General features: G+C 43.1%; 3 protein-coding genes across 3 annotated transcripts; 2 read left to right on the top strand and 1 right to left on the bottom strand.

The window, feature by feature from the left end:
* Nucleotides 1-36,735: 36,735 nt before the first annotated feature.
* LOC147884880 (putative 12-oxophytodienoate reductase 11) lies at nt 36,736-41,732 on the top strand. Its single transcript, XM_087397113.1, has 5 exons — nt 36,736-36,918; nt 37,292-37,432; nt 37,598-37,728; nt 40,613-40,792; nt 41,001-41,732. The coding sequence occupies exons 1-5, from the start codon at nt 36,827-36,829 to the stop codon at nt 41,594-41,596; spliced, it is 1,140 nt and encodes a 379-aa protein (XP_087253239.1). The 5' UTR covers nt 36,736-36,826; the 3' UTR covers nt 41,597-41,732.
* Nucleotides 41,733-61,690: 19,958 nt separating this feature from the next.
* ATPQ (ATP synthase D chain) lies at nt 61,691-111,992 on the top strand. The gene is made up of 5 exons (XM_087397526.1): nt 61,691-61,911; nt 95,545-95,626; nt 95,758-95,822; nt 111,135-111,221; nt 111,352-111,992. Exons 1-5 carry the CDS (start codon nt 61,756-61,758, stop codon nt 111,451-111,453), a joined length of 492 nt encoding a protein of 163 aa, XP_087253652.1. The 5' UTR covers nt 61,691-61,755; the 3' UTR covers nt 111,454-111,992.
* LOC147884879 (uncharacterized) lies at nt 96,136-105,826 on the bottom strand. The gene is made up of 2 exons (XM_087397967.1): nt 103,975-105,826; nt 96,136-96,158 (listed from the first exon to the last, which is right to left on the bottom strand). The coding sequence occupies exons 1-2, from the start codon at nt 105,824-105,826 to the stop codon at nt 96,136-96,138; spliced, it is 1,875 nt and encodes a 624-aa protein (XP_087254093.1).
* Nucleotides 111,993-144,179: the final 32,187 nt, after the last annotated feature.

The raw sequence follows: 144,179 nt of genomic DNA, 5'->3' as shown, positions 1-144,179 counted from the left end.
CACTCCAATTTCGCTCACATGCACCCAATGATGTAGCAATAGAGAGCACACGAGTTGCAACATGCTGCAACTCCAATGTCTCTCCATATTCCTTTCACCAAGTAGATGCAATAGTCATCTTAATAGCATTAAGATTCCAAGGATCTCCAAAAGAGCCTTCGCGATTCGTATACCTCACTCGTTGCTGGTAGGTCAGTTTTCCTTGATCTCCCGGAAGTAAGTTTTTACAAACCTCTCAAAAGTTACTTATGACTTCAGGATTCTGTGATTGAGCATGCATTTGATATTGTGGATGTACTGCAAACGCAGCTCCATGCAAAGGGGTGTGCATTTGCTTCCATCTCTTATCGGCCAAATATACCACTTGTTGCTTCTCCCTAGGGGCAAAGCGCACAAATTCTTTAACTTGTCGTATTGCTTCTGACATCTTCCAATACACTTTACCCATAACAAAGGCATCAGCATCAACCATCTCAATACTCTTACAAATGGCTCTACACCTTCTTTTATTCTTTCGACATTTTTTCAGAATAGAGATGATTGTACAAGATGCACACATTTAGAGCCTGGTATTGCGTACTGCGTCTTTTTCTCTAGCCAATTCGCCCATCGTCTATCAGCAACAGTCTCGACTAAAGCTTGACGCACTTCCAACAATCTAGCAAGAACTAGAAAAGAAGTGGCAAATCTAGTTTGACAAAATTGCCTGAGTTGCTTCACAGAGTGCTCTTTGAATAGTGTATGCAAGTATTGATGACTCTTTATAAAACTCATTACAACGTTAGCATCTTGCAGTACTGGTTGCACAAATGGCAATTGTCTAATATCCTTTAACAATAAGTTGAGAGTATGAGCACCACATGGCACCCATGTCAGAGTAGGATACTTTGCCATGACCATCTCACCTGCGGTCTTGTAATTTGATGCATTATCTATTACTAATGCAGTAACATTCTCACTACCACCAACTTTGCGAATTGCTCTTTCGTATATTTTTACAATATATGCCGAAGTTTCTTTTTTTAGAGACGTATCAATACTCTCCAAAAACATAGTTCCCTTGGGAGTAATGCACATTACATTTATCAAGGGTCTGGCCTGCTTGCTAGTCCATCCATCAAATGCAAGAGTGCACCCATATGTAGGAAGCAAGTTCAATATCTTTTTTTTCAAGCAATCCGCCATAGTTTGTTTGACTCTATCAAGATGATCCGTATGCATTTTATTATAATCTGGCAAAATAAATCCTGGTCTAGCACATGATTTTAAGGCATTACGAAACGTGTCATCTCGTGACATTGAATAATGCTTCTGTCAATCTTAAATGCTCTTCATGCACTTGTTGTCGAAGAAATCCATCCTCCATAGAAGATTGTTCTTCCTTTTTTTTCTTTTTTACCTGACATACATTAGTCGCATCAAAACCCACTTGCAACCCGCTTGCTAGCATATCTACATAACCTTCATGTATGGATACACTCCTCGTATTTATTGGTGCTTCTCCTTCAACCGTCTCGTTGTTGGGAATCAAGCTCTCGGTTATTGTTCCTGTTGTGTGAGTAGGTGAATAAGGTGAGTCACACTGACTCAACCATACTTAGTTTTTATCTACTATGTATGGGTGTGACCTTAGTAGTGCTCAATTGTATTGTGTGGGGTGAATATGAGCTGATGGTGGAGAAGACTGTTGCTCTCTCTTGGTTGCTTCCTATATCTATCTTCTTGTTTTTCTTAATACTCATAAACCTCAGTACTCACATCTTGTTGATTTGCACAATTTCTTATTAGGATTGGATTAACCACTTTCTTCACTTTCTCTAAATACGATTTGCATAACGGAAGAACATAAGACGGAGTGCATGTGCAAGCTGCAACGTCACTGCCTATTCCGAGAAAGTGTTGCTTGATGCGAGTAGAACCACATGTGAACTTGTGTCCACAATATTTACACTGCAACAAAGAAACCGAGGCATGTACTTTTCGTATCTCCGTCACGTATGACCAAATCTTGCCGCGCATCATGCTTTTGAAGTTACCAAAAACAAAATGCAAAAAAACTAATTTGAGTATACAATAAAAACATATTGCAATACACATTTTATAAAGAACAACTCATCCTTTGAAAAACACGTTCAAGCATGCAATATATTAATTGTCATTCAATCACGCTCTTTTAAAATAATTCCTATTCTATTGAAAGAATATTAAATATTTATTCAAAAGAAAGTGTAAGAATGAGACAACTCTTCTAATAACTTTTAAAACTTTCAATTCGTACACTTTGAAACTCTTTATATTTACTCACATTCTATTGAAAGAATATTACATAATCATTCAAAGAAGTGTGAGAATACAAACACAAAATAAAATCATATTTCTCACATGAGATCTAGGGAACTCAATGAAAAGATATAATTTCATAGACACGAAAACAAGCCCATTTTTCACAAGAGATCTAAGGAACTCAATTAGGAGATCCTAGAACTCCCATATACAAAAATCCTCACAAGAGATCTAAGGAACTCAACAAAGAGATTCTAGAACTCCCACAAACAAATTTCATAGACACAAAAACAAGTCCATTTACACAAGAGTTCTAAGGAACTCACCAAGGAGATCCTGGAACTCACCAAGGAGATCCTAGAACGCCTATTCACATGAGATCTAAGAAACTCAAAAAGGAGATCTTAGAACTCCTATTCACATGAGATCTAAGAAACTCAACAAGGAGATCTTAGAACTCCCACAAACAAATTTCATAGACTAAAAAACAAGCATATTTCTCACAAGAGATCTAAGGAACTCAACAAGGATATCCTCAAACTCTCACAAATAAATTTATCTCACAAGAGATCTAAGGAACTCAACAAGGAGATCCTAGAACTCCCACAAACAAATTTTAAACACATAAATATCTAAAATATTTTTATCACAAGAGATCGAAGGAACTCAATAAAGAGAACTTGGAACTTCCACAAACAAAAGAACAAAGACCAAAATCGAAATCCTCACAAGAGATCTCAGGAACTCAAAATGAGATCCTAAAGCTCCCTAACAAAAAATCCATCTTATTTCTAGACCTTCTAGATCACTTTCACAACCTTGAGGACCTTTCTTCTTCTTTTCCTTTTTGGATCTCTTACGCTCGGCTGGGGAACCAAGCATGAGATAAGAGACATAGGCAAATAGTGAGGTTATATGCAAAAACATAGGAGTGTATTCGTCCTAATACAAGTTTATTCGTACGAATACCTATTAGTATGAATAAAAGTTATTCGTACGAATATGTGGGGACGACGTGGTGATTTATATAAAAAACGTGACATGTCACCGTTTTTTAAACCGATTTTTTCTTCCATTCGAATCATTCGAGCGATTTTCTCGAATCACGAATTCGAATTTTTCTACTTAGCTTCTGAAGTGTCATCAAGTTCCCATAGCTCATGTGCCCATATTTGGCATGCCATAACTCCGCATTTTGCATGGTAACAGTGGGAATGCTTACTGCAAGTGCAAGATCGGATCTTTTCTCATAAATATCAAGCTAAAAAAGACCCCGATACAAAGTGCTAGACAACATCAAAGCATTATCATTCGCTTTGTCTCAGATTGCACACTTAGGATCATCAACGATAACCGGACATCCTTCTCGATTGAGAGAGGACACTGAAAGTAAATTCTTCTTTATACCAGGCACATAATAAAGAACATCAATATGAAATCTGTGCCATCCATGGAGGTAAGTATAATATCACTGTGACGTAAAGTTGGGGGTAATAAACTTCACGCACCTCTTCACTTCCTGCTGCTTTCGAACTGAGTGATAGAGATATTCATCATTGAAAAAGGGACATTAAAAATAAGCTTTTATACCAAGAGAACACACCATACTATCCTCCGTTATATGAGAATGAAGATGGTAACATCCCAAGTGATGTTGTACCCAAGCATAGAAAGAAGGAAAGGATCAGCGGAGGCCATAATCTCAGCAAGCCCGTCTATGCCAAAGAGAAGAGTGATATGTTGTTGAAAGAAGATCTTGCGGCTCAACATGACATGAACTGATATATATCGAGGAGTTTGAAGGGGCTGATTGGGTCCGATGGGTAGGTTTCAGGGAAACATTGCACCTCCTTCATAGATACCTTTACAATTAGCTCAAAACACTCTAAAATATCATAAGACACAGAGATCCATAACTTTCAGCAGAGACATGATATAAAATATTGAATCACATATTGAGATGCGCCTTGAAATGGGCTTTGCTCTGATATAAGTTTCGTAAGAAACAGGGAAGGGGTCAGAAAGATATGGGCAGTTTACTAGACGGGGGTAAAAACTGTTCCTTCTACTGGTGCCGACTTGGGAGAATACTACCTCCATGCTTAGACTTCATCAACCATCCAAGTCCCATAGAGGTTGCCTAGGAGGGAAGGAAGAGCCCCCTTTGTGGCTTGGGAAACAGATAAACCATGTATGCGCAATGAGCAGCCGAATAGACAATACTTCTGAGCACTTTGGAAGAGAAAGCAATGGAAAAAGGAAAGAGACACTCAAGAGAGAGAACCTGAAGTGACCTTCATTACCAATAGAGTGAGACTCCACTCCAATGCAACTCAAAATACTACAAACACAAGGGAGAAGAAGAGGTTTCATACATACAAGAGGGAGCGGAAGCTCTAAGACTACTCATAGAGAGAGAATAAGCTAGAGAGAGATGGATTCAAGAGTCTACATAAGAGAATATCTACAAGAGGGAGAGAAGGCTCATGAAAGAGGCTTGAGGAGAGTAGAGCTATATCAACATGCGGCCTAATGGTGGAAGAGATGATGAACAAGCGAGAGGAGTGGAATAGATCATTGTAAATACCATGTGTATGAATTATAAATACCTTGGTATGGGGTGAGAGTTATTTGTGTATGGGATATTATGGGGTTTTTAGAAAATAGAAAGAGTGAGTCATATAAAGAGGTGGGCTCATGTCCATGTGTTCCAATAATATAAGAGCAATCACATGCAAGCGTGTGGAAGGCATGTGGAGGAGTGTGGAGTCAAGAGGAATCCTTCTAGAATTCCTATGTGGAATAAGGAGGATGTGGATATATGGAAAAGAGAGGGTCCCTATGGGCTCCATGTGGGGAGACTCTTGACTTTCTCAATATTTTAAGAGTCTTGAGCATCTTTTGATGGGACACATGGCAAGAGTAGCCAAAAAGGACATGGATGGTGACATATGGGCCTATGTGATTGATGGGGAAAGGAATCTACAGGTAGCAATTGTAAATGGGTGAAGGAGGGTGATAAAATGGCATAATCATCTCTTTAATACCCCAATCATTGAGTACTTTTACACTCTTCAGCCAAGGTCTTCCCTATAGCATTGGGTAGGCATGTTGTCCCATAGCAATCACAATGAAAGTAACTGTATAATAGATGCTGCCTATAGAAATGATCATAGCTTGCAACATGCATTTGGGATCAACTGGTCATTGATCCGCTATGCGCACTCAAAAAGGTGATGGCTTGTATGACTTGAACTTGAGTCTTTGTGCAATTTCTTCAGAGATGGTATTCACTCTTGAACCCCCATCCACTATTACACCCGGTATGGTTTGTTTCTTAACCTTAATAGTGAATCGTGGTCATTACTGAAACTTGTTCATTGACTACTGGAGTATCAATCACAAGTATAATAGCTAAGAGTTGCACTTCCTTTGGTTGTTCGGATGACTCCTTGGTCTGCTAAGAAAACAAATCACGATAGTATGGAGCTATTCGCATTAGCTCGACAAATGTCAAATTGAATTGCATATTCTTAAATTTTTCCCATGCTTGGGCTAGCTCTGTGCTAGTTTCCTGTGAAGTGCTTGATTACGCTTATTTGGACTTAGATTTTGAGGATTCCCCTCTCAATATCAAAATATGAGTCTACTCGGGCATTTCTACTATTGGATATTTTCCCTTTTGTTCCATTGCAATTTTAGTTGCCAATTCATTTTAAAGAATCTGTGTCTTTAGTGATTGTCATTGATCCTGTCAACCGAGAATGTTAGCAACATGATCTTGGTTTATCCACCAGGATAGAAAACTATAAAAGTAGCCTCCTAGGGCAAAAATCCATTGCGTTAACAGTTGCAGCCAAACCCTTGCAAAAACTTTTCTTCATTGTGAAAGCCTTCATGATGAAGACATCTCCCTCTTTATCTAGTAATTTCTTAATTAAAAAGATAATTAAAATCCTATTAAATGAATTGCCTATGAAGACAAAGTGTTCTTCATTAATACTTTGAACTTATATTGTTTATGACATTGCTTGATTGTTGCTAGTTTTGCATATAAATTCTTGATAAAAACATGATAGATTGAAAGATACTTGCTCGATTGAAAATTTCTTCTCTTGTTGTTGCACAAACTAAGTATGTTGTTCATAAACTAGATGTGGACTTGAAGAATCAATGATTGAGGTAATCTTGAAAATGTTTGTCTCAATGTTAAATTTTGACCTTGATCAATTTTAAATCTTGATCTTGATCAATTGTAAATCCGACGGTGACTCATGTGTCGTGGGGACCTCTACTCCTTGTGGGAGAAATGCAAGCCCATACATCCAATAGTGCCACGTCAATGGCTTCTGGAGTTGCAACAATGTGATTCCTCAAGAGGGAAGGGAGAGAGAGTGAGAGAGAAAGAAAGGAAGGGATGAGGGAGAGGGAGAGGGAATGCATGGAGAGAGAAGGGGGAAGGGAGTGAGAGGCATTCACAAAGTCAAGAGCATGAGAAACATAGATAACACCACTTGAAAAGAAGGAAGTCTTCTATTCCTCAAACTTGCACATTTACAACTGACGACCAAAAGTCAACTTTCTAGCTTTTATACATTGCACCTTTTGAAGGGAGGGCCAACCCTACTCCTCTTCACCACTATTCCTATTTCTTATGTTACAACCACTTGGCCATGCCAAGGCAAGAATCCATTCCTATTCTATCCTTTCTTTTGCTCTTACTCTTGGGGTGGGGTGTAACATGCCTCTCTTCTTGTAGTTGATCCATCCTTGGATAACAACGTGCAGAGAAGGTCAATGGTGCGCATTGACTAGACGAGGGAGTGGCAGTTGAAAAGCCATTGACGAGATGCAAAAAAAAAGGAATTGGGGCTGCCAAAAGTGTGTCATGCAAGTACGGATGTGGTGCGCATGGAGATTGCGTACTCGGATGTACATGCGAAGGACCTATTTAAAGGTGGGCCTTTTATCCATGTTGAAGATAGTTTCATTGTAGATTTGCAGATTGCATTCTTCAAGCGTGTGATGTTGCTCTGGAACCTCACATAACAAAATGATGAGGCGGTAAAAGTAATGGATTGAAGTGACTATGGTGGAATCGGGAACTTTTGTGAGCCGATCGATGTAGTCTTGCATATGTGTGATAAGGCTGTACGTTGGGGGAAATGTTAAAGTGGGGAAAATTGTAGATGACATTAGAGTCATTCTTCCACATTGCTTGAAAGATAGACCGGTGGGGCACTGGCATATATGTGCGGTGTATACGGTGGGAGCGACAGGCATTACAGTATTGGATCCAAAATTCATTCTTTTTCAAAAATGGTACCCTCGAAGCGAGTTGAATCCCTTCTTCATCATTAGTAGTGGGCACCTGAGAGGGGTTCGCGGCTCCAACGTAGCGACCTTTGTCCTCAGGTTTATGGGTTGCTTCCCATTTATGGTAAGTTCGGCTGATGAAGGTGATAAGTGCATGGACTTTTATTATATCAAACGCCTTAAGGCCATGGCTTTGTAGTTTGCCTTTCCACAAGCTCAGATTAGTTAGGTCCCTGAAGGGTTTGCATTTATGGAGGAAACAATACCATTTGGGATCCGCCACCACTGGTATGTCTTCGAGGTGATCCTCGTCATCATTTGGAAATGATCGAAACTTGTGAAAGGCAGCTACTATGGAAGGTCTTCGAGAGGTACGAATGCAGGTTGTAAGATTTTTCGGACCTACTCCCATGTGAGGTCATTGGGAGGATCGTGTGATAATTCTGTAGATACATCAGCTGACCCTAGGGGTGTGGTAGTGGAGGGGTGGGAAGAAGAGGGTTGTGTGGAGGAAGGCTATGTAGATGGGGTGGATGTGGTTGGGTGAGGAAAATTGAGATACGTGGTAAGGGGGGAAGCAACGGGGCACTTGGGATTAGTTGCTGGAAGGGGAAGGTGTGATGTGTCTGGATGGGCTGTGGAATTAAAGATGGCGATGGCTATATTAGACTCTTCTGATTGGTTAGGGAGCTGGGATAGGCGACATGCTCAGTTTCAAAATGGCTGAAGCCTTCATTGAGCATGCACTACATGGCTTCTAAGACCTTATTATACAGTTGAAGGATTCCGACAGGAGGGTATTGTACCACTCCACACACCAAAGAGATTGGTAGGGTCTATTATGCCTCCTCTCTACCATGTTCGTACATCCACCCAAAGCCTTTAGCCACGGAATGTCGGGAGCATGCCCATCTATGGAGGTCATTAGGCTTAGACAGTTTGAGAATCTCGGAGTTTGTGGGAAAAATTTAGCACTCAAGTATGCATCTATACAAACTACAAAAATTGAGGAGGATGGGGTGATGGGGAAGATGATGGATGTCATGGTCCTCTTGGAATTGAAGGTCACTACTAATAAAGGCCATGGCTAAAATTGGATGTGCATGGATAGAATGGCGACGAATGACATCAAAAATATATGTGGACGGAAGGGGGTTACTGAGATCTAGGTGATATTGGATACAAGAGATTTTGAAAGTGGAAGGTGTCTTCCACTGTGTGGGATTTGAGGGCATGGGTGTTGAGGTCGGATGAGGCTTCTACTACCTATTCATATTCTTCTTCTTGGTTACTATCCATTTTGACCTCTTCGGTAGACTCGGTCCGCGCGAGCTCCAGGTGGTGGTACAATTGTTTGTATTTTTTCAATTGTTGTTGATTGGAGGACTGTAGGGGTTTGTTTTGATGATGCATGGCTTGCTGTGACCTTTCTACCTCCTGTCAGTATTGCTCAAGGGCAAGCTCTGCTTCATCTAGAGGAAGTTGGTATTGGCCTTTGTGATGTTTCCGCCAATAGCTCTTGTTCGAGGGCCTCGTTCCTTTCTTGTAAGGTTGTAGCTAGCTCATGTGATTTGTGTGTTGCTTCCTCCAAGATCTCGACCACTACCAGTAGACTAAGAATGCAGCTCTGGGCTAATTGAAGCTCCTCAATCAGCAGTCTTTGGATCCACTCCTCGTCTTGGGCCCACATTGTTGAGGCTTCTACCTACACTTCTTACCGCCTTTTGTAGATATTGTATGCAATGTTAACCCCATGGACCAGGAAGTCCATCAAGCAGTCTTCCATAAGGTCGACATGCGCAGGTTCCTGCTCCCATAATTGTTTGTACTTTGACTGAGACCCGTAGGCTGGGTTGGCGTAGTGACACAGGGCCTACTACTACTGCTACAATGGTTTGCTTGCCTTTGAGAGACGCAAGGAGGGGGTCTATGTGCCTTGAGAGGTCGGGGATGGGCTGTTGGGATTAATATGTGATCGAAACTTGGGTCATCGCAGTTCAGATCATCATAGGTTTGATTTCCTTGCTTGTGTGCTTATTGGTCCCTTATTGGTCCTGTGATCCTTGGTCATGCTATGGTTGGGGCTTTGAGGCCATAATGGAGGGGTTGGTCAACTCGGGTGCCATAAGAGGCATTGCGAAACCCTACTGCTCTGTGCCCATTATCTTTTGCTACGCTCGTTGTTGTTTGATTTGCTACCAATGTGAGGCTCCTCCTCCTGTCTATGCTCTTTATGCCTCTTCTTGATTCGAAAATGCTTGCGGAGTTGGGGCTGGCAGAATTCCCTGTAAGGTGCGGTGTGCTTCTCCAAAGTGCCTAGTCGGCCAGTGGGTGTCTTCATAACATTCTGAATAATCGACATAAATACCATGGGGTTGTCTATTTTTTGTTGTGGCTTGTGGCACTACACTTCCAAATCTTTGTAGAAGTAGTCTGTCCAGTTTGTTTTAAATTGCAGAAGTTGGACCAAGAGATTGGCCACTACCACGTTGTGGTGATCTAACATTTTGACCTTGGTGATCATGCATAGTACTTGGGTTGGCTTGATATAGGTAGCGTTCTTCATGTTGTCAAATGGGATACCCCCCTTGTGGTGAGACATGCATCATAGTTGACCCACTTGAGTAGCTTTTGCTTCATCTTCTAGTCTTTGACGAAGGGCTCAGAACCTAGGGTGCCAACTCCCTTTAGTAAGAATGCCTATCAAAATCTTGAGTATGAGATGAATTTTACAATATGCCATGAGTAGAAATTAGTCAAATTAGTATGGTTGTGTTCTACACCAAAAGAGCTTCATATATGTCTTTACACCTTGAAATTTACGTAACACATGAAAAAGTCTCATTAATTTGAAAGGAGATGGGTTTTCATATTTTAATTTATTTTTTGTTTTACACCCCCCTCATCCAAAAGACCCCCCGCCCCCCCCCCCCTTGGGCTCACATATTATGAAAAATATGTAGAAATCTTAAAATCTTGCATATTTTTCAAGATATATAACTTATATTTTATGGGAGTGGGGACATGCGATTTTTATATTCTTCCTTTGCATATTTGAAAATTTTAAAGGAAATCCATGCATATTGTATATGGACCGTATCCCCCCATACCGTGGATTTTGGACAAGGGCAGTAGTAACATAATACATATTGAATTGGTGCCCCAAGGCTCGGACATCACCAAAAATATGTAAATGGCCCTCATGGCATTGAGGCTGAGCTAGAAGTGGTGGGTGATCCCTTGTCCATCAGTGAAGGACATGAGCCTTGTGGATGGAGTGTAGTTGTCGATGAACTGGGTCACCAGATTGAGGTACATGTACCAAGGGAGTTTTTGGACCTATGGCATGAGACCAATGGCTTCGAGGAAGGACTGGATTTCAGGGTTGCGGCAAGTTTCATAGCAAGTGTAGGTGTGATAGGAGACGTGGAAGTCCAGGTTGGGCTTATAGCAGAAAGACAAGTGGATAGCCAAGACGTTGAGCACAATGAGCCACTCATGACCAAGGGGGGAAGTGTTGGTTGTGGTGATGGAGTGCTCAGTATAGAGGGGAGAAGAGAAGATGACTTTTCGACGCTTGGTGGGGCAAGATGTGGAAGCTTGACCACTCTCTTTAGGATGGGGTTGACCATGAGTCTCTTCTACCAACTCTTGTTGGATTATGTGACTAAAAAGGGGAAGACAAAGAGGGAGAGTGACGGAGGGAGTAGAAAGGGGAGAGGATGGTTGAGCTACGGCAGTGGATAGAGTGGTAGATGGGATGGACAAGCTAGGAGTGGAGACGTGGGTCTGATGAGGACAAAGGAGTGGTAGATGGTGAAAAGATTGCTTAGAGAGTCATCGAAACTCTCAGAGGATGGACTCATGCAAACGGAAGGAAATTGTGGTGCGAAAAAACAAGCAGGATGGCTGGGGAGGTAAGATTGTTAGCTTGAAATTTCTGAAAAGTTTTTACAAGGGTTCAGCTACAACTGTTAACGCAATGGATTTTTGCCCTAGGAGGCTACTTTAATAGTTTTCTATCTCGACGCACTCTGTGCTAATAACTTGGTGATAGATGCTGCAATGGTGACCCGATAGACATGGAGATAATGACACGGTAGGTTTTTGTGGAGTCATTATGGGGTGCCATATGAGTGTGTTTTTCTGACTTTGATATTTCTTGAAATTTTTTAGGACTAGGTGGGGACCAACAGATTGCTGAGAAGAAGAAGGAGACGAGGGAGATTGTGGTGTAATTGATTGATGGAGTGGTAGGTTCTATTCACCCTAGTGCTTTGTGAGGGGAAGTTGGGGGTCAGGAAAAGAGGGTGATGTCCGATTCACCTAGGGAGTGACTCTTTGGTAGGGGAAGGGAAAAGAGGGTGATGTCCTATTCACCTAGGGAGTGACTCTCTACCAGAGGGAGACTCTTATTTTCACCGACAGGGGGGGAAAGGGCTGTGTATTATTCCATATTGCAAAAGGTAGGAGCTGATTTAAACTTTTGAAGGATTAGCATACCTAGCATTTCTCCAAGCTGCATATTTACTCATGGCACCAGTGCAAAGCGTGGAGATATGCAACCTTGGGGCCTGCATACACGGTGTTGCTAATGTGTCGATATTAATTTGATTCTATCAATCACCTTTTTCAATGGACCGTAGGGCTGGTTGAAGTTCATTATAAACATGAGGAATCCACCAAGCCTCCGTGGTATCCTAGAAAGAGAATCAGTGCCTTGTTCCAATGGCCAGAGTGCATAACCGATGGTAGCTTCTTGTGGGTGTGTGTCCTCTTCAAGAATAGGTTCTTGTGGATGGACCGTGCTCATTGCCGAGGCCAAGATAGAGGTGGAGGCTAGGCTTGGCAAGTGGTACTTTGGAACCTAGCTTCCCTTTTTCAACAGCAGTAGCAGCAGCAGGTTCTTGTGTAATTGTTGTGGCTGCTCGTATAGCTGATTCTTGTAATAGGATCAGGCAAGGATGCAAAGGGGTTTCCTGCAATCGTACCTTGGCTGTATCTTTGCTTGAAGTTCCCGCAGTGGGTTCTTTGTGGTACTAACTCATTTTAGAGAAAGGTTCTTGTGGTACCACCATTCTTGCCATTGGGTGGCCTTGGGGTGGGAGTCCTGGTGGGTATCCCAATGGTGGACAGAAATACACCTATTACCCTCGTAGTAACCTTGGGCTTGGAGCAATTGTTTGGAGATCCATTGAGGTTGATTTTTTTGTTTCCTGTTGTTAGTGGTGTCTCCAAAAGACTAAAAAACACATACACATATCCACTCCTGGCAATGGGAATGCGAGGGGACTTCAATCTGACTAATGCTGGAAAAGAAAGAGACAATACAAAGCATACAAATAGCTGAGACAATCGTTTGTAGAGTAAAAAAATTTCGTATAGTTTGTATTACAATAGATAGCAACAACCACCCCTCATGCAAGAGGTGATGATAAGCTTATAACAACATTCGATGGTATTCCGGATAATAGTTAGAAAATAGACAGTCCTAGAAACAGTGTGGTGGATAAGGCCACTACTACATGCTGTTAGGGATAGCTACTTGCTATTGTAAACCCCCTTACTAGAGGTCTACTAACCCTCCTTAGCTGAGGTCCATGTGGGTGGAGTCATCATCCTCAACACTTGGCACACCCAATGGTAAAACTTTTTTGTAAAAAAAAGTGGAGGACTCGAACCCTTCACTGGAAGTAATCCATCAGCTGAACTCTGATGGTGTGGGTGGAGTTTAGGTCTATTACTGCTCCCTTAGCAACAACTAGGTCTTCCTCATTTGTATCCTCTTTGCTGTACTTGTTCAGTTCTGATTCTTGCTCAAATGCTGTCTATTCTTCTGCAATATCTGCACATCGAGGGCTAAGGCATGGCTCGGGGTTGCTGTGTTTTCTATGTCCTCATATGTGGCATCCATGAATGTGGTGTGCTCTGCATCCAAATCTGTTGATAGGTTCTGCTGGTGTGTTGCAGCCGGCTTCTCAAGCTTTTCTTTCAAATCAAACAATGTTGTGTCATCATGCATGGGAATCTGACTGTGTTTCGCACCCTGTGCTTTAGATCGGAGTGTCTCTAATTCCTTTGCCATGATATTGTATGCATATGTAGCAGATGCAAAGGCATCATAAGGTCTTTGAGCAATTACAAACATGCATCTTTTGAGATTTGACCATAGGTCTTGAGACATCTTTACTAGCTGATTCTTCATATCTGTGATTTCGGAGGAGCTGAGGAAACTCCATCTACCTCTTCTGCCAAGTCTTTGAGGTGTCGTTCAACTCCTTCCAATGCATGGATTCAGTCCTTCAGTATAATATTCTCAATATTTAAGTCTATATGGGCTGCACCCATTCGATCTAGTTTGCAGAAAAAATTCTGCTTTCATTTCCTTTAGCCAATACTGTTGGCAGGCATTAGGAAAGAAGGAAACTCATTTTGGGGCCCTCTAAGAAATTCACTATTTACCTATTTTTGTTGCACTCAAAATATGGGAAATGCCATAAAATACGGATACTTAATGCAAAAATGTCAGTCTAGTACTCAGGTTTCACATTAAATGCATATATAAGATCCTTGATTTTCTATGTAGTAATTGATGATTCTGACATCTCTAGCGCGTCCAAAGCGGGCCAAAACCCCCAAATCGACCCTCGAGACACCGAAAACCGAATCCCCCATTTTGGGCCTTTTTTGAGCCTCCGAGCATCGGTTTTTGGTGTCTCGAGGGTCGATTTGGGGATTTTGGCGCGCTCCGGATGCGCTATCGATGTCAAAATCATAAAATACTGCACAGAAAATCATCTTTTGAAGATCACGTATGTCAAACATAATAAAAGAAAAAGATTTTGAATATGACTTATTTTATATATTTACATGGTTTTGGTTATTTTTCCAACGTTGCGTTGGCTCTCTTATGATTGATCAAGAGCCTATTTTTCTAAACCCTAAAAGGCCCTAAAATGAGCTCCCTTTTTTCCTAATGCATTCCCTTTGTACTCTCACTTGGGCAGTGAGCTTCGAGATTTGCTTGTCTTGCACTTCTCCTTATTGGGCATATTCTTTCTTGATTGTCTCTAGTTCCAACTGAGTGTCGTGGAACTTCTTCTGCATTTTTGATTGCTTAAGCATATACTCATGTCCTGCCTTCTTATCTTCTGTCAACTCCTACACTTGCTTTTGCAGCTGCATCTGTACCTTTCTTTGCTTATAGCAAAATAGTTTTGCAAGACTATGAGGGCATGTTCTGGCTCCATGCCAGAGACTATTCCTGCTGCTGGTGGAGCTGCTAGTCTGCTGGTGGACTGGTCACGTCTTGTGTTGGGGATTGCTGCAAGTCTGTCATTTTGTGGACATGGGAAAAGGCCTCGAATGGGCTTCTGGGAGGCGATGTGAGCAATATACTGGCAATGTTCTCCTTAGGTTTTTTCCTTGTCTTTGTCTTTGGAAGCATGGAATTTTCCCAAGGATTTAATTTAATTTTCTTGATAGATTTAGGCTCTACCAGGCTAGCTAACAGCTCTTCTCCTACTAAGGGTGTATCCCATAGGCGTTCTGCCAAAGATTGACCATACACAGCCATAGTAGCTTCATATTTGGAGTATTGAGCATCTTCCAAAGCTTGAAGCATGTCTTGCTTTGTCTTTTCTTCCTCACACTGGCTGTTTTGCATTTCTTTGGTGCACTCCTCTCGGTACTAAATGATAACCTCCGTGGTCCTCATACCGATTTGGTCGACAAATTCAAATAAGGTAGCAATAAACGGTGCTATCTTGGAATGAGCATTTGAAGTGCTCAGATCCTTTTTGGCTATCTCGCTCATAAGCCATGAGTGGAGCAGATCTGCCCATGATATCTTTGTCCCCTTCTCGGCTGCACTCAGCATCGCATAAGAATCTCTACTCATAGTATGTCTCTTTACTAGCAACTGCATTCTTTCGAGATACCAAACAAGCTACTGGTGCCTTCTCAAATCATGAACATTATTGATGAAAAATAATTATTCTGTGTCTCTAGTGGTCCAAATTCTTTCTACATATCGGAATCGACATCCTTCTTACACACAACCTCCTCTTTGGATGATGGGTAGCTGAAAGACCTGTGCTATAATTTCAGGGGAAACCATGACATTCTCTGCAAGCATACCTCCACTTCTTTGGAAGCTCTTGTATTGTGCCAGTGCATGTGGGGAAGCCTTCCATGACATCCAAGGTAGGATTGCATACTACAATAAACCGATCTGATGTTTGGAGAGATCTAATGATACCTTGAAGTTCGCAAAGCTAGCTATGAGCATCTACTTTTTTAATGGAGGAAGGGGTGGTTCTCCGTTCGATTCAGTCTCCTCAGGGTCCACTATGTGTATAGCCTTTTCCGTGGCCGAGCTTTGGCATGGGCTTTTGCAAGCAGGGGTGAGAGACTTCTTGGGACCCATGGCTGCATTGAGGAGCGTTGTATTGCTTAAGAGCTCAAGGGTTTGGCTTTGGCTATTCTAAGGCATTGAGAAGTGTGAGCCGATGGCTTCTCTTGGTTGCCATATGTAGATTAGACGTTGGGGAATCTTGCGTCGATGTGTCATTGTGATCGACAGTCTGTCAGTTCGGCATGCAAGGAACTGGCAGTGCTTTTTGACGATTGGGAGGGACTAGTGTTGATCTTGTGTTTGGCATTGTGGGTGTTATACTCCATGATGGAGTTTGCTGGGTAGGAATCAGCGAGGACGACTATTGTGGGAGTGAGAGCCTTAACTAAGGGAAAAGGCTTGTCGATAGGAATCGGGTTGATACCTTGTACATCCTTGGGTGGTGCAGTGCGTATGAAGAATCCAGTATGAGTGGCATAGACTGCGTTGGTTTTGGTGGAGAGTCGGGGTGCTGCCAGAGTCTTGTTTGGTCGAAGCTCGGTCGAAATGTCGAATCAGTGGTCGGATCGGATGCACAATCTTTTCTTTTGCCTGAAGTGGATTGGAATCAGACATCTTAGTTGGATCGGAATTGCATTGTGATGTCAGCGCAAATTTGGAAAGACTCGTCAGAGTTGGGTCGGAAGTTGGGTCGGACGGTAGGATTCATGTTGCACGTGTCGGGCAGTCGGTTGTCCACTCGTGCGCGCCCATCGGATTGGAGTCAGAGTCAAACACTATGGTTGGAATCGGATCGTACTCGGAGTTCTCAATCATGGGAGTCATAGTAGTTGGATTGGAGTCGGACCCTTCATGGTCATATTGGTGTCGGATCGCCATTGTGGGTCCAGGATTTCCACTGTGGCCACGTCTGCTAACTCCTGTGCACCTTCACCACTTATGCGATTGGATTTGTATGGTTTAGAGCATACTTAAGTTTTGCTAGAGATGAGACAACTCATTTCTTTTGTGTTTATTGGACTGGCGTCGGACTTCTGTCAGAGTCTGTTGTACACAAATCCTTCAATCTGAGTAGATGAAACATAAATATCATCTTGATTGACGTCAGTAGAGAGCTGCAGAGAGCTTGTATTTATCTTTGCTTGAGTGGGGCCAGGCCCAATATAAGGTTTTAGCCTGAAACCATTAACTGGTATGTCAAATGCATTGCCATGAAGGTTAGCCAATTGGAAGGTGCCTTGATCAAAAGCCTCAAGTACCTTGAATGGGCCATCATATCTCAGTTTAAACTTCCTCGGCATTTTTTCCAACTTTGCGTTGAACATCAACACTAAATCACCCTTCTTGAACAACTTGAATTTATGTTTCTATTAATCCATGCGGCCCTCCTTTTCTGAATAATATTAGCAATATGTGAGCTTGTGAGCCTATTCTCATCCAATTGTAGAAGTTGTTCTAATCTGGCATTGATGGAATCTTCTGGGGATAGTCTATTATCTATTGCCACTCTCAAGCTACCTGCAAGAAATTCCATAGGCACTACACCAATCTGAAAGGTGCTAATCCAATTGCAACCTTGTGTGCTATTTTAAGTACCCATAGCACTGAATCCAAGTGCTGATCCCAATCCTCTGGGTGATCAATTAGTGTTCTTCTATATACTTTTTTCATAAGTTTGTTGGAGCTCTTAGCCTGCACATTGGCTTGTGGTGGGTAATAGGCTGTAGACTTCTTATGCAACATCATGTGCATTTCAGTCATGACTTTTGGAGCTTAGGCGAATAAAATTTTGTGCAGATCTTGGTGAACACCTTTGCAAACCCCAAGTGCCCTCCAAAAATGCCGTCATGAAAGGACTTGATGTAGAGATCTTGTACCGATTTCGAAACATACAGTCTAGGCTGAAAGGGAGGTTTGTGATAATAAACTAGACCATTAAGGATCTTCATGAATAAGGGTGGTTTGTCGAACTGTATTTTTTCTATGATGCAGTTGATTATAATATGTTTGTCATCTAAAGAGGGTAAGGGAGGAGTACTGGTAAGTAAAGGTAGTGGATGATGGGAAGAGGAAGCTACCATTTGAGTTTGAACTAATTGATAATAGATTCTCAACAAGGCATTAGCCAACTGGTTAAACTTCCCAAGTCAGTAAAGATTTTGGACCTTCTATAAATTGAGAAGTTGTAGAGTTTCCTACAAGCTACATATCTTATGTTTATACTTTTTGCATCGGAACTACCGTGCAAAAGCTATTGGCTAGTTTTTGGGATGCCCTGAGGTCACTTACAGCAGAACATGTATTTGTGACAGTGACAGTGTGGCTGTTGTCATTGCAGTTGATATTTTTTGGGCTTGAGTTTGGTACATTGGTGCAGTGTATCCTGGTTGTTCTGTCATCCATTGTGATGGCTTCGACATCAGAGAATGCATTTTTTAACATTCAGAAGTTGGATGGCATAAACTTCTCCTATTGGAAGGTTGCCTATATCGTTCTTCCATTTGTAGCAATCCTTTTTGAAATGGCCTTTCTTCCCACAATAGAAGCATTCCAAATCCTTTTTGGCATGGGATTTTCCTCTAGATTTGCTTCTAGACTTGCTTGTATTTTTGTCGTGGTATTTCCCCCTGGAATATGACCTCCCTCTCACATTGAGAGCACTTGAACTTTTAGTTCTAGCATTGTTCTTTCTATTTACCTCCTCAGTGAGAAGGCTACTCTCAACATCACTACTTGTCAGGCCTCCTGCACGGGCTGAATTGCTTATAGCAATCCTAAAAGTGTCCCAACTTTCAGGAAGGGTGACCAATAAAAACATTCCCTTAACTGAGTCATCAAAGGTAATTTTTTGAGCTGAAAGTTGATTGAAAATTGTGTTAAACTCATTTAAATGACTAGACATTGAAGTCCCTTCTTCCATGCGAAGATCTATAAGTTTCTTCAGCTAATACACTTGACAAGCAGCACTCTGCTTCTCATAAAGATCATGCAACTTTTGTCCACACACCATAGGCACCACCTGCAGTATCTTTCACATTGAAATACACCGATTTTGAAAGTGTGAGCATGATCATGGAGCATGCAAGCTCATCTAATTCTTTTCACTCTTCATCATCTTTCCAATCCTCTGGCTTTATGGCTTTGCGTTTTATAGGCTTTACTTGCTTCTTCTGCACTAGAACAAGGTTGATAGCCAAGGGTTTTAAGCAGGAGAAGGGTATTGACTTTGATGAGATCTTTTCCCCAGTGGTGAAGATGACTACCCTTCATATAGTGCTTGCATTGGTTGCCAGAGAGGACATGGAGCTTGTCCAAATGGATGTAAAAACAGCTTTTCTACATGGAGATCTTTAGCCAGCAGAGGGGTTTTTTGTGCAGGGCAAAGAACGGATGGTATGCAAGCTTCAAAAAAGTCTTTATGGGCTGAAGCAGGCTCCTAGGGAGTGGTACCATAAGTTTGATGCATTTATGCAATCATTGCCTCTACACAAAGAAGGCATCAGATGGCAGCCTTCTTATTTTGATTTTATATGTTGACATGCTTATTGCTGGGAAATCTACTTTAGATGTGGATGCCTTAAAGAAAAGGTTGCATGAGACCTTTGACATGAAGGATTTGGGTGATGTCAGTCACATACTTGGCATGAGGATTGTTTGGGATAGGAATAAGAAACTCCTTTATTTGTCACAGAAAGAGTACATTAGCAAGGTACTTGAGCATTTCAATATGGAGAGGGGGAAGTCCATAAGTACTCTGTTTCCTCCATATGTGAAACTCAACCAAGCGGACAGCCCTAAGTTAGATGAGGAGCGGGCTGAAATGGCAAAGATACCTTATGCATCCACAGTAGGAAGCTTTATGTATGCCATGGTTGCTACATGCCTAGATATTGCTTTTGCAGTGGGAGCTGTTAGTAGGTATATGGCAAATCCTGGCAAGAAGAATTGGGAGGCAGTGAAAGGTATCATGAGATACTTGAATGGTACAAAGAACATGTGCATTTTCTTTGGGATGAAGGATGCATCTGTTGTTGGATATGCAGATGTTGATTTTGCAGGGAATGTAGACACCAGGAGGTCTACTACAGGATTTCAATTTCATGGGTCTCTCGTTTGCAGCCATGTACGGCTTTGTCTACCACTGAGGTAGAGTATGTTGCAGCCACTGAGGGATGCAAGGAAGCTATATGGCTTACTCGTCTAGTGGGAGACTTGAGCATTGCAGGAGAGGTTCTAGTTTTGCACTGTGATAGTCAGAGTGCCATCTAGTTGGCACAGAATCGTGTCTTCCATGCAAAGACAAAGCATATTCATCAGAGAGGTGATTGAGGACAAGTGCATCCAGCTTGTCAAGGTTCACACAGATGAGAACCCTACAGATCTTCTTACAAAGAGTCTTTCCTTAGAGCGGTTTGCACATTGCAAAGTATTGATGGGTGTCGGATGACATTAGGATGCCCATCTTCTCCCTTAAAGGCGCATTGGCCTTTAAGTGGGAGGTTGTTGGGGTAAAGGCCAATGGCCCAGTCTATACCCCTCTGTACCATACATACATAATAAGAGCTTATCTTGATTTGGGTGAGTTATGGTACTACCGAGCTTGCATGCGATTAAGTAGAGTGCGGTTAATTACCAGCCACCACAATGGCCCATGAAGCGCCTTGAAAATTAGAGGTAACATCAAGATTAAATCCAGATGGAATTATGAAAGTCTTAATATTTATACTATTACCTGGATTATAACTAAAACATTGAAACCTTATCCCTTAAAATTAAAGGCAACCTTCAATTCTAGCTGAGATTTTTTAATTTTAAATGAGAATTTTGTATTCTCAATTGCGTTTCGTGAGCATTGATGCCAGGCATGGTGGACTATTTGGACAGGTGGCATGTGATTTATTGGTGGCTGAATTTTGATTAATAAAATGTGGCATGTGTTAGTCATCGGCATGGCAGCTCCTTCATCATTAATTGGACGGCACCACTAAGCTTGCATACGTTTTAATTACCAATCACTGGCATTGTGGCTCCTTCATGATTATCATGGATGGGCTTGTATGCAATTTTCTGTCCCCATTGAGAGGTGATATTTTTTATTATTCTTAGTGCAATTAATTACCAGTCACCACAGGGGCATGTGATTAAATAGCAGCTCATGATTCTATAATTGGACGGGCTTACATGCCAAGCTTGTTTGTGATTACTTTTGGGGCAAAACAAGCAATCTGGTGCACTTAATTACCAATCACATTGCGGTGCTCTCACCTTAATGAGAAGGCCAAGTTTTATTTCTAAATATTAGAAATAATTGAAGCCCAAAATTTTTAAAGACTTCTAATTTTGCATGGCAAAGAAGGCCTCTAAAGGCTACAAAATACAACAATGGCCCGGGCAGCCAGGCATGTGACTAATTAGCGGCTTGGAATTTGATTAATTGAAGATGGCCCATGATTATTTGGATGGCACCATCGGGCTTGCATACATGAAATTAAGCTTTCAGCCATCACCGTTGTGGCTCCAATTTTGAATAATTGGATGTAGCTTATTATTATTTGGACAATTAAGGAGAGTGCCACCATTACTACTTACCATGGCCCCAAACATGGAGAAGTTTATTTGGCTACTTTGCTCATCCCCTCCCCTACTCTACTATTTGGCTACTTTTCTCCACGCTCCCTCCTTCTAGCTCTCAGCTGCTCGTGCGCTCCCTTGTTCATCTGCTCCATTGTTCACCCATCACCCTTATCTCTTTTTTGAGTCTTCATCATCATCACCGTGCCTTCTACCAAATCCAGTTATATCCCCCCTCGTATCAACGTGATCCCCATCTTGTCTGGAACAAACAAAAGACATGCTTCCTTAATGCCAAAATCCGAGTGGGGAAAAATTCAATTTGTGAATGAAACGATACATGAGTGCTCTTTTGTGGCTACTCACCATGATATATGCAGGAAGCCTCCACCTCTCTCTCTCTCTCTCTCTCTCTCTCTCTCTTACAATTTAGTAATGGAAGTGTTGTTAACATGTAATGCTCTCGTTGACAAACCCTTTTGGATGCCTATGAGACTTATTTATTAGTCATTTATTTTCGCGTATCCATGGGTTTAACTTTGTAAGGTTCTAATACCATGTTGGGGAACTAGAAGCCATCACGTGTCCAGGCTACATGCCCATAACAAGTTGCCTAATCGAGGCCTAACCAAGGATTTCATATTCACGTAAACACGTGAATTTTCTTGTGATTACGTGTCGTGATGATGTATTTCATGCATTCATGGTTACAATCACGGCTTTACGCTATAAAGTGGCCTTAATCTAGAAACCGGATACATACCGACGATAACAGTAATACTACCGGTGGTAGTTCTAATAGTACCACCAATAAAATGACACATTATTACCGGTGGTAATTGTGACCATATTGCCCGTACTTTTATTACCACTGGTAGCAGTAGTACAACCGGCGGTATCAATATTTTTACCACCGGTAGTACTACTACTATCGGTGGTTATACTTGAATTATCAGCAGTAGTACTATTGCCCGAAAATATATGCTAACTGCCAGTATCATTGTCCACTAACAGTAGATTGAGAAGAGGTAAAAATCCTCCTTTGTTTTGTTGATGAATTGGACCCCTTTGTCAGACACTATTTCAATAGGAACACCAAATCTAGTGATAATGATGTGATAAAGGAAATGTGCCACAGTCCTAGCCTTGCATGTTTTGAGTGCTACACCTTCAATCCATTTTGTACAATAGTTAGTGGTACCCAAAATATATTGTTTACCTAAAGACTTTGCTAGAGGTTTGATGGGTCCCATTTTTGAGAAGGTCCCAAGGGGATAATTGGTTGATGGGGCATCCTATCATTGTCAAGTGGCTTATCACCTCTCTAACATGGCAAACATGCTTTGGCCCAATTATGAGCATCTTTTAAAACTATAGGCCACCACAAACCAAGTTGTAAAATCTTTTTACCTATAATATCTCTAGAGAAGTTTCCTCCTACTGGTCCTCCATGGCCTTCAGCTAGGACGGCCTTCTGCTCAAATGATCTACATCTTCTGATCACCTGGTCAATTCCTCTTCTATAACAAACACCAGCAATTACTAGGAAAGGCCTTCTCTATAAAACAAGTTTTGTTCTCTGATCCTTAGTTAATGTTTCAGGATCAAACCATCAGTAAGAAAGAACAACATTTTATCATACCTATTTGGTGGTTCTTCAATTCTTACCATAAAAATGCATGCATCAGGAAGTTCATATGGTATACCTGTTGGAGCTTCCCCTGATTGCAACCTACTTAAGTAATGAGCAATGGCATGTTGCTTTCCAGTAATGAGCAATGGCATGTTACTTTCTAGGCCTATGCACAATGCTATAGTCAAAGTTCTGCAACAAGAGCATCCATCTAGCCAATCTTCATGTTAATTGCTGTTTATTCACCAATTAAATGAGAGCTTGATGGTCTACATGAGAAATCACTTTGTACCTCCTGGATGTACTTTTGAAAGGTTGGCGGAGCATTCTTAAGACCAAAGGTCATGACATTAGAAGCAAATACTCCCCACTCAGTGACAAATGCTGTTTTGTCCTTATCTTCAGGTGCCATTCTTATCTGTTTCTAGCCACTGAAACCATCAAGAAAACTATATATTTCATGGCTTGCTACAACATCTAGTAAAGAGTCACAAAATGGTAGAGGGAAAGGGTCATTGCCTTACCATTAAAAGTTGTTGCAAACTGCTCTTTCTTGGTGATGTCTAGAAGTTGTCCGAATCTGCTTGCAGCCCACCTTGTTTCAAATTGGCCAACATGACTGTCTGGATCTTGCCCTTTCTTGCCTGTGATTTTGACCGACTTTACCAAAGGATTATGCATTCTTGGCTGGCGTTGTAGTTGTCTTTGAGCTTGAGCTTCTAATTTCTTTTTTGGTAGTGGAGGCAATGGATTGAAGTCGAGTTTTCTTTGAGTCTGAACAAATAGGCGTACTGTAAAATTTGTTGCAATACTCCTTTTGAGCAATTCTTCAATAGGTGATTGCACCATCAATTTGCTAAGTTCAATTTGAACCTCACTTATTTCTGTGGTATGCACATAATTATCAAAAGAGCTTGTCCACTAAGTGTATAGTCAGGGTCGTTGAAAATGTCATCTTGATCTTCTGTTTGTGTGCATGCTTCCAATTTAGCACAGTTTCTTGTAAAATAGGCGTAGCCAATTCGGCGAGGTGACGTTTTCTCCTTAAATTTATCCGACATGGACCAAGATACTCGCCATGTAAGAAAGGAATGGAGAACTGCGGTCATTGGCTCTACTTTCGGGTTGATGTAGTGAGTGAAGACTTTGACAGCAATGTTGCTTGTCGAACCGTGTATTGTAATTTGCTTGCCAAATAGTTGTTTGCTAGTGGTGTTTGTCGATGAGGGACTTTATCAAGTTGTTGCAAGCTTGTATGGTCGGAATGGAGTCAGAGTACAATCTGCTTCTTGCTGAATGCTCAATCCGAGACACAACTTTGTAGACACCTCACTCATCGTAGTGTGTTCACTTATCCGAAGTGTTGTGGTGTTTATCCAGCTGGTTCTTGTCGCAAGGAAGTCACTTACAGAAGTTGTGAAGGATTTTCGAAAGTGGTCTACCTTCAAGCGATCTCTGAATGATGTCGCTTGCTGAATCGGCTTGTATGCCATCTCGTGCTTTGCTAGAAGTCGTCTTTGTGACAATATGTCGTTGTTGTTTTGATTTTCTTGGGAGTTTTGATTTTCTTGGGATTGTTGCCTCTACTGGTCGATTTGTGTTGTATCGTTGTAGATCATATGGTTTTTTCACTCTTGTGTAAAATTGTTGTGTAGCAGCCAACAACCGGCAGTCAGAGCTCGAACACAGTAGAGGATCGCCAATAGTGTTAGTGGTGTCTCAAAAAGACTAAAAAACACCTACACATATCCACTCCTGACAATGAGAATGCCAGGGTCAGAGTTCAACCTGACTATTGTCGGAAAAGAAAGAGACAATACAAAGAATATAAATAGCTGAGACAATCGTTTGTAGAGTATAAATATTGCGTATAGTTTGTATTATGGCAAATAGCAACAACAATTCCTCATGCAGGAGGTGATGATCAGCTTATAACATCTGATGGTATTTCGACCTCAGTTGGAGAATAGTCAGAAAAAATTCATAGTCCCAGAAATGATGTTGTGGATAAGGCCACTACTACATGCCATTAGGGACAGTTATAATTGTCCCTACAGTTACAAAAGTATCCACTACTTGCTATTACAAAAGTATCCACTACTTGCTATTGCAACCCCCTCTTACTAGAGGTCTACTAACCCTCCTTGGTTGAGGTCCTTGTGGGTGGAGGAGTCATCCTCAACATTGCCCATTGACATGTGTCATGTTGTTCAAGATGTCTTTGGTCTTATAGATGGCAGGAGAGATGGGGTGGGAAGCAAGTGGGGAAGCGAAGCCGCACTTAGGGAGTGATTTATTACGGGGTACCGAGTGTCAACAGGAAGGGCTTCACTTTGGATACAGTGGGATTTTACTTTCTTCGAGGGAAGAACGAGAGGAAGGGCTACCGATGTAGAAGGTATGATCGGGAGTATGGTACTTGCACTAGAAGACACAGATTTGGATTAGCTGTAAAAGTGGATGAGGAAGCCTTGTTTGTTTTCAAGGGGGCAGATGCCTTGTTGGCCAGAAATAGCATGGGGCTGTAATTGCCAGTTGCCACTAGACCTGAGATACCAAAGCAGATTGAGAGAACTAAGATGCGACCCTCATTGGTTAGTGTCGTGCATTCGTGCCAATCAATTTGGCAGTCGACGGCCCAGCACCAAGTTCTGTCGAGAATGACCTGTTCATCCATGACATGTATAGGAATAACATAACATGTACTTGCCACATCATGGTTATTTATTACTCATATGGGTAATTCTACACAACCTATTGCAGGTGAGATCCTTCCATTCACAGTGCATACCATGACAAGCGTGGGCTCCAAGGTTATCGCAATTTTCAAGAGTTGCGTGCACATTTCACAGGATATAAGGTTGTGCTCACTCCAAGGTTGATGAAGGCCTCTGCTAAATAATTTCTCTCCCAGCACAACTGAAAATCTACTTGTACCCTAACAAGGGCAATGGTGAGATCTACCAGGGGGTTTAACTCTTCTACAGACGCCTTACAAATTGTTATTAACTTCGAGTTCTTTGTTGTAGCCTTCCGACCCCTAGCTTTCTCAATTGCTCCTTTTCACGATGGATGGCCTGCATTGTCTAGAGAGTCAGGGGAGCATAATAGCATTTAAGCTTGATGTCATTGATATATCCATCCATCTCAGTACCTTCGAGGGTCGCGATTCTGCATGACCCTTGTGGTGTTATTTACACGACCCATAAGGACCGATTCCTTGATAGTTCAATTTGTGCTTTGTGTTTCTCACATTGGTAGTAGTGCGAGATCATCATCCTTTAGATCTGTGTTTCACTGCAAACCACCTTTTGCGGCGTAATTTTTCAACTTTTATGCTATAGGCTACTCTTAACCTAGTTTCATCCACTTTTCCAGCTCAATCAGCCTTTCAGAAATCACCTCCTTGGACAATCGATCTCTAACCCACAACTCTCAAGCTTGGAACAATAAATTCCATTAGGATGACCACCTCCACCCCGAATTCTAGGTTGAAGGGATTGTAGTTAGTGGCGACCTTATACACCGTTCGATAAGCCCATAGTGCCACAGTAAGCTTATGTTCCTAGTTGTTATGATTGGCCTCAACCGTGCATGTCATCATGTGGCTCAAGATTTTGTTCAAGCTCTCGGCTTGGCCATTTGCTCTAGGGTAATAAGGAGTGGATTTCCTATGAAAGAATAGGAACTCACTCATTAAAATGCAGATTGTATAAATGATAAAATGTATTCCTCGATCGCTTGCTATTTCTAGTGGAATGCCAAAGTGCAATATCACACTCATACAGAAACTTGGCGCTTGTCCGTCTGCCTTCTTGGTGCCCTTGGCCTCCACCCACTTGGTGAAGTAGTCCGTGCCCACCATTCTGTATTAGACCTAAGTCCCTTTAGTTGCCGGACTGATGAGTCCCACGAAATCAATGCCCCAATTCTCAAAGGGCTGATCTGTAAGGACTCTTGTTAAAGGCATATAGTCCTGACTGTGGGGAATGGAAGCCCGTTGGCAAGGGTCACATACAGGGTTTGACAAACTCGACCGCATTGGCAAAGAGGGTTCTTCGCACCATAATTTTGCTTGCAATAGCTTACGGGGTGTAAGTTCCCCAATGAAGTGGCCACTTACAATGCTCGAATGGGCTTCATCCAATACCTCCACAAATTCATCCTCTTAGATGCAGGGGCACATTATCCTTCCTTGCCCATGCGATAGAGCTGGCCGGCTACCAATTGATAAGGAGCCGCATCCTTGATGAGTTTTCTGGCCCGATCCTTATTGAGGATCTTATCCCGAGGAAATCCGTTGGCCACGAAGTGTTCGATCTCCAGTGCCCATTTTGGTACTATATCAATAAGGAATAGTAGGGCATCCGAAAGATCATATTCCACTCTTGTGGTGGCTCTCCATTGGGGATATGGGACAGGTGGTCTGCCATAAAGTGCGTGTTCCCTTCCTCACAATGGACGATGAAATCAAACTGATAAGCATCCACCGTGTGATGCGGCTAGTCATCCATGGTTTATTGACCATGTAAAGGAGTGCCTGGTGATCTACAAAGAAGACAAACTTGTTTGCAAACAAGTAACGTGTGAACTTTTTGACCGCATAAATACCATGGCGAGTCCTTCTCGCTCCATCGTGATATAATTCATTTTGGCCTCATTAAGTTGGTGGCTTGCAAAATATATCGGGTAATCCAAGTTACTTGCCTGGTTGCGCTAATGCGCATCCTATTGCAAATTTCGAAGCATCGATATGGACATGAAATACTAGGTCCCAATTAGGTACTTGCAACATTGTGGTTGAGGCCAGGACAAGCTTGAGGGTTTCGTATAGGAGGAGTGGCATTCTTCCGTCCGGTAGAAGAATAACCAATAGTTTGTACAATGGGCAAACAATCTCGGCATAATTGTATATGAATCTATGATAGTAGCCTGTGTGATGAGTAAACCTTTGTACACTTTTTGCATTGGTGGGTGGGGGTACCTTTAAGATAAGTTTAATTTTATTATAATCTATGGAGATCCCATTCTTGGACACTACATGTCCTCAGATGACCCTGTGTTTAACCCAAAACTAGCACTTCAAAAGATTGAGGGAAATCTGGTAGAGACAACATCTTTTGAACACCAGTCTTAGGTACTTGAGATGGTCATCCCATTTGGGATGAATGCACATCATCTAAGCAAACCTCTAGGAAGTCCCTTAGGTATTCCTTGAATGCCATAATCATAAGCCTTTAGAATGTAACGAGGGTGTTAAAAAGCATCACCTTTGAAGCATAAACCCCCCATGGCAAAAGCAGTTTTGTGCTAGTCCTGCGGTGCAATGGACACTTGGTTATATCCCGAGAACTCGTCTAGCAAGCTATAAGCTTCCTTGCCATGGCGACCCTCTCCAAGAAATGGTCCATAAAGGGCAATGGTGGGTAGTGGTCCATGCAAGTTGTAGCATTCACTTTTTTGAGATCTACACATATCCCTTTTTTACCACTCTTTTTTTAGCACTATAACTATTGGGGACACCCAATCCGTATGCTCAATCTCATATATGAATCGTGTGTCGATCAACTTTTGTATTTCTTCTTGAACCATTGTCGCATACTTTGGATTCATAAGGTAGGGTCTCTGCCGCACCAGCCTTATGTCCTCCATCATGGGGATGGTGTGCTATACAACTTCAAGTGATACACCATTCATGTGGGTATATTTCCAAGTGAAGCAATCTTGGAACTCCTATAAGAGGGTAACTAGAGCTTCCTCTTGCTCAGGGGAGAGGTCATCAGCTATATAGACTGCTGGCTCAGGGTCTCTACCATCTGATGCAAGGTCCACTTCCTTGACCTTAGCCAGACCGTCATACCCTTGATGCTTTCCTTCTTCGGTAGTTCACTTGGCCTGATCAAGGATTATTTGGTGGTCTTGGATTGTATATGCCTTGAAGTGATTGGGGACTTGATGTAGATCAGCCTCCTCTTCCTCCACATCTTCCAAGACCCTTAGTGACAGCTTCTTCTTCATGGAAGGAGTCTTGGGGGTTTTGGCCTTTGCTCGATGGGGGCTCAGCTATATGTAGAAACATTTCCTCTGCTTCTAAGGATCTTAAGGGAGACTTGACTCTATCTAGCCTAGCTCCCTAATTAGTTGAGAACTTGTGGTGTGCAGTGACAAAACCCACATACCTCAACCAATGGAAGTCCGTCTTCACTTTCTGCACCCCCTTCGACCTCTTTTGTGCCCTGGGGATAATAATCATACCTAGGGGGACTATTTTTTCAAGCACCTAGGGATCGTGGGCCCCAATTTTGTGCCTATCGTCTCAGCCGCATCTATTGTAGCAAGGACATGCATCCAATTTTGTGACTGGGGCTCATGCAACGGAGAATACCAATGCTCAGCTCGGTCCGTCCTTCTCGTTACATGCTTGGAATACATTCAGGAAGGCGGCTCTCTTGGTAGTATCCAACTCATCGGCAAATAAGTTACCACAGCTAGGGGATGGTCCTTCCATGTTTGGAGGTCAACCTGGACGATTTGATCATCCTTGCAGAAATAGATCCTATTTGAGGACCAATCATGGACTAGTCTTCCCGCATGCATGAAGGGTCTTCCCAAAATAACATGGTAACCATTTAACTGCCCATGGAAATCCATTACCACGAACCAAACACCATAGGCGAGGTTGAAGGTTTTGATTGTAATGTCCCTAAACATCCCTCCCAGTTGGGCGGTTGCTTCGTTGGCTAATTTGATAACTAGGTTGGTGTTTTCGAGATCGTACCTTCCCCATTTAGCCCATCATTGTTTAGTATGATGTTGATACCAGCTTCTCCATCCAAGATTGCCTTGGCATTCTTGCTTTGGTAGGTAATTGGGAGCACGAAATTGGTGTTGTCACTCTCGAAGTAATGGCCTAGCTTATTAACTAGGATCTTCAGAAGGCCTGGTTCCTTTATGGGGACGTCCAGTACCTAGGTGGCCACCTCTTGGGGTGTGACCATTTGTTCGTTCATCTAGTTGGATAGGTCTCTCTAGAGGACATGATTCCCCTCAATAGAGCTGCTATATGCATTTTCACTCCTGCGAAAATGAAGGCAGCGAGCCCTGCTATATCTCGAGGTTGGGTGATGGGTTCTCAACCTTTTGATTGTAGTTTCTCAAAGCCATAAAAGGATGTAGGGTCTGCTTGCTGCCACCTAGTGTCCTCCTCAAACATCTTGTGCCTTAAGAGCGACTTCCTTGTCGAAGTGCCCTCCGATCCCTCCTCCTCTACCTTCTCTAGTGTAGGGGTGGCCTTAGGGGCCATGCTTGGGTTTGGTGGCTTGGGTGTATGGTATCCCTACCCTTACCGGTCCTAATCCTTTCCTCAAATCTTTCCTGGCATTCACGGACCAACTGCTGTGCCTCTTCAAGGTGTTGCTTGTAGGGTTCGGGTATTCACTGTGCACCATTGATCTTAAGCCTTGTTCTTGTGGCCATCCACCTATTGCATTTTTCTCATTCTCAAGCCAAGGGTCAGTTTGGCCCAACATCGACCAGGTACCTGCAGACAAGGTGGAAATGGAGGCAGTGGCGGTGTCCTCATCTAACCCGTTTTGTCTGATAACCTTATCCGATCCCTTTCCGATCTGGATGGCTCCTGAACAACTCTTTCCCTTAGATTGGGTTGAAGATGCCTTATCTCTCTCGGCCTATTTTTGAAGTTCCTACTCATTGCCCCCGCTTGTGCCCTAGTGATCACATTCAAGGATACCAATGAAACCTAGTCCCTTTCAATGCTCAACAGATTAATACCGGTCTAGGGTCCGAGGTCGCCTTTGGGGCTCGTCTCATTGTCTTAAAGAGGTAATTTATCCCATAGCCTGTGCATAACGGCACGCTTGTGCCAAATGTAGTTGCTGAGGGCAAGAGTTGATTCTCTTTATAGACCTAGACTTTCACGTAGCTCAGAAAGCTTTGAATGACTTGAAATGTAGTCATATTGGACCATTGCTTCATGGAGATAGATGCTAAGTGAATGGACTATCTATTGGCCACTTGGATCATTGTGTCATGTGTTACAAGGGCAAGCTAGTTTGACACCCTAAATTCTGTGTTGCACCCGATTAAATGCATTCATGGAGTATAAAAATTTTCACTTTTTGAATTAAAAAACCCCTTATGTATGTATATTTTCTATAATGCCATAAAAATATCAAACCCCTTCTGTTGATCACACGTGCTATCTTACATATTTCTTAGTGGTCCCCCTAGGTATTGGACCATAGTGTGGGGAGGGATTAGATGACATCATTCATGCACTAAAGAAGGTGATAATTTTATAGTTCTTGCTACATCTGAGGAGAATGAGCAGGATGAACCAAACTTTGTGTTACAATGTATAAACCCAAACATAAGGTGAAAGAAGCATTTTAGATAATTGGGGACCAATCTATGAGAAGTGGGAAGTAGTGATTGGGGCTATTTGGTATGAAAAGTCATCCAAGAAAGGAGAATATTAGATAAGAAGCGACAGAGTTTGTCTACTCTCATCTAGTTAGAGCTATTAAGTTTCAAATGCAAGTTGTGCCTAGAGGAAAAGAAAGGTAAAAGGGTCTCCAAAAAGGATGTAGACATATGAGCACATCATGGGATATCTTGCAAGCATCAAGGACTGAGCTAGCTTTGTCACGGGAAAAGTCATCATAACTTGGTCATTTCAATTTGAAGTAGAAATTGAGCGTTGCATCACTAGCCTCTGTGTCACATCGAATCTAACCTTATTGAAGATGATTTGCACAGTGCCAAGTTTAAGAAACATGAACCTATAGTATTCAATAAATCTCAATAATAACAATTATGGTACATGGAAATATAGAATAGAAGCATCCTTGTTCTTCAACATAAATGGAATATATGTTTATGGCATAGACCAATAGATAATGCACACACTAATCCTACAATTGCATAATCATAACAAGCTTGGGACAAAACTGACAAACTTACATATCACTTAATCAAATCACATGTACAAGGCATAATGATAGGACAAATAAACACAATCAAAACATCAAATGTAGCATAGGACAAGTTTGCAATCCTGTATATCAAAATTCATGTTTGCAAGTTATACTCAATGAACTTGGAGAAGGTTATGACAACCTAGTGCAGAGCATAGCCATTTAAAAGCAAGTACGAACACTAGAAATCCATCAAGAGAGGACAAACAAGTGAGCAAGCCTTTGCACTGTCAAATATACGTAGAGCAAGTGGTAGATCATCATACAAAGATGCACATAGGTGGTGCTCATCATCGTTATCATTAATAATCAAATAATTGATAACACAATAAAAATCAGGGTAATCATCAACATTAACATTCAAGAGGAATTATCAAAATTTGGCAATTCTTTAAACACAAGAAACTTTCAAGGTAGAGAAAAGCTGTCAAGAAATATGACATGTATATAATGCAAATATAGTCACAAATTTGAATATTATGAAAGAGATTGCACAAAGAAACAATGTGATAAAATATGATCAAGTAGTACAAAACAACAATAGGGGATTTGAAAGGAAGAGAATATAATTAAGGACAAAATCAAGGTCATGGTCATTATGCAAATCAAGGAGATAGAACAACAACAAAGCAAATTTTAGAGGAAGAAAAATTATTGTGGAAAAAATCAATCACTGATACTATGCAAATCCATAAAATGATTCCCATGCTCAATACACTTGGGAAAACAAGTATATTTGTAGTTGAAAACATGCAACAATGAAGTACTTCATGTGAATTTAGAAAATCAAGAACCATGGTATATTGAAAATAGCATGTCATCTTAATGACAGATTATAAAGAATTGTTTATAGAAATGAAATTTTTGGAAAGAACAATGTAATCTACACTGCTGATAATAAAACTCTATTCAAGGAAAGGGCAAAATACCCATGGACAGTTATTCAAGCAAGAAAGGAGTGATGATGATGTACCCTATGTTTCAAAGATCATCAAGATTCTCTTATTAGTTGGATAGATGATAGAGATGATTTATGGAGTAATCTTTGATGGAGATGCAATATTAGAGATAATATGTCCCCCCTTCAAAAATATGTCCCCATACTCAACTTTTAGTCAAAATTCAAAATTTAAGCCCCCCTAACAGATCTGCAATAAAAAAATGCATTGTCCCAAACTATCTTGATAATACTTTTAAACACTCTTTAGGGTGAAAAGCTTTGGGTCAGCTTTAAACCAAGAGAACCTCTTTGACCAGATCCAAAATCACACTATAAGAGGAATGGTTTGTGATCTGACAAAGGAAGAAAGGAGAAAGTATGAGCTCTCATGGAACTTATTCTACTCAAAATACTGCCCTCCCGGCGCTTTCCATCTCACCCTTCCCCTCTCTCCCTCTCCGTTGCCTGCCTTCTCTCCCCTCCCTCTTGCCGCCCCCTCTCCCTAGGCCTCTGCCCTCCCCTCCCCTCCCCTCGCCTCCCCATCGCCTCACCCTCCTAGCCCCGCTGCATGCACCTCTGCTACTCGAGCCCTCTTGCTGCCCCCCTTCCCCCTCTCTAGGCCTCCGTCCTCTTGCCCCTCCCCTCCCCTCCCCATTCTGAGCCCTTCCCTCCCCTCCCCCTCTGCCTGCCCCACCCTCCCTCTCCCCTCCCCTCCCAAATTCACCCCCCTCCCTCCTATCTCCCCTCCCCCTCTTGCATAACGTCACTCCCTCCATTATACCTCACCTCCCCCTCTCGCTTGCCTTGCCACCCCCTCCCTCTTACCTTCCTCCTACCCTCACCTCCCCATCCTGCCTCCCATCCCTCCATCCTCCTTAGCTCTCTCCCCATCCCCCTCCTAGCTCCCCCACCCTTCTCCCCTCCCCCTCTCGCCTAGCCTTTCTCTCTTCCCCTCCCTCCCTTTCCCCTCCTCCCTCTTCCTCCACGCTCTCCCTTCTCTCTCTCTCCTTGCACTACATTAGGTCACATCAGCTTATGTTAGGTTGAGTTACGTTAGATTAGATTAGGGTAATCTTATGATGTAGGTAAGGTTGTTTGGTTAGGTTGGTTTGGTAAGGTTAGGTTAAATTATAGGATCTTCGCTAATCAAGTATTATCCTTCATTTATGAAGGACTGTGGTGAAATCCTAAGTCTTGGTCAAATGAAATCATAAGTCTCTTTCAACTGTTGTGGCATTGAGACTGTGGTGAAATCATAAGTCTCTTTTTCAAATAATACACAGGTTAGGGAATTGAGAGGCATACAATGTCTACTTAATTAATGTGAATTGGTATTTTGGCATAACAAAAAAAAAAAATCTTGGCTTTGGTATCGCGGCTCATGGGAGTTTTAAATTGAAAGTTCTAGATTTTACACAAAACTTGAGCCATTTATGTCCCATGGAGAAAAATCCAAAGCATTCCAATTTCTTAAAAAAGGAATAAAAGAAGGTAGATTATTTAGGGGATACTTTAGTACTAATCTGCATGCAATGACAACACAACCCATGCTAATCTCAAAACTATGGCACAAAAGATATGGAAATGTGAACTTCACAATTTTGATATAATTAGAATATGGCAATTGGTATTCCAAGACTCAAATTTCTTGGAAAAGTATGTGAAGCATGTTGCTTTGCCAAACAAGCTAAAGCCGTCTTCGGTAGAAGCACAACTAGAGCAAAAGATGCTCTTGACTTGATACACTCTCATGTATGAGATTATGCATAACTAGAAGCATCAATGGAGCATTGTACTACTAGAGTAGTGGTAGAAGCAGGTGCTCTTGACTTGATACACTCTCATGTATGGTGTTATGCACAGACTAGAAGCATCAATGGAGCATTGTATTACTTGAATTTTATTTATTGATGACCACAATAGATGTCGTTCGGTCACTTTATCATAACAAAAGTAGAAGTCTTTGGCAAATTCATAGAAACGTGCAAAAAATCAAGGTTCATAGATTCGTAGAGGTTAGTATATGTCTACAACATTCATGATTTTTTGCAAAGGTCATGGAATAAGAAGAAAATTCACATGAGTTGACACACAAAGTGCAATTTTGGAATAAGCACTACCAATTACTTGTTTTGAACATGCTATTTACTGGATCAGTTCAAGGTGAGTCACACCTTATGAAGCCGGGTTGCATATATACATGATGGTTATAAGAGGAAACTTGATCTCAAATCACGATAGTGTATTGTGGTTGGAGACGGTGAGCATAGTAAAGCATACAAACTCGTTGATCCAAACAACATGAAAACTATTATCTTAAAATATGTAGTGTTTGATGAAGATTTAGAGTGGAAAATGTCAAACATATAGGAGAGAATCAAATCAACAAGCACAAAATACACATAAACTAATGAGGCTCAACTAACTTGCATAGGTGTAGCTCCACAAGAGGGAAAATAAAAAGTTGAGATGAGCGTGTGTAGCTTCTTTTTTGCACAATGGCATCGATAGTGCCCATGTTGGCCCTTTGCAGACTCATGAGCAGTGGGCTCATGGTGATGATACCTGGCATTGGGGTCTTCAAACTTTTATAGATGAAGAGAATCCCTTTTCTTTTGTGCTTTGAATGTTTGAATTCATTAAAAAGTTTTTGAAGGCATATAAGTTTTTTGTGTTTGGACTATGAGGGAGAGTTTCAAATGACTCCAAAATCTTGAAGGCATAGAAGGTTTAATGTAAAAGGGTGGTTATAGGCCACCCACTTCCCGCCCAAGTGAGAAAAGGTATGCGGATTACACACCAAGCAAATAATGTAACACTAACAAGTCCTTCATTTATAGCAAGCGAGTGAAAAATTGTATGTAGTTTAGGTTGAGAGACTTATTGGATGGTGCAAGTTCAAATCTGTTTGTCAGAGGTTGGTGGGTGGGGGGAGGTGACTGCGACGATGGGCACCCCCCTTTTTGGCATGGGATATCATGCCTTGCCATGTGGAAGACATGTCCCCTTCCCTCATGTGGGCGGGCTCTGATGTGTAAACACCTTAAGGCTGGGTTGACACCACTTGGATGAATGACATGCTACAAGGGTGTCCGACCAAGGTGGAACAAAAGCCATTGGTTAGTGAGTTGGGTGTCGGAAGGGAAGGGTGTGCGGCACACCTTGGCACCGGGCGGGCTTTGAGAGCAATAGACCAGGTTGGTTGGTGTGAACACGACAACCTTGGGAGCTAGTTGGTTTCAGGGAGTGTTTCAAAGGACAACTTTTTGAATAGGCAATGAGTCAGAAAGAATGACGTGGGTGGTGACATCATCAAGAAGGCGTGGATCAGGTGCAATGCATCCGGACATCTATCAAAATGAATGCCGCCTGCCAGCATGGCCGCTACTGTGGTGCCACGTTTGCAGGCGAATCAACGCTCAAGCGAGCTTTTTAGGAGCACGCGGCGCAATGTCATAGTGACACGTGCAGCTGACGCAGACCTGAAAAGGTCAAGCGGCTCCAAAGGGGGAGGAGAGGAGGAGAAGGAGACACGTGGCGAGATTTAGGCCAATCAGAGGGGGCTTGTTAGTTCAACTGGGTTTCTTCTCCCTCTTGTTGAAGCTATATATTTACAATCAGTAGTATGCATTTTCGATATGCTACGATTGTTGTTGCAGCGCCATAGCCATCGCCCTTTAGCTCCACCACTCCGCCTTACCTCTTCCTCCTCCCTCTCACCATTTTCCCAAATGGGCAGCCTTCCCGATCTCCTCCCTAATGCCTCTCCCTCCATCCCCCTCCTCACCCCTCACCAAATGGGTCCATATCAACTCTCTCACAGGTGTGCTTATCTGCCTGGTTACGGTATCTGCTTCTGGGAGTAGGAAAGGGTGGGTGGGGGCGGGGGAGATGTTGGGTACGGGATTCTATTGGGGAGGTAGCGGGCGAGGGGTGTTTGTTGGGTCTCGGGACGTCCTGAAGGAGCGAGCGAGAGAGCGAGAGAGAGATAGAGAGATAGAGAGAGAGAGAGAGAGAGAGAGGGTGGGGAAGGAGTTGGGTATGACTCTGTTGGGGAGGTAAATGCAGCAGTCAGAAGGGGAGGGGCAGGGAGAGAGGGAGCGAGAGAGCGAGAGAGCGAAGGGAGAAACAGAAATTGCTGTTCCAACCCCGTATCTATTTCGGACTTTTCTGATCACCCTCTTATGTTGTCTCAGAGTTGTGCTCGCTCCCCTCACCAGATGCCGATCCTACAACTACGTGCCTCAGCCTCATGCAATCCTTTATTACTCACAACGCACGTCCCCCGGTGGTCTTCTCGTTGCAGAAGCAACTGCCGTTTCTGATACGGCTCAAGGGTGAAAGCCTTCACTTAGCACTGCTCTTCTCTTTGCTCTTATTCGGAAAATTGAGCGGCTTTTGCGACGACTTTTTGGGGGCCCATTCAGTGGCATCAACGGCGATTGGCGACTTCATTCTCTTTTGTAACGCCGTTCTGGTTCTTTCTGTCCCATCTTGAACAGGTATCCGCACGCACCAGGAGTTTGGACGCAAGAACATGTAGAAGCATGGAAACCGATTGTGCAGGCAGTTCACGATAAAGGCGGCATTTTCTTTCTTCAAATTTGGCACGTCGGCCGAGTCTCCAATACAGGTAATATTGCTTTTCCCAGTAACAGTCGGGCACTCTGATGACATTAAATCCTGTGCAGGCATGCTCTTTTCTTAAATTCCTTTTGTACCATAGTCGCTGGAATATGTTTCTACCAAGGCACCTCACAGCCAAATGGATGTTTTGACACCAAGTTGCCAATTGATTTTCTGGGCAAGTAGCTTTTCTTCCTTCTCAGCTGTGAAGAACCAAATGAAAATTTCAGTTCCCATGTTGCAAAATTGACATTCTGCGTCAGCAAATGCATGTCTTGAACCTGGACAGCCACGCAACATGTCCTTGAAATGCGATTCCTCCCACTTTTAAACTGATGCCTGCAGGCCTTTATGATCTAGCTTAGAGTTTCACACCTTTCCAACTCCTACCCTTTCTTCTGCCTTTCGCAAAGGACATGTATATGTCTTTATTTGCCAATACACGTGATTCCCTATTAATTTCTATTGCAAAAAGCCAACCTTAGCCAACCTTTATACAGGACAATGATTCGTGCTTGTCCATTGGGTGCCCTGGCTACAAAAGAACTATGCTGGAATCCTTGGAGTTGTCGAATGAACATACCCTTGGTATCTTGGTCAGTTTTGGTGTCATCATGATAACCTGAAGGTCCTTTCTCATTATATGCAAATAAATTCTACTCTGAAGAATCTTCCTGATGACCATGACAAGGGTCTTTATGTACATCGATGACTGTGAACCTGTATATCTCAAATATCTATCGTGGCTCATGAAATCAGCTTCATCCCTGCACTTCCTATAGCTTTTCTTAAATCTAGCCTTGGGGAGTTGTTTCCATAGAACAACACAGAAACTTAGTCTGGCTATCCGTGTTCATGCAAGAATGCGGAAATCTTCGTTTGGCTCAACTGACTCCTCATGCTCGATGATCCACTCACTCCTGCTGAGCATGGCCTTGTCCACTGGATCCTCAGCACTACTTTCTGCTGAGATTAAACCACAGTGAAAACCTAGGCTACTGGTCTTCTGTCTTGGGGTTACTGCTTCTGAAAAACTCCCTACCTGGTATGTGGACAATTTTTCCTGAATTTTTCTATTTTTAATATCTTCATCCTGCACTCTCTATAGCTTCTCTGAAATCAAGACTTGGGGAGCTTTTTCCATAGAACAGCACATATACTTTACGTCTGGCTGTCTGTGTTTCTCCTCAAATCTTCTTCCTGCACTTTCTATAGCTTGTCTAAAAACAAGCCTTGGGGAGTTGTTTCCATAGAGCAGCACAGAAACTTTTAAGTCTGGCTGTCCGTGTCCATGCAAAGATCTTGAAATCTTCATTTGGGTCAACTGACTCCTCGGGCTCGATGATCCACACCCATTCCTGCTGAGGTTGGCCTTGGATCCTCATCACTACCTTCTGCTAAGATTGAACCACACGGAAAACCTAGGCTACTGGTCTCCTGTCTTGGGGTGGCTGCTTCTGAAAAACTCCCTACCTGGTGTGTGGACAAATTTTCATAATTTTTCTATTTTTAATATCTTCATCCTGTTTGTTCTGTTGTGAACCATTGAGTTTGTTGCTGACTTTGTTCTTTTGGGAGAGTAGTTAGAGCCTTTTTGCCCAGGTTCTGAAGACAAGGTATTTAGACTTTTACACTTAGTGTAGACTTTGGGCATAAGCTCAAAGGTTCGTGTTGACACAAAGGTGAGTTCCAGACCATGCACACACCACAAATTTTCACATGGAAATCCGCATGAACTTTTTAAGTTCATATCCTACTTGTAGCTGACATCAAACAGTTGGCATATGTCACTTTGTCCCAAAACGATGTTAAAGGTTTCATCCTTGAGCTATCTTTTATATCCTTGCCGATCTGGTCCCATTGGAAGCAACTTGCTCAGTAAAAGCAGTCACATGCTGCTTGTGCTAATTATGCCACTAGTAATGGCCTTACCCTTCAGGTGAATGGTATCAATAGGGAACTTACCATCATATTATCGAAACATATTATTGAAAGGTAGCTTTTTCTTGATAAGTTGGACGGGTTACTGGGACACTGTGGATCAGTGTGAACATGATGTCCCTATCTGCTGTCTCCTTTGTTTTACAAGCTACCTCATTCCATTGTCCTTTTCCTTCACAGGCCAATTCTGTCGAGTCAATCCATTCTTCCTTTGCTTCACAGGCCAACTTGTCCACAGAGGTCCGTTTTTCTGTTCTGATACACTGCATTTGTTGTGTGGCTCCTCCCTTGCTTGGTAAGGTTGTTGCATTTCTGCACTGGCCAACCTATCCTGTGCATCTCTTTTTTTAATGGTCAACTTGTACATTCCTCGCATGGCAACTTGCAATATGTATAGGCTCTTCTGCGTCAGATGTAAAGTCATTTTTTGACTTATCTTTGGCCAGCTTTCCCTCAACGCTGGCGGGGAGGCTCTCTTGGCCTCTTCAAACGTCTAAAAGGCTTCTTTACCAGGCCAAAATCAAAGTCAAGCAAAGTATTAAAATAATATATCTTTTGCTCATGATTCCATTTTGAATCCATCTGAAGAAGAAGCGCTTCAAGCTGCGGCGTGCAAACAAAAGGCTTGCGATCATTTAACACAAATTATGCCTTTAATTGATATCCCTCTAAGTGACAATGCCCATTGATGCCTGAATATTATTCATAGATGATTTAGTTTTGGTCGCTTTGGGGAAACCCCCTCGGTTCTGTTTATTGTCATTTTTTGCAGACTCTTCAAGTTATTTTAAAATTTCCCTAATTTGGTGGATTCCATTGTTAATGCTGAATTGTTATTCCTATAATTTACAGATTTGTCTGTTACGCTTCAAAATGGGATTTCATAGCGAGAAATAAATTTATAGAGCATGCGCGCCATCTGAAAAAGTATTTGTGCTGTGTTGTTTCAGCTTACCAACCTAATGGACAAGCCCCGATATCTTCCACTAGCAAGAAGCTATCTGGGAAGTTGATAATGCCATCTGGCAAAGAGTTCGGTGAATATTCCGAACCACGCCCTCTCACAACCGAAGAGATTCCACAAATAGTCGACGATTTTAGGAAGGCTGCCAGGAATGCAATTGAATCAGGTAAGTGATGCCTCATTTGCAATCTATACACCCACTGCATGTACAACGACTCACTTAATAATTGCTGACTTGCTAAGTTTCCTTACAGAAATCGTTCTAACGCGAATACACAATTCGCCTACCTGTCTCCAGGCTTCGTAGATCTTATTTAGTGGTGTCATTGTCCGGCAAAATTACTAAAATTTTGTATCTCTGATGATAATCACAGGTTTTGACGGTGTAGAGATTCATGGTGCCCACGGGTACTTGCTCGACCAATTTTTGAAAGACGGCGTCAATGATCGCACTGACGAGTATGGTGGGTCTTTAGAGAAGAGGTGCAGATTTCCACTGGAAGTAGTCAAAGCTGTTGCAGATGAAATCGGACCTGAGAGGGTTGGCATTCGGCTCTCCCCGTTCACAGATTACGCTGAAGCGTACGACTCGAATCCAGGAGCACTGGGAGTATACATGGCAGAGGAATTGAGCAAATTCAACATACTGTACGCCCACTATGTTGAGCCAAGGATGCGGAATCCTCCAATACCTGAGAATGATGACAGTCTTGTGCCAATCAGAAAGGCGTTTAAGGGGACTTTCATAGCTGCTGGTGGGTTTAACCGTGAGGATGGAAATGCTGCCATTGAATCAGAGAAAGCCGATTTGGTGGCTTACGGTCGCTGGTTCTTATCAAATCCTGATTTGCCCAGAAGATTTGCAATAAACGCCCCTCTAAACCCATACAATCGAGACACCTTCTACACTCAAGACCCCGTTGTGGGTTATACAGATTACCCCTTTCTCGAAGAACCGCACCATCCTTGAACGATTTATATCAGCCTCAAAGTTGTCATCCATGTCTGCAAGCACCCTCCGAATAGTCTTCATTCTTTGGATACATGTATATCCACATAGTATATATATCCACATAGTGTTTTCATTGGATTTTCTAAACTAAACATGGAAGTTTTTACTCTCTTGGATAGGAGTCCTTACATGGATGTTGAACCTATGAATTGCAAGTAATGCATTTGTCAAGTTTTTTCTTTGAAACCTTTTCTATGAACCTATAAAATGAATATGACCTGCACAAAGTAATAGCTATGCTAGTGGGATGATAAGACTTAGTAGAAACCTATTCTTGAATTCAAGCAAAAATAAAATGAACTTAAACTTCTTGCTCTGTCTCAAGGTTACATGATAGAGCATGCTAAATATAGCACAAACAAGTACCAATAAAAAAGACAAACTTCTCAATGTTATGGACTTTCAACAAGCATTACAATGACGCGCATCGTAGTGATATATCGCTCATCACACCCTATTTGACTATCCTTAGTCAAGTGATGATTATAATATCAATCTCAATTTCAATCCTCATCACAAGCTTCTAGCTCATTGTTCGCCATGATGATGTAGCAACTTGTCTCTAGTACTCCCTCAAAGGTACTCTCAAGAACCCAACTAAACTAAGGAAACACAAATATAGTATAAATCCTTACAAAGCATTCACCTTGGTTACCCGATCTCGACTCCAGGTCATACCTAGCTAAGGGTAAAACTGAATGAAGAGAATGGCAACATTGCCTTATGACTTAGTGAAAATAACATGCAATCATAAATCCAATAATGTGTCCACATTGAAGTTAGAAACTTTTTATAACGTCAATCTAGTGTGGAGATTTGGAATTCATAATTCCACTAATGGCTCACTTTTCTCTAGTCCTTCCTTTTTGCTTTGACACCTTTAGTATGGGGCTTCAACATTGTCCCCAATTGTTGTTGTAATAATCTTCCCTCAAAGATACTCTCAAGAACCCAACTAAACTAAGGAAACACAAGCATAGTATAAATCCTTACAAAGCATTCACCTTGGTTACCCAATCTCGGCTCCAGGTCATACCAAGCTAAGGGGTAAAATTGAATGAAGAGAATGGTAACATTGCCTTATAACTTAGTGAAAATAACATCCAATCATAGATCCAATAATGTGTCCACATTGAAGTTAGAAACTTTTTATAACGTCAATCTAGTGTGCAGATTTGGAATTCATAATTCCACCAATGGCTGACTTTTCTCTAGTCCTTGCTTTTTGCTTTGACACCTTTAGTATGGGGCTTCAACATTGTCCCAATTGTTGTTGTAGTTGTCTTCTCATGGGCTTAATCTCCCTTAGTTGGGTAAAAAGATGCTTTAGGTATTTTCGTTCCACCTTGGGATAGGTGGTTCGTTATAGTTGTTTAGTAAATCACACATCAACGTGGCCTCGACCTTCGAGAATCAATACATTTTATAGTAGTTGTCTTTAGCCAACTTACAACACATTATCCACTCCTTTTTTGGTTTTTTTCATCGCCATATTTGGAATGATCTCTAAGAGAGTGGTTTAGTGATGGATAGTTATCTCTATGATCTTAGAAAGCCTTTGCCTGTGGAGTTTGATGGGCATGCGTTAGGAGTGCAGTCTTCCAATCCAAGTTGAAGTGGTGTGGTCCAAGTGCACAAATGAAGCCTCCAAAATCTTTGAGAGCATTCGTGAACGAAGACATGAATTACAAGTTGTAGTGGAGAAGTCTTGGGGGAGCAACGACGATGACTACAACATTAACATCAAAGGTTGTTCCAACCCAACCAACTGTAAGTACCACCCACCAAACGCAAGGGACAAAAGTAGAACATTATTCCCATCTCATGGATCAAGTCAACGTAGCAACAAGTTAAATGAAATTCTGATGGAGCAGTAGTGCATCTCGTAATTATGAGCATAAGAGGCCACTTAAGTGATTCATCTAACCTGAGTGGCCTCTTATGCTTTACTCTCTTTGACCTTCCATTGAGACTTTTTGGCTTCCAAGGATGATCTGTTACACTTTACCAAGCATGGTCTCTTGTGCTTTAACACCTTTGACCTTCCATTGAGCCCTTTTGGATTCCAAGGCTACACATGTCACTTCAATCCCTTTGCTTCTTATAGGTCAAGTTCCATTATGCTAGGGGGATGGAAGTACTCATGGATGTGCACAATTTCATAGATGGCTTGTTGAAAGATTTAGAAGTATGTGTCACTATATTGTTTGAGGTCTCATGTAATAAACTTGCTGATGTCGATCCGAGGTCTTCTAGAAGTTGCGATTACAATTGCCGTACTTCCTCCCATCTTGCCCCTTCATTAGCACTGGGTTTTCTTTTCCATTCCTTGCAAGCTCCATCCCACCATCTTTTGTCATTGGCCCATCTAGCACAAGCATTCCCCGGTAGGATCGCCAAAAATGCCAGCTACAAAAAGTGCCTACTAAAATATAAACTTATTCCACTTGGACATGAATTCAATTTGTCTATGATCTAGGATTTGTGAAGGCAATGTGCCTATTTCTAGATGGCCTAATGGAAGCATTCACTCATTGAGAGATGGACATGTCATACTTACAACCCAATCATGCAACTTGCTTGTTCAGTAAGTGAGGTAGATTGATGGATGAATGTGAACTAGAATGCAATTGCATAATGCGTCAGGTTCCTAAAGGTGCAAAAAAGTTTGAGAAATGGTTTCCACTTCATTTCTACACAAGGCAATACAAACAATACAATTGTAAAGCTTCACTTCTATGCAAGGCCCAACATTGTTTAACTCTATACACCCATTCTTTTCTTAGACTCATTGTCTACATAAGCCATTTTATACTAACTACAAAGCCTATGCCTCAACAATTCAAGTCAATGCCACCCAAACCTTTTGGTAAACAACTAACACGACCATCTACAATCATAATGGCAACCACCAAGGAAAACAACCCCTCATCTATGACTAAATCTTCTGAATATTCTCTTCGAGATGCTTGACATTTACTCCACATCAACTGGTATCTCTCTTTTAATGTCACTCAATCACCACTAGGAGATGCTCTCAAGGCTTGAACCTGACTTCCTACCAAAAATGGTCGTACGATTTCTTCATGGTGTCTTCCATTTGATGCACCACCTTTTTCCTAGCATGGCCTTCATTACAAGTTTCTCAAAATGATTTGTTCTTTAGCTAATGCTCACTATACCCTTCATTTACTTCATTTTTAGATCCCTTTGGTTTGAATTTTCAACACAAAGTGTCCCATCTTAGTGTCTTTGGTCTTCATGTCCAACAAGGCATACTTTGAAGGGGTTGTTGCTGTTGATAATTAGGAACCAAATTTGAGGGAAGATAATGTTGGACTAGAGCCAAATCCTCAAAGAGAAGTGGCAGGGCTTCAAAAACTTGACATTGAAGACTAGGTGGAGAAAGAGGGTAGGGGGTAGATAAAGGATATTGACACTTGGCATGAACTGGTTTGAGGACCTTGAAAGTTCCATCTCTGAGTTCTTGGATCTTAACATGTAGATTCTTTAGGCAAATGAAAATAGACCATATATCCCTCTGAAAAGGTGACAAGATACCTAAGCTTATGTGCTTGGTGTTTGTACTTTGTATGAGTTTGTTGCAAATTATGACACCCAAATTTAAAATAGACCAGATCTCCCTCTCTTAAGGTTATAAGATGCCTAAGCTTATGTGCTTGGTGTTTGTACTTTGTACGAGTTTGTCCCAAAGTATTATGCACAAGTTGATGGAGGACTTGGAGATCCTTGGAAAGAACATTTGCTTTGGTAATTATTGGCTACATTGGAATAAGAGGCTTTAAATTTAGGAGCTTGCAAAGCCAATTCCATAAATAAAGCTAGCTAGAAACATGGTTGATTTGAAAGGGACTTTTATTAGTGGAAGAATGAGGGATCTATTATAGGCATGCTACATCTACATAAGACAGATATCCCAAGTCTTGAGGTTGACAATAAAACCCCTAGATTAGAGAATAAACTATGGGATGATCAAGCTAATCCCAAAAGGTGGGCCTAAGATGGATCTAAAGAACTGGCGCCCCCTTGCAATGTTAAAAACTAGCTACAAAATTTTTGCAAAGGCACTAGCACCAAGACTCAGAGACAAGATGCAGAACTAGATTAGGGAAGAACAAAAGGGTTTCATTAAAGGCAGGAACATCTTAGAGGAAACAAGAAATCTTTAAAGAAGGGAATCGCTTCCACCAACGACCTTACCACCGAGGACCCAATGGAAGCCATGGCCTTAAGGGTGAAGGACGAAATGATACAAGCCATAGAGCCCACACTGTATGGCAAACCATACGATCACAATGAGTGCCCAATCCTGAGGAATAGACTCAACCCACTAGAAGTGGCCCAACCCCCAAGGTTACGGTGTGCCATTTGCAATGTTGCAGGCCACGATGTAAATACCTAATTCTACAATATGAGGGTTGCACAACCCCGACCCCAATAGTACCAGCAAGCGCCAATCCCAATATATAGACAGCCAACACTAGCACCCAGTGCACAAGTACAATGGCTCAATCCGATCCCTGTGAGGACACAAGTGCCTCAACATATTGAGAAATCCCAATTCTCCACAGTATCCTCAAGCCCCCAATATTGCTCCAGTAGTTCTAATGCAAATAATATATTTTAATCTTGCATTTTTTTTTTTGGAAATTGTTTAAATTTGTATTTAAAACATGTATTTCAAATCTATCAAGCTATATTTAAACCAAAGAATTGGTCCTTGATTCAATACATGTGGAAGAGGTGGAAGTAGGATTGCAATTGTCCATCCACATCAATGGCAAGCTTAAAAAGCATGTATGCCCAAAATCAATTGCAAGGTGGGCATTAGGGGAGAATTGGGGTCTCAAAAGGGCCTCATAAGGAATGGATAAAGTTAACTGCATGTGAACCACTATGGTAACCCATGGGTTAAGCCTCCACTTAGCATTTACTCAATTGAATGGGTATATTTATTTGGAAATTGATCAACCTTGGCCTTTGGATGGAGATGGATGGTGGATGGATCAAAGGACTAGGATGCCTTTGGTGGGCTCCAAGTGGTGAGATATGACAAGGGGAGGGAAAGGTTTGACTTTGTGGAGGCCTAATTAAAGAGGGAGAAGGTGCCTTCTACATCCAATATCAATGGCTAAGATTGAGGCGCTTGTTTGGAGGGCTAGGATGAAGGTGCATTTTGGATGGTGGACATCTAGATCCAAGATCAAGGGCCCAGATTGAAGTGCCTATTTGGATGGCTCGGATTGAAGCTCCATTTTCTCTCACCTCCTCCCTTGGATCCAGCCTCAATCTATCGCCTAGATTGAAGTGTCTTTTGCACTCATCCCCTCCCTTGGATCCACCCCTTGATCTATGGCCCAGATTGAAGTGCATTTTCCTCTCATCCCCCCTCCCTTAAATCCACCCGTTAATCTATGGCTGAGACTGAAGCACATTTTTGTCTCATCCCCTCCCTTGAATCTACCCCTTAATCTAATGGCTACGAGTGCTCTACCATAAATTTGAATGTGACCCTTGGATTGGAGATCAGGTCAATGGCTAGGAGTGAGGACCATGGTTCTAAACCATGGGTGAGAGGTCTCCCCACCCATAAATGCTCAACATGTACTTTTGTACAACACAACATACCAATGTCCCACACAAAGGAGCACTCTCATTGGTACACCTAAAATCCCTCTCTAATCCCTTGAAATTAGAAAACACTAATTTGAGGCCCTTTTGAGACCCCATTTCTCCCCTAATGGGAAGAGGCAGTACATGAGGGAAGCCGTAATGCAATATTATAATATAATGTATGAGCAATGCCCTTGTTCTCTTAATGCAATGGTCTCACGCTTTTACATGAAAATATTATATTCAAGATATTTCATTATAGTGTTGTTGTTTAATAAGGCAATGTTGTTATGATAGTGTAATGTTAATACAATGTCCTTGGAATGCACATAGCATGACATGCTATCATCTTGTAATGCTATGTTGTCCCTTCCATATCTTGTAGTGCTACTAGTGGCACTAGTGGCAGGCAACAACACCAACCACCACTAGCAGCAGCACTAACTAGTAGCAATAGAACTAATCGCTAGTAGCAACACTGAGCAGCATCACCAATGACCATTACTCACAATAGCAACACTACAGCTACACCAATCACTAGCAACAACACTAAACTGGTAGCAACATCAATTACCACTAGTAGCACCAATCACTATATAACATCATGAAAAGATGGTAGCCATTTAGAGTATGAAAAAGAACCATCTAAAAGGGATGTAGGCCAATATTATAGTAGCACACACTACCGTATAGGGACAATAAGTTGATAATCCCAACTATTCATTACACCTAACAATATGCTAGACCTCTGATGTTCATCATTGTAACTACTGTTAAATGATGTCAAGGAGTATGAGGATGCAAAGAAAAGGAAACATTGATAGTATGATGGATCACAAATAAGCAAAAGACGATGAAATTTGTAATACCATACTCCCACTATGAACACCTACTATATATAGTGATGAGAGTGAAAACTCTTGTCACTTAGAGAGGCAAAGACAGAATATCAAGATTGTAACTAAAATCAAAACTATATCTAAAATTAGGAAATCGAAAATAAAAACTGTATCTAAAATTAGAATGTAACATTGCACAAGAATATAATTCAGAACAATGATTTTCTGCATTCAACCAAGTGCAATTAGACCTCTCAGGTTTACATTTTGAATGGCATGCTATTATATATGGCTTCTTGTACTTCATATGATAGGAAATATATCTTCTTGTCCCCATCCATAACTTTGGTCGTTGGAAACTTTATAGCTTTTACAAGGTGAGAGTACAAAAGAACCTCAGGTTGAGTATCAAGAAGTCATTGGAAATATATATTCTTGTCACCATCCATAGCTTCAATCATTGGAAACTTTATAGCTTTTACAAGGTGAGTACAAAAGAACCTCAGGTTGAGTATCAAGAAGTCTTATTTACAAGCTCTTTCTTGGCAGTGCACTTTAGGATATATAAGTCTACACCCTCGTCATTGTCCACCTCTGCATTAACAGCAAAATTGTCTCCAATATAGAGAGATCAAAAAGTGTATCATGATGTCCTTCATATGTAGGATCATCATAAGGGTTTTATTCAACCTCCATGTCCTCTCTAGGGACAATAAGCTCATAGCTCCAACTTACCACATATGCTTTGTTGCAACATATTTTCCAAGAACCATGCATGCAAGCAACATACTAGCATGACAACTTTTGTGTTCTAAGCTCCGTCGATTTGTGATATGAGCTCGATATGAGAATCCAGAGATAAAATGTAGCGATCATGCCATTGGAACAGGAGCACAGCTCTATGTTTAAGATCTGTCCACTTCTCCTACTTTCACCTCCCAGAACACTCTATTTGTATTCCTTTCTTTTGATGGGTAGGAGGCTTGAGATCCATTTGAGAACTTAAGTTACATTAGCAGCACAAGTTAGATTCTCTAAATTTACCTTCAATTGCTCCAGTCTCAAAGCTCTCTTCACAATAGCCCTTGCTCCACTAGCCCTTGCTCCATCATGCTTACCCTTTCCATGCCTAGACCCAAAATAATTCCATGTCATCTTCAGGCTAGTTATGGAAGTATAGCTAGTGACAAAGAAAAAGGCTTCTTCTCTTTAAACTAAGAAGCTTCACTATCTGAACAAACCCTATGTTCTTTTAGTAATAAACTCTGTCTCACCAACTAATTGTGATGTAGCTTAAAATAGTGTCGAGCTTGTGGTGTAAGGGAGGAGGAATCTCCTGGTGAGAATTTCTTTTTGAGTTCTTCTCTTTCTTTTTAGCTACATGTGCAGGACTCAAATTGAATTTTGTATGATGCAGTCAAAGCTCAATGAGAAAGTATCAGAAAAAGGTGGACAATTAGTTGCTAAGGGAAAGGAGGAGGAGGAAAAGAAGTCACCCCAACTGCAGCTCTTCGAATTTCTACAAAAGTCAAAATGCCAAATGTAGTATCACAAATACCATGAGATGTTCAATAAGGAGATGAATTTGCAATCTCTTTTGACACATCACAAGGATTTTCTTGGAGAGGTGTATGAATGTTTCAACAAGCTGACAGTTGAAGGATCAAAAGTTGTGAATAGTAAGACTTTTGTACATATCAATAACATTGTCACAAATGATAGGATGAGGTATCAAATGCACAAGCTCTTTGACAGTTTTGAAGACTTCCACATGGGAATCTGCACTATACACAAGGGCAATTGCAGGATACTTGAAGAGTCACTTGCATTTGCCATGTATGTACACTATGTTGATGGATCCGTTGAGGACACAAGGATAGTGATGAGGAAGAGGAAACAAAAGATAAATGGGACCTACCAGAGGCAGAAGAGAATATTGACCTGAAAGAGGAGGAGCTTGCAGTTGCAGCATTGGATCTAGTGGCCTTAAAAAATGAGACCCTAAGAGATGTTGTCCTAGTGGATGACATTGAGGCTGAAAGCTATGACCTCATTTTCTTCCCTCTTTCAATATTGAGGGAAAAGAGTATGTCCTATTGTATGACATACAGTGCCCTTTTAATTTGAGAGAGGATTATGCAATTGCCCTTATTGCACAATCTTGCAGGGTTGACAAGGAAGTAAGGATTGATGAGGATCTTTTGTTAGAGCTGGAGGACAAATTCAATACTTCGAAAGAATTGTCCATCTGTTTTGAGCAGGCCAAAATGTATGAAGAGGTGGATGAGACAATCTTCCAGGAAACCCAAGCATGAATGAACCTCATAGCAAGCTTGGATATCATTCGAGCTCCGAGGGGAAGGAGGAGATGGGTATGTCCTTGTTTAATGATGATATACTTGAGAAAGATGATATGTCCTTGTTTAACGATGATATACTTGAGAAAGATGAGAATATTTAGGTAAGGCACCTACCTTTCTTGAATTTGGAGTTTAGGTATGCAATTTAATGGTCTACTTTAAATCTAAGTGTGTTTTGCATATGGCAATTGTTCGTTGAAGATGATACACATTCCTCCTGAGGGCAACTGGAAGTAGAATTCTTGGGCTTGGTAAACTATCAAGACTTTCTCATTATTTTAAAGACCTATCTGCTGCAAAAATATTGATTTTTAGCAAATTGCTTAGCAACGATGGAGTTGCTATTATTTATTTTTCAATTGTTTGTCAAAAGTTTTGGGTGGTCATCCTATATCATGGCAAACAGATAAGATCATTCTGATAGAGAAGTGGTCTGCTTTAACTATTTTTGGGTGTTATGCTAGAAAGCAAGGCTCAAGAGCTAGTTACTTTTTGACATATACGTCCACCGGGGCACTTGCTTGTGGTCTCCTTGTGGTGTAAAGAATCCCCTCTCCTTGGAGGGTTATGGAAAGCATAAGCTCATAAGGAGTCGAGAGCCTTCTTTGGTGGCCCTTCTTGACAAAATAGATGAAGATAAAAGTGTAACAACAACAACTCTTGCACAAGATGAGAAGAGTTGGATTGCTCCTCAGCTCAAGAAAAAAAGGTCTCCAATAAAAGTCACAAGAAGGATTCCAAGCAAAGTTGGCAAACCATTGGAAGGATAGCCTGTATGGCATTGTATATTTTGCAAGATGGAAGTAGAGTTGAATTGTGAGAACACTGTCATTTTAGAATGTCTTAGTTATGTTTATGAGTATTCGTGACAAAAACGATGTACATTTTGAAATAGAAATATAGGTAGTACATTTCAAATATTTCAATGGTTGCATACAATGACTTCTTATGAATGAAAGATCCAAGTCATTGTTCATTGCAAAAACACAGTTATTACATTAAATGACACCTATTGATGAACAAGATTTAGCACTTAGCTTCTATCTACCCATTTGTGGTTTACAAATATCTTTGAGTGTCTCCACTGAGCATGTCTTTGTGCTGCAGTTGAGTTCTCCAAAATTTGCCTCCTTCTTTCCTTTTGAGCCAATTTGAAAGCTAGCTTAACTTGTGATGTATTAGCTTTCTTATTGGCTTGAAGCCTTTGTAGTATTCCTCGATAGAACCAATGGAAGAATTCTTTTAAACTATTGGCTTTCTATTTTCCTCCAAAATGTTGTGTATGTCTAAAGAATGCATTCCGTGCCATGTAGTGTGATTTCTCCATGCCATGTGTGGACCAAATTGTAGGGCATCCATATCTTTTTACAAAGAAAGAAAGCTGACTGTAGATTATATGCTATTTTGATACATAGGCAAGTGGGCATTAGAATAAATAAAACTAATATTGTTTGCTTTAAAAAAAAACATGCACAAAAACAAGATATTGTTCTTACCATGTAATGAGTGATGTTACATGTTGTCCAAGCCTCTTTCATTGCCTTTCCAAAACTCTTTACCGCTTCTTCAAATGCTTGTTGAACATTTTTGCTAAAGGTAGCTTGGGCACAAAAAACAAAAAGCTTATCTAAGAATTTCCACACTTTTGCCTTGACATCTCTTGCCAATCCATTTTCCTGATGATCTTTGACAGCATTGTGTACTTTTCTCCACAAGTTATACTTTATCCTTGATACTTATGTTATTTTACTGCCATTTAATTTTCTTTTCTCTAGATGAGAAAAAAATCTTCTAGCCTTTACTCCACCAATAGATGGCTTGATAGGGACATCTTTTCCATTTGTAGATTTTTAAAGATCCTTTGTAATATGTACATATTCTCCATGGAGACCAATTTTCAATAGCAATGCTTCTAATGATTGTAGTGCCTCTTTTCTTCTGCTCTTGGAGTGAAGTTTCCATGTGAATCCAATATATAGGAAAACTAGTTTCTCAATGATCCTACATAATTAATGCAACGCACAAATGTGAACATTACATAATGGGATCTCAAGAACTGCTTTGAAATTTTTATTAACTTTATCTCTGTCGGGTGCTCTTTTCCACCATTTAGAAACTAAGACATGCGCTGGTTTGTTGCAGTATAAGCAAGGAGACTTTGAGTTACACCCTTTGCTTATATTAAACATACACTTCAGTGTCCTCAGGTCACGTGCCATCCTTCCTTGTAACATGAAGATGGCATCCTTGGACTTGATTCTTTATAATTGATGGTACATTTGTTTGATGAAATACCCAATAAAGTACTGCATGGTCCTCAGTCTTCACCTGTAATTTAAAACCACATGTTTGCAAGATATATGATATAAAATTTATAACATTTTGAGTAAAGACTAATTTGAAAGGCGATAGTTTACATACCTCAAATGAGCCCAACCACAAAACATGCTTTTTCGACTGGACACTGAAGTATTTTGAGCTACACTTTGTGATCGATTGATCAAGTGCTCGATTCATCAAAGTGATAGAAACTCTCTCTATAGTTTTTTCCTTGACAATTTCACACTCATCGAGCTTCACAACAAACTTCAAAACTCCTTTACATTCTTCAAATGTGATACTGTAGAACTCAACCATACGGTCTCTGCAATTGTTCAAGATCTACAAAAATATTATTCTAGGCATTACATGTAGTGCTTCCCTTTTCACTTTCATATACACTTTTGATATGAAAGTACTGTCCAATGAACTTATCACTTTCTTGGTTGAGATGACCTCGTTCCTTCCACACTTGTGCTGGTGTTGGTATTATTCTGACAATGAGTATACTTAATAAAATTAGTAGTTTTTGATGTGTGTTGTAATAGTTTTGAAAAGACGATATAGTTTTTGAAGTGTGTTGAATAGCACTTGAATAAATGTAAAAGTTTTGAAATTGTGTTGTAATAGTTTTTGACTAAATGTAATAGTTTTTGTTAAGTGTGATGTCATTTGTACTAACATAGGGCCCCCTAGAATCCAAAAAAAAAATCCATTATTTTGGGTGGCAGGGGAGGCGGGAGTGGAATATGATGGCAAATTATTTAGGCCAATATATTACATTGTCCAATATTTTATTACCTAAATTGTAGTCGAACTTTTAAGGTATTTAAAGAGTTTGAAGTCAACTATATAAAGGGCCATTAGGTATGACATAGCCTTTATTGTCCTCACCTCCTAGATCGCCTGCTCTTGCCATCTTCCACAAACCTCCAATGGCCACACCCCGCGAGGTATACCATGACTTCGTCGCTTCTACTCGTCATTCGAGTAGAGAGGCAGAGTTGTATGACATTTTTGATCGTCAGATAGATGTCATTGGCATAGTCCACAAGCATCTAGATCTCTTTAGAGATGTGGTAGATTATGTGAGAGAGAAAATCAAGCCTTACCTGATCCGGCTAAACATAGATAGAGTACAGTGGGTTCTTGTGAATCTCCTCATTGACTGTCATCGAGCTGATAGCACTTTCAAGTTTAGGTTGCAAAGAATTTGCAAATCCCTTAGCCCAAAAAGTTTTAGAAGGATTTCCTAGGATGAAGAGTTGGATATACAAGCGGGTCCTATAGGAACTCGTTTTGTATCCCTAGAAATAACCTATTGTGTAATTCTTTTGGAAATGGAGTACACAGACACACCTCCATTCATCAATGAAGAGCCAACTCTTTTTCTAGCAGTAGGGCAAGATGTGGATGTTGAGGAGAATCCTAATGTGGTTGTGGAAGCCGCCGTTGCTCTAGATTGGTCTAGTGCAACTTTGGGCAAGGGAAAGCATGCAACAGAAATAGAGCAGACGACAAAGTTGGTTGTGGTTCCCGAAGCAAGCGGGACATCATCACCTAGAGGACAGCCAGAAGAGGAAGAGGAGGAAGGAGAGCAAAAAGAGGAGAAAGAGGTATGACGGATGAGGTTTTGATGCAAACCCTTCCATATATTTTGATTGAAAATAGAGAATATTTATTATTGATTGACATTCAATATATTAAAAATTTGAGAGAAGATGAAGTACTAGGGGCACTCTCTGCTTGGGAGAGTAGTAGTAACTTAGGTTTACCCAAAAGAGGGGTTGGATAGGTGCACAGATTTGGCACCTGCAAACACTTTGGAGCATCCGATCTTAACTTTGTGGGAGGAAATGCATGACTCTACTAATGCAGCAGTTAAAGAGACGGAGTTCCGTGAGGTCCAAGAAAGATTGGAGGCAGAGAGGGCGCCAAAATGCCAAAGACTTGAGAATACTGTAGAGGCCTCATCATCGGCACCACCTCCAGCAATTGATGAGAGCAAAACTCCATCGATATAGCTCAGTCGGGAATGGATGAACAAGATACTGCCCACATTGTAAGTTCATGATATTTTATCAATATGAATGAATTTATGTTCTTAGTTTGGCATTGAGAAGATTATTGATGTTATCTCAATTTTTAGGACATCATCGAAGTTGATAAGTTTGTGACATGTAAAGGGGGTCGAGATGATAGCATCGGTGTGGATTCAGCACTAGGACACTACATGGGAATGCTCGAGCACCATAGCCTAGTGTGCTTCCATACTTTGTTCTCCCCTTATGGGAAGGAAGAGATGATAAAGTGCAGGGCACTTTCAAAGCTAGTCTCCCTTGTGCCTTTACCCCCTTCTGCGTGCAAGTGTATTTTGGTGAGGCGGGACTTGGCATTATCTACTTTTGGAGAGAAACTAGTAGGAAGAATCATGGCGGTTGCTGCTATGGGTGCTTCGGCAAGTGTTTATGATGCTGGGCAGCTTGTAGAGTCTTTCAGTGAACCCACTGTTTTGTCAACTCAGAGGAGAGCAGCAATAGTAGCTGAAGCTAAGCAAGCAAATATTTTGTAAAAAGTGCATCTATTGGATGCAATATACAATAAATATTGTATAGACATCAATTTTTAATATATATATCTCTTGTTTTCTAGATGGGTGGTGTTTTGCATTATAATTGAGTTTCATTTCTTGGATTTTAGTGTATCCTTAATTTAAATATACAGTTGATTTTGAAGAAAAGTGCATTCCCTTATCAAAGGTTTCAAAAATTCTTCAAGTTACTAGGTGTATGAATAGACAAGATCAAGATTGCCGATGAACTCTAATCAAGATAGCAACAAAAGGTTAAATTGGATGCACAATCTCAAACCCTTCCATATTTAGATTCATCTTGGGACCAGGAATGTTTTGCATCCCAAACCTAGGAGGAAAATAGAACAATAATATGGTGGCTAATTTAGTTATGTGCATGGTTAGTTGGAAGGATTAATGTAAATTAAGAGGATATATGCTCCATGATTGAGATGGCAAGCTCTTGACACTTATGCCAATGGTTCTACATGGAGATGGCAATAATCCACATGTATACTTGGTTGGTGTTTTTGTATTATCAAATTTGGATAGAGAACAAGCATATGATTGACTCAATCCTAGCATAGGAGATTGGGTTTTGACTTTTATGGAAATTGTGGCTAAGGGGTGCTACACACAATTGGACCTTATGGTGTAAAATGTTGTAAAGTATGCTAGGAATGGCCAAAATCACTTTAGAAGTGTGCCTTGATATTCTGAAGGCATTGGTGATTACTGCAATGAAGTTTGATACAAAATGGTAAGGTTGACAAATGCACTGATAGCTATGAGCAACAATGGATTAAAATGGTTGCAATGGATTAAAATGATGTGAATAACATGACATCTGAAACCATTATTCAAAGTGGGTCCCAACTTTGAATGCTAATGATCAAGATATGGGTTTATAAATTGGGACACATTTCAAGCATGAAGAAGCAAATTGATTTGGACAAAAATTTTGCATCTTTGATTGGAAGGTCGCCACATGTGGCATAGGCACTTTTTTTTTTGTTTTTACATGTTAGGACCATCGATGGCACAAAGCGATGGAAGGATTTTGCAAGCCATAAGAGTTAACCTGATGAGTGGCATCGCCCAATTGTCCGAGAAGAAAAAGGCTACCATACGAGCTGCATGAATGCTAATGCAAGCTAGGTTAGCATCAATGGGGAGAGGAAAGGAAAGAATAAAAGATCTAGGTGGAGGAAAGTGGAAAAACATGGGGGAGGAGAAGATAGAGAGAAGCCCCAGAGATCTGAGCTCACACGACAAGGAGGTATAGGCATTGCATGCTTGTGAGAGATGTAAGGTGGCCGGTGTCCTTGCATGACAGGTAATGGAATCCAGGCTTCGCTTACATCCGATTTCCTCATGAGTGCCACAACTAGGATATGTACTCTTAAGGGTATATAATTAAGTGAGTGATCCAAAAGTTCCCTTCATGATGTGGCACTTCTAGTGCGGGGTTCTCCATCCTACGCACAACCGTATTTCAATGGTAAATCATAAATTAATGAATGACTAAGACCACAACACCAGCAAGCCCACACTCCAAGCCAAAGCTTAAAATGGACCGGCCTCCACACATGCCTTCACGTAGCACGATGCCTATGAGAGAGACGATGCCATGTGGCAGACAAGGCCATGCAGCTATTCAATCCAAGTAGATGCTCATCAGTACCACATCCATGCCACATCATCAACTTATTTGTCAGCTATCAGTGCCACATCAGTAGCAGTTCCATTTCATCATCCACATCATTCTGCCATGTCTCCAGGCTGACCTCAGCTACCACATCATCTATTGACCAAGTCAAAGTGCCACATCATCACTGCCACATGGCACTATCTTGTGCCACACACTCTGACCCCTCTGCAGGCACGCTGTTCACACTGCATGCCACCTTCCACATCAGCACACTGATCCACAGGCACACCCCTGCATGTGACCCCCTGAGTGCCACATCATCATTGAGCACATTTTTCACCCTTTTTGCCCCTCCACCTAGATCAAGTCGTATCTCTTGATCCAGGAAGAATTTGAGGGTGCTCCAAAAAGGAAAATCGCTCGATTTTTCATGCTCAGATTGCAAGATTGTAGCCACTCCCATGGAACAAAGTTTGAAACTTACTAAAGATCCATAAAAGCCTATAGTCAATGACAGATACTGTAGGCAACTCATTGGATCCCTTATATATTTGACTATCACACGGCCAGATATTTGTTATGCAATAAGTTCACTTGCACAGTTTATGGCAAATCCAAAACAGTCTCACTAGAATACAACCAAAAGAGTCTTGAGATACATTAGAGGTACAAGACAGTTTTGGATAGAATACAAAGGAAGTCATCCAAGGTTGCATGGATACTGTGACAATGACTATGCCAAAGATCATGAGACCAGGAGATCGACACGGGGATATGCATTTTTCCTTGGTCAAGGTGCTATATCATGGTTGTCAAGTAAACAACCAACTATTTCTTTGTCTTTGACTGAAGCAGAATATAGAGCACTCACTAAAGTGCATGTGAGGCTATATGGCTCATAAGACTATTGTCAGAAATAGATTACTTTGATGAATAAAGACCAACAACAATATACTATGATAACCAATCAGCTCAAGCATTGGCCAAGAATCTAGTATATCACTCCAGGACAAAGCACATTGATATCAGAGCGCACTTCATGAGAGAGAGAGAGTGTTACTTGGTGACATCACACTGCAACATTGTGATAGTAAAGAGAATGTTGCAGACATCTTTACCAAACCACTCGGTAAAGAGCTTTTTGAGAAACATCGACAAGCTCTTGGTTTGACTTAGAGGAAGGACATCTCCATTAAAGGGGTGTGATGGAATGTAATGCGCAGTCCTTCTTCAATTCCCCAGAATAATCATCTTGAGGGAAGGCCTACTTCATGATGTTGATCTTGAGGGAAGGTGTTGAGAGACCACGCTCAATATCATGTGATTACATGTGCATAGCACTAACACATATAGAGTGCTATAAAGGAAAGGGTTAGATGCCCTAACCCTAACCCTAAATGGGTTTGTATATATTCTACATTTTCAACTAAATCTAGTGTACAGTTAGTCATTTGTGGCGTGCTCTCTAGCTGTACCCTCTCTCCTCATCTCCACTCTTCTCCTCTACACTCCTCATATTTTGTCATATCCCTTTGTTTCTTGGAAATATGGAGTGCCATTACAAATTTGCAATCCAAAACATCCACATGATGTGAGGTGGTGTTTTCCCATTTGGGTGATTTCCCCAGCATCTCTTGATGTTCTCTTCTAGCTCTTTCATTCTTCATCATCCTCTTCAATTTCCTCCATCTAGATGGGGTCCCTTCCCTACTTTGTAATGACACCCTATATTGAGCCTATTCTTGCATTAAAGTCTCCTGCCAAGGTGATTTCATACTCTTTAGAAACTTGGATATATCCTCTCCCAAATACACGAAAGCGTCTTGCCAAGATATACAATTGTTATGCATATAGATTTGTGATTGTGGGTGTTCCAAGTAGCATGTTGCTAGCCTAACATTTCCTTCTTTTGTCGCTATTTCAAACTACATATATTGCTTATGTGACTCTTTTTTTATGACCTTGTCCATGTTTTCAAATGCTGTGTTCATATAGCATACTATCCCATTAGGGAGGTTCCTTCTAGAGTTTTGCAAGTTGCTCCTTAGTATGAGCATTAGCTTACATAAAGACTTGCTTAGCCCATTGAGAAATAAGTTAGTAGACTCCCTCTCTTATACATGAGGGATAGAATGTGTGCAATGGGAAATTTACCCATACGTACCATGCTATTGATGGACTTCTACATGGAATTCCTCTACGTGATGAGATTAGATGTGTATAAAACTAAAACTCCAAACAATGTATATGTTTGAAAACATAACTCCAATTTGTTTTTGTTTACAACTTCAACAATGCAACTGTTTAATAACATAGTTTAGGGGACTAGGATAATGGGGAATGTCAGAAATGAGCCTCTTCCTATGTGCAGGTGTGAGAATAGAGTTTGTAAACTAAAAGCTTTAGCATCTCAATTAGTTGTGGAAGAAAGTGGGAATGATCTAGTTTGCCACATTTTGCAATGCCACAACACAAGGGATTAGACATTGGTGTTAGTAGTGATGTGCAAGTTCTTCTTCTCATTGTATCCCCAATTGAGATGCAAAGAATAGGAGCACCTTTGTGGATGCGTATGAATGGTACAATCATTGCACTCACATACCTTAGCCATTTGGCATAGAATGGGAAATGAATAAGAGCAAGTACATTCAAGGGAGAAGAAATGAATAAGAGCAAGTACATTTGAGGGAGAAGAAATGAATAAGAGCAAGTACATTCAAGGGAGAAGAAATGAATAAGAGCAAGTACATTTGAGGGAGAAGAAAAAACTATAGGATGAACAAGTATTGTGCAATGGGTTCATTAGTTATATAAGAAAAGGACAAAGTTGTGGGATGAGCAAGCATGGGTTATTGATCCATCAGTTGCATGAGTAGTGGAAATGAGAATGCTATGGACATATCAACCAATAAGGGGGAAGAGCTATTGAATTCGAAAGAGACCATGGGAAGCACATGAACTAGGGTCGGCTTGTGAGAAGGTAGGCAATGGGTAGTGGATACAATAGAACACAAACAATGGAGAGGAGGCAGCAGCTTGCACTTTCAAAAGGAAGGGCTTGGAGAACAGGATTTGGGATACTTTTGTACTTGAAGCAGGGTTGGGAAGGGGTTGTTATGGGCTCGAAGGACCATGGATTGACTAATATGTGTGTAGATGAAATTGATGGTGAAGAATGGGCAATCCATGTCCCTATTTAATGATTAACCTTATGGGTGCTCATGGATTTTGAGATAACACGTTTCTTGTATGCCTCTAAGATGTGAGTGTTTGTGTGCAAGTGGAATAGAGGATTATGCAGAGAGATGATAGTGCATCTTATCTATGGCCCTGTTATGATTCTGGGTTGTTGATTAGTAACTCCCTATGACAAGGGCTACCTGGCAATGGGTGCATCAAAAGGTGCAATAGGTGTAGTATTTGCATGCCCATTGGTGCCCTTAAAGGACAACTGCATGCTCGGTGGATTGCATCTTTGCCGACTTGTGAAGCATAGTGGTAGCAAGTAGTCGTCCTTGTACTAATAGTGGTAGCAAGTAGATGTTCTTATACTTATAGATTCGCTTGTGTGTTGCCATCTCGCCTTACGATAGAGATAGGCCAAATAGAAACAAGTTGGCTATCTTAGCATGACTGTGCAATTGTCCCTAGGAAATGCTAGTAATGATAGCTTACCTAGATTGAGGATCAAACTAGAAGACTCCAAGTTGAAGCTTCGGTCCCCACACTTTCTCATTGGTTGAAGGTGTTAATAGTAGTGACAAGCAAGCTTCCAATGCAATGACACCCATTTAATTTGTTGTCCCCAGACATACTAGCCCACAATATAACACAAACGTGGTAATGCAGCGCCCCACGGGAGATAGGAAAAATGAGTCACCATGCGGGCATTTCGAGGCCCCTGCCATTTCAGCTTGATGTACCCAGTCCTTTTTCTGTTGATGTGGGTTTGTTTTGCAGGGTCTTTTTGTCAAAGATGGATGAGGAGGAGGGACCCTGGAGTTTGTGGAATCATTTCAACCACTGCCCACAAAATGCTCAAGTTGCTTACACAATGAGAGGTGCTCATTGCTGGGTGCCCAAATTGTCCAATAGGAGAGCTTGCTTTCCATGCAGGCTCTTACACACCGAACCCCTTTGATTTTGTCTTTTTTGCAACGTGGCTACCACTTCATACTTTGTAGACTTCCCTAGTATGGGTAGCCAAGCGTGGTTGCCTAGCGATGGGCACCCTATCAACCAGCCAATTAGAGAGTGTTCTAGGGTCCCTCCACAGCCAAGCGTTATGCTGGTTCGTTAGTTGCATTTTTGCCAGGCTACATTTCTCCATAGCCAAGCTTTGGGCAGGTGGCGCATGTGCACAGGCCCATGACAGCCCACCCATCCTAATGACTTTAAGTGCCCCAACAATGGGCACGTGTTGGGCGAGCCGCAAGAACGCTTCGGGAGGAGTGAAATGGCATGGGATAGAGGAGTTGCAGTAAGGGTGGTGAAAGGCTAGCAGGCGAGGGGCACCACCAAGACGGATGATGGATGGGCAAGGTTACAGGCCGATGTAGAGCGAAAGGCGGGGCAAATGCATTGAATGCTCCCTAGGGGGTGATGTGAGTTAAACGCACCATGGGTAGAGGGTAACCTGAGTTAAATGAAAGTGGGTTGGTTATTGCAAAACACGAAGAGTCTCTTACCAATCGATCATCTTCCTGTGCTCATACTGAAATCAGGCCTGCTTTGCTTTCAGCATGTCTACCAAAGCAGTCGCCACCAAGGTCCTCAAGGAATTGGACTGGGAGGCCCTCGGTAAAGCTGTCGTCTCCGATGAAGGTCGCCGTGAGCTTAGTAACCTTCGCCGTGCCTACGATGAATTCGCTAGCACCATCCAAACCAAATTCTCCCTGGTACGTTTGCATCACAACCTCTGGCTCCAACCTTTGTAGCCATCATAATGCATTTGTGTGCTCTATCTTACCCAATTCAAGGCTTCACTCGTTGGGATCTTTGGAATGATTGGCTTTCTCGCACTCTTCTTCCATCACATCAGATCTGTGTGCGGTTCACAATCCTTTTACCCTAATGGTCTCATTGCATGCTTTGTCCAGTGAACCTTCTTTGCAGACACACCGTGCGTTCTCAACCTTTTAGCCAGGGGAAGAATCTGGCAAAACCCCAGGGTCCTTCACATTAGAAGTAGAAAGTCGCGGTTGAGGTCCTTGCACTTGTAAGTCTATAGTGCCTCAAGCACGAGAGTCTGCTGTTGTGAGGTTATGCTCGGTATCCCAGGGAATTTCAAACAAATTGCCCAGGGAATTCACGAAGTGAGAAGTGCTGTGTGTAATGCACAAAGTTTCGGACTTACTTTTCGTTATTAGAAATTGGCACTTGCATAAATAATTCACAGGACTAATCAAGATCTTCTCAGAATTGATGGTCGCATGACATTGGCTAATTAGTATCGATTAAGAGGGTCCAGAGATTTTCACGGAGGGGCACTATAAAAGTTGATATCCTGCGTCATTAACAGCCAAAAGTGAGCCTAGTGGAGTGTAGGTTAGACCTGACCAAGGCTGAGCCAATTGGAGTGTAGTGCCAGGTTTGTATTATATGATTTGAGCTTGAGGTATTGGTTGTCTTTGGCTACCAATCGTTATGCTCTCAGGCCATTTGATTTTTGGGAGAGTTTCGACACTCAAATCGCTCTCTTGCCTTATAGTCAGTTGACTTATTCCAACAGCTAGTTATCGGTCAACAAAATTTGATGCACCTGTGGCTTCCTAATACTAACTATGAATTCCTCAAGTTCCTCAAACTCCAAATGGCCAGCACCTGTAACAACCGTGAATTCCTTTCCTAATCAACTTCCTCAAGTTCTAAGTAGCCCACCACCCGTAACAACCATGAATTCTGCTCCGATCTTGCAGTGATCTTTCATATTCTGCTGCTGAGTTTCAATTGAAGTTGTCCTCAAGAAAACATCTTTTTATATGCTGATCTTGAAGCTCTGCTCATTCTTATGCTGCATTTCCTCACATTGATCGATAAAAACTTGATGCACTCGTGGCTTCCTGATAACAGATCCAGTTCCTTGAGTTGTAAGTAGCTCACCACTTGTAACAACCATTCCATTGTCCCACCTAAAAATCCCCATATGAGGAGAGCATAGGGACATGATACCAGTGTAGGAAAGGGGGGCATGAGAGTCTGCTGTGTGTGCATTAGCTTTGGATGTCACATGGGCATATCTAGGTGGATGAAGATATCCACAAGAAAAGCATGTGGATAGCATGCTGTCACATGGGCTGCTACACATGCCAATACAGAGGTGGGCAGGAGCTCTGGATTAGGGCAAACCTGTGTGCAGCATGTAGAAAGTATGGATGCTACAACTGGATGTATGGATGCCAGAACAGTGGGTCTGGTACATGTTATGCTCAAGTTGAGGTAACATGACCTCAAAGGGTTAGTCTGCATTTCCCCTTTAGAGGACTGACAATTGTAAATAATGTGTATGGTGCTTCATGTAGATGATCAAAGGTGTTTAATGTCAAGTTGGTCGGTGAGGGTGATTTCCATGACTAGGTGGCTCTAAAGGCCCTAGGTGTCCCTACTTACGAATTGTGCCTAGGGGCAAATGGTTTTGAAGTATCCCAAGAAGGGCATCTAAGTGGAGCCCTAATGTGGCATTTTGGATTTATCTAGGGAACTGGGGGACTTTGTAGAATGAACATGGTACGAAATGAGCCATCATGATGAGTTCATTCTGTAGGCTTACGGAAGCAAAAGGATGCACAAGAGTGGAGCAAGAAGTGGAAGCCGTCACATCAACTAGAAGAAAGAAAATGAAAGTACAAAGTACTATAAAAGAGAACCCTAGGACCTAGTGTCCTAGTGGTACCACTAGTACTAGGTGTCATAAGACACTAAAAGTACTAGGTGACCTAAGTGCCAATACTAAGCTACATGGCACATACCAGGGCCCAGAGGGCATCAATACGACTGGGAGAAGATGGCCTACAAACCCCCTCCATGGTATGGGCTGAAGTATTCTGGAAACATCTCAGAATACTTGGTATTTTCTGGTCATGGTGGCACATGTTCATCCAAAAGGATATAGCCACCTATGAATGTACAAGGTATGCTAGATCATGCAACAAAGGGAACCAAGTGTAAAGCATGTTGAAAGACTTCGAACTTGGGACTAGGAAGTGCCTTTGTAAACACATCTGCTATGTTGCCCTCTGTGGGAAGGATAGTGAACTTCAATGTGCTTGGTACGCGCTTGAAACACTGGATTATGCGCAATGACCAAAGCACTCTGGCTGTCAGTGTAGACCATAGTAGAAGATGTTTGGCGAATACCAAGATCTGTAAGTAACTGTTGAAGCCAAACACTCTCTATTGTAGTGGTGAAGGCTGCCCGGTACTCAGCCTCACAGGTGGACGTGGCAACTGTTGGTTGCTTCTTGCTGAGCCAAGAGATACATGAAGTGCCAAGCAAAAAACAATTGCCGGTATGTGACACTTTGGTGTCGGAACAACCTACCCAGTCACTATCCGTGTAAGCACGCATGGTAAGTGAACCTTGATCACCATAGAAGAGGGCTAAATCTTGAGTGCCTCTGAGATATCTGAAGACTCTCTTCACTGTGTGCCAATGCTGTGAACTGGGCATGTGCATGAACCTGCTGAGCTGGGATACTGCATACTGTAAGTCAGGTCTGGTGTGGCATAAGTAAATGAGACATCCAACAGCCTGCTGGTAAAAAGGTTATATCACATGGTGGGCTCCCATCATGAGCTGAAAATTTGAAGCCAGGGTCCATTGGAGTAGAGATTGGCTTGCAATCCTCAAATTGAAAAAAACCAAGGAGCTGTCCAATATACTTGGACTGTGACATCATGATACCCCCCTCAACATGAGCAAACTGAATGCCCAAATAATAGTGCAGCTGTCCCATGTCTGACATTTCATAAGCTTGCTGCAAATCAGCCTTGAAAGCTGCAATCTGCTGAGTATCAGGGCCCGTGATCAGCATGTCATCCACATATAAAATCAGCACTAAAAAATCTGCAGGAAGAAGTTTATGTGACACAACCTCCTGGCTTTGAGGTTGTTGGCTCTGAAAACAAGGTATGCCGGCTGAGAATAATGCCCCGTGAAGACAAAAATGCATCAAACTCCTTTGACATATACTCTCCCCCCCTATCGGTGTTGAGGGTGACAAGCTTGCATCCTGATTCATTCGAACTTTGAGGATTATGCTGAGGAGTGGAAGGAGTAGTGTATGAGTGAACAATGCCCCGTGAAGACAAAAATGCATCAAACTCCTTTGACATATACTCTCCCCCCCTATCTGTGTTGAGGGTGACAAGCTTGCATCCTGATTCATTCTCAACCATATTTAGCCACCTCTGTCACCAAGACTGAGCATCATTAGCAGTAAAGAATGCATCAACTTTGGAGGGATCAAAAGAGCAATGGACAGCCCATGCCCAATCATCCTAGAGAGCATGTGCATGTGAGGCATCTACTGGCTCATGGGATTCAATTGCATGTGAGGCATTGATTGTCAATCTTGCTTTCTTTTTCTCCGAAGCAATGCGCTTCCTGCATTCTGAATTAAATGCCCTGGCTTGCGACAATAGTTGCATCTTTTTTTCTTTGACTTATCTATTGTATTTTGAGATGCATTGGAGGAATTGCCACTGTTAGGCGCATATTTAGGCTTGCCCATAGGCTTCGAAGCCTTGCCTTTTCTTGTCAGCTGTGAAGCAAATGCGTGATCAGGAATAGTAGCTTGCCTATATGACTAACTGATCAAAGGAGTAGTGGTCTGGATTACCCATGGCCACTAGTCGAAGGGTTGTAGCAAACCCTTGATATGTATCTGCAGCCCATTCAATGTGGTACTGACAAGCTGAGAATTTGGCACCACCTCATCAATATTGGCAAGTTGTTCCATGAGGTCCTTGACCTTTGTCAAGTATGCATCCATAGAGTCACCTTCATTCATGTTGACTTCCTGCAATTGCCTTCTTAAATATGCAACACGTGCCTCATTGCGAATCTGATAAAGAGAAGCCAATTTGTCCCAAGCATCCTTTGCTGTCCTACATGACCGGATGTGTGGAATAATGATTCTCTTGCATGATAAAGCAATACAGGAATGTGCATTTGCATCTCTTGCATCCCATCTTGTTTGTTCATGAGTTGGAGGAGCAGCAACAGGGGTGCTAGAGGATAAAGCATCAGGAGGAGTACCCTGTGCAGAGGGACCAGCAGTAGGGGCAGCCACTGTAGCATTGGTTGGCCTCAGATCAACCCCAGAAACAATGTTCCAAAAATGCCTTGCAACAAGAATATGCTTCATGAGATAAGACCACATCGAATAGTTGGTGCCATCCAACTTATCATCTTCACGAAGATTTTGTTTCTTGACTTGCTTGTTTACTTTTGCTTAGTCACCTGCTTCCTTTCTTCTTTATTTCTTGTTTTCTTTCTCTTTTGTTTGTTTGACATATTTTAGTAAGCACTGGGTTTGCCCAAGAGACTCTGTGGGTCTTTAGAAACCCAGTATAGTTGCTTATGCTTAGGCACTGATGACGACATAAGCATTGCTTTGCTTGCTAAGTATGTCTTCCTTTTGTTTTTCATAAAAGTTTTTGTTTACCTCTTTTTTTCTTCTCTTTCATTTTCTGTGTAGATTTTTTATCTTTAGAACAACAAAAAAATCTAAATTTGTATGATTGGACTTATTCTAGTCTTACAAAGGTATATCTTCACGAATAAATCATGATTGTTGCCAGTCATTGCAAATGGGACAAGTCAAAAAGCATTGACAAAGTGACCCAAAAGATAGCCTCAAGGCTTGCAACTGCAAAAAATAGGACTTGCTGTCCAAATCTAGAAAAGCCCCAAAATAAGCTGCAAATGTGATAAATGTGATCAAATGGCGTGCAATTGCTTGCCAAATTCACAGCAAATCTGAAAGTATTGTGCAATCTGCCTGCAAAATCGTAGCCCGAATGCAAAAGCCCTAAATGTTACCAAAAATTTGCACACCTACTGCAATGCAATGTCTGCTCCCAAAATCGAAGCCAAACGATGGCTGGTGCACAACTTAGCCTGCAAATGAAGGACACCGAACACCTTCAGCCTGCAAACAAATCCTGCAGTACAAAACCGTACGGAATCCGTACAGTGTACATACGACTGTACGGATGGAGCGGCGCGAAAAAGTACAGATGTCGAAAATCGAAACTGTACGGATAGTGCGGAAATCTGTACAACTGTTCGGATAGTGCAGAAATCTGTACAGATAGATTTTGACACGTTGTACGGACGGCCGTACAGAATTGTATGGGGACAAAACTTTTTTAGAAGTGCGTTGTACGGAAATCCGTAGACTGTACGAAATCGTACGGATAACAGGTCACGGGGTCGCGTCGGAGCTGTGCGGGACGTCTGGTAGTTGAGCTTGACGATGGAGCTGAAGTGCGGGAGCGGGAAGCAGGAAGCAGGAAGCTAGTAGTAGGGAGCAGGTCCGGGAAGGAAGTGCTCTGATACCACTGTAGGCTTACGGAAGCAAAAGGATGCACAAGAGTGGAGCAAGAAGTGGAAGCCGTCACATCAACTAGAAGAAAGAAAATGAAAGTACAAAGTACTATAAAAGAGAACCCTAGGACCTAGTGTCCTAGTGGTACCACTAGGTGTCATGACACTAAAAGTACTAGGTGACCTAAGTGCCAATAACTAAAGCTAACATGGCACATACCAGGGTCTAGAGGGCATCAATACGACCGGGAGAAGATGGCCTACACATTCTGCAAAGCGTGGCTAGGAGGAAAACTATAAGCTATCACCCATGATGTGCTAATGTTGAACTGTAGAATTTGGTTAGTCCATATCATTGGGTATCAGAGCGTAGGACTCTTGGTGCAAATGCAATGTGGAGTGAAGCAAGTATGGCAGTCTGAATTTGGATCGTTAGTTTTCACACAAGAGACTGTCAAAAAACTTTGCTTGGGGCATTGGAGGAAGGTGAAGGATGCAGATCTAAAGGGGCAGATTGCAATTGGGTGTGTTGGTAAATGGTCATTGACGACATAGGTGGTGGTGAGAGTGTGTTTGGCAAGCGGCCTTCCAAAATTGTAGAATTTGTATAGGAGCATCTTACGTCTGACAACATAGATTTGCTGTTCTAAATTTGGGCGCAGGTCTGCCCGTTCATTGACGCTGATGTAAACGAATCATTGGAAAAGGTGCTATGTAAGCGACATAATTTTAGGCAGCCCAAAGTCCAGTATATTTGTACAAAGGAAGATCTCCATCCAAATCAAGGGGTGCACGACAAATGTGATTCGGTGTCTTTTGACAATTAGGCTGAAAAGAGTCAGTCATTCTATGTTCATAATTGGATGGGAGTTTTATCAGGTCTACAAATTGGTTGGTGGTTGATTACCAAGGGCCGGTGAGAGTACTTGTTAGATAAAAATGACCTGAATTAAACTTGCTATTCAAAGGCAGTCATTCGGAGACTTCCGTCAGTCATTGACGGAATCTTGTTTTTTCATCCACAAACTGACGGAATTGGAGGAAAATCTAGTTTGGAGGTGCTTGCACGGGTTTTAAACTATCTTTGAATGCCTGGACAGAAGCTGGGCATGGGACAGATGAGACTATTTTGGAATTTCAGTTATTTTGAGTTGCAGTTATTTCCTCAGTGTAGGGAAAAGGAATTTGGTCTAGTTAGCTGGAAATCACAGATTTATAATTGGGGTATGCCTGTACAGCAGTGAATTTGGATTTATTTATGCAAATAGTATAGCTGCTTATGCTTGGGCACTGATGAGGACATAAGTGTTGCTTTGCTTGCGAAGTATGTCTTCCTTTTGTTTTTCATTAAAGTTTTTGTTTACCTCTATTTTTTCTTCTCTTTCGTTTTCTCTTTTATTTTCTATGTATTAGAACAACAAAAAATCTAAATTTGTATGATTGGACATATTCTAGTCTTACAAAGGTATATATATTTTCAGCTTTGGATAGCGCGTGTTAGGGGAAAAAACCAACAGAAGCAGAGTTAAACTCTTTAGGTTTAGGACTTGATACCTGATAGATAAAAGTAAAACAGTAGCAATGGAAGTTTACTCATGGGTGGATCCTGTCGAACTGGGAGTCCGATCGGAACAACAGGTGAGGCCCATATGTTATTAGGTAGAATTGCATTATTAGAGGATGCTTTACGGCAAGTCTTGACTTAGCAGTTGCAGGCTAATGTAGGGCAATCCGAATTGAGAACGATTGTTTAAAGTATATTTGCGAGACCATCTACAAAGGAGAAGGGGAAGTCTCTTATGGAACCAGAAACTAGTGTACATATGATTCAGCCTATGAATTAAATACCTAATATTTCCAATTGTGGACCGAAAAGTATTATGGCCAGATGACATACCATAGTTCGGATGTCGTCGAGGCTGGTTGCACAAGTAGAGTAAAGTATTCACCGTTTACGAAATCAGAAATGACATGAAGAAAATCCGCGATGCCACTCGTATGTTTACTGAGGCAGCAGATAGGTGGTGGATGAAATGATAAAAGGATGAGTAGCTAAGTACAGTGACAAGTTTAGTGAATGTGTCATGAAGATATTTAAACCTTTCCCTTAGTCAGTGCAAAGTAAAGGACTATAGTTCCGATGGAATGGCAGAATCAAATTGGAGGTTCGGGCTAAGTATGCGAACATGTTAGATGAAGCAATAGCTAAAGCCCTGAACTATGAAGATGCTAGAGGTAAGCCGAGTGGGTTTGTGTGGGTAGGGGCTCAGTATGAGTACTCAAAGAAGAGTGGATTTCAAAAGAGGTGGGTTAGAAAGACTTGTGCCCCACAATGCCAAGCGGACGAGGGGCCCTTACCATCGTTGGGGTGAAAAGGAAAGTAATTCCAATGGCAGCTCGTGCTTGGTCGAAATTCTCTTTGACCCAAGAACATAAAGAAAAAGTGAGGAGAAAAGGCTTATGTTTTGGATGCTTTTAGCATCATTAGTGGAGAGATTGTCCATGTAACAAGGAATGCCAGATGGCTGAGATGGTAGTCTTAGAATGCGATGTGGAAATGCAAGACAGTCCCAATGCAAATTCAACCAGCGGGATCTTCTTAGAGGTTAGTCCTTGTGTTATTGTGTGTATCTGCTGCTAAGTTAGTGTATAGTGCACCTGATAACATTCTATCTAAGCATGTAACATTAAGTATACAGCCTTTAGTGATAGAGAGTTAATTAAAATGAAAGGACAAGTAGCCAATCACGATGTCATTGTGTTGTTTCACTCGGCGTCAACACATGATGTAATCAACTCCCAAGGTCGTGGAGAGGCTGAAAGTAAAAACTAGTCCATCTTACTATGCATTCACACTATCATACTGACAGATGGAAGTTCCATTGAAGTGTGGGACCAAAGGGGGCTAGAAAGACTTGTGCCCTACAACCTAGTGGCCAAGCCGACGAGGGGTCCTTCAAAACCAAATACCATCATTGGGGTGAAAAGGAAAGTAATTCCAAAAGCAGCCCGAGCTTGGTCGAAATTCTCTTTGACCTAAGAACATAAAGAAAAAGCGAGGAGAGAAGGCTTATGTTTTGGATGCCTTTAGCGTCATCAGTGGAGAGATTGCCCATGTAATTAGGAATGCCAGATGGCTGAGATGGTAGTCTCAGAATGCGACGTGGAAATGCAAGACAGTCCCAAAGCCGACCAGATGTTAAGTTCGTATATAGTGCACCTGATAACATTCTATCTAAGCCCATAACATCAAGTATACAGTTTAGTGATAGAGAGTTAATTAAAATGAAAGGACAAGTAGCCAATCATGATGTCATTGTGTTGTTTGACTCGGTGTCAACACATGATGTAATGAAATCCAAGGTCATGGAGAGGTTGAAAGTAGTCCATCTTACTATGCATACACACTATCAGACTGACAGATGGAAGTTTTACTGAAGTGTGGGACCAAAGGGTTAGCCGGTAGAGCTTCGGATTCAGGACTATGCGGACTTTGAATTGGCCAAGCTTGCTCACGCAGATCTAGCCCTAAGAAAGGCATGGCATTCTATGAAGAATCCAGCCATTGATTGGAAGAAGCACATTTGCCATTTCAAGATGAATGATATGCAAATTTAATTGCACAAGTGGTTTTTCAGGCCTCTTTCGGGCCTCCGGGTGCCCGTTTTTGGAGTTTCAAAAGTCCTTTTGAGGGCTTCGGACGCGCTGGTGATGTCAAAAATCCCAAATTCTGCACCGTATGTCAATGGGATTATGTCATATTTTATTGTTTTAGAGAAAAGAAAAATGGAGAAATCATGAATTTCTCTGAAGGCCCAAAATGAGCTCTCTGCGGTGGTGATGTAAAAAATCTCAAATTTTGCACCATATGTCAATGGGATTATGTCAGATTTTATTGTTTTAAAGGAAAGAAAAATGGAGAAATCATGAATTTCTCTGAAGGAAAGGGATTTATCTCTAGCACCCTATCTCCGTGATGGAAGTTTGAAAAACTTTGAAAGAGTTTTAATTTCTTTTTATATAATCGGTAGAGTTGATTGGTGATCTGTCAACTAGCATTGATGCTACCCAAGGTCAGAAAATGACCAAATTGGTTCATCAAACCGCAAAGGAGTCCTTTGATTCTTTTAGGGATGAATCTCCTTATGGGTAACCTCGAGAATGGAATGTTCAAAAATAAGATTGGTGGAGCCTATAAACAAGCCTCCTTATATGTTAAGCCTTATTGAAGAAGTTGAGGTGCGAAGGCAATTCGAAGAATACCTCAAGTTGGGCAGAGTTAACCCTGTACCTCACCTTTCACTTCGCCAGTGATATTGAAGAAAAGAAAAGATGATATCTTTCGTCTCTATATAGATTAAGAGGACTGAACAATATCACTATTAAGAATAGGTTTTCGAGGGCTTGGATTGATGATTTGCTAGACGACATTATATAGAGCTATAAGTTTCAGTAAGATAGATCTTAAGAGTGGCTAGTATCGAATTCGGATTAGAGCAGAGGATGTGCATAAACCCTCTTTTAGAAGAGGTTTGGACATTATGCATTTTGGGTAATGCCATGCTGGCTTACCAATGCTCTGGCTCCGTTCGTCCTGCTTATGAATGACTTACTATGCCCATATATTGGGGAAGTTTGTGACGTTGCACTAGAAGAGCAACCTCTGCCGAGCTATTAATAGAGCTAAGACGTATGCGGATGAAAATAGACAATTCAAGGAGGGTGAAAATGTTTTTCTCGTAGTTCCTTCACACTTCAAGTCTTTGACTGTAGGAGAGTGCTAAGTTATCACCTTGATATTGTGGTACATGCTTGATTCTAAAAAGAATAGGTGAGATAGCCTATAGATTGGAATTACCACAGGGTTGTAAGGTGCATCCAATGTTTCATGTGTCTTGTTTAAAATAGTTTCTGCACTAGGTGACTTACTAATTGATTTTGTTTTAGGAGATAGAAGATATTGTAAAGTGCAAACCAACAAGAATCTTGGACCGAGGAACAATGCAAGTATGCAATCGGACGCACCACGCTGGGTCGCATGGCATGGTTTACTTCTATCTGAGGTGACTTGGGAATCCATGTACAAGATGCGGAGAGCATTCCCAGATTTCATCATCGAGGGCGCTGATGCCTGAAGAGGGAAGGAATGCTATGCCCAAGCTGAGGTAACGTGACCTCGGAAGGATCAGTTGGTTTTCCCCTTTAGAGGATGGACAATTATGCTTCATGTAGATGGTTAAAGGGTTTTAATGTCACGGTTGTCGGTGAGGGTGATTTGCATGACTAGGTGATTTGAAAGGCCAAAGGCCTAGCTGTTCCTATTTACGATTTGTGCCTAGGGGCAAATGGTTTTTATGGTATCCCAAGAGGGGCATCTAAGTGGAGCCTTAATTAGTGTTCTGGACATATCTAGGGAACTGAGGGCTTTGTAAAAAGAAGATGGAAAGAAATGAGACATCATCATTTTGTAGAGTATGGCTGGGAGGAAAATTACAAGCTATAACCCCCTGATGTCCATGTGTTGAATTGTAGAATTAGGTTTGTCCATTTTTGTCCATATCAGGACAGCAGCAGGTACGGAAGCAGTTATAGGTCCTCCTGGAGCATCCACAAGGATCGTGGATCTCTTGCAGAGATGCAGTCATGGTGGCTGCTATCCAGGACTGCGCAGGTGCTGCCATAGGCTCTGGAGGTCGGACATGTTGGTGGGCTTTTGCAAGGCCTGAAAAGGCCAGGATATCATGCAGGTACATGGCCTATTATAGGCTAGGGAAGCTGACTGTTGTGAAGATGGCGGGATACAGGTGGGGCTATTTATGCCCTAGTTCAGGTCGGCCCAATTGTAAACAGGTGACTTGGTGTTGCATTATGGCCACCCCAGTACAGTTAGTACACTTAAGTACAGTTAGTACTTTTATTGCTAAGTACACTAAGTACGGTGTACTTAGTGTCGTAACCTTATCCATTGATATAAAAGGTTGACTGTGTGCTTGGGGAGGTACACACAAACTTCATTATCCCCACACTCTCGTGTCTACTGTGTGTGTCGGTGTGCTGTCTCTTTCTCTCTCACTCCCACGTCTCAACTGGTATCAGAGCTTGAGCTTGCACATCTCCCTCCCACTCGTCCTCTCAACTGCAGCATGTTTTCTGTTTGCAACACTTGCCCAAACGTGGGTCTCAGCATTCGTCCAGCAGCAGCAGCGATTTGAGGACTAGCAGCAGCAGCATTGTGTTGTGGAGCTCGCCAGCAGCAGCGTCTTCAAGCAGCAGCAGCAGCAGCCTAAGCTGCTGCATTTCGCCGCCAGCAGCAGCGAGCTGTTGCTTCAGCAGGGCCGGCAGCAGCCAGCGCTGCCAGCGCCACCAACGTCACCCACAGGCGACGCCAGCAGCGGCGGCGCCAGCAAACGCCGCCAGCGTTGCCCAGCCAGGCGACGCCAGCTAGCAGCGCCGCCAGGTCGCCAGCCAGGCGACGCTTGCAGTAGCCCGCCATCAGCTCGCCACGCAGGCGAGCAACCCGCCAGCAGCCCGCCAGGCCTACGAGCTCCCGCCAGGAGCTCGCCAACTGCTCCGGCAGCGATACAGGCACAGGTGCCCGTTGGGGGGTACCAGATCTGGTTTCAGTTGCTATTGCAGCGAAATCAGTCGCCCCCCCTCCCTCAGATTTCTTACGGTACGCTCCGTCTTCCTGTAGCACTCGTGTACTTGCAGGTACAGGTGCAGTCTTCGAGCTCATTGTGAGCATTACTGGTCAAATGCAAGTACAGTAAGCGGATATACAGTCTATGCCTACTGTGTGAGGAAATCCTCAACATTGGATTGCAGAATCAAGGGGCTTTTGTAGCCAGTGCCAAGTATTGGCTTGTATACGCACGCATTGCGTTTATCCTCCTGTTTGGAGTTGATTCTTGCAGGATTCGTATGCATTTGTTGACCCACGGGACAGTGGAAGATGCATTGAGCACTACATTGTAGACTTGAGCACTGAATGTGCCAGTCAAATTGGGGGTTTTGCAATTGGATGCATATCAGTGCTGGGGGAAGCAATTAAATGCCTTACAGTGGTCAGTGAAGTGGTAAATGCACTCAAATTCTGAGAATTTTGCCTCCAGTCAAGGGGCTTTTGCCTAAATCCTACTCTAAACTGTGTTATACAGTTTTAGTGGTATATGGAAGCTTGAAGTTGACAGGTTTGAACAGTCAAACAGTCATTTACTGATTCTGTACTTTCTGGTACAGTCAGGTACTGTTCTGTGTCAACCGTGGGGCTGATTACAGTCACTGTACAGAAGTACAGAGTGCAAAATACACTGCTGTTTTTCACTGTAATTGCAGGGCAGATGCTGTTTTAATATCAGAGTACTGCTGATTGTACAACAGTGCATTTAATGATGCAAACAGAGTTGCTGTTCGGAAACTGCAGCAAGCAGTAAACAGTTATAATTCTCTGTTTAAGTGGGAGAAACAGTTGCAGGTGCAGTTCCTGTTGTTCCGCTGCAGGAATTAAATTTTTTGAGCACAGTTCAAGTGCCTGTGTGCACTTGGTTTGCAGGGAGTCAGGCACCCAAGTGTGGGTTATATTTCTTGCTGATTGTAATGGCTTCATCCTCGGAGTCCTCTCTTCTTAATATTAAGAAGTTGCAGGGTGCTGCTAACTACCCCATGTGGAAAAAGATGGTCCTGAATGTGCTAATCCTCAGGCAGTTTCATGCTCCTATTGTACACAAAGGTGTGAAGCCCACTGGCATATCTGATGATGCTTGGGCACTGGCCGATCTGTCGGCAAAGTCCATAATTGAATTGTCACTCCATGAGAGTGTGGTTTGGAATGTGGACGGTGAAACTACAGCCTGGGGTGTGTGGAAAAAGCTACAGGACACATATGAGCAGCAAAGTGCAGCCACAAAGATATATTGGTTGCGCAAGTTCTTCAATCTGAAGATGAAGGAAGGGACCTCCATGGATGCACATCTCAATGAGTTTAATTCAATTGTTACTCAGCTTGCGAATCAGAAGTACGTGGTGGATGAGGAAACCAAGGGTATGGCACTCTTGATCTCTCTTGCTGAGAGTTGGGATACGTTCACCACAGCTGTGACAAATGCAAACACTTTCATAAGTTTTGCAGATATCACAGGGCTGATTTTGCAAGAAGAGCAGAAGCTGAAAGCTCAAGATGCAGTAAAGCCTAACAATGCCTTGAATGCAAGGGGGAGAAGTCAGCAAAGAGGCAAATCCCAGGAAAGGGGAAAAGGCAGGAGCAAGTCCCGCTCCAACAAAGATGTTGAGTGCTACTACTGTGGCAAAAAGGGACATACCAAAAAGCAGTGCTTTAAACTGAAAAATGATAAGAGAGACAAGGCCAAGGACACTGATGCGTCAGATGCAAAGGCAATTGTACCAGTAAGCAAGGGCAAGAGCAGTGTGAAGATTGAAGAGCTTCATTCTACACACGGTTATGACAGTGAGGGAGAGGTTCTATTTCTCTTACTTTGGATGCTCATGCTCTCCATGCAGGCGGTTTTGCAAACATGCACTCTTGGATCATTGACTCAGGTGCCTCATTCCATGTTACACCTTACAGAGAGTTGTTTGTCAGGTATGCAGGAGGCAGTAATGGAGTCGTGTTTCTAGGGGATAATCATGCATGCAGTATTGTCGGTGTTGGAGATGTCAGGCTTGTATTTGCTGATGGTACTCAGCTTATGCTTCACAATGTCAGGCATGTACCTGAAGTCAAGAAAAATTTGATTTCTACTGGCATGTTGGATGACGAAGGTTTTGTGACCAGCTTTGGTCATGGTCTCTGGAAGGTCACCAAAGGTGCCTTGGTTGTTGCCAGACGTCCTAAGGTTGACACGATGTATACCCTTCATGCTAAAGTATGTAATCATACTGATATTCATGCCACCGAGCTGCCGAATATTTCTATGTGGCATAGCCGGTTGGGACATATGAGCATAAGTGGAATGGAGCAATTGGCTCGCCTTGGCTACTTACCGTCTCTGAAATTTTCTGATTTAAAGTTTTGTGAGCACTGCATATATGGTAGACAATTACAGTGTCCTCATAAGAGGAGATTAGGACATAAAGATGCTCAACTTGAGCTTGTGCATACAGATGTGTGTGAGATGCCTAGTCCTTCACTTGGAGGTGCACGGTACTTTGTCACATTTATAGATGATTCCACACGGAAGGTGTGGGTGTATCCTCTTCGATTGAAGAGTGATGTCTTTCCAGTGTTCTAGAAATGGCTTGCTTTGGTTGAGAACCAAACAGGCAGAACACTGAAGGCTTTGCGGTCAGATAACGGTGGGGAGTATATATCTAATGCATTCAATGCATTTTGTGATGCTAGAGGTATTAAAAGGGAACTCCCTGCTCCTTACAGTCCACCGCAGAATGGCACTGCAGAGCGTATGAACAGAACCATACAGGAAAAGGTCCGCTCTATGATGTCACATGCTGCTTTATCTTATGGATTTTGGGCTGAGGCTGTAAAAACAGCAGTACACCTCATCAATAGGTCACCAAATAAGAGACTGGATGGCAGAGTGCCAGAGGAGCTTTGGACAGGAAAACCTCCTTCCTATAAGCACTTGAGGGTCTTTGGCTGCACTGCGTACGTGCACATACGCAGAGAAGATCGCAGCAAGCTTGATCCTAAGTCTCTGAAATGCATTTTTCTTGGATATGGTGACAGTGGTGAGATGGGTTACCGCCTATGGGATCCTGTGAATAAGAAGCTTATACGCAGCAATGATGTCTTATTTGATGAGTCATGTATGTTTAAGGCAGTAGATAAGCCTTCTGATGCTTCAGAGGTTGACATTGATGACTCGGGACATCCTGTACAATTCAGGCAGGCTGCAAATCAGCCACAACAGCAGCGTAATCAATCAATGCATGATGCTGCAGCAGGTCCAAATGGACAGCCCGCAGTGGCGGAAGATGTCCTACAGGATATACCACCTTTGGAAGATCTCCCAGGCATAATTCTGCAGCCTGATCTACTGGAACAGCCACCTGTTTTAGGTGAACAGCAGGCTGGACAGCAAGATCAATGGGTCCGAAGGTCCACTCGACAAACGAGGCAGCCAGACAGATTTGTTCCATGGGCAGATTTTATTATGCTTACAGACTGTGGAGAACCTTCCTGTTACAAGGAAGCCGTGCAAATGCATGATAAAAGGCTATGGGAACTAGCCATGAAGTCCGAAATGGACAGTCTCCATAAAAATGGTACTTGGGAATTGGTGCAGTTGCCTAAGGGCATGAAAGTACTGCCATGCAAGTGGGTGTATAGAGATTGAAAGTCACACTTGGAGCTAAGCCAAGGTATAAAGCCAGGTTGGTTGCCAAGGGCTTTAAGCAGGAGTATGGTGTCGACTTTGATGAGATCTTTTCTCCAGTGGTTAAGATGACCACACTCAGGACTGTACTTGCTTTGGTTGCATGTGAGGATTTGGAATTATGCCAAATGGATGTGAAGACAGCTTTTCTTCACGGTGATCTTCATGAGGAGATCTACATGTAGCAGCCAGAGGGATTTGCAGTCAAGGGCAAGGAGTCACTTGTATGCAAACTTAAGAAGAGCCTTTATGGGCTAAAACAGGCACCAAGGGAATGGTATAAGAAATTTGATACCTTCATGAAGTCCCAAGGTTTCAGGAGAAGTGATGTCGATCACTGCTTATATACCAAAAGGGCTGCAAATGGCAGCTTAATCATTCTCATTTTATATGTGGATGACATGCTTATTGCTGGTAAGGCTCGTAAGGAGCTTGATGACCTTAAGAAGAGATTGCATGAGGCCTTTGATATGAAGGACCTTGGTGATGCAAATCACATATTGGGCATGCGGATACGGAGAGACAGGGGACAGCGTTTGTTGTATTTGTCTCAGACCGCGTATATTGGCAAAGTATTGCAAAGGTTTCATATGGAGGGGGGGAAGACCCTTAGTTCTCCATTGCCTCCATATGTGAAACTCAGTGCAATGGATAGCCCACAGTCAGATGCTGATAGGGCTGAAATGGCCAAGATTCCGTATGCTTCAGCTTGTGGCAGTCTCATGTATGCCATGGTTGCTACCAGACCTGATATTGCGTTTGCAGTGGGAGTGGTTAGCAGGTATATGGCAAATCCAGGCAAGAAGCATTGGGATGCAGTGAAAGGTATCATGAGATACCTGAAGGGCACACAGGAGTTGTGCATATGCTTTGGCAAGCAGGATGCAAAGGTGCATGGTTATGTGGATTCAGATTATGCTGGTCATCCAGATAACCGGAAGTCTACTACCGGTTATGTTTATACATTCACTGGAGGTGCAGTGTCATGGGTATCAAGGATGCAGCAGTGCATAGCCTTGTCTACCACGGAAGCTGAATATATTGCAGCCACAGAGGCATGCAAGGAGGCCTTATGGCTATCTCGGCTAGTGGGAGACTTGGGCATTACGGGTGATATTCCATTGTTGCATTGTGACAGTCAGAGTGCTATTCAGTTGGCACACAATCCTGTCTTTCATGCAAAGACGAAGCACATTGATGTGAAGTATCACTTCATCAGAGAGGTGATAGATGATAAGCTGATTCAGCTTGTCAAGATTCACACGGATGACAATCCAGCAGATTTGTTGACAAAAGGCTTGCCTGCAGAGCGGTTTGCACACTGCCGACAGTTGATGGGTATAGGTTGAGCCTCATTTGGCCATGTACTCCATTGTGTATATGCTGTATTTTTCTCATTTATTTTTACTTGAGGGCATATTGCCTTTAAGTGGGAGGTTGTTGGGGTAAAGGCATTATGGCCACCCCAGTATAGTTAGTACACTTAAGTACAGTTACTTTTATTGCTAAGTACACTAAGTACGGTGTACTTAGTGTTGTAACCTTATCCATTGATATAAAAGGTTGACTGTGTGCTTGGGGAGGTACACACATACTTCATTATCCCCACACTCTCGTGTCTACTGTGTGTGTCAGTGTGCTCTCTCTTTCTCTCTCACTCCCACGTCTCACTTGGCAAATTGGCCAGTACAGGAGTGCTTCCCCTATAAAAGGCCTCATTGTTGAGGCTATCATTAGTTCGGTTCAGAGGCATCCCTCACCCACTCTGGAGCAACAATTGGCGCACACCTACAGCCAGTCGGAGAGCACATGTGTGCAGAAGGATGCTGTCTAAGGAACTCGCACTACAGATGGTGATTGAAGCTTTCTGAGGAGCATCCAATCTGAGGGGTGCAAGGACAGAAGTAGGAGCAGGACATGTGCTCACCATAGAGCATCCAGGGTCGAAGAAGTGATTGGCTCAGTTTTTTGCAATATATTTTGAGATGTTTTTGACTGTTCTACTGTTGTCTATTCTCCAGAATTGTTGCTTGTGAGTTCTCTCTCGTGGACATAGAAAGTTTGATCTTTGATCAAAGCATTCCCTTCTCTATTCTCGAGATTATTCCATTGCCTAAATTATATCCTTTTCTATTTCTGCTGCGTGGAGATTTGAGAAACTAGCTCGGTGGTTGGGTTTCCTCTAACAGTTCAATTGTTACAAACCATAGATAACGCTGCATAATAAATGACATTTTAGAGGACTTCTAGGGAGAAAGGGAATACATATAATTCCATCTATTTGAAAGGACTCCAAGGAACATCTAGGTCCATCAAGGTGGTTACACAGAATACGTCCTTTAACAGTTCAATTGTTACAAACCATAGATGATTGTGCATAATAAATGACATTTTAGAGAACTTCTAGGGAGAAAGGGAATACAGATAATTCCATCTATTTGAAAGGACTCCAAGGAAGATTAAAACAACATGTAACTCCATCAAGGTTGTTACGCTCAAGTCGAGGTAACATGACCTCAGAAGGGTCGGTCGACATTTTCCTTTAAAGGATCAATGCTTGTATTATATTTGTTGAGCTTTACATAAATGATCAGAAAGGAATTAAAGTCAAGGTCCTTGGTGAGGGTGATATGGCACTAGACTAGGTGGATCTAAGGCTAAAGGGTCTAAATGCATTAAATGTGCCAAGGGGCAAATGATTCAATGATACCCCAAGAGAGGGGTAAATGATGCATTTAGGAGGTACCTTAGAATGAAGACATGTGGCATACTAGATCCATCTAGGGAATGTTAGAAAATACCCAACAGAGGGTACACGCAGCAGAAGACTTATAGTAATGCCCAGGAGCTCACACAGTGTGGTGTGGGTGTGGAATCACAAACTTCTTTACGTATGTGCATACAATAGGTGTGCAGACTCATCAATAGACAATGAACCAACCAGATAGAGAAACCACCAAAATATATATTTCCGTCCACAACTATGGACACAATACAAAAGAGACAGATCGAGAGTCCCACCAATGATGTGGTCCTCTGATCTTACCACAAGGTCCTTCTCCTATCTGCTGGCTATCTCTAGACTCGAGCCCGCGTGCTCCACCTCGAGCTTCTATAGACTTTCCGTCCAGATCCCTTCCACCTTGCTGTCTTTGCACCAGCCTAGGTGGGCAGCACTCCATTCAAGGCAGGGGTCCAGCCTATATAAGGCATGCCTTCTGCCCACTGACAGCCACATTTGCTGCTCTACATCTGCGCCTGCACATCCTGCGCCTGTGCCAGGCCCTCTCCCAGTTCCGTACAGAGCCGTACATCGTGTAGATGTCAGCGCCATGTGCTCGCTTTTTATTCTGGGTTTATTGTTGGCTACTGCTTCGCCTTTTGCTGCTGCAGATCCATCCTAGCTCCAGGTACCCTCCATCTCTTTGATTCTTGCCCACAACAGCTCTAGATGTGCTGCCACATGACAGCCAAGATGCTGTCCATGTGGCAGCCCCATCTTATCACTCAATCCCTTCTGGCTCTTGTCCACATGACATCCAATCAGATGCCCATGTGACAGACACTCAAACCCTAGGTTCACCCCCCCCATGCTCTCCTCATATGGGGGCTTATAGATGGGGAGGTGACCTTTCCAACACCCCCTCTCACTGACACATCTCGGCCCAATGCCAATGCGTCGATGACGATGCTCCAGTAACTCCCTGGTCGTAGTTCTTTGGAACTTTTCGGTGTCGAAATCTTTTCCTGGCTTTTCATCCAGTGGTTCCTGGTCCACCAGGTCTGGTTCCGCTTCCGCACACCACCCTGGTACACAGGTCCATCTTTGGTAGCACCTCCTTGCACCACCTCCTTCAGTCACGTTCCTTCCTTCGAACTCGAGCAATCCAGCCGTCACGATCTTCCAGTCGTCCCCCTCATAATGAGTGAACAACCTGGAGTCTTCCAGGCACCATGCTCTGAGGGTCTGTTTCAACCCGTCCTTCCTGTGGCAAGGTCTGCAACCAATGAATATTTCCAGATAACCTGGACCATGAACTCTCGCTGAGTTCTCAAGCAGGTACTCTTCTGGCTTCAGTACTCTTTGTCCATCACCTTCTAGCAATCTGCGTCTGAGATTTGAAGAAGCACCAATACTTCCCCTTTTGCCTTCGAAGAAGGCCAATTCCTTCCAATCTCTTATCACCTGAGACAAATGAAGAGCAGAGTCTCTCCACAGCATGCTATAAAGGCTCAAATGTAGAATATCAAATACATACCAGACTATTGTACTGCGTGAATGTTCGCTATGAAAGCAAACTCTCATTGAGGCACCCACTAAGCGCTTGTGTAATCTTGTACTGTCCCCTTCTGAACTCCAGCATCCATCTGACCATGAGACCCCCGGGCCCTCCATGGAATCCACCCTCGTGTTAGTGTCGATAGCCACACAGCTGGAAGGTACCAAGCGCTCCATGCTGTCCTTCACCTTCACAAAGACATCTGACTCCTCGTCGACCCACGTCTCTATGTCAGACATCCTCATTGTGATTTTTGGATCAACATATCTGACCTCGGTAACACTCGGTGATGTCACCAGGAACAACTCCTTGATTACCACATTTGCTTTGGCCTCTCCCTCTGAATCTGAGTCAGACTCCTTTTTGTTTTTCAAATCCGCCTTTTTCTTTCTGCAGTCCTTTGCAAAATGTCCTGGCGTATCACAATAGAAGCACTTCTTCTTATGCTTCCTCTTCGAAGTCCCCTCGTCGTCAGAGTCGTCTTTCTTGGACTTGCCACCGTCAGGCTTGCCCTTTCCTTTGCCAGCGGAATCCTTTGCCAACATCGCCTTGTCGTCTTTGTCCTCGTTGTAGAGCTTCTCCCGAGCGTCCTCCTGTAGCAGTATCGGACCCAACTCCTCAAATGTCAGAGGTTTGGTCCTCTGTCCTGCTGTCACAGCCGTAACAAAGCTCTTGAAACTCCGAGGCAGTCTCCTCAGTACCATCAAGGCCAAATGGCATGAGTCTGTCTTCTGACCAACTGCTGCCAGTTAATCCCTCACCACCTTGACCTTCGTCAAATGCACCCTATGAATATAGACACTTTTTTAGAATGTGATGTTAAATAGTATATTTATAGAAAATGCAATACCGTATCTCCTTCTTCCATATCAAGATTGTAGAGTTGATGTTGAAGAAGCACAATCCGAGAGGTGTTGTCCGTCTCGTACAGATCTTTCAGGGTGGCCCACGCCTCTACTGACGTCTCGGCCAGCTGGATATGTCGAAGAATGGAGTCCGCCATAGTCCCTATGATTATTGCCAGGGCATGGGCATCTCTGTCTTCCCAAGCTTCAAGCTCCTCTTTGTCGACTGCCATGAGTATCTCCCCTTTTCTGTCCACCATGTCCTCCGGCTTCGACTCCACTCCCGTGGTCAGCTTCCACAGCTTCCGAGCCACTAAATGACTCCGGATCTTCACTTTCCAGATCGGGTAATTAGTCCTGTCTCGGTTCCCAGACTCTCCAAAGTTAGGGATAGTGAAAGAGAGAGAACTGGGGGAGGAGGAAGGGAAAGCAGGGGCTGAAGAGGCTGTAGAGGTCGACATCTCTGCTGTTTATACCACACAGCAAAGTCAACCAAACTTAATTGCAGTAGACCAGAATTCTGAACGCACCTGACTGAACCTGAGTCACCCTCCTTGCAAGGGCACAATCCTCCAGTCGTGGAAGTCGATTCCCAAGAGCTTCTGAATCAGGGTCGTCCTTCAGCAAGGTCCCTGCCTTCAAGCTCCCACACCTGTGAGCCTCCTACTTGGGCTCTGATACCATGTTAGAAAATACCCAACAGAGGGTACACGCAGCGGAAGACTTATAGTAATGCCCAGGAGCTCACACAGTGTGGTGTGGGTGTGGAATCACAAACTTCTTTACTTATGTGCATACAATAAGTGTGCAGACTCATCAATAGACAATGAACCAACCAGATAGAGAAACCACCAAAATATATATTTCCGTCCACAACTATGGACACAATACAAAAGAGACAGATCAGAGTCCCATCAATGATGTGGTCCTCTGATCTTACCACAAGGTCCTTCTCCTATCTGCTGGCTATCTCTAGACTCGAGCCCACGTGCTCCACCTCGAGCTTCTGTAGACTTTCCGTCCAGATCCCTTCCACCTTGCTGTCTTTGCACCAGCCTAGGTGGGCAGCACTCTGAGCTAGGTCTGCAGCTCTACAGCTCTCTTGTCTCCTTCTGGATAGAGACCCACAAGTGGCTGATCTGCTGCTCCCTCTGCTCCCTGAACTGCTGCTCCAAGTGATGAGAAGTGAGGCCTTAAGGACCTCCTTTTATAGGGCCCCAAGGGCTGGTAAAAATACCAACCAGCCTGCAGCAGACTGGCCGACCAGTCTGTGGCTGGTCCAGCCCTATAAGGGCTCACAACCCAGGGCTTTTGACCCAAACTTCCAGGGCCTTTGGCCCTCCATTCAAGGCAGGGGTCCAGCCTATATAAGGCATGCCTTCTGCCCACTGACAGCCACATTTGCTGCTCCACATCTGCGCCTGCACATCCTGCGCCTCTGCCAGGCCCTCTCCCAGTTCCGTACAGAGCCGTACACCGTGTAGATGTCAGCGCCATGTGCTCGCTTTTTATTCCGGGTTCATTGTGCTGGCTACTGCTTCGCCTTTTGCTGCTGCAGATCCATCCTAGCTCCGGGTACCCTCCATCTCTTTGATTCTTGCCCTCAACAGCTCTAGATGTGCTGCCCACATGACAGCCAAGATGCTGTCCATGTGGCAGCCCCATCTTATCACTCAATCCCTTCTGGCTCTTGTCCACATGACATCCAATCAGATGCCCATGTGACAGACACTCAAACCCTAGGTTCACCCCCCCCATGCTCTCCCCATATGGGGGCTTACAGATGGGGAGGTGACCTTTCCAACAGAGAATTGGGGCTCGTTGGGATCTAGCAAGCAGGAGCTTTCCGGTAACGTAATCTTCTTGACAGCTTGCTACCATTGAGGTTGGCTGGGAGGATAATCTGTGTGCCTCTGCCCGTGATTGATGTGAAATATTAGGTGTTATGAAATTTGTACGTGATATTTGGTATCAGAGCGTGCAGGTGGATCACGAGAGTTGGAGCGTGGCTAGCTGGAAGAGCTATGGCCATGTGTAGGTGTGCTGTGGTGCATCGTTGCAGAAGTCGCTGAAGAGCGGCGTGTAGAGGCGATTGGCTGAGCTCGCTGGCAAGACTTTGGTGGGAAGCCTTAGGTGCTTGACTGGAGGTTGTGCATGTTGCTTTGGGTCGTCATTTGCAAAGCCCGTGGTTGGAATGTTGCTTAGTCGTTGGAGAGCTGCTGGTCGTCGTCTTTGGGCTTGTCGCTGAAGAGCAGTTGTTGGAGTATCTGCTCAAGATGATAGTTGGAGTTGCCCGTTGTATTGGTCGCTTGGTCGTGCAGCGTTGATGCTCGCAAGGTCGTTTGTTAGCAGACGTTGTCGCAGGTGTACAACTTGGTACCTTCAGGGCTCTTTAGCATCGCGTGAGGAATTTGGTCAGTACTGAAGACTGGGACGGAACATTATATGATTGGCTGGCATTCGTATCGTGGGTCGATTGCGGTGCAAAGTCCGTGAGTAAAATAGTCACGTAGATCAGTCCTCTTCGTCATTGAATTGATCACTTTGGAATGAGAAAGATGACGCATTCTACCATGCGTAAATTCAGTCATGACTGCTGATATGCACTAGATGTGGAAAAGCTGCGTATTTTTGAATTGGGCTGGCTGCTGTCTTCATGCGTAGGGCTCTCTTCAATTGAAGGCGAGGTTACTGGAGTTACGACTACCTGCAGAGAGCTACTGTGTGGTCACGGAACTTGCTTGTGACATTTTGTTATTTGGAGATTTCGGTTATCAACGAGTACTATGCAGATAACAGACGATAACTGTTGAAGTGAGAGCTGGGGTGTTTTGGGTCTTCAACGAGGGTGTAGCTGAGCCACAGCAGGAATATTCATCTGGTTTAAATATAGGAACAACTTGATCTCTCTATGCTACATGAATGACCAGGGAGTTTTCTATGCCTTCTAAGTTTATTTGCTTCCGTGTTAAGTTAATTTAGATTGCAGGAGTTTCCCTAGCATAGGGAAAAGTGAGTTTGGTTACAGTGTGATATATGCCTGGTTACCTGTAAATTTGGAAGTTGGACTTTCGATTTGTAAATACAGTTTCAAGCGGTGTTTTATTTATTAAATAATAAAAAAAACACACCCATCGACCTAGATGGAAGTAGATGAAGAAGCTTCTAGGGTGGATCCCGTAGAGTCGGGAGTCAGGCCGACCCCGCAGGTGTCGCGCCCAACAGGTCATACACTATCTGGCAGAATTGCAATGTTAGAGGATGCCTTGCAACAGATAGAAGCAAATGTAGGGCAATCTGAGCTCAGGAAAATGGTTCATAGTATGTCTTCTAATGGAACCTGAGTCCAGTGTTCATATGGTCGGGCCTAGGAGGGCTAAGGTGCCTAATATTGCCAATTATAGGCCAGAAAAGTATTCTGGTCGGATGTTTGACCGTAGTTCCGATATCATAGAGACCTGGTTACACAAATGGGACGAGGCCTTCGCCATTTATGAAATCAGGAATGATATGAAGAAAATCCGCGAGGCCACCCATATATTTAATGAGGCAGCGGATAGGTGGTGGATAAAACAGCAGAAAGATGGAGTGGCATCCACTACTTGGGAGGGGTTTAAAAAGGAATTTAGAAAACACTTCTTACCTCCTGACGAAGCATTCCGAGCTTGGGATCAGTATCGAAACCTTCGTCAGAGAAATTTATCAGTGGCGGAATACACTGATAAGTTAAGAGAAAGTGTAATGAAGGTTTATGAACCTCTATCTCAGTCAATCCAAGTAAAAGATTTTATCTTTGGATTGAATGATCGGATCAAGATGGAAGTTCGGGCTAAGTATGCGAACACGCTAGATGAAGCAATTGCCATAGCCCTGAACTATGAGGATACAAAAGGAAATATACTAAGTGGATTTGTGTAGGTTGGGACTCAGTATGAGTACTCGAAGAAAAGTGGGTTTAAGAAGAAGTGAATTAGCAAAGGGAGTGCCTCACAGCCTAGTGGTCAAGCCAAGCATGCGAAACTAGTTGAGACTCCTAAATCAAGTACCACCATTGGAATGAAAAGAAAAGTAACACCAATGGCAGCCCGGGCTTGGTCGAAGTCTTCTTTGAACCCAGAGCAAAGAGAAAAAGCGAGGAGAGAAGGCTTGTGTTTTGGATGCCTTAGCCTCATCAGTGGAAAGATTGTCCACGAAACAAGGATCGTTGGATGGCTGAGATGGTGATCTCAGAATGCGACGTGGAAATGGAGGGAAGTCCCAGAGCAGAACAGATGCAGATTCAGCTAGCGGGATCTTCTCAAAGGTCAGTACCTGTTTTGTTATGTGTGTCTGTTGCTAAGCTAGTAACCAGTGCACCTGATAATGTCCTGTCAAAACCCGCAGCAACGAGGTATACAGCCTTTAACGATACGGAGTTAATTAAGATGAAAGGGCAAGTAGCTTATCATGATGTCATTGTGTTGTTTGACTCAGCGTCAACGCACAATGTAATTAACTCCAAGCTTGTAAAGAGGCTGAAACTAAAGACTAGCCCATCTGACTATGCATATACAGTCAGAATGGCAGATGGAAGTTCAACTGAAGTATGGGACCAAAGGGTTACCCAGTTGGAGCTTCGAATTCAGGACTATGCTGAGAAGCTTGATTTTGAAATGACAAAGCTTGCTCATGCAGACATAGCCTTGGGCAAGGCTTGGCATTCTAGGAAGAATCCAGCCATAGATTGGAAAAAGCACATTTATCAATTCAAGATGAATGATGTGCTGTATGTCTTATGAGGTGAAAAAGATATATCTCAAGGACCGTTGGATTCCGTGATGGAAATTCGAAAGGCTCAAGAAGAGTTTTTGTTTCTTTGTACAGCATCGGTAGAGCTGATTGATGATTCTTTGGCTAGCACTGATGTTGCTCAAAATGGAGAGATGGCCAAGCTGGCTGATCAAATAGCAGAGGAGTTCTCTGATTGTTTTAGGGATGAGTTACCTTATGGGTTACCTCCAGAGCGGAATGTTCAGCATAAGATTGAACTAATCTCCGGGGCAGAACCTGTAAATAGACCTCCCTATAGGTTAAGTTTTACCGAAGAGGCGGAGGTATAAAGACAACTGGAAGAATACCTCAAGCTGTGGCAGATTCAACCAAGTTTCTCACTTTTTGCTTCGCCATTAATATTAAAGAAGAAGAAAGATGATACTTTTCGCCTCTGTATAGATTACAGAGCATTGAATAATATCACTATTAAGCATAGGTATCCGATGGCTCGGATCGACGGTTTGCTAGATGCATTACATGGGGCCGTAATTTTCAGTAAGATAGATCTTAAATGTGGCTACCATCAGATCCGTATTAGAGCTGAGGATGTGCATAAAACCGCTTTTAGAAGCAAGTTTGGACATTATGAGTTTTTGGTAATGCCCTTTGGACTTATCAATGCTCCAGCTACATTCGTCATGCTTATGAACGATTTACTTCGTCCGTATATCGGAAAGTTTGTAGTACATTTTATTGACGATATTCTGGTATTCAGTAAAAGTATTACTGAGCATTATGAACACTTAAGAATAGTGTTCAGTACTTTGAGGAAAGCCAGTCTTTATGTAAATAAAAAGAAAACTATATTGTGTATGGTAAGACTTGAATATTTAGGATTCATAATTACTCCTGAGGGGGTTAGAAATGGATCCAAAGAAAGTGGCTGCAATACTGACTTGGCCAATCCCTCAGAGCTTGACCGCTTTACAATCATTCTTGGGATTTGTCCAATTTTATCGAAGGCATATAAAAGGATATTTCGAAATAGTATCGCCATTGACTGATCTGACCTCAGATAAAGTACCTTTTATATGGAGACAGAATCAACAAGAGAGTTTTAACACCATAAAACAAGCTGTGGTCTCAGGACCCGTGTTAAAAATAGTTGATCCCCAGAAACCGTTTTTCCTTGAAACCGATGCAAGTGGCATTGCGGTAGGAGCAGTTCTCCTCCAAGAGGAAAGGCCAGTAGCCTTTGAAAGCAAGAAGCTTTCTCCCTCTCAACGAAATTGGCCAACTCATGAATTAGAGTTGTATGCTGTTGTCCATGCTCTGAAAACATGGAGACATTATTTGTATGGGTCAGAGTTTTATGTTGATGTTGATCATGATACTCTGAAATATTTTTGTAAACAACCTGACTTGAGAGGATGCCAAACTAGGTAGGTAGAACTCATGCATGAGTTTAACTTGATGATTCGGTACTGAAGAGGGAGGGATAATAAAGTTGCTGATGCGTTATCACGTATTATGCATAATATGAGTTTCACGGTATTAGAGAGTGCTCTAATAACCGAGATTAGAGAAACTCAAAAGGTGGACGAGTTCGTCCAGAGCCTTTGGCCTAAGGCTCATGAATTCAAACCCGGGTAAAAGGATAACTTGGCATCCAGAAAAGACAAAAATTATGCATAAGGGATGGTATGCTGAAAAGAAATGGCAAGGTAGTAGTACCTAATCAGAATGATCTCAAGCAGAGAGTCATTCAACAATGCCATGATAGCCCATGTGCGGGACATCCAGGAGTTGAGAAGACATGTGATCTCGTGAAGCGAGATTTCTTTTGGCCAAAGATGAAAAAGCATATTCATGAATATGTGACACGTTTTTCGTGTCAGGTAAGTAAGGCAGAGCGGGTGAAGCCACCCAGACTTTTACAGCCCTTGGAAATACCACTAGGTAGACGGGAGAGCATTTCCATGGACTTTATTGTAGGTCTGCCTACGACACAAGGTAGATATGATTCTATCCTTGTGGTGGTTGATCGTCTTACCAAGATGACTCACTTCATTCCAACTAGAGAGTCTGTTAGTACCCCGCAAGTGACGGATTTTGCATATATTTCGTTTGCATATATGTTTATTAGACATATATTTCGTTTTCATGGATTACCCAAATCCATAGTGTAAGACAAGGATGTCAAATTTACCGGTCATTTTTGGACTGTGGTGTTTGAGACACTCATGACTGAGTTGGGAATGAGTAGTGGGGATCATCCAGAAATGGATGGTCAGACGGAACGAATCAACCAAATTTTAGAGGATATGCTTAGAGCATATGTGTCATTGAGGCAACATACATGGGACAAGTGGTTGCCATTGTTAGAATTTGCCTACAATGATAGAAAACATTCATCTACAAGGTTCAGTCCGTTTGAACTGAACTATGGTTATAGACCAGTGAATCCAACTATAGTTGGAGTACCTCAGAAAGTGCCTAGTGCCGCGAACTTTGTGGTTCAGATGCGGGAGATGCTAGCACTTGCGAGAGCTAACATCTGCCAAGCTATGGATAGAGCTAAGGCGTATGCGGATGAAAACCGACCCGCTAGAGAATTTAAGGAAGGAGAAAAAGTTTTTCTCAGAGGTCCTTCGCACTCTAAGTCTTTGACTGCAGGAGAGTGTGCTAAGTTATCACCTCGATATTGTGGGCCATGGTTAATTCTAAAAAGAATAGGCAAGGTAGCCTATAAATTAGAATTGCCACAGGGTTGTAAGGTGCACCCAGTGTTTCATGTTTCTCGTTTAAAGAAAATTTTGCATACAGGTGACTCACTAATCGAGGGTGTTTTGTTTCAGGAGATAGAGGATAATGCAAGACGCAAACCAACAAGAATCTTGGACCAAGAAACAATGCAAGTACGCAATCGGAGGATACCCACGGTGTTGGTTGCATGGCATGGTTTACCTCTATCAGAAGCGACCTGGGAATCTGTATACCGGTTACGGAGAGTGTTCCCAGACTTTATCATCGAGGACGCTGATGCTGGAAGAGGGAAGGAATGTTACGCTCAAGTCGATTTAACATGACCTCGGAAGGATCGGTCGACATTTTCCTTTAAAGGATCAATGTTTATATTATATTTGTTGAGCTTTACGTAAATGATCAGAAAGGAATTAAAGTCAAGGTCCTTGGTGAGGGTGATATGGCACTAGACTAGGTGGATCTAAGGCTAAAGGGTCTAAATGCATTAAATGTGCCAAGGGGCAAATGATTCAATGATACCCCAAGAGAGGGGTAAATGATGCATTTAGGAGGTACCTTAGAATGAAGACATGTGGCATACTAGATCCATCTAGGGAATTGGGGCTCGTTGGGATTTGGCAAGCAGGAGCTTTCCCGTAACGTAATCTTCTTGACAGCTTGCTACCATCGAGGTTGGCTGGGAGGATAATCTGTGTGCCTATGCCCGTGATTGATGTGAAATATTAGGTGTTAATAAATTTGTACGTAATAAAGGTGGTTACACATAGCGTGAATTGCCAGACAGGCCAAGCTACATCAACTTTTTGAAAGACCTTTAGTTCAGGCAAATATGAGTGGGGGACAAGATGTGGGTTAGGATGAAGCCGATCTCTAGTTGGTTTAGATCTCGTCTCATGGGATCAAATAGTCCAGGCTCTCAGTCCAGGCTCTCATGTACAGTATTGTAGAGAAATACTTTAAGGTGATTTAATATCTTTGGTCTTGGGTCTCAGTGGTTTTTAAAAATGACCTCTCAGCACTGCACAAAAGCACACTTCATGTCCCCCCCCTCCCCCCTTCCCCGTGTGTGTGTGTGTGTGCGTCTCTCTCTCTCTTGGAATTGTAGAGGTTTCCCTTGGAATAAGGGAGTCAGTATTAATGCATTCATACAGGGAGCAGATATAGTTTTCCTGGGGGAAACTTGGGAAAGCGAGCTTTGCAGAATCCTAGAAATACCGGGATATGTGGTACATACAGTCTACCAAAAACAAATTGGAAAGAGAGGCCAAGGAGGAGTCGCATGCATGATCCAGGAACACTTAGTAGACAAAATCAGCATGTACAGAGCTGATAAGCACAAGAGGTTTATATGGCTGAAACTGGAATTCGGTGACTACCCTCTCTTCTTGGCAGGATGTTATATACCTCACCATGAGTCCCCTTTCTATGCTCGGAATGGAATAGATTCAAGTGATGCATTTGAATCACTATGCCTAGACATTGCAGAACTGAAAGACATTGGCAAGGTAATAGTCATGGGAGACCTAAATGCTAGAATTGGACAGTCGCAATTCCAACCTATTATGCATGATGAATTGGATAAAGAAGCTGCAATTGAAATAGATGCCTTGTGGCACAGGACATCAGAAGATGATACTGTAAATGTGCAAGGAAGAGCACTCAAGTGTATGATGAATGGGCTGCATATGCCAATTTTGAATGGGATGCAACGCTTTCCAAGGACCAACAAGATGACATGCTTCTCTGCCAGCGGGCTGCGGGGGACAGTGTCCTTGATTATGTCCTGGCCCATATCAATGCTCTACATGATATAGAAACTTTCAGGATAGGAGAGAATTACCCTGAGTCAGACCATCTCCCACTATGGTTGACTCTTGGTATTCCAACTGAAAGAGAAGTGTAGAAATTTGCAGCCACTTAAAGAGGCTTCCGTATAGATCAAGACAAGCAGAAAGACTATGCCATCACGCTAAATGCAAAACTGAATGCAATGGCAATCACACCCACATGGGAAGCCCTCAGAAAAGCTGTCCTTGACACTGCAACACAGGTTTTTGGAGAAATTTCCCAGGACAGAAAGAAGAGACATAAAGGGCTGCCCCACAAGAAATGGTATGATGATGAATGCAAGCAACTACGCAGTGAGCTGAAACATATTTCTGATAATAACCTCTATAGACAGAAGGAAAAGCAATACAATGCCCTCACGAGGAAGAAGAAAAGAAAGTACATTTTAGAAAGGGAAAAATCTGATTTGCTTACATTCATCAAGAATCCCAGAAAGGGGTGGAAACAGGTTAAGGGCCAGAAGAAAAAGGTCATGGGCAATATCTCTGATGAGGAAATGCTGGAGTATGTCACCAAGTTCTATAATCATGCCAATGCCACAGAAATGGGAAATGAAACAACGTCATATGCTTCAGCCAGCCCTTTCACTTTTGAGGATGTTGAAGCAGGGTTGAAAAAGATGGCAAATGCCAAGGCCTCTGACCACATGCACATGTGTGCTGAACTCTTCAAATGGACAGAAGACAGGGCACGACAATGGCTATCCCACATACTGACAAACGCTTTATATCATGGATTCCCTCCAGATTGACAAGAGAATTGGGTTCAGCCTCTATTCAAAGGAGGAGACAAAAATCAGTCACCAATTACAGGACTATAATGGTCAGTTCCACACTAGCTAAACTTTTTAGCACAGTGCTTGAGGCAAAAATCAGCAATTGGGTTGAAGAGGCCAAGAAGAGGACCATTGACCAAGCAGGCTTCCGTAAAGAACATAGAACTGCAGATCACTTGGTCACATTAAGAGTACTCATGGATGAGAGCAGGCTCAAAGGAGAAACTCTTCTGTGTTGCTTTGTAGATTTCAAGAAGGCATTTGATACAGTCCCGAGAGGTGGCCTATGGAAAAGAATGCAAGACCTCGGAGTCCCTCTGGCACTAAGGGTAGGCATCTCTCGCATATACGAGAAGGTATCATGCAGACTCAGGCAAGAACATGGATTGTCAACCGCCTTCCAAAGTAATATGGGGGTAAAACAAGGTTGCCCTCTTTCACCCACACTGTTTGGAATATGCATTGACAAGCTAGAAGAACTGATTAATGAATTTGCAGCAGAAGAAGGGATACAAGGGCCCAAGCTTGGGCTATGGACAATACTATTGCTCCTATATGCAGATGACGTGGTTCTTTTCGCTAATGACCCTAACTCCATGCATCAACTATTACAGGTACTACAAGTCTTTTGCACGGGAAGTGGGCTGTAAGTTAACACTGCCAAAACCAAAATTATGGCAGTATGCACCACCCAACCTGAACATCCCCCGGCTATCAGCTTTGAGGGGCAGCCCATTGAATATGTCGATACCTTTAAATATTTGGGAATTGACATACCAGCCGATCATAGATGGTGGCAATGTGCACAAAGAAGGCTGGATACAGGTTGGGGGAAGTACTATCAATTTGAAAACGACTGTAGGCACACTGACACCCGGAACTGGAAGATTCGGAATATGTTGTTTGATGCATATGTGGTTCAAACAGTGTTATATGGAGTAGAAGTATGGGGGGGCAGCATCTCTCTCTCCACATGGAATGAGTTAAAAAAAATGCAGAAAGCTTTCCTACGAAGACATCTAGGAGTCAAGGCAACTACCCCTTATTCAGTCCTCTTATTGGAAACGGGCAGGCGGCCAATTGAATTCCATGCACTGAACAGAGTGATGCAATACCTAGTGGAAGTACAACAAATGCCAAAAGAAAGATTGCCACATAGAGCATGGACTGCTAGTATGAAACTTCTGAAGAATCGTAAAAGCAAGATCATCTGCACAGGATGGGGGACAGATATAAGGAAATGGTTCAGCAGATGGAAAGTGGAATCATACCTGACTATGCCCCCTGAAAAGGTCAAGATGCAAGAATTTCAGTTGTCCCTACTATGCACTCTACAAACCCAATGGTTGACAGCAAAAAAGAGGACCAAGCTAGAATACTATCAAGATCAAATAAATCCTTTATGTTGGTCATCTTTCATGACACCAGATGCCCCTGCTCAGCCATACATCAATACTCCCATACCTCCTATCGCAGGAATATTGCCAGATTCCGCACACGGTCACATACCTTGGCAATAGAGACAGGAGCTTGGCTAAATCTGCCGCGACATGTCAGAGTTTGCAGATTCTGTGATTCGAAGACAGTAGAGATAGAGGCACATATAGCCCCACATTGCCCCCGATATGCACACATCAGAGACGACTATCAGTAGATACTGGCAGACACCACTCAGATCTCGTCTGTTCTCTCCAGTGCCTCTCTGGCAGCGTTGGGATCTTTTGTCACTCGTCTTTTTTTGTACCGTCAAGAACTTGAAAATTCTTGACCCCTCCACAGTGGAGGAGGTTTTTGTATTGAGGATTAGGTCCCATGGGTCATTTTTTGGCCCCCCCTAGGACGATAATAAAATTCTACTTCTACTTCTCTCTCTCTCTTTGGGTGCGCCCGTGTGTATGGTGGATCTGGATCACACAAATGTATCCAATTTTTTGGTCTCATAGGCCTCTTTGTCCTTTCAGAGACATTAGTAAATCTCTCTCTCTCTCTCTCTCTCTCTCTCTACTCTCCCCTCCCCTATGGCACCCTCCCTGCCTCTTTCCATCTCAGCGCCAATTGTTTTCTTTGTTATTTTCCTTTCTTACCTATTTGTACATGGGTATCAATTTGTAAGATTGGATATAGTCTGTCTTATTAAGAGATTTTAAATGTCATGGAGGTCATTAGATCTGCAATAACGATGCTCTTTGTAGTCCACGGACACCAAAGAAAATTAATTGGACCTTCTACGGAGAGAGGCTGAACTCTGCAATCGTATTGATATATTTCAGAAATCGTATTCATGTAGTGTGTCTTTAAGAGATTTTTAATATCATGAAGGTTATTAGATCTGCACTAACAGAAGCTGTTTGTAGTCCACAGACACCAAAGAAAATTGATTGGACGTTCTACAGAGAGAGGCTGAACCCTGCAATTATTGATATATTCCAGAAATCATATGAGTGTAAGTCAAAATTTTATATCCAAGCAATGGGCATTTCATATTCCAGAAACTGCATGAATATAATTGGAATCTTTATTTTCCAAGCAAATGGGTGCACTTACTTACTGATAGGTTTTGTGTTCTACATGTAGCACTTAAGATTCCTCCTTATGAAGACACACTCACTCCGGAGTACCGAAAGAAGTATGAAGCATTGGTGAGTATGCATCTATTAGCTTATTCTTATTAATTCTTGCATTTTTTGTTCCTAGTTGCATCAAGATATTGGTGAGAATTCGTTTATAACTGCTCACCCTGTTGTACGTTGCTATTTCTTTCTTCTAATTGTAAATAATTCTACTAGGCATCTGAATAATTCTACTAGGCATCTGAGCTTCTTTGCTTTGGGTGAATTGCCATCAAGACTATTCAAATATTTCTATGTGATAGAAAGCATACACTTTCTTTTCAATGGCCAGCTTAGGAACACTCGATTCTCATGGCCTACTACTTGCTTATCCTCAATTCACTTAGTCTTTTATTGTGGACTGTCCTGCAAATTCCAAGATTTTGATATTACCATATTCTAGACAACTTTATTGCATATTGATTGTGATTGTCTGCTTCTACATTGAGCTTCCTTTTCAAGTTGGAAGTGTTAAGGTGTCTTGATCCCGGTTGAGGAGTATTGTTTTGATAGGTTGGCACTTGAGTTGTAGTCTGAGTTATGGCTGTATCTGCCTTTAATTTATAGAGCAGTGCCATTCGAATGTATTATCAGGAGGATGTATCAATGTGAATCATGCAATTGGGGCATAATTCGACTCATGACATAATCAGCCCTTTTAGCAATCATGATACTTATGCCAACAAGAAAGTTGCATTGACAACATGCAAACGTTGCTTGTAGGTCAAGTGATTAGTGACTAGGCTAAGTATGTCAGTTACGTGAAGGTCATCAGGGATTATGGTCAATTGTAAATGAAGTCATTTCACGCCTCAGGTGCCTCCCGTGTGTACATTAGGGCTCACGGTCACCTGAGCTAGGGCTTCTCTTATCATTCCCTATGCAATGTGGACATGGGGGCTTACATTCTATATATCAGCCCTCAGGGTATCTACTAAAGGCAGGTGTGCTTTGTTAAAGCCTCTACCCGAGTCAGAATCAGTTGGTCTGGCAGAGCAAACCAGCAAAATAGTAATAGGAACCCTAAAGGTTGAGCTAGAGAGCTTACCTCCCAGCCATAGTTTCAATTCCTCAAAACATCGCCGAGTCTAAGGTCTAAACCGCTATGCGTTAGGTCACGTGGCAGTAAGTTAGCATCTCCTGATGTCACATGGTTAGGTTAGGTCATGAGTGAGGGCCTTGTTGTGGGTGTGCCCCCCCCCCTGTGAAGATCCACACTTTTCGAAAATGCAAATGTGTGCAATGCATGTAGAATTTGAATGCCGATTGGCCCTCCAATGGGGAAGAGCGCCCTCGTGAGAGTACTTGTTTCTTTTTCGACCTACATGCAAGGTGGGAGAGAGATGACGGATGAATGCAATGTGGTAGAAAGAATGCAACGTGAGATTCACAATGAAAGGGTGATACCCTTTCATTAATGTCCCTTGAGATCACTCAAGTTCCATCTTCCCATTTACACCTACCCTTAGCCTATGACCCATGCACCTACCATTCAATGCACCCTTTCCCTTTCCTATTGCCCCTAGGACCTAGACACGTGTGTGCACATCTTTATTACTAATCATTGGCCAATGTTACATAGTTTTGGCGGTACTATTTACACCGCTTGATCGATCATAAATACAAACATATAACCGCACCATCAAATTGGCGCCTAACAATAATAAAGTTCTAATGACTATTAATTAACTAAATAATCATTTCTCTTGTCATGACACTCCCTCCTGCTTGAATGAGCAGAAGTCCTCTTCTGGATTATTGCTTGTCTCTTCCTCTTACGTGCACTTTCTCTTGTTACTTCTGCCATTGCATCGCCTCTTTGTAATGTGCAAGTATCTGTGGAAAATGTGTAAAGAACTCTTCTTCCATCCATTGTGCATCACTAGCTGGCTGGTTTTTAAACTTCAGTAAATACATATATCTCTTCTTTCCACGAGTACTCTTCTCTTTATGGTACACGATCTGTTCTGGAGTAAGAACTTCAGTCCCATCTTGAAGTTCAGGTTCTTTTTGATGCTGAGTATCCAAAAACGTAGAAGTATCGCCATGGTATCTCTTCAAATTGCTCACATGAAAGATGTTCTTCATACGCCAGTGGGCTGGTAACTTCAGCTCATACGCTCTGGATCCTTCTTCTGGATATAAAGCTGCTGAAATCTGAAATGGACCATAAAACTTCGGTGCTAGCTTGACATGTTTGGTACTTCCTCTCACTGACTTGATTCTTCTTTTATCAATCTTCAATAAAACCCAATCATCCTCCTTGTAATAAACTTCTTTTCTTTTTTTATTGGCTGCCTTGGATTGTTGAACCTGGGCCTTCTTAATATGTTCTTTTACCTGCTCAATAACCTGTGACATATCCTCAGCAAACTGGTCAGCAGCAAAAATTCACTCCCCCAAGTGTGTTATTGGAGTGGGTAAACATTGTCCATAGATGATTTCAAATGGGGCTTTCTTGGTGGAAGTATGTACAGTGTTATTATAAGCAAACTCTAACATGGGTAAGAACTCTGGCCACCTTCTAGGTTGGTCATGGACATAAGCTCGAAGTAAAGTAATTATGGTTTGATTGGCATTCTCACTTTGTCCATCTCCTTGAGGATGGAAGGCTGTAGTAAATTTCAGTTTGGTTCCGAGATTCTCTAATAGGGCTGTCCAAAAGTTGCTAATGAAACGGCCATCATTATCGGATACAATGGATTTTGGTAACCCATGTAACCTGAAGATTTCCCTAATGAATAACCTTGCTGTTTCAGGAGCAGACAACTCTTTTTTACAGGGAATAAAATGAGCTTGTTTACTCAGCCTATCTATAACAGTGAAAATCTGCTCAAACTGACCAACCTTGGGGAAATTAGACACAAAATCCATTGTAATGTGTTCCCACCTTTCCGAAGGAATAGGCAAAGGCTGCAAAAGACCAGCAGTCTTACTTGTGTCAGATTTAATGCGTTGACATACGTCACATTGTTGAACAAAGGTCGAAACTTCTTTGCGAAGTTTAGGCCAATGGAAGTATCTCTCAATATTGTCAATGGTCCCTCTAATGCCTCTATGTCGAGAATATGGACTCGCATGTAACTCACTCATGACTAGATACCGAAATGTTTTGGGTACACATATGGCACGTCCCAAAAATAAGTATCCCTCCACGATGGAATAAGCCTCTAAATCCCCGACCTCATTATGCTGAATATTCCCATAAATGTCAGCGAAGTCCTCATCTAGAGGATAAGCTTCAACCATTGCTCCTAATGATTTCTCCTTAATCACAGAAACGTGATTAACTTGGGGCCGTCTACTCAAAGCATCAGCTACTAAATTCTCCTTTCCAGGCTGATATTCGATATTTGGTTGCCCAAAGGATTGAATATATTCAGCCCATCTGATTTGCCTTGAAGAGACAATGGGTTGAGAAAACAAGTGCTTGATACTTTGATGGTCAGTCTTAATCTTGAAAGCAGAACCATATAAATAATGCTTCCATAACTTTAGAGCATGAATGACTGCCAATAACTCCTTCTCATACGTGATATATTTCAATTCAGCCCCTTGAAGTTTTCTACTCTCATAAGCAATGGGATGCCCTCCTTGCATCAACACTGCCCCAATCGAGGTACCACTTGCATCCGTACATACAACAAAGAACTCTTTGTCCATGTCCGGAAGTGTTAACACTGGTGCAGTCACCAATGTTCTCTTAAGCTCCTCAAAAGCTACTTGGTGAACCTCTCCCCACTCATACAAGGAATGCTTCTTCAACAAATTTGTTAGTGGGGAAGCAAGACGTGCAAAATTCTTAATGAATCTGCGATAATAACTACACATCCCTAGGAAGGATCTCAGCTTATGTATGTTTTTGGGTATTGGCCATTCAATTATGGCCTTGACCTTTTTAGGGTCAACCCGAATTCCCTCAGCAGACACAATGTGTCCCAAATACTCTATTTCTGTCTTGAAGAACTCACTCTTCTTGGTATTTAGGAACAATCGATCCTTCCTTAGGAGCTCCATCACCTTAGCAAGGTGATCCTTATGCTCTTCCTCATTCTGGCTGAACACCAAAATGTCATAAAAAAAGACTATGACAAATTTTCCCAAGTAGGGTCGCAAAACCCTTCTCATCAGCCTACTAAAAGTGGCTGGAGCATTAGTTAGGCCAAAAGGCATGACCAAAAACTCATAATGTCCAGTGAGAGTGCGAAAAGCAGTCTTATGTTCATCCCCAGCTTTCATACGAAGTTGATGATAGCCAGATTTCAAAATTAATTTGCTAAAAACTTTAGCACCTTTAAGCATATCCAATAAATCATCCACTCTTGAAATCGGATACCGGTTCTTAATCGTAAGTTTATTCAAAGCACGGTAATCTATACACATACGATATGATTCATCCTTCTTCTTAACCAATAATACAGGTGCTCCAAATGGAGAACTGCTTGGTTGAATCAGGCCTTTTTGCAATAGATCTTCAATTTGTTTTTCTACCTCCTCCATTTCTATCCTGTTCATCCTATATGGGGCTCTACATGGAGGAGAAGCTCCTGGCTCTAAGTCTATGGCATGATCATCTTCTCTCCCCATAGGCAATTCGAATGAGTCATCTCTTGAAAATCGATCCTCATAAGCTCTAAGGAACTCATTTCTCTTCCGATCTTCTTTTGAGATATGAAGATCTCGTGAATCCCTTATATACACAAGATTACAATCTACCCCTCTTTTTACCAATCTTTTTGCTTAGGTAGGAGTAATCAATGGAATTGTATACACGTCCCAATCCCCTACGATCCTTATGTACAAAGCAACAATGATGAGTATGAGGATGAATAGTAGGGTTAAAATCATACCGCCATGGTTTACCTAGAATCATGTCAACGTCTTGTAACGGGGCTACTAGAAAATCCGTTCGATCTCTATATTTTTGTATACGAAAAGGAATATTCCGTACTATGGATGTGTCTTCTTCATTGTGTCCCCTAAAAGCTCCTGAAAGCGACATGTTTTTTATAGGTTTTGGTTTAAGATGGAATAATTTTGCCAATCTATCACTTACTAAGTCATAATTACATCCATCATCTAGGAGAACCACTATTCTATGTCCATTCACGAACAGACGTACACCAATGCGCATACTGCGCCTTTGCGAATAGCACGAGTTGCTTGGATGTGGGAGATAGAGGGATGGTTGTGGATGATGGTCAGCAATCCTGCGGCCAATTGGCCACAGGTGAATATTGTAGAGAAGGGGGAAGGGGCAGATTTGGAGATGGGGAGAGAATAGCAAAAGGAGGGGAGGAGAAGAGAGGAGAAGGGGAAGGAGAAAGGAAAAGAGAGAAGGCTGAGGGAATAGAGAGAGGGAGAGAGAGAGAGTGTGAGCGTAGGCAGTAGGTAGCAGGAGGGAGCGTAGATAGGATTAGATGTCACATCAAAAAAGTGCCTTACAATCCTTTTGGGTTGACTTATATAGTCCCCCACAGTTCCCACATTTCCTTTACTATTCTCCCATCTATTACCCCCTTAAAATCCTTCTTTTTCCCACCTTCATTACAGCCATCCCTTCCCGAAGAATTTTGCCCTCAAAATTTCCAAGAGGGTGCCCTGGATGAGAAGGATACAACAGAAACTGATCAGCTTTGTAGGAGATAGGGGTAGTCCTGCACAATGCTCTCAGGTTGCCAAGAATTCTCATCTTCCGTTAAACCTTTCCATTTGATGAGGTATTCTGTGTAGGCTTTGTTCCTGAGTACACGATCTCTGAAGCCCTTGATTTGCTCCGGCACATAGATTATGTGGCCCTCTTCATCCATAGGAGGCAGCTCAGGAAGAACCTGGACATGCTGTCCGACATGTGGTTTCAGCAAGGATACATGGAAAACATTATGGATCTTAGAGGTACTGGGTAGTTCCAATTGATATGCTACCTGTCCAACTTTGCGGATGATTTTGTAGGGGCCATAATACCTGTGGGCAAGCTTTGTGTTGGTATTACCTTTCAGCGAGGAATATCGATTCTTATGGAGACGTAAATGCACATAATCCCCTTCTTCAAAAGATAAGTACCTCCTTTGTTCATCCGCATACTTCTTCTGCTTGGCTTGGGCATCCTGCATATTCCTCTTAGCCAACTGCAGAAGGGCATTCATACTCTCCAAATCATTCCTTGCTTGCTGATTTTTCACAGCCAAGTCTGCAACCTTGGAAGGCATTCCCACTTTGCATCCATACATAGCCTCGAATGGACTCATGCCAATAGAGAGGTGTTTGGTGCTGTTGTAGCAAAATTCAGCCAATGCTAACCATTTGTCCCAAGACTTCTGCGTGTCATGACAGTAATGCCTTAGATACTCCTCCACCCACTTGTTCACCCTCTCTGATTGACCATCCGTCTGTGGATGATAAGCAGTACTAGGCGCAAGGGAAGTACCAACTGCAGTGAATAACTCCTGCCAAAAGTGACCCATAAATTTAGCATCCCTGTCACTGACAATCTCCTGAGGAAAACCATGGTGCTTGAACACATACTCAATGAATTGCCAGGCAACCTGTGAAGCGGAGTACCGAGTTTTAGTCGGTATGAAATGGGCCTGCTTAGTCATCCTGTCAACCACCACAAATATGCTATCCCAACCCTTATCTGTAGAAGGCAAGCCTGTAATGAAGTCCATGGCAATGTGAGTCCATTTGCCTTCAGGAATGGGTAGCGGTTGCAGAAGGCCTGCGGGTAACCGGCTGTCCACTTTATTTTGTTGGCAGGGCAAACATTCACTGACAAACTTAACCACATCTCGCCACAAACCATCCCAAATAAAGCTCTCCTTGACTTTTTCATATGTTTTTGTGATACCCGTATGCCCTGACATAGGGGATGAGTGCATTTCCTGTAATACCATCAACCTGTACTTGGAGTCTGGCACAAGATAAATTCTGTCCCTGCACCATAACAGTCCGTTGCGGAGCTGAAATCGAACATGTCCTTGGCTGGACGGACTCTGTAACTCCACAAAAATAGGAGCTGCATCAGAATTTTGCATGTATTCCTCCTGAATCCCAATTATCCACTCCTGATGAAGCGTGGAAATGGCAGACAGTTTGCATGACCACATCCTGGACAAGGCATCAGCAACTACATTCTCTTTCCCCTTTCTATATTCAATGTCAAAATCATAGGACTGAACTGCAGCCAGCCATCTCTTCTGCTTCATGGATAAATTAGGCTGCGTTAAGAAGTACTTGAGTGTCCTGTGATCCGTTTTGACCTTAATCTTGCTACCGTACAGGTAGTGGTGCCATTTTGCAAAAGCATGCAAGATTGCTAGCATCTCTTGATCATAAACATGATAATTCATTTCTCTGGCATTAAACTTCCTGCTCTCAAAAGCAATCACACCATGCTCTTGTTTTAGGACAGCCCCTAAACCTTTGCCACTGGCATCCGTCTCAATAATGAAAGACCGTGAGAAATCAGGGCACACCAATACAGGTGCATTGCTAAGGGCATTCTTGAGGTTATCAAAGCTGAGTTGTGCTGCTTCTGACCATTGGAAGGCATCCTTTTTCAACAAATCAGTGAGAGGGGCAGCCCTTTTGGCGAAGTGCCTAATGAATCTCCTGTAAAAAGAAGCAAGACCCAAGAAACCTCTGAGCTGCGTGGTATTTTGTGGCTGCGGCCACTCCTTAATGCATTTCACCTTAGCTGGGTCTACCCTGATTCCGTGCCTGCTTACAACATGACCAAGATATTCAACCTCCTCTGCCATAAATGTGCACTTGCTGGCCTTGGCATAAAGCTGATGCATTCTCAAGATTTCTAGCACTTGTCGGACATGGTCAATGTGTTCCTGTGCATCCTTACTATAAATGAGAATGTCATCGAAAAATACCAGCACACATTTGAAAAGAAGGTGGTGTAAGATCTTGTTCATGAGTGCCTGGAAGGTGGCTGGTGCATTAGTCAAACCAAAAGGCATCACCTTGAACTCATATAATCCTCTTTCTGTACGAAAGGCAGTCTTATGCTCATCACCCTCTTTCATCCTGATCTGATGGTAACCTGACCTCAAATCAATCTTCGTGAAATACTGAGCACCCTTGAGTTCATTCAGCAGGTCATCAATCCTGGGAATAGGAAACCTGTTCTTAATGGTGGTCTTATTCAATTCTCTGTAATCAATGCACATACGAAAAGAGCCATCCTTCTTTTTCACCAGGAGTACTGGAGATGCAAATGGCGAGGTGCTATGAGCAATGAAGTTTTTCTCAAGCAAATCTCGCACCTGTGTTGCCACTTCTTCCCGTTCAACCTTAGAGAGTCGGTACGGGGCCTTGTTTATTGGTTTACTACCATGTTCCAGGACTATGGCATGATCAACATCTCTTTTTGGGGGCAACTGAGATGGCATATCAGCAAACACATCCCCAAATTCTAAGAGCAATTTCTGCATTTCACAATTATCCACATGGGGAATACCACCCTCCTGAGGTACAGAGACATTCAATGCATAAATGGCACTTTCGTTCTTGAGCTCCCTAGCTAGCTGCCTTGCTGAAATGACCTGCAATTTCTGATTCACAATGCCCTGCAATGTAACAGTTCTACCTTTGTGGCAAAACTCAAGAGATAAAGCATTCAAATCTATACTGATTTTCCCCAGGGATTTCAGCCAATCACAACCCAGGACAGCATCTATGGGTCCCATATCCAATGCCAAAAGATCACCTGCAAACTCATAATGATCAGAAAACTTGATCCTGGCATCCTGGCAACAATGTCTGCTGATCATGTGCTGTCCATTCGCGATCTCCACTTTCAGACCATGGTCTATCTCTGTAGCAACTAATCCCAATCTTTTCAATGTTCTACAATTAATGAAACTGTGAGTGCTACCACTGTCTACCAATACATGGACAGATCTGCCATTAATCATTCCCTTCAACCTGATTGTGTCAGCACTTTTGGCACCCATCAAGGCATGTAGTGAGATGGTATACAGTGTAGGCTGGACATCCCAATAAATCTGTTCATCATCCACAGGAACATTACCATTAGCATCACCTCTGACAGGAAAAGGCATTGTAGGTTGATGCTCCAACACAGAGAGTGTTGGCTTACGGCCTTTCCTGCTACATGTAGGCTGAATATCAATCTCATGCATCACATGAGTGGTTTGCTCAATAGCCCCACCCGGATCAAAAGGAAAAGCAGTCCCCTTTGTGGCATCTGTGTCAGGAGACTCATCTACATCATGAACTCCTGTCAATTCCTCATGAGAGACATCATGGGGGTCTCCTACGTCAGCCACTTCATCATCATCAGATAATTCAATTATCATGCTGAGTTTGGCTGAGCTGACATTCTTCATTTTGCACACATCTTGGTGCTCAGGTGTCCATTTCTCTCCACACCTAAAGCATAAATTTGCCTTCTTCCTACTGTCCATTATGGCTCTGGAATGTTGTTTAACTTCTGATTTGCCAAAACCAGCGCTGGGTTTGACACCTGTCTTTGCATCCATGGGCCTGTATGGCTTTGCATATGGCATCTTACTTCCTGAAACCGTTGGATATCGTGGGAAGGAAGCAGCTGCTGGTTTCTTATCAATCCAATCAGCAGAATTTGTCTTCCTGTCAGCATCATAAGCAGTACCATAGAAGCTATGTGACACATGCTTGTACTTGCCAGCATATTTTGGCTCAAACACCTCAGCAAGCTGGGCTGCTCGCTCAATGGTTAGAGGATTGTGAGCTCTCACATCAGCAGCTAGAGAGGGATCTAAGCCTTGTATAAAACGCAGCAACTTCCCTTTCTCAGAAATATCCTGTACAAACAAAGAAAGTCTCCAAAAACGCTGCAAGTACTCCTGGACCGTACCTGTTTGTGACAGTGCATAGAATTCAGCAAGGTACTGTTCAAGGATCAGGGCCGAGACGAAGGTCGTGACCATAAGCTCCTTGAACTGTTTCCAGGTGGTAGGCTTCTGAGGTGACTCTCGCATGTAACGCCACCATGTATGCGCATAATCCTGTAAATGCATGCCAGCAAAAATGATTCTCTCCTCGTCATTCTTAGGGTAGAAGCGGAAATAATCTTCAAGCTTCGTGAGCCACTCCTCCAACTCATTGGGAGTACGAGTGTCACCCTTAAACTTATGCACAGAGATTTTATCTTTCCAATCTTTGGCTGCGTTATTCCTATAGTGATTACCAGCATACTCACGCTTGAAGCTCACATACTGTGAAAAGGACATCTCATTACGAACATCCTCAGGCAAAGCCCTATATGAACGTAAGGCATCTGAAAGCACATCATCCATGTTTGCATGCTGCCCACTTCCAGCATCATGCTGGTTAGGAGAGCCACTCCCCTGATGCATAAAGTGCGTCTGACTGAAAGCATTACCTCCCTGATACGCAGGCTGAGTCTGACTGAATGTATTAACAGGAGGTGTCATTGAAGCATGCAATCCCTGCTGAGTCTGCTTGCCATAAACATCTCGGTGGGTGGGTGGCATAGAAAAAGGTTGAGAAGAGGACTGGCCCCTCTCCCAATTGCCCTGAAACCCAACACCCAATCCAGGCATGCTCGCCGTTAGCAAAAATGTGCCAATGGGCCGGCCCAAAATGGACGGCTCAGCCAATGAAATATGCGAGCCAAATGGAGGCCTGAAATCAATAAGAGAAGTGCTCGGCGGCACGGGCAAGGCATCACCAAAATCAACATAATCCCCATGCTGGGGTGCATGCATAGAACCAACATCATAAGTGCGACGGCCATCAGCCATAAATCCCCTATGTGGGTCAGGAAAATCACCCTGGCTATCCGACTGATCCCCGTGCTGGGGTGTGGGCTGCTTACCCTTATCGTGCATACTGATGGCGGTAGTGATCTGTTGCCCAAGGTTCTTACCCATCTGGGTGATAGCTGTATCGTGCATAGCCATAGCAGTGGTGAGCTGCTGCCCCAACTGCTGACCCATCTGCTGAAAAGCCCCCTGAAGCATCGAGGCCAATGCATCTAGAAACTGTGTGTCGGTAGGCATAGCAGAAACTGGCTGTGAAGGAGATGCACCCTCTGGGACCGGCATCTGCTCCTGCTGAGCAACATCGTCACCGTGTTGAGATGACTCATCTGACCGGGGTGCACGTTTGGGTGCCATGAGTGACACGAGGAAAATGTGCCAAGTGTCGAAGGCTCGATGTAGAGGCTCGTGAGGTGTCAGTAAAGAAGCTCAAATGCAGTCGTTGAAGAGGTTCGAAGAAAGCTCGATGAAGAGGCTGGAAACGGGGCTCAAAATGAGCCACGAAGGTGGCTTAGAAAGGCCCAAAATAGGGCTGTAGGAGTACCCTAAAAGAGGTTTTTTTTTTTTTTTTTTTTTTTGTGGAGCTTAGGACAACTAAGACACCTAGGGTAGTCTCAACTAAACCAAACTGACTAAACCCAACCTTATCCAATCACTAACCTAACTAGACCTAACCAGACCTAAACTAACCTAACCAACCAAACCTAAACCTAACCTTAACTGAACTAACCCTAGTTAAAGTCTAGGACCTTGTAGACTAAGGTTTGTAGGGCGGCAGAGGTGGCGCGCGACTGGCGGAGCAGAAGGCGACGGGGAGGAGACGGCGGTGCGGTTGGCAGGGCAGAAGGCGACGGGAAGGAGACGAGGTTCGGAGGCGGTGCGGCGTAGGAGACTACAGGGTGTAGATGCCACGAACAAAGATGGGCTCCGGCGACTCACGAACGGAGACGGGAGGCGCAGGGCTCCGACGAATCACGGAACGGGGATGGAGGCGTGTTGGACGGGCAGCTTGAGGCTGTGGTGATGGGCAGCTCGAGGCCATCGGTGGCAGCCGTGTGGAGCTTCAGATTAAAATGGTCGGAGGGCTCTCGTGCGCTTGGGCTGTGGTCTCGTGGATGCCCTCGTGGGTTGCTGTGGAGCGCTGGTACTGTTTGCTTGCTCGAAAGGGGATTTGCAAGTGAAGGGGAAACGAAGGTGCCAGAGATCGGAGCTCTGATACCAATGTAGAGAAGGGGGAAGGGGCAGATTTGGAGATGGGGAGAGAATAGCAAAAGGAGGGGAGGAGAAGAGAGGAGAAGGGGAAGGAGAAAGGAAAAGAGAGAAGGCTGAGGGAATAGAGAGAGGGAGAGAGAGAGAGTGTGAGCGTAGGCAGTAGGTAGCAGGAGGGAGCGTAGATAGGATTAGATGTCACATCAAAAAAGTGCCTTACAATCCTTTTGGGTTGACTTATATAGTCCCCCACAGTTCCCACATTTCCTTTACTATTCTCCCATCTATTACCCAATCCTTCTTTTTCCCACCTTCATTACAAATATTCTCATAACCACTGAATCCCTAGTATCATGTTGCATCCCAATAATGGTGTGAGGATGAAGTCCCTCTGAAAGAGGCCTTCTGAACTGTGAAAGAAAATTTTTCGACCTTGTGCGTGATCTAAGTGCGTAACCCGGGTGTGAATCCTTCTGCAAGCTCATGAGGCACCAAAGTGCACCTCATCTTTTTGGCAAGCTGAGGGGATACAGCGTCTTCTGAACTCCCCATGTTAAATAAGATGATAAATTGTTGCCCTTTAGCCGTGCCATAGGCTGTGACGAGGGCCTTCTTTTACTCGTCGAGCATGCCCTCCTCCTTACCTTCAAAGGCCGCCGAGGGTAAGGCGTTCAAAGCAAGTAGAATTGCATTCGTAGTTGAGGTAGGCGGAGCTGGGAGTGCCAAAGCAGTGGCTACAGTATAAGCTGGCACTTTCGCAGCCTTCTCGGCCAACCATTTGGGGCAGTCTTTCTTTCCATGCCTTGCGATGTGGTGGCAATGGAAACAAAGATACTTGGGCTTACTCTCATTACTTACTGTAACTTGCATTTTCTCTTTGCGCTAACCTTGGAGATAGGTGATATTGGCTGTTGGAGATATAGGGTCAATGCCCAACCTGTGAGCCCCAAAATGAGGAGAGCTCAAGGGCTTGACACCTACATAGGAATGTGTGTAGATAGACTAGTAGAGCGAAGGGATGAGTTTACCATGTGGGCAACAACATGGCTGCCACATGGGCAGATCAGAGTCCCACTGGGCCACCCAGGTCAGAATGGAGGGCTGACTGTTTGCCCACATTTAGGGCAGACCGTTGGGCTAGAATGTCACAGTTATGTGGCCATACATGAGGCCTTGGTTCTGCTGCAGGATCAGCAGAGAAGCAGTCTGTAATGGGGGGTCGGCAGGAAAGAAATCAGGTCGGCCAGGAGAGGCTCTGCAACAGGAAATGTACAGCAGCCCAAGTTGGACCAGCTGACAGACTCAGTCATGTGTCTGCAATGGGCAATATACAGGACCAAAAGTCGGGGCAGAGAGAGGCTACGCAGCGCCTGTCCAGGTTGGCAGCAGGGCCAGACCAAGTTGGGTGACAGACTGGCCAGCCAGTCTGTCACTGGGTCGGCCTATTCCAGGCCTATATAGATCCCTAGGGATGCAACATGATACTAGGGATTCAGTGGTTATGAGAATATTCACCTAGAGATCTACATCAACAGTGCCACATACACGGAGTGTCCTTGCAGGAGCAGAACTCCAGACATCTGCTGTACACCTAGGTGTACACCGACTTGCAGTATGAGAGCATAAGGGGCTCATAAAGGGAGCTTTGTCTGCAGTCCACCTTTGGAGTGCCCAGCCCTGAGCAGCTACTGAAGCCTACACAGAAGCACGTGGCAGAAGAATTTCCCTCAGAGGGTGCAGAAAAAAAGAGCCTGGTTCTGATACCTAACCTCAGGGATTGTTTCTAGATGTGTTGGACATGTGTTGGCAAGTTTGAGATTTACCTATATATCATTCTGTTTTGGCTGTACATCTGAGTTCTCTAAGTCGCGCTCTCTACATCTAAGCAAGCACACGTATTGGGTTGTGTTGCTTCAAGTATCTTGTGATCTCGGGGGGGATCTTCTGCTGTGGAGGAGTGTTGGCCCTAAGCAAGCAACCTCCCCCGACTTTTCTAACATTAGCGTCATCTAGGGGTATAAAGAGTTTGCATAATAATTACTCAACTATGCATCATCAACTTGCAAACACCATGAGAGTTTAATCAATAGTTTCTACATAGCACCAACTGATTTATTCACTTAATGATAGAGCCCATCTCAAAGAAAACATAGGGCTTCAAATGCTTCACCATCCTGCATGTTACATGCATTAAATCATCATGTAAGAGAGGGATTTGTGCCCCCAGTTTCGTCTTCTGCCTGTGGATCAACTTTAGAAACAGCCTCACTCAGTAACATACACAGCAGGTTACTTCAGTAGGAAAACACACACTAGCTGATACATTCAAAATAAAGGGCTGTTGAATAGCAAATAGCAACCTCTGACCAAAACCTTAAGATGAGGGAATGTTTGCCGGTAGCTCATCCATGATCAGAATTTTAGTAGAATCCGGCTACAAAGAGTTGATGTACAAAACTCTTTCTATTGTTAGACTCTGTCATGATATGGAAAATATTTTTGGTAATTTGTAAAGTAATCAGATTTAGAAACATTGATTATCTTGATGGTGCAACATATGCTTATATTTATAATGGGCATCGACCTAAATGTTTAGGGCATTGTGTTGGAGCTACTGCTTCAGAATGGCAGCAAATTCGGACATGTAAAACTTATATTTCAATGAAGTAAAAAGAGTTATGCATTAGGCACCTAGGTGGGGGCATAGGGTGTTTGGGATGGGGGGGGGGGGTCGACACATAAAGTGCACTATGAAATGGCCCAATGACCTTTGGGGAACCTTAGTCATTTAATTGGGCTAAGTGTATACAAATTGAGTAAATCGAGAATAGTCCATGAAGTGGTACCACCTTTTCGTGTCCCATTGTGTGCCTTTTTCTTGGTCATTCATCCGTCTCATATACAATCGCTCCACCTCATTGCATGCTTGTGGATTGGCTTGAGCAAGAGTCAAAACAAAACTCTAGGGAATTCTTCTCCAATGGAGGGCTATATCTTCTGCCATTTTCTCAATCCCTACACTCTTGTTTGCTGCATCTCACTCACAGTGCATATTAATTGCATGACAATGTAGAGCATTCATGAAGGAGAACGGCTTTTGCATTTCTGACTCAAAATTCATCTCTATATTCTTTCATGTTGTGGCTTATCAATTAAGGCTGGCCTCTAGATGACGAATCCTTGTTGGTTAGATTTCATGTGGAAGGTTCCCTCGTCTATTGTTTCTCCCTCCCTTTGATGCACACCCTATGCTTGAGATAATTAGCTAATATTCCCTCTCTGTAAACTTTGAAAATGGAATTAATAAACAGTTTTGTTTGTGGATATCCTACAGATGGTCAAGGTTGCTGAACAAGAAGAGGTATCAAAACGAGAAATAGCAAAGTGTCGGGAAGAGCTGAAAAAGCTTAGGGAACAGAAGGTACTGAAATGATATCTCAGAACGTGATATAATTTGGACTATGATAAACCCTTGGGAAAGATTTGTAAGATTTGTTAGATTATCAGTGTGTCACTTTCCGAGTGTCTGCTTATATTTATTTGTTCTACAGGAGGCTGTCAAGACAATGACAGGAGATGAATACTTTGCTAAGAACCCTGAGGTTAAAGCCAAATTTGATGAAGAAATCAAGAATCACAATTGGGGCTACTAGGCAGACCCATTGGTGGGATGTCAGTTGCAGCCTGCCTGGGTCTGGGCATGCTCTAATATAGAGTGTGCTTTATGTCATGCTTAAATACTTCAATGATTTTCCTTGGGCCTGTATTTTTAAAGATGCCAGGCTCTGAAGGAATTGATACTTTCAGTTCATTCTTGAATAACACTCTCTTCCAAGGTGGAAAAATGCTCTTTTCATGTGATACTTACGCTCTTGAAGACTGGGACATGCCTTTTGGCATGGAAAAACAAAGTTTTTATTGCTGATGCTTGCTGGGCTGTTCAGATAAGTTGCTGCATGTTGTTTTGTCCAGTGCTATGCTATGTAGATTCCTTTTTTTTTGCCATGTTGCTTCATGCCGGAGGTCCACACAACATTGGAGAATTCAGTTCAGTTTCAGTGTTGAGAAAGTATGAAATATGAGGGGATGCTTTGCTAATAAGATCTATGTACAATCTATGTGAGGTATATCCTTATCGAGACTCAAGGCACAAAGGATGCTCAACACTCGGGAAAGTTTATCATGCAATTTTCCTGTGTAGTTTCTTCGTCAGCCTACATGAAGCTCTGATTTTTTTTTATAATACTTGTGCAAAGGGGGCATGTTATGAGAGCTTAATTTTGATAGCATGTGATGAAAGCTCCTCCCCCTCCCCAACTGCACACAGTACGATAGACAGCATGCATTCTCTGCCTAGGGCATTTTGAATACCCTATTCTCGCATGTTAATTGCATGTTTTTTCCTTTGTGAGTTGTCCATGCGACACTCTTGGTAATGTAGCAAAAATCTAGTTGGTCGCTCACCATTCTCAGAATCATTGATTTTCCCAGAATCAATCCAAGAGGGAACTATCTAGCACTTGATGCTGGATTCTTGCATGTCGAAAGATATGTTTGACTTGGGCTTAAGATCTAAGAACTAGCATATAGAAGCATCGGCTTCTCAACAGGCCATATTAAGCTATTTGACGAGGGACTTATATCTTAGATGTTTCTTTTTTAGAGGACTAACCGGTTTCGACATTTTGTGAGTGTTCTCTGCCTTATTTCGGATGCTAATTGTGCAAATATGGTTTTCATATGTTGCATGATAGCTCCCCAAATGATTAAGCCTTAGATGCGACCATTCTTGTTCACTATGGAACCAACTTTTTCTTCAAGTGCATAACAGATCCATTGCATGTACAAGGCAACATGTAAGGAAAAGAATGTGTAAAACTTTACGTATTTAACTAATGCAAGCATTGAAGTATAAAATTCCAACTAAAGGCTTGAATTGGATGACCCAAAAAGCTACACTTGTAGATATCAAAAAAATACGAAATCCATCATTGGCAATTCATTACTATTCTTATATCAACTTGTCCCAGTTTTGATAGAAAATGCAACTTGTGTTTGTGACCAAAACTCAAAGATAATTTGAACATTGATATATTATCAAGAAGAAAATTAATGACGAGGAGAAACTCCTTGAATTTCTTATCAAAGATGGGAAAAATTTTGCAACAACACACATAACCAAGACAAATCTTTTTGAAATTAAGAAGGTTGTTGCAAACATAACAAACACACATGATAGTCAATATTGTGCCCTTGGGCAACACAAATCCAAAAATATGCTATGACCCTAAGCAAAGGTCGAGCCTTAATTGCTTGTGACAAGACACTTGCAAAGACAGATCTTCCAATTAGCTTGGATGTGGTTAAGATCACCAAACTCAAACTTTTCAGTAGTAAATGTCCCTCTCAAGGTTCAAGCTTAGGGAAACACCAACATGTTCAACTTGGCAACTAAGAAAAAAGATGAGGACCACACAAGATTATTGTGAATCAAGATGTCACATTCTCTCATGACATTTGAAATGATATTCTACAAGACCCCATCTAAAGTTGTGGTTGAGAATATCTTGTAAACACTTAAAAGAATTTATAAGAGCTTTAGAAATACAATGAGTAAGACCACATATCACAAATTTGTATAGGATTTTCAAGCCAAATTTTCAAGCCATTTGAGATGATATCTTGCTACAAGACTCATGTAAGGCAATATCTTTTCTTCCAGAGATCATCGTGTATGTGGAGTGGTGGCAAAACTTTGCTTATAATAACTTGACCTTAAAAGTGATCTAATAGTATAGATATAGCCAAAACACTTTCTAGGAGAGATCTAGACATAGTTGCAAAATTAGGTTGAGAGAGAGAGAGAGAGAGAGAGAGAGAGAGAGAGAGAGAGAGTAAAAGAAGCAAGAGAAAGATTGAATTCCTCGACACACTTTTTGTAGAGAGAGAAAATCCTTGACATACACTTTGTGTAGAGATAGAAGATCCTTGACATGCAATTTGTGTAGAGATAGACGATCCTTGACATATACTTTGTGTCGAGATTAACACAAGGAGAAAGAGAGAACAGGACACTCCCGCTGGTGCCTGGTTGCTCCTATTGCCCCTCCCCGACATCTCCTCCTCCTCACAGCCTCCCCCATCTCCTTCTCCACCATCGCCTCCCCTTCTCCGCCGTCTCCCCATCTCCTCCTGCCTACCCTCTCCGCCTCTCCCGCCTCGTCTCTCCGCCTCCCCCCCACTGCCCCCCTTGCCTTCCCTCTCTGCCTCCTTCGCTCCCCCTCCTCTTCTCCCATCTTTGCTGCCCCTCCCGCCTCCTCCGCTGCCCCTCCCGCCTCCTCCCGTTGCCCCTCCCGCCTCCTCTCGCTGCCCCTCTGCCACATCCTGTCGCCCCTACCACCTACCCCCTCCGCCTTCTCCACCTCCTCCTCCTCTACCCCCCGTCGGCTCCCCCTCCTCTTCGCCCTCTTGCCCTCTCCTTCCCTCCTTCTCTCCTCCTTGCCTTCTCGTCCCCTCCTTCCTCTTCCGCCTTCCGCCTCCTTGCCCTCCTTCTTCCACTTCCGTCCTTGCCCCCCCCTTCACCTCGCCTTGTCTCTGCCTCCCCCTCTAACGCTCTTCCTCACCCTTCCTTTTTGTTCTTCCTCCCTACAGCGGGAGCATTTGTGCTTGTTAAGGCGAAAGAAAACCTTGGTGGTGACCCTTGGTCTTGGCCAGAGGGGCTCTATGGCAGCACCCTCGAATTCCACGGCCGTTAAGGTTCTTCTTTCCCCAGCTGACAAGCAACTAGTACAACAGGCAGTTCAATCCCTCCAGGACAAGGCACTTGTGGGCCTCACGCCTACATGGAGACAAGTGCGAGAGTGGATCCAGGTGAGCTTGGCATTAGAGGGAGACCACATCCAGGAGGTCACCATGTATGGATGAGGCGTTTTCCTCATCTAGCTAAGCTCCCTCGACATTGCCTCGACACTTGTGAAGCAGAGCCCCCTCCTCCTTGGCCCACATCTTCTTTACCTCTTTCCTTGGTATCATGGGTTCACAGTGGAGGACATGGATACGACACACCAGGTTCCACGTTTTTTTGTGACACTCTGCTTCCCAGGGCTCCCCAAGGAGTGTCAAGCCATCCTCCCTTCCATTGGTTAGGCATTTGGCACAGTGCTCGAGTCCCCACCAGAGTTGGCCACCTCAGTTCTAGCAGATGATGGAGTCCCTAGGATCAGATTGGTGGTTGAGAGCCCAGAGTCCCTCCCAGAGTTGATCCTTCTCGAGACCCTTGAAGGGGGCACACTTCACCAGAGGGTGGAGATTTTCGGGTTACCAGGCCAGTGTCTTTAGTGCAGACAGATGGGTCACCTCGCCAGAGATTTGCCCCATGGCCTCCCTCTGTGTGCCTCCCCCCCCTCCTCCGTAGAGTAGATAGAGTCAGCAAGCCCGAGTCCAGCATCCTCTCAGGCAGGAGCAGCAGGAGTCTTAGACCCCTTGGGTTACCCCCTTAGAAGGGGACTGGACCCAGGTTAAAAAGAAAAAGAAACCAAGCAAGCAAGCCTGCAAGCGCTGCAGGCAGAGGGCCAATTGCAGAGAGAGGGATAGGGTTGACCGAGAGGCCTCGAAGGAGGAACAACAGGAGCCACCTCCTGCAGCGATAGGGGTCATCGCCCATCCAGACGGTCCTCCAGCTTCGGAGGTTCAGCCTCTACACCTACCCTTGCAGCAGCAGCGAGCCCCAGGAGCTTCAGATGCGTAGATGGCAGAAGCCGCAGATGCTAGCCCGATGGGGGCCGCAGAGAAGCCGATCTAGAGCCCCGATGAGCCTGAGGTCGACCTTATCCCTCCTCCTCACCCCCCCACCCCCCCCCCCCCCCCCGACCCTTCCCCCTCTTCCTCTTCACTTCCCCCTCCCCCTCCAGGGTTCCCCCCATGCCCTCCCCCCCCTCAGCCCCCCATTCTATGGTCACTCTCACCACCCGCCTCCCTCTATCCCCCGCATCCCTACCCTCCCTCTCCCGCTGCCCCCCTCTCCACTTCAGCAGCAAATTCTTCCGCTTCAACACCCCTACCAGCTGGCCAGGGAACGATGACACCCCCTTCTGCTTCCTCATCGCAGCACGAGGTCCGTTCAGGGAGGGATCCTGAGGGATGAGGCTCTCGTCCTCCTGATCAGCGGCTCCCAACCTCTAGCCTGGGCATCCCTTACTGCAGGACTTCTGGAGGTTAGGACTCTATAACTATTTGGAGATTCCGGACTCATATCCTCTACCATTGGAGGTAACGCTCATGGTCCTTTAGCCCCAAAAGGGGGGTTTGATCAGTGTAGTGGGATCTCAGACACACCCCATTTGGAGATTTCCGTTTGCCTCCACAAGGTTGGAGAAATGGTTCCCAGAGGTATTCGATGCTATTTTGGAAAACTAAATTACACTCATGATGGATGAGTGCAGGGTGCAGAGGTGAACTTTCAATTGAGCTTCACACGCGACGAGCCGGTGTGTGGTTTGGCGACAGGATTTATCAGATTGCTGCTGGAGGCAAAGGTGGAGCAGGCACACTTCTGGCCCCTCCAAAAGTGTGCGGAGCTATTCGGGGTGGAAGCCGCCTTCATGATAAAGTGGGCACGAAAGATCGGTATTGAGCTGGTATCCACCCTAGTACGGCGCTGGACAGACACTGACTACTCACCCTCTAAACCCTCGAAAAAATCAAACAAGGTAGTCTTTTTGGGACAAGCACCCACTCAGAGCCTTGTTCCCGACTCCCCCGTCCTCATGAGCTGGACCATAGTGAGTTGGAATGTACACGGGCTCCACGACCATGTTCGTAGGCAGTCGTAGTACCTAATACTCTAGCAGGAGTTGCAGAGGGTAGTGGTAGGACGGGCAGTGGACATCCTTATGATTCAGGAGCACATGTTTTCAGCCGCAGACATCAAACAATGCCATCTTCTCCCAGGGAGAGGTCCCCCACAGTAGGACGAAGCGGAGGGGTCTACATCTCAGTCTCACAGACTTTGGTTCCAGAGGCTACGATAAGGGCGAGCTCAGGACAGGCAGTTTGGATGGGAGTTCGGATGAGAGAGTCTAGGATTGGGATCCTGAATGTGTATGCCCCAGCGTGTAGACAGCACCGCCCGGCCTTTTGGAGGAGTCTGTCAGAGTGTCTTCCGAATGTAGACTCTTGGATTGTTGGATGTAACTTCAACCTGGAGTTTGGGGAAGACAAGTAGGGCGGCGCCTCATTCTCAGAGATGCCAGTAGCAGAGCGTAGCACCTAGGAGCAGTTCATTTTCATGATCAGTGGGGCAGAGACCCGTGGAGAGAGCCAGATTTCAGGACACCTGGTAGCCTTCTCTTCTCCTTTGGACAGAGGAGGCACGATGGATTGCTAGAGAGATTAGACCGTTTCTATGTTGGGGACTAGGCACTACATAGAGGCTGATCTACTGGGATTCTGGCAGGTACCACGATGTCAGACCACTCTCTAGTGGTACTTCACTTGGATTAGCCCCACCGAGGTCTCCCCCAGAAGGAGGTCCGCATTCCAAAGGTCCTCCTATAGAATGAGGAGATTCAGGAGGTCATGGCAGGGATTTGGGAGCAGTCAGAGATGGCACCGTGTGAGGGCTGGGCTACGTGGGTGGCCGATGTGATTCAGAGAAGCAATGAGGAGTTGCAAGCTCATGCCTTTAGGCGGAGGAGGACCCTCCAAGACCGTGAGCGAGCTTTGAGGAGAGACCTCGCCTCCATCGGGGTGAGGAAAATTGAGATACGTGGTAAGGGGGGAAGCAACGGGGCGCTTGGGATTAGTTGGTGGAAGGGGAAGGTGTGATGTGTCTAGATGGGCTATGGAATTAAAGATGGCGATGGCTATATTAGACTCTTCATTGGTTAGGGAGCTGGGATAGGCGACGTGCTCAGTTTCAAAATGGCTGAAGCCTTCATTGAGCATGCACTACATGGCTTCTAAGACCTTATTATACAGTTGAAGGATTCTGACAGGAGGGTATTGTACCACTCCACACACCAAAGAGATTGGTAGGGTCTATTGTGCCTCCTCTCTACCATGTTCGCACATCCACCCAAAGCCTTTAGCCACGGAATGTCGGGAGCATGCTCATGTATGGAGGTCATTAGGCTTAGACAGTTTGAGAATCTCGAAGTTTGTGGGAAAAATTTAGGACTCAAGTATGCATCTATACGAACTACAAAAATTGAGGAGGATGGGGTGCTGGGAAAGATGACGGATCTCATGGTCCTCTTGGAATTGAAGGTCACTACTAATAAAGGCCATGGCTAAAATTGGATGTGCATGGATAGAATGGCGACGAATGACATCAAAAATATATGTGGACGGAAGGGGGTTAGTGAGATCTAGGTGATATTGGATACAAGAGATTTTGAAAGTGGAAGGTGTCTTCCACTGTGTGGGATTTGAGGGCGTGGGTGTTGAGGTCAGACGAGGCTTCTACTACCTGTTCATATTCTTCTTCTCGGTGACTATCCATTTTGACCTCTTCGGTAGACTCGGTCTGCGCGAGCTCCAGGCGGTGGTACAATTGTTTGTATTTTTTCAATTGTTGTTGATTGGAGGACTGTAGGGGTTTGTTTTGACGATGCATGGCTTGCTGTGACCTTTCTACCTCCTGTCAGTATTGCTCAAGGGCGAGCTCTGCTTCATCTAGAGGAAGTTGGTATTGGCCTTTGTGATGTTTCCACCAATAGCTCTTGTTCGAGGGCCTCGTTCCTTTCCTATAAGGTTGCAGCTAGCTCATGTGATTTGTGCGTTGCTTCCTCCAAGATCTCGGCCACTACCAGTAGACTAAGAATGCGGCTCTGGGCTAATTGGAGCTCCTCAGTCAGCAGTCTTTGGATCCGCTCCTCGTCTTGGGCCCACGTTGTCGAGGCTTCTACCTGCACTTCTTACCGCCTTTTGTAGATATTGTATGCAATGTTAACCCCATGGACCAGGAAGTCCATGAAGCGGTCCTCCATAAGGTCGACATGTGCAGGTTCCTGCTCCCATAATTGTTTGTACTCTGACTGAGACCCGTAGGCTAGGTTGGCGTAGTGACACAGGGCCTACTGCTGCTGCTCCAATGGTTTGCTTGCCTTTGAGAGACGCAAGGAGGGGGTCTGTGTGCCTTGAGAGGTCGGGGATGGGCTGCTGGGATTGATATGTGATCGAAACTTGGCTCATCGAAGTTCAGATCATCATAGGTTTGATTTCCTTGCTTGTGTGCTTATTGGTCCCTTATTGGTCCTGTGATCCTTGGTCATGCTATGGTTGGGGCTTTGAGGCCATAATGGAGGGGTTGGTCGACTCGGGTGCCATAAGAGGCATTGCAAAACCCTACTGCTCTGTGCCCATTATCTTTTGCTGCACTCGTTGTTGTTTGATTTGCTACCAATGTGAGGCTCCTCCTCCTGTCTATGCTCTTTATGTCTCTTCTTGATTCGAAAATGCTTGCAAAGCTGGGGCTGGCAGAATTCCCTGTAAGGTGAGGTGTGCTTCTCCAAAGTGCCTAGTCAGCCAGTGGGTGTCTTCATAACATTCTGAATAATCGGCATAAATACCATGGGGTTGTCTATTTTTTGTTGCGGCTTGTGGCACTACACTTCCAAATCTTTGTAGAAGTAGTCTGTCCAGTTTGTTTTAAATTGCAGAAGTTGGACCAGGAGATTAGCCACTACCACGTTGTGGTGATCTAACATTTTGACCTTGGTGATCATGCATAGTACTTGGGTTGGCTTGATATAGGCAGGGTTCTTCACGTTGTCAAATAGGATACCCCCCTTGTGGTGAGACATGCATCATAGTTGACCCACTTGAGTAGCTTTTGCTTCATCTGCTAGTCTTTGATGAAGGGCTCAGACCCTAGGGCGCCAACTCCCTTTAGTAAGAATGCCTATCAAAATCTTGGGTATGAGATGAATTTTACAATATGCCATGAGTAGAAATTAGTCAAATTAGTATGGTTGTGTTCTACACCAAAAGAGCTTCATATATGTTTTTACACCTTGAAATTTAGGTAACACATGAAAAAGTCACATTAATTTGAAAGGAGATGGGTTTTCATATTTTAGTTTATTTTTTGTTTTACACCCCCCTCATCCAAAAGACCCCCCTCCCCCCCTTGGGCTCACATATCATGAAAAATATGTAGAAATCTTAAAATCTTGCATATTTTTCAAGATATATAACTTATATTTTATGGGAGTGGGGACATGAGATTTTTATATTCTTCCTTTGCATATTTGAAAATTTTAAAGGAAATCCATGCATATTGTATATGGACCGTATTCCCCCATACCCTGGATTTTGGACAAGGGCAGTAGTAACATAATACATATTGAATTGGTGTCCCAGGGCTCGGACATCACCAAAAATATGTAAATGGCCCTCATGGCATTGAGGCTGAGCTAGAAGTGGTGGGTGATCCCTCGTCCATCAGCGAAGGACGTGAGCCTTGTGGATGGAGTGTAGTTGTCGATGAATTGGGTCACCAGATTGAGGTACATGTACCAAGGGAGTTTTTGGACCTATGGCATGAGACCAATGGCTTCGAAGAAGGACTGGATTTTAGGGTTGCGGCAAGTTTCATAGCAAGTGTAGGTGTGATAGGAGACGTGGAAGTCCAGGTTGGGCTCGTAGCAGAAAGACAAGTGGATAGCCAAGACGTTGAGCACAATGAGCCACTCATGACCAAGGGGAGAAGTGTTGGTTGTGGTGATGGAGTGCTCAGTATAGAGGGGAGAAGAGAAGATGACTTTTCGGTGCTTGGTGGGGCAAGATGTGGAAGCTTGACCGCTCTCTTCAGGACGGGGTTGACCATGAGTCTCTTCTACCAACTCTTGTTGGATTATGTGACTAAAAAGGGGAAGACAAAGAGGGAGAGTGACAGAGGGAGTAGAAAGGGGAGAGGATGGTTGAGCTACGGCGGTGGATAGAGTGGTAGATGGGATGGACAAGCTAGGAGTGGAGACGTGGGTCTGATGAGAACGGAGTGGTAGATGGTGAAAAGATTGCTTACAGAGTCGTCGAATCTCTCAGAGGATGGACTCATGCGAACGGAAGGAAATTGTGGTGCAAAAAAACAAGCAGGATGGCTGGGGAGGCAAGATTGTTAGCTTGAAATTTTTGAAAAGTTTTTACAAGGGTTCGGCTACAACTGTTAACGCAATGGATTTTTGCCCTAGGAGGCTACTTTAATAGTTTTCTATCTCGACGCACTTTGTGCTAATAACTTGGTGATAGACGCTGCAATGGTGACTCAATGGACATGGAGATAATAACACGGCGGGTTTTTGGGGAGTCATTATGGGGTGCCATATGAGTGTGTTTTTCTGACTTTGATATTTCTTGAAATTTTTTAGGACTAGGTGGGGACCAGCAGATCGCTGAGAAGAAGAAGGAGACGAGGGAGATTGTGGTGTAATTGACTGATGGAGTGGCAGGTTCTATTCACCCTAGTGCTTTGTGAGGGGATTGACTCTCTGCCAGAGGGAGACTCTTATTTTCACCGACAGGGGGGGAAAGGGCTGTGTATTATTTCATATTGTGAAAGGTAGGAGCTGATTTAAACTTTTGAAGGATTAGCATACCTAGCATTTCTCCAAGCTGCATATTTACTCATGGCACCAGTGCAAAGCGTGGAGATATGCAACCTTGGGGCCTGCATACGTGGTGTTGCTGATGTGTTGACATCAATTTGATTCTATCAATCACCTTTTTCAATGGACCGTAGGGCTGGTTGAAGTTCATTATAAACATGAGGAATCCACCAAGCCTCTGTGGTATCCTAGAAAGAGAATCGGTGCCTTGTTCCAATGGCCAGAGTGCATAACCGATGGTAGCTTCTTGTGGGTGTGTGTCCTCTTCAAGAATAGGTTCTTGTGGATGGACCGTGCTCATTGCCGAGGCCAAGATAGAGGTGGAGGCTAGGCTTGGCAAGTGGTACTTTGGAACCCAGCTTCCCTTTTTCAGTAGCAGCAGCAACAGCAGGTTCTTGTGTAATTGTTGCGGCTGCTCGTATAGCTGATTCTTGTAATAGGATCAGGCGAGGATGCAAAGGGGTTTCCTGCAGTCATACCTTGGCTGTATCTTTGCTTGAAGTTCCCGCAGTGGGTTCTTTGTGGTACTAACTCATTTTAGAGAAAGGTTCTTGTGGTACCACCATTCTTGCCATTGGGTGGCCTTGGGGTGGGAGTCCTGGTGGGTATCCCAATGGTGGACGGAAATACACCTATTACCCTCGTAGTAACCTTAGGCTTGGAGCAACCATTTGGAGATCCATTGAGGTTGATTTTTTTGTTTTCTGTTGTTAGTGGTGTCTCCAAAAGACTAAAAAACACCTACACATATCCACTCCTGGCAATGGAAATGCCACGGTCGGACTTCAATCTGACTAATGCCGGAAAAGAAAGAGACAATACAAAGCATACAAATAGCTGAGACAATCATTTGTAGAGTAGAAATATTTCGTATAGTTTGTATTACAGTAGATAGCAACAACCACCCCTCATGCAGGAGGTGATGATCAGCTTATAACAACATCCGATGGTATTCCGACCTCAGTCGGATAATAGTCAAAAAATAGACAGTCTCAGAAACAGTGTGGTGGATAAGGCCACTACTACATGCTGTTAGGGATAGCTACTTGCTATTGTAAACCCCCTTACTAGAGGTCTACTAACCCTCCTTGGTTGAGGTCCATGTGGGTGGAGTCATCATCTTCAACACCTGGCACACCCAATGGTAAAACTTTTTTGTAAAAAAAAGTGGACTCGAACCCTTCACTGGAAGTAATCCATCAGCTGAACTCTGATGGTGTGGGTGGAGTTTAGGTCTATTAATGCTCCCTTAGCAACAACTAGGTCTTCCTCATCTGCATCCTCTTTGCTGTACTTGTTCAGTTCTGATTCCTGCTCAAATGCTGTCTGTTCTTCTGCAATATCTGCACATCGAGGGCTAAGGCATGGCTCGGGGTTGCTATGTTTTCTGTGTCCTCATATGTGGCATCCATGAATGTGGTGTGCTTTGCATCCAGATCTGTTGATAGGTTCTGCTGGTGTGTTGCAGCCGGCTTCTCAAGCTTTTCTTTCAAATCAAACAATGTTGTGTCATCATGCATGGGAATCTGTCTGTGTTTCGCACCCTGTGCTTTAGATCGGAGCGTCTCTAATTCCTTTGCCATGATATTGTATGCATATGTAGCAAACGCAAAGGCATCATAAGGTCTTTGAGCAATTACGAACATGCATCTTTTGAGATTTGACCATAGGTCTTGAGACATCTTTACTAGCTGATTCTTCATATTTGTGATTTCGGAGGAGCTGAGGAAAACTCCATCTACCTCTTCTGCCAAGTCCTTGAGGTGTCATTCAACTCCTTCCAATGCATGGATTCATTCCTTTAGTATAATATTCTCAATATTTAAGTCTATATGGGCTGCACCCATTCGATCTAGTTTGCAGAAAAAACTCTGCTTTCATTTCCTTTAGCCAATTTGTTACAGTTGGCAGGCATTAGGAAAGAAGGAAACTCATTTTGGGGCCCTCTAAGAAATTCACTATTTACCTATTTTTGTTGCACTCAAAATATGGGAAATGCCATAAAATACGGATACTTAATGCAAAAATGTCAGTCTAGTACTCAAGTTTCACATTAAATGCATATATAAGATCCTTGATTTTCTATGGAGTAATTGATGATTTTGACATCTCTAGCGCGTCCAAAGCGGGCCAAAACCCCCAAATCGACCCTCGAGACACCGAAAACTGAATCCCCCATTCCGGGCCTTTTTCGAGCCTCCGAGCGTCGGTTTTCGGTGTCTCGAGGGTCGATTTGGGGATTTTGGCCCGCTCCGGACACGCTATCGATGTCAAAATCATCAAATACTGCACAGAAAATCATCTTTTGAAGATCACGTATGTCAAACATAATAAAAGAAATAGATTTTGAATATGACTTATTTTATATATTTACATGGTTTTTGCTATTTTTCCAATGTTGCGTTGGCTCTCTTATGATTGGTCAAGAGCCTATTTTTCTAAACCCTAAAAGGCCCCAAAATGAGCTCCCTTTTTTCCTAATGCATTCCCTTTGTACTCTCACTTGGGCAGTGAGCTTCGAGATTTGCTTGTCTTGCACTTCTCCTTATTGGGCATATTCTTTCTTGATTGTCTCTAGTTCCAACTGAGTGTCATGGAACTTCTTCTGCATTTTTGATTGCTTAAGCATATACTCGTGTCCTGCCTTCTTATCTTCTGTCAACTCCTACACTTGCTTTTGCAACTGCATTTGTACCTTTCTTTGCTTATAGCAAAATAGTTTTGCAAGACTATGAGGGCATGTTCTAGCTCCATGCCAGAGACTATTCTTGTTGCTGGTGGACTGGTCACATCTTGTGTTGGGGATTGCTGCAAGTCTGTCATTTTGTGGACATGGGAAAAGGCCTCGAATGGGCTTCTGGGAGGCGATGTGAGCAATATATACTGGCAATGTTCTCCTTAGGTTTTTTCCCTGTCTTTGTCTTTGGAAGCATGGAATTTGCCCAAGGATTTAATTTAATTTTCTTGATAGATTTAGGCTCTACCGGGCTAGCTAACAGCTCTTCTCCTGCTAAGGGTGTATCCCATAGGCATTCTGCCAAAGATTGACCATACACAGCCATAGTAACTTCATATTTGGAGTATTGAGCATCTTCCAAAGCTTGAAGCATGTCTTGCTTTGTCTTTTCTTCCTCACACTAGCTGTTTTGCATTTCTTTGGTGCACTCCTCTCGGTACTGAATGATAACCTCCATGGTCCTCATACCGATTTGGCCGGCAAATTCAAATAAGGTAGCAATAAACGGTGCTATCTTGGAATGAGTATTTGAAGCGCTCAGATCCTTTTTCACTATCTCGCTCATAAGCCATGAGTGGAGTAGATGTGCCCATGATATCTTTGTCGCCTTCTCGGCTGCACTCAGCATCGCATAAGAATCTCTACTCATAGTATTTCTCTTTACTAGCAACTGCATTCTTTCGAGATACCAAACAAGCTACTGGTGCCTTCTCAAATCATGAACATTATTGATGAAAAATAATTATTCTGTGTCTCTGGTGGTCCGAATTCTTTCTACATATCGGAATCGACATCCTTCTTACACACAACCTCCTCTTTGGATGATGGGTAGCTGAAAGACCTATGCTATAATTTCAGGGGAAACCATGACATTCTCTGCAAGCATACCTCCACTTCTTTGGAAGCTCTTGTATTGTGCCAGTGCATGCAGGGAAGCCTTCCATGACATCCAAGGTAGGATTGCATACTGCAATAAACCGATTTTCTTTAGCCACTTCTGATGTTTGGAGAGATCTAATTATACCTTGAAGTTCACAAAGCTAGCTATGAGCATCTGCTTTTTTTATGGAGGAAGGGGTGGTTCTCCATTCGATTCAGTCTCCTTAGGGTCCGCTATGTGTATAGCCTTTTCCGCGGCCGAGCTTTGGCATGGGCTTTTGCAAGCAGGGGTGAGAGACTTCTTGGGACCCATGGCTGCATTGAGGAGCATTGTATTGCTTAAGAGCTCAAGGGTTTGGCTTTGGCTATTCTAAGGCATTGAGAAGTGTGAGCCGATGGCTTCTCTTGGTTGCCATATGTAGATCAGACATTGGGGAATCTTGCGTCGATGTGTCATTGTGATGGATAGTCTATCAGTTCGGCATGCAAGGAACTGGCAGTGCTTTTTGACGATTGGGAGGGACTAGTGTTGATCTTGTGTTTGGCATTGCGGGTGTTATACCCCATGATGGAGTTTGCTGGGTAGGGGTCAACGAGGATGGCTATTGTGGGAGTGAGAGCCTTAACCGAGGGAAAAGGCTTGTTGATAGGAATTGGGCTGATACCTTGTACATCCTTGGGCGGTGCAGTGGCTATGAAGAATCCAGTATGTGTGGTTGGTTTTGGTGGAGAGTCGAGGTGCTGCCAGAGTCTCGTTTGAACATCGACAAATGTCAAATCAGTGGTCAGATCGGATGCACAATCTTTTCTTTTGCCTGAAGTGGATTGGAATCAGACATCTTAGTTGGATCGGAATTGCATTGTGGTGTCAGCGCAAATTTGGAAAGACTCGTCGGAGTTGGGTCAGACGGTTGGGTCGGACGGTAGGATTCATGTTGCAGGCAGTCGGAGTCAGAGTCGTCTGTCCACTCGCGCGCACCCATCGGATTGGAGTCAGAGTCGAACACCGTGGTTGGAATCGGATCGTACTCAGAGTTCTCAGTCATGGGCGTCATAGTAGTTGGACTGGAGTCGGACCCTTCATGGTCATCTTGGTGTCAGATCGCCATTGTGGGTCCAGGATTTCCACTGTGGCCGCATCTGCTAACTCCTGTGCACCTTCACCACTTATGTGATTGGATTTGTATGGTTTAGAGCATACTTGAGTTTTGCTAGAGATAAGACAGCTCGTTTCTTTTGTGTTTATCGGACTGGCGTCGGACTTCTGTCAGAGTCTGTTGTACACAAATCCTTCAATCTGAGTAGATGAAACATAAACATCATCTTGATTGACGTCAGTAGAGAGCTACAGAGAGATTGTATTTATCTTTGCTTGAGTGGGGCCAGGCCCAATATAAGGTTTTAGCCTGAAACCATTAACTGGTATGTCAAATGCATTGCCATGAAGGTTAGCCAATTGGAAGGTGCCTTGATCAAAAGCCTCAAGTACCTTGAATGGGTCATCATATCTTAGTTTAAACTTCCCTGGCATTTTTTCCAACTTTGTGTTGAACATCAACACTAAATCACCCTTCTTGAACAACTTGAATTTTATGTTTCTATTAATCCATGCGGCCCTCCTTTTCTGAATAATATCAGCAATATGTGAGCTTGTGAGCCTATCCTCATCCAATTGTAGAAGTTGTTCTAATCTGGCATTGATGGAATCTTCTGGGGATAGTCTATTATCTATTGCCACTCTCAAGCTACCTGCAAGAAATTCCATAGGCACTACACCAATCTGAAAGGTGCTAATCTAGTTGCAACCTTGTGTGCTATTTTAAGTGCCCATAGCACTGAATCTAAGTGCTGATCCCAATCCTCTAGGTGATTAATTAGTGTTCTTCTATATACTTTTTTCATAAGTTTGTTGGAGCTCTTAGCCTGCACATTGGCTTGTGGTGGGTAATAGGCTGTAGACTTCTTATGCAACATCATGTGCATTTTAGTCATGACTTTTGGAGCTTAGGCGAATAAAATTTTGTGCAGATCTTGGCGAGCACCTTTGCAAACCCCAAGTGCCCTCCAAAAATGTCGTCGTGAAAGGACTTGATGTAGAGATCTTGTACCGATTTTGAAACATACAGTCTAGGCTGAAAGGGAGGTTTGTGATAATAAACTAAACCATTAAGGATCTTCATGAATGGGCATGGTTTGTCGAACTGTATTTTTTCTATGATGCAGTTGATTGTAATATGTTTGTCATCTAAAGAGGGTAAGGGAGGAGTACTGGTAAGTAAAGGCAGTGGATGATGGGAAGAGGAAGCTACCATTTGAGTTTGAACTAATTGATAATAGATTCTCGACAAGGCATTAGTCAACTGCTTAAACTTCCCAAGTTAGTAAAGATTTTGGACCTGCTATAAACTGAGAAGTTGTAGAGTTTCCTACAAGCTACATATCTTATGTTTATACTTTTTGCATCGGAACTACCGTGCAAAAGCTATTGGCTGGTTTTTGGGATGCCCTGAGGTCACTTACAGCAGAACATGTATGACAGTGACAGTGTGGCTGTTGTCATTGCAGTTGATATTTTTTGGGCTTGATTTTGGTACATTGGTGCAGTGTATCCTGGTTGTTCTGTCATCCATTGTGATGGCTTCGGCATCAGAGAATGCATTGTTTAACATTCAGAAGTTGGATGGCATAAACTTCTCCTATTGGAAGGAGCAAATCTACAATGTTCTAGTGTAGAAGAAGCAAGTAAAGTCTATAAAACGCAAAGGCATAAAGCCCGAGGATTGGAAAGATGATGAAGAGTGAAAAGAATTGGATGAGCTTGCACGCTCCACGATCATGCTCACACTTTCAAAATCGATGTATTTCAATGTGAAAGATACTGTAGGTGGTGCCTATGGTGTGTGGACAAAAGTTGCATGACCTTTATGAGAAGCAGAGTGCCACTTGTCAAGTGTATTGGCTGAAGAAACTCATAGATCTTCGCATGGAAGAAGGGACTTCAATGTCTAGCCATTTAAATGAGTTTAACACAAATTTCAATCAACTTTCAGCTCAGAAAATTACCTTTGATGACTCAGTTAAGGGAATGTTCTTATTGGTCACCCTTCCTAGAAGTTGGGACACTTTTAGGATTGCTATAAGCAATTCAGCCCGTGCAGGAGGCCTGACAAGTAGTGATGTTGAGAGTAGCCTTCTCACTGAGGAGGTAAATAGAAAGAACAATGCTGGAACTAAAAGTTCAAGTGCTCTTAATGTGAGAGGGAGGTCATATTCCAGGGGCAAAATACCACGACAAAAATACAAGCAAGTCTAGAAGCAAATCTAGAGGAAAATCCCATGCCAAAAAGGATTTGGAATGCTTCTATTATGGGAAGAAAGGCCATTTCAAAAAGGATTGCTACAAATGGAAGAACGATATAGGCAAAGGAAAAGCTAATGTGTAGCCCAAGAAGGAAGAGAAATCTGAAGAGACATGGTAGCTAGCTAGGACCGGAATGGAAATATGGAAAGCGTAATGAAAGGAAGGAAAGTACAAGTGCAAGGCAATAACCAAAATACTCACAATGTATTGATAGCTTGATGTTGACTGATGTGTCAAAACTAGAAAGTACAATGCCTTTATAGAATAGGCACACACACTCTAGGTGTCACATGTATATGGGATAAGTCCCATAGTGACACATGGCACTCTAGGATATAAAGTAGTCTAGTACTACTCTAGAACACTAGAAAACACTCACTTTGGCTTCATGTTCCAACACCCCCCCATGAAGGCAAGGTGAGAGATTACTAGAATGGAGCCAAGAACAAGACACGACATGATGAATCTACTAATCTGTACATCCCAAATAGCTCAGAGGCTCAAAAGAGAAGCATGGCTACCTGACCCAACAAAACGGTCTAGGGAGTGCACCAACATCCTGGAACTCGGCCAAGCCTGATAACGAAATCCATCAATGCCAATAATAGGACTCCCATAGTACATCCCCCCCTGGCTTCATAACATGAAGTGGTAGGAAGCCACACACAAATAAAGTAAAAGAGAATAACATCATTTTAGGAGGAGTATCCAAGGCAGAGGACTTTAGACTCAATGAAAATCAAACACTCAATACATATCATTTTAGGGGAACTACCTAGGGCAGAGGACCCCAAAATAACATCAAGCATGTAGTAATAAAAAATAGATCTCTTATGATAAGAGATGTCCTCCAAGTAGCCACTGCACATGTGTGCACATCCCTGCGAGACGATGATGGTGTCAATGAAGCGCTAGGCAGGAATGCCCCAAAAAAATGTGTTGGTGAAGTCCATGGGGTAGCTAAATGGAGCACTCACATAGTGACTCTCAAAATGGCTAAAAGAGAGTCACCAATGTCGAAGTAGAAGCCTCAGATACCACGACCAATTGGGAAGTCAATCAATGTGAAGTATCTCAGGCTTTAATTGAATAAGCAATGTTGAAGAAGTCACTTGTTGATGTAGAGTGGTCTACATCAAGCTTGAGGTAATGCACTAATCAGAAAGATCACTATAGTGGAGTGTGTCAGAGTAGTATCAAAGAACTCACATCTAGCTCGGGAAGTTTTCACCAATGTTGGAGTAGTCACGCGAAGGAGTCACTGCAATGTAATGTCAAGAACTCACATCAAGGTTGGGGAAGCTGACGTGGGCGTTAGCATTGACGATGGAAGTGGCAAGCCAGTCGATGAATGGAGCCTTGTGCTTCCTGTGTGGTCGTTGGAGCGAGCCCTGACGGTTCTGTAGTGATGGAAGCTTGCTGGAGTTTGGTTGGCACAGCAGTGGTGTCGCCTTAGTTTGTTGAAGGTGAGGCTTGTGAAGCTGCTTGTATGCAGGCCGTAGAATAGGATGTAGGGGCTGAAGAGTAGCAAGAGCTGCATGGGCTACGTGGGCAGCAGGGGCTGCACAAACAGTAGCAGCAGTGTGGGCTGCTAGATGGCGAGTGGAGGGGAGCTAAGCAGATTGCGGGTGTAGATCACGGGTGTAGAAGAGGCTGGAATAGAGGGCAAAAATTGGTGCGCTTTTGGGGCAGATATGCAACAGGATTTGGCGTACTTTTGGAGAGAAGAATGGTGCAGCTCTTGGGTAAGTTATGGCCGGCTGAAAATGAAGATGATGGAGAGGGTAGCAACAAGGTAGATCAGCTCCAATGCCGGTGATGAGGCTTGGGAAGAAGAGGGAGTGCTCAAGGAAGGAGAGGAAGAGAGGCTAACCCTCCAAGTGGAAGAGAGGACCTTCCAATGAGGAGGAGGGAAGGCAGCTTCATGGCTACTCTCTTACCACAACCTCTTGGAGGTGGCTCTGATACCATATGAAGAGACATGGTAGCTAGCTAGGACCGGAATGGAAATATGGAAAGCATAATGAAAGGAAAAATGGAAAGGAAGGAAAGTACAAGTGCAAGGCAATAACCAAAATACTCACAATGTATTGATAGCTTGATGTTGACTGATGTGTCAAAACTAGAAAGTACAATGCCTTTATAGAATAGGCACACACACTCTAGGTGTCACATGTATATGGGATAAGTCCCATAGTGACACATGGCACTCTAGGATATAAAGTAGTCTAGTACTACTCTAGAACACTAGAAAACACTCACTTTGGCTTCATGTTCCAACAAAATCCACAGTCAATATAGAGGAAGTGAATGCCATAAGTAACAACAGTGATGAGGGTGACATGCTTTATGCCTCTATGTTTGAGCATGCTTTTCTTGTGACTAGTGATGATGCATTGTCACATAATTGGATACTAGACTTAGGAGCATCTTTCCATGTCACTCCACATAGGGAGTGGTTTACCATTTATGATGCAGGAAGGAAAGGAACTGTGAGACTTGGAAATGATTATCCATGTGACATTGTTAGAGTGGGAGATATCCACTTGTCTCTACCTAATGGTTCTACATTTGTACTCAAGAATGTTAGGCATGTTCCAAATCTGAAAAAGAGCTTGATAAGTACGGGGCAGCTTGATGATAATGGCTGTCATGTGTTTTTTGGCAACAATACATGGAAAATTAGGAAAGGGTCACTTGTGATTGCTAGAGGTTCCAAGCATGGAATGTTGTACTCAATGCATGTGTCAGGCATAAGAGATAATGTAATCAATGTGACCGAGCAGCCATCCGTCTCTTTGTGGCATCGTCGGTTGGGACACATGAGCATGACAGGAATGAAGATACTTTCTGGTTTGCAGTATGTTCCCGTGTTTACTTTTTTAGATTTTAGCATGTGTGAGCATTGCATATATGGGAAGCAAACATGGTCTTCACATAAAAAATCTTTGGGCAAAAAGAGGCTTGAACCATTGGAGTTGGTTCACAGTGATGTGTGTGGACCTATGCCTACTGTCTCATTGGGTGGTGCTTCTTACTTTGCTACTTTCATTGATGATGCTACACGGAAAGTGTGGGTCTATCCTCTTCGGAAAAAGAATGATGTGTTTGATGCATTTCAAAAGTTCTTAGCATTTGCTGAAAATCAGTCGGGCAAGAAGCTTAAATGCTTGCGCACTGATAATGGAGGAGAGTATACCTCTCATGCATTTAAGAATTTTTGTGAGCTATGTGGCATCAAGCTGGAGTTGATTACTCCTGAGAATCCTTCTCAGAATGGGGTTGCTGAGAAGATGAATAGAACTATTCAAGAAAGGAATATAAGCATGCTTTCTAATGCTGGTCTACCTCATGGCTTTTGGGCTGAGTCTATCAAGACAACAGTACATCTTATCAATAGATCACCTAGCAAGGCACTAGATGGGAAAGTGCCAAAAGATGTTTGGTCAGGCAAGCCACCATCTTATGGGCATCTTCGTGTATTTGGCTGTGAAGCTTATGTTCATATCCCTAAGGAAAAACGCAGCAAGCTTGATCCAAAGTCAAGGAAGTGCATTTTTCTTGGATCTGGTGATTCAGGCGAGATGGGATGCCGATTGTGGGATCTAGAGGCTAGGAAGATAGTACGCAGCCATGATATTATCTTTAATGAGGACAAGATGCACAAGAAGCCAGAAAAGACTGTTGAGATATGCAGAGTGGTGTTTCAAGAGTATGGACAACCACCATATGAGAGGCATGCACAACCTGTTCCACATGATGCAAGGCATGGACAGCCCATAGATCGTGAGGTGGGAGAGCCACATCTAGGTGGAAAACCTCAGGTTATGCAGGAAAATCAGTTGGGATAGCAAGATGCTCATGGTGAGCAAGTGTTGAGACATTCCACTAGAGTCTCACGACCTCCACATAGATATGCTCCATCTCTAGATTATGTCATGTTGACAGATTGTGGTGAGCCTTCATGCTTTGAGGATGCTATGTCTAGGAATGACAAGCATAAGTGGGAGAAGGCTATGCAGTCAGAGATGGATTCTTTGATGAAGAATGCTACTTGGGATTTAGTTTATTTGCCCAAAGGAAAGCATGCATTGCCATGCAAATGGGTTTACATGCTGAAGATGTCTCCAGTAGATGCATTGCCTAAGTATAAGGCAAGGTTGGTAGCCAAGGGTTTTAAGCAGGAGAAGGGAATTGACTTTAATGAGATCTTTTCCCCAGTGGTGAAGATGACTACCCTTCATATAGTGCTTGCATTGGTTGCCAGAGAGGACATGGAGCTTGTCCAAATGGATGTAAAAACAGCTTTTCTACATGGAGATCTTCAGCCAGCAGAGGGGTTTGTTGTGCAGGGCAAAGAACGGATGATATGCAAGCTTCAGAAAAGTCTTTATGGGCTGAAGCAGGATCCTAGGGAGTGGTACCATAAGTTTGATACATTTATGCAATCATTGCCTCTACACAAAGAAGGCATCAGATGGCAGCCTTCTTATTTTGATTTTATATGTTGATGACATGCTTATTGCTGGGAAATCTACTTTGGATGTGGATGCCTTAAAGAAAAGGTTGCATGAGACCTTTGACATGAAGGATTTGGGTAATGCCAGTCACATACTTGGCATGAGGATTGTTCGGGATAGGAACAAGAAACTCCTTTATTTGTCACAAAAAGAGTACATTAGCAAGGTACTTGAGCATTTCAATATGGAGAGGGGGAAGTCCATAAGTACTCCGTTGCCTCCATATGTGAAACTCAGCCAAGCGGACAGCCCTAAGTTAGATGAGGAGTGGGGCTAAAATGGCAAAGATACCTTATGCATCCATAGTAGGAAGCTTGATGTATGCCATGGTTGCTACATGCCTAGATATTGCTTTTGTAGTGGGAGTTGTTAGCAGGTATATGGCAAATCTTGGCAAGAAGCATTGGGAGGCCGTGAAAGGTATCATGAGATACTTGAATGGTACAAAGAACATGTGCATTTTCTTTGGGAGGAAGGATGCATCTGTTGTTAGATATGCAGATGTTGATTTTGTAGGGAATGTAGACACCAGGAGGTCTACTACAGGATTTCAATTTCATGGGTCTCTCGTTTGCAGCCATGTACGGCTTTGTCTACCACTGAGGTAGAGTATGTTGCAGCCACTGAGGGATGCAATGAAGCTATATGGCTTACTCGTCTAGTGGGAGACTTGAGCATTGTAGGAGAGGTTCTAGTTTTGCACTGTGATAGTCAGAGTGCCATCTAGTTGGCACGGAATCGTGTCTTCCATGCAAAGACAAAGCATATTCATCAGAGAGGTGATTGAGGACAAGCGCATCTAGCTTGTCAAGGTTCATAGAGATGAGAACCCTACAGATCTTCTTACAAAGAGTCTTTCCTTAGAGCGGTTTGCACATTGCAGAGTATTGATGGGTGTCGGATGACATTAGGATGCCCATCTTCTCCCTTAAAGGCGCATTGGCCTTTAAGTGGGAGGTTGGTGGGGTAAAGGCCAATGGCCCAGTCTATACCCCTCTGTACCATACATACATAATAAGAGCTTATCTTGATTTGGGTGAGTTAGCACCCATAATTTTGGTGTTCTCCCTTTCTTTGTTGCTCTCCGATAAGACCTCCTCTCCATTAGAAAATGAATGGGATAATGGAGGATTCACTAGAGTGAGGGATATCGTAGTGGTTGGCTCAAGTGAGAGCCACCATGGTGGTCGACTGAGGCTGATTTATTTAGCAATCACCACAATGGTTGGCCACGTACTTGGTGGTTCAAATTGGTAGATAAAGCATCAAACCATAAGAATCAAAGGCTTCGTATGCCAACCATAAGTCTTGACAACTTAGATTTTGATTAATTGAATGTGGGTCATGATTATTTAGATGGTACTACCGGGCTTGCATGCGATTAAGTAGAGTGCGGTTAATTACCAGCCATCGCAATGGCCCATGAAGTGCCTTGAAAATTAGAGGTAACATCAAGATTGAATCGAGATGGAATTATGAAAGTCTTAATATTTATACTATTACCTGGATTATAACTAAAACATGTAAATCTTATCCCAAATTAAAGGCAACCTTCAATTCTAGCTGTGATTTTTTTATTTTAAATGAGAATTTTGTATTCTCAATTGCGTTTCGTGAGCATTGATGCCAGGCATGGTGGACTATTTGGACAGGTGGCATGTGATTTATTGGTGGCTGAATTTCGATTAATAAAATGTGGCATGTGCTAGTCATCGGCATGGCAGCTCCTTCATCATTAATTGGACGGCACCACTAAGCTTGCATACATTTTAATTACCAATCATTGGCATTGTGGCTCCTTCATGATTATCATGAATGGGCTTGTATGCAATTTTTTGTCCCCATCGAGAGGTGATATTTTTTTATTATTCTTAGTGCAATTAATTACTAGTCACCACAGGGGCATGTGATTAAATAGCAGCTCATGATTCTATAATTGGATGGGCTTACATGCCAAGCTTGTTTGTGATTACTTTTGGGGAAAAACAAGCAATCTGGTGCATTTAATTGCCAATCACATTGCGGTGCTCTCACCTTAATGAGAAGGCCAAGTTTTACTTCTAAATTTTAGAAATAACTGAAGCCCAAAATTTTTAAAGCCTTCTAATTTTGCATGGCAAAGAAGGCCTCTAAAGGCTACAAAATACAACAATGGCCCGGGCAGCCAGGCATGTGACTAATTAGTGGCTTGGAATTTGATTAATTGAAGATGGCCCATGATTATTTAGATGGCACCACCAGGCTTGCATACATGAAATTAAGCTTTCAGCCATCACCGTTGTGGCTCCAATTTTGAATAATTGGATGTAGCTTATTATTATTTGGACAATTAAGGAGAGTGCCATCATTACTACTTACCATGGCCCCAAACATGGAGAAGTTTATTTGGCTACTTTGCTCATCCCCTCCCCTACTCTACTATTTGGCTACTTTTCTCCACGCTCCCTCCTACTAGCTCTCAGCTGCTCGTGCGCTCCCTTGCTCATCTGCTCCATTGTTCACCCATCACCCTTATCTCTTTTTTGAGTCTTCATCATCATCACTATGCCTTCTACCAAATCCAGTTATATCCCCCCTCGTATCAACGTGATCCCCATCTTGTCTGGAATAAACAAAAGACATGCTTCCTTAATGCCAAAATCCGAGCGGGGAAAAATTCAATTTGTGAATGAAACGATACATGAGTGCTCTTTTGTGGCTACTCACCATGATATATACAGGAAGCCTCCACCTCTCTCTCTCTCTCTCTCTCTCTCTTACAATTTAGTAATGGAAGTGTTGTTAACATGTCAATGCTCTCGTTGACAAACCCTTTTGGATGCCTATGAGACTTATTTATTAGTCATTTATTTTCTCGTATCCATGGGTTTAACTTTGTAAGGTTCTAATACCATGTTGGGGAACTAGAAGCCATCACGTGTCCAAGCTGCATGCCCATAACAAGTTGCCTAATCGAGGCCTAACCAAGGATTTCATATTCACATAAACACGTGAATTTTCTTGTGATTACATGTCGTGATGATGTATTTCACACATTCATGGTTACAATCACGGCTTTACGCTATCAAGTGGCCTTGATCTAGAAATTGGATACATACCGGCGATAACAGTAATACTACCGACGGTAGTTCTAATAGTACCACCAATAAAATGACACATTATTACCGGTGGTAATTGTGACCATATTGCCGGTACTTTTATTACCACCGGTAGCAGTAGTACAACCTGCGGTATCAATATTTTTACCACCGGTAGTACTACTACTATCAGTGGTTATACTTGAACTATCGGCGGTAGTACTACTGCCCGAAAATATATGCTAACCGTTGGTATCATTGTCCACTAACAGTAGATTGAGAAGAGGTAAAAATTCTCCTTTGTTTTGTTGATGAAATGGACCCCTTTGTTAGACACTATTTCAATAGGAACACCAAATCTAGTGACAATGATGTGATAAAGGAAATGTGCCACAGTCCTAGCCTTGCATGTTTTGAGTGCTACACCTTGAATCCATTTTGTACAATAGTTAGTGGTGTTGATAAACTGAAAGAAAAGAAGAGAGTGAACACAAACTTAGAATACTTGCATATAGAATGAAGAAGAGTGAGATCCTTATGTAGGCACCTCTTACATGCTCATTGACATCACTGATGACTTCAGAGCTCCACAATCATCTCCTCAATCTGCTCCTAGATTCTCTCAACCATCCTATGTGGCTTACCACCACCTAACTGTGCCTCTAGCACTCACACATAGAAACCAAGGTGTGTCTGAGGCATACACCTTGATATATCCCAACAAACCCCCCCTCAAGGGAATGCCTCAGGCTATGTCAAGGATATAGCTAGCACAAGGTGTCTCATGCCATCTCATGGTGGTCATAGATCTATCAATGGCTAGGATCTCAAGCTAGCAAGGGTTCCTATGGGTGTAAGGTAAACAAAAGGGATACAAAAAGACCTTCCAATGGTTATCTCCCCTGCATGTACATGCACACAATGTCTGCAGGAGGTACCATGGAGCAAAAAAACATACACATGGCCTACATCATAAGGTGACCAAAGGTGTTTACAAAACACACAAAACACAATAGTTTATTTCATTCATTTTGGAGGACTATCCAGGCTAAGTACCTTGACTCAACATAAAAAGAGAGATCTAGAGCATACATAGAGATGATTTAAAATGCATAATCTTCAAAGGATGCCTCATCTTGTGGAGGCACATCAACTGAAAGTAGATTGGCATTTTCTGTCTTTGAAGTTGCTTCCTTTTTGGCTCTGCAAAACTTCTCATGATGATTGTTTTTGCCACAGTGTTTGCATGGATTGATTTTGAAGCAGTTTTTTGAGAGGTGATTAGTCCTCCCACAATGATTGCAAGGTGAAAACTTGCCCTTCTGGATTGTCATGGCATAAGCTGTGTCATTGCCTTTCCTGAGCTCCATGTGCCTTTCTTCTTCTTGGAGAGCAGAGATAATACCTTCAAGATTAGGATTAGGAAGATTTTTCAAAGTGGTAACAATATGATCATAATCTTCAGGCATACTCTTAAGCAACACTGCCATAGCATCATCTGTAGTGATAGGAGAGTTGATAGAAGCAAGTTGAGTCATAAGACTCCGCATGTAATTGACATGGGCTGCCAAAGGAGTGCCACTAACCATCTTCAATTCAAGGAAAGAGATTTTAAGTGATAATTTTGAGATGTGAGAGCTAGCACCAAAAATCATGTCAAGCTTCTGCCAAGCTTCTGTGAAGGAGAATCTAAGTCAGAGATGTGATGAATATAATCATCTCCTAAAGCAAGAGCAATGATACAATATGCTTTCTCCTCTCTAGCGGGATCCCTTGCCGGGCGTGTCGGAGCTGAGGATTCTCCAACATTGGAGGCTGTAGAAGAAGAAGTTGAAGTCGGTTTGACAAGTCCCCATAGGTTTTTCCTCAAGCACTTTCTTACCTGGATTAGTACGTCCCGCTCGGTGTTTTGTGGACTGGCCCTACAAAAGAGAGGAAGCATACCATTTCAAATAACTAGTTAGAGTAAGGAGGAGTTTAAAGAAGCAACTTCTCAAAGAGATTGGATTAAGGAGACAAGGAAAAAGCGAAGGAAGAGAAATCACCTTGAATATGCAGCCATTACTGCTCAAATTTCAGCACAGGATAGCTCAAGGTATGGAGAAGCTCCCTCTAAAAGGAATTAGAGAAGCATGGAGCAGTCTCAGAGAAATCATGGAAGACAGGGTCGACGATCTGCACGAAATGACGACTTGCAGCGACAAAGATTCGTTAATTCCTTGCAGCCAAGGGTTCGCCCCTTCGAGATGTATCTCCAGCAGGAAGGGCTTGGAGAATGGCAGAGAAATGGAGGAGAACAGGCTTAAGCAAGATTTGGGAAGAAGGGGAAGAGATGGTGAAGAAGAAGATGGAGAAGAAGATGATGATGTGGCAGAAATGGGATCAAGGGGGATCAAAGGGCTCTGATACCATGTTGATAAACTGAAAGGAAAGAAGAGAGTGAACACAAACTCAGAATACTTGCATATAGAATGAAGAAGAGTGAGGTCCTTATGTAGGCACCTCTTACATGCTCACTGACATCACTGATGACTTCAGAGCTCCACAATCATCTCCTCAATCTGCTCCTAGATTCTCTCAATCATCCTATGTGGCTTACCACACCTTGATATATCCCAACAAGTGGTACCCAAAATATATTGTTTACCTAAAGACTTTGCTAGAGGTTTGATGGGTCCCATTTTTTAGAAGGTCCCAAGGGGAGAATTGGTTGATGGGGCATCCTATCATTGTCAAGTGGCTTATCATCTCTCTAACATGGCAAACATGCTTTGGCCCAATTATGAGCACCTTTTAAAGCTGTAGGCCACCACAAACCAGCTTGCAAAATCTTTTTACCTGTAATATCTCTAGAGAAGTTTCCTCCTACTGGTCCTCCATGGCCTTCAGCTAGGACAGCCTTCTGCTCAAATGATCTACATCTTCTGATCACCTGGTCAATTCCTCTTCTATAACAAACACCAGCAATTACTAGGAAAGGCCTGCTCTATAAAACAACTTCTGTTCTCTGATCCTTAGTTAATGTTTCAGGATCAAACCATCAGTAAGAAAGAACAACATTTTATCATACCTATTTGGTGGTTCTTCAATTCTTACCATAAAAATGCATGCATCAGGAAGTTCATATGGTATACCTGTTGGAGCTTCCCTTGATTGCAGCCTACTTAAGTAATGAGCAATGGCATGTTGCTTTCTAGTAATGAGCAATGGCATGTTACTTTCCAGGCCTATGCACAATGCTATAGTCAAACTTCTGCAACAAGAGCATCCATCTGGCCAATCTTCATGTTAATTGCTGTTTATTCACCAAGTAAATGAGAGCTTGGTGGTCTACATGAGAAATCACTTTGTTGCCCAATAAATAATGCCTAAATTTGTGCACTTCATAGATCATTCCAAGTGCTTCCCTTTTTGTGACTACATAGTTCTTTTCATGCTTTGTTAAGATTCTACTAGCATAGTCAACTGGTCTGAACCACTTAGGTGTTTTTTACTGCATAAGCACTGCACCTACTGTTGCATCAAAAGCATCAACAAAAACCTCAAATGAGAGAGTCTAGTTAGGGGTTGTAGTACAGATGCTACCATCAATATTTTCTTCAGGATATTAAAAGCATATTGTTGTGGATCACCCCAAATGTATGGCTTAGTTTCCCTTATGAGTTTTGTGAGTGGATAGCATATATCAGCAAGGTATCTAAGAAATCTGTAGTGCCATTTAATCTGGCCTATAAATCTCTAAAGCTACTTTATGTTTTTGGGTGGTTTGGCATGCTGTATGGGATCTATCTCCATTCCCTCTTGTGAGATAATATGCCCTAGGAGAATTCCTCTACTCACAGCAAATGCACATTTGGCTGGGTTTGAGCTGAGACTAGCCATTCTACACTTTGCAAAACACAAACTCAAGTGTTGCAGATGTTCCACTCATTTCCCAAATACTAAAGGAAGACTTTCATAAAAGATGTAAGATACTCAACAAATACCTCGTGGATGTACTTTTGAAAGGTTGGCAGAGCATTCTTAAGACCAAAGGTCATGACATTAGAAGTAAATACTCCCCACTCAGTGACAAATGCTGTTTTGTCCTTATCTTTAGGTGCCATTCTTATCTGGTTCTAGCCACTAAAACCATCAAGAAAACTATATATTTCATGGCCTGCTACAACATCTAGCAAAGAGTCACAAAATGGTAGAGGGAAAGGGTCATTGCCTTACCATTAAAAGTTGTTACAAACTGCTCTTTCTTGGTGATGTCTAGAAGTTGTCCAAATCTGCTTGCAGCCCACCTTGTTTCAAATTGGCCAACATGACTGTATGGATCTTGCCCTTTCTTGCCTGTGATTTTGACCGACTTTACCAAAGGATTATGCATTCTTGGCTGGCGTTGTAGTTGTCTTTGAGCTTGAGCTTCTAATTTCTTTTTTGGTAGTGGAGGCAATGGATTGAAGTCGAGTTTTCTTTGAGTCTGAACAAATAGGCGTACTGTAAAATTTGTTGCAATACTCCTTTTGAGCAATTCTTTAGTAGGTGATTGCACCATCAATTTGCTAAGTTCAATTTGAACCTCACTTATTTCTATGCTATGCACATAATTATCAAAAGAGCTTGTCCACTAAGTGTATAGTCAAGGTCGTTGAAAATGTCGTCTTGATCTTTTGTTTGTGTACATGCTTCCAATTTAGCACAGTTTCTTGTAAAATAGGTGTAGCCAATTCGGCGAGGTGATGTTTTCTCCTTAAAGTTATCCGACATGGACCAAGATACTTGCCATGTAAGAAAGGAATGGAGAACTGCGATCATTGGCTCTACTTTCGGGTTGATGTAATGAGTGAAGACTTTGACAGCAATGTTGCTTGTCAAACCGTGTATTGTACTTTGCTTGCCAAATAGTTGTTTGCTAGTGGTGTTTGTTGATGAGGGACTTTAACAAGTTGTTGCAAGCTTGTATGGTTGGAATGGAGTCGGAGTACAATCCGCTTCTTGCTGAATGCTCAATCCAAGACACAACTTCGTAGACACCTCACTCGTCGTAGTGTGTTCACTTATCCGGAGTGTTGTGGTGTTTATCCAGCTGGTTCTTGTCACGAGGAAGTCACTTACAGAAGTTGTGAAGGATTTTCGAAAGTGGTCTACCTTCAAGCGATCTCTGAATGACGTCGCTTGCTGAATCAGCTTGTATGCCATCTCGTGCTTTGCTAGAAGTCGTCTTTGTGACAATACGTCATTGTTGTTTTGATTTTCTTGGGAGTTATTGCCTCTGCTGGTCGATTTGTGTTCTATCGTTGTAGATCATATGGTTTTTTCACTCTTGTGCAAAATTGTTGTGTAGCAGCCAACAACCGCAGTCAGAGCTCGAACACAGTAGAGGATCGCCAATAGTGTTAGTGGTGTCTCAAAAAGACTAAAAAACACCTACACATATCCACTCCCGACAATGAGAATGCCAGGGTCAGAGTTCAATCTGGCTATTGTCGGAAAAGAAAGAGACAATACAAAGAATATAAATAGCTGAGACAATCATTTGTAGAGTATAAATATTGCGTATAGTTTGTATTACGGCAAATAGCAACAACAACCCCTCATGCAAGAGGTGATGATCAGCTTATAACATCTGTCGACCTCAGTTGGAGAATAGTCAAAAAAAAGTCATAGTCCTAGAAATGATGTGGTGGATAAGGCCACTACTACATGCCATTAGGGACAGTTATAATTGTCCCTATAGTTACAAAAGTATCCACTACTTGCTATTACAAAAGTATCCACTACTTGCTATTGCAACCCCCCCTTACTAGAGCTCTACTAACCCTCCTTGGTTGAGGTCCTTGTGGGTGGAGTCATCCTCAACATTGCCCATTGACATGTGTCATGTTGTTTAAGATGCCTTTGGCCTTACAGATGGCAGGAGAGATCGGGTGGGAAGCAAGGGGGGAAGCGAAGCCGCACTTAGGGAGTGATTTACTGTGGGGTACCGAGTGTCAACAGGAAGGGCTTCACTTTGGATACAGTGGGATTTTACTTTCTTCGAGGGAAGAACGAGAGGAAGGGCTACCGATGTAGAAGGTATGATCGGGAGTATGGTACTTGCACTAGAAGACATAGATTTGGATTAGCCATAGAAGTGGATGAGGAAGCCTTATTTGTTTTCAAGGGGGCGGCTACCTTGTTGGCCAGAAATAGCATGGGGCTATAATTGCCAGTTGCCACTAGACCTGAGATACCAAAGCAGATTGAGAAAATTGAGATGCGACCCTCATTGGTTAGTGTCGTGCGTTCGTGCCAATCAATTTGGCAGTTGACAGCCCAGCACCAAGTTCTGTCGAGAATGACTGTTCATCCACGACACGTATAGGAATAACATAACATGTACTTTCCACAGCATGGTTATTTATTACTCATATGGGTAATTCTACACAACCTATTGCAGGTGAGATCTTTCCATTCATAGTGCATACCATGACAAGCGTGGGCTCCAAGGTTACCGCAATTTTCAAGAGTTGCGTGCACATTTCACAGGATATAAGGTTGTGCTCACTCCAAGGTTGATGAAGGCCTCTGCTAAACAATTTCTCTCCCAGCACAATTAAAAATCTACTTGTACCCTAGCAAGGGCAATGGTGAGATCCGCCACGGGGTTTAACTCTTCTATAGATGCCTTACAAATTGTTATTAACTTCGAGTTCTTTGTTGTAGCCTTCCGAGCCCTAGCTTTCTCGATCGCTCCTTTTCACGATGGATGGCCTGCATTGTCTGGAGAGTCAGGGGAGCATAATAGCATTTAAGCTTGCTGTCGTTGATATATCCATCCATCTCAGTACCTTCGAGGGTCGCGATTCTGCATGACCCTTGTGGTGTTATTTACATGACCCATAAGGACCAATTACTTGATAGTTCAATTTGTGCTTTGTGATTCTCACACTATGTAGTAGTGCGAGATCATCGTCCTTTAGATCTGTGTTTCACCACAAACCACCTTTTGCGGCGTAATTTTTCAACTTTTATGCTATAGGCTGCTCTTAACCTAGTTTCATCCACTTTTCTAGCTCAATCAACCTTTCAGAAATCACCTCCTTGGATAATCGATCTCTAACCCACAACTCTCAAGCTTGGAACAATAAATTCCATTAGGATGACCACCTCCACCCCAAATTCTAGGCTGAAGGGATTGTAGTTGGTGGCGACCTTATACACCGTTTGATAAGCCCATAGTGCCACAGTAAGCTTATGTTCCTAGTTGTTATGATTGGCCTCAACCGTGCATGTCATCATGTGGCTCAAGATTTTGTTCAAGCTCTCGGCTTGGCCATTTGCTCTAGGGTAAGGAGTGGATTTCCTTTGAAAGAATAGGAACTCACTCATTAAAATGCGGATTGTATAAATGATAAAATGTATTCCTCGATCGCTTGATATTTCTAGTGGAAGGCCAAAGTGCAATATCACACTCATATAGAAACTTGGCACTTGTCCGTCTGCCTTCTTGGTGGCCTTGGCCTCTACCCACTTGGTGAAGTAGTCCGTGCCCACCATTCTGTATTAGACCCAAGTCCCTTTAGTTGCCGGACTGATGAGTCCCACGAAATGAATGCCCCAATTCTCGAAGGGCTGATCTGTAAGGACTCTTGTTAAAGGCATATAGTCCTGATTGTGGGGAATGGAAGCCCGTTGGCAGGGGTCACATACAGGGTTTGACAAACTCGGCCGCATTGGCAAATAGGGTTCTTCGCACCATAATTTTTCTTGCAATAGCTTACGGGGTGTAAGTTCCCTAACGAAGTGACCACTTACAATGCTCGAATGGGCTTCGTCCAATACCTCCACAAATTCATCCTCTTAGATGCAGGGGCACATTATCCTTCCTTGCCCATGCGATAGGGCTGGCCGGCTACCAATTGATAAGGAGCCGCATCCTTGATGAGTTTTCTGGCCCGATCCTTATTGAGGATCTTATCCTATGGAAATCCGTTGGCCAGGAAGTGTTCGATCTCTAGTGCCCATTTTGGTACTATATCAATAAGGAATAGTAGGGCATCTGAAAGATCATATTCCACTCTTGTGGTGGCTCTCCATTGGGGATATGGGACAGGTGGTCTGCCATAAAGTGCGTGTTCACTTCCTCACAATGGACGATGAAATCAAACTGATAAGCATCCACCGTGTGATGCGGCTAGTCATCCATGGTTTATTAACCATGTAAAGGA

The sequence above is a fragment of the Dipteris shenzhenensis genome, chromosome 26 (assembly GCF_047967505.1).
Source record: "Dipteris shenzhenensis isolate YYH24624 ecotype China chromosome 26, Dip_SZ_1.0, whole genome shotgun sequence".
Classification (NCBI taxonomy): Eukaryota; Viridiplantae; Streptophyta; class Polypodiopsida; order Gleicheniales; family Dipteridaceae; genus Dipteris; species Dipteris shenzhenensis.
The sequence above is the reverse complement of the archived record's forward strand: the minus strand, read 5'-3'. Positions and strand labels throughout refer to the sequence as shown.

Coding starts and splice junctions, on each gene's coding strand:
- LOC147884880 (XM_087397113.1), top strand. CDS start 36,827: ATGGGCAGCCTTCCCGATCTCCTCCCTAATGCCTCTCCCTCCATCCCC. Junction 36,919..37,291: donor CCATATCAACTCTCTCACAG/GTGTGCTTATCT, acceptor ATGTTGTCTCAG/AGTTGTGCTCGCTCCCCTCA. Junction 37,433..37,597: donor GTTTCTGATACGGCTCAAGG/GTGAAAGCCTTC, acceptor CATCTTGAACAG/GTATCCGCACGCACCAGGAG.
- ATPQ (XM_087397526.1), top strand. CDS start 61,756: ATGTCTACCAAAGCAGTCGCCACCAAGGTCCTCAAGGAATTGGACTGG. Junction 95,823..111,134: donor GAAAGAAGTATGAAGCATTG/GTGAGTATGCAT, acceptor GATATCCTACAG/ATGGTCAAGGTTGCTGAACA. Junction 111,222..111,351: donor AAAAGCTTAGGGAACAGAAG/GTACTGAAATGA, acceptor TTTGTTCTACAG/GAGGCTGTCAAGACAATGAC.
- LOC147884879 (XM_087397967.1), bottom strand. CDS start 105,826: ATGCATTTACAGGATTATGCGCATACATGGTGGCGTTACATGCGAGAG. Junction 96,159..103,974: donor AAAGAAGGATGGCTCTTTTC/GTATGTGCATTG, acceptor TGGAATTTGCAG/GACAGTCCACAATAAAAGAC.